The sequence below is a fragment of the Choloepus didactylus genome, chromosome 8, assembly GCF_015220235.1.
Source record: "Choloepus didactylus isolate mChoDid1 chromosome 8, mChoDid1.pri, whole genome shotgun sequence".
NCBI classification, from domain to species: domain Eukaryota; kingdom Metazoa; phylum Chordata; class Mammalia; order Pilosa; family Megalonychidae; genus Choloepus; species Choloepus didactylus.
This window is the reverse complement of record NC_051314.1, coordinates 16,330,927-16,472,905: the sequence shown is the minus strand read 5'-3', so window position 1 is coordinate 16,472,905 and position 141,979 is coordinate 16,330,927. Positions and strand designations below refer to the sequence as shown.

The 141,979-nt window shown below is 55.9% G+C and overlaps 1 protein-coding gene across 10 annotated transcripts; it reads right to left on the bottom strand.

The window, feature by feature from the left end:
* Positions 1-56,693: 56,693 nt before the first annotated feature.
* ELFN2 (extracellular leucine rich repeat and fibronectin type III domain containing 2) lies at positions 56,694-107,096 on the bottom strand. 10 transcript variants are annotated; one of them, XM_037847673.1, is made up of 3 exons: positions 106,463-106,970; positions 99,503-99,666; positions 56,694-59,623 (listed from the first exon to the last, which is right to left on the bottom strand). In XM_037847673.1, exon 3 carries the CDS (start codon positions 59,179-59,181, stop codon positions 56,719-56,721), a length of 2,463 nt encoding a protein of 820 aa, XP_037703601.1. In that variant the 5' UTR covers positions 59,182-59,623; positions 99,503-99,666; positions 106,463-106,970; the 3' UTR covers positions 56,694-56,718. The 10 variants fall into 10 exon arrangements, 9 of the variants coding, with proteins under 9 accessions (XP_037703601.1, XP_037703598.1, XP_037703602.1 ...); XM_037847670.1 differs by lacking the exons at positions 99,503-99,666; positions 106,463-106,970 and adding exons at positions 61,697-61,807; positions 67,820-68,815; XM_037847674.1 differs by lacking the exons at positions 99,503-99,666; positions 106,463-106,970 and adding an exon at positions 107,058-107,096.
* Between the last annotated feature and the right edge of the window lie 34,883 nt (positions 107,097-141,979).

The following is a 141,979-nucleotide window of genomic DNA, read 5'->3' as shown; positions in this document are numbered from 1 at the left end:
GCCACGTTAAAAAGAATAAACCCTGATAAGCCTTTCGAAGCTTGCCTGCTGCCGACGGTGTCACAGCCCACGGCGGTGCTGTGGCAACAGGGGCCATTACTCTGGATCCACCCCGGAGTTTCTCCAAAAAAGATCTTAGAGCATTACCCTACCGCAGTTGCAGATCTGGCCCTGGAGGCCATCAAGAAGGCCATCCAACACCTTGGCCAACCACCAAAAAACCTTAGAGTACCCTACTCTCTCCCACAAATTGAGGTGCTTACCGGGTGCATAGATCAATGGGCTGTTCTCCGATGCACCTTTTCGGGATGTATTAATAACCAATATCCCAAGGACCCCCTCTTACAGTTTGTCACCCAACATCCGGTAATCTTTCCCAAAGTGACTTCGTCTAGGCCACTAGCAAACGCCCTCACCGTGTACACGGATGGCTCCAGCTCCGGTACAGGGGCGTATTGTGTGGAAGGGGACACTCCCAAAACAGTGTTTTTTCAACCACAAAAACCGCAGTGGGTTGAATTGCAGGTTACTATTACAGTCCTGAGAGAGTTTCCTGGCCCCCTGAATATTGTCTCTGATTCCCTTTATGTCGTAAATTCTCTACAAATCCTAGAAACTGTAGGCATTATAAAATGCTCCTCCACTGTAAGCACATTCTTTCTCGAGCTGCAAAAGACGATTCGTACTAGGCAACATCCCTTTTACACAACTCACATTAGGGCCCATTCAGGCCTACCTGGTCCCGTGGCCCAAGGAAATCACATAGTAGATGTGGCCACTCGACAGCCACACGTCTTCCCCGTGCTGACACCATATCAGCAAGCCCGAGAGTTCCACGCCAAATTTCATATCAATGCAGGTACCCTGGCTAAGCGGTTTAGTATACCGCGAGCGGCCGCTAGAGACATAGTCCGAGCTTGTGGAAATTGTGTTACTCAACAGCATATCCCATCTGTGGGAGTTAACCCTAGAGGTCTCGTCCCAGGAGACATTTGGCAAATGGATGTCACTCATCATTCAGAGTACGGAAAAATCAAATACCTGCATGTGTCAGTAGACACATGTTCTCAAATATTATTTGCCTCTGCTGAGACAGGAGAAAAAGTCCACCAAGTCATTGCACACTGCCTTGCCGCTTGGGCAGCGTGGGGCAAGCCAAAAATGTTAAAGACAGATAACGGACCTGCTTATACCAGTAAAACTTTCCAAAAATTTTGTGATAATATGGGAGTACAATTGAAGCATGGAATCCCTTACAACCCTCAAGGACAAGGTATCATTGAAAGAGCACACAGGTCTCTGAAAGACTTGCTCAAAAAACAGAAAGAGGGGATAGGTCACGGCCTATCCCCAAAGGCTCAACTGTCTGTAGCCTTATTCACGTACAATTTCTTAAATGAAAATTCACAGGGCATGACACCTGCCCTTCAGCACACCACCCCGAGTCCTCCACATAGAGGTCTAGTCCGATGGAAGGATGTCCTGTCAGGACAGTGGCAAGGCCCTGACCCCGTGCTCAGCTGGGCCAGAGGCTCTGTTTGTGTCTTCCCACAGGAACCAGGACGTCAACCGGTGTGGGTTCCGGAGAGATTGGTGAGAACCGTATCAACGCCCGAGAGCGCTGAGAAGCTGCAGCCTGACCAATTGGGGAACCCCCAACATGACACAAGAGACCCAACCTTCAACGCTGGTGACGACCAGCAAGATGACCAGCAAGATGATGAGAATGATCCTGACCGCCTCCCCGTCGTCCAGGGGGAGGACCGGTGATCCCAACCCCTATTCCCCTATAAATACCCTCCTGATTTGTTTTCTCTTTCTCAGCAGTGTTGCAGTGGTTCAGGGAGAAGATCAGTTCCTCTGGGGCCTCTGGCACCATCCCCCGACGCTAGCTCCCTTTTCTGCGGGGTCCCCCGCCTCTCCTCAGTTCTTCACTCCTAATTTAACTCTTAGCCTCCATCATCTACCTTTGCCTGCCAATGTTTCCTCCATAACCTTCAACGAGACCTTTCCTCTAACCAGTGACACGCTGATCCTTTCATTTGCTAATCGCTCTATAGCTAATTGTTCCTGTGCAAACAGCACAAGTACTGCCTGTGATACCCATTGCACTCAGGTGACTTTTGGAGTCTTGCTAGAATTTCTTAATACCTCGGCTGGCTATCAACAGGATTGTGAGGGGTTGCTTAACAAAAATGAGACGAAAAGATGCCTTAAGCTTTCTGGGTTTAGACCAACAGTCCTTAACTGCTCTCGAGATCCTGATGTCCCGCAGCCTCCTTTCCCCCCTTGCGCGCATGATCTGCACAGGAAAGCCACTCTGGAGGACTTCTCTTGGCACAGCTGTATGCCCGTGAGGCACCCGTTCCTCTTAAGTGAGGACTGGTGGCTCTGGTCCATGCGCCCTCACATACGTAATTTCACAGCAATAAGCAAGATCCGAAACTATACTGAGGCATCGGCGTGGGGTACCGTAAACCAATGTCGAGAACCGCTAATCGACCCCATAGCCTCCCGTATCCAAACTTTCGCTCAGCATTTGGCCTGCAACCCCCTGGGGGCATGTCTGGACCTGCGCTATTTCATGCTATTGAATGGTACCCTTACCAACACGTCAACCGACGCGACGGGTAACTCTACCACTGCCAATTGTTCTTTTTCGGGTGCAGAGGGAACATATGCTGATAAGAATTGTTCCTTCCCTTTGCACAGGCAGGTTTGTGTGCTCCCTCCCTTCGCCTTTCTACTCTCTACAGAGCCTACCTTCAACTGTTCCAGCGTCCCCTGTACCCTGTCTGAATGCTGGAACGGATTCCCTCCCTACGCCATCCTAACCTACCGTCCCAGCTATGTTTGGGTCCCGGTCAACACCACTGATTGGGTAGGCCCTATTACCCAGGTTGTGTCAACGGAAAACTTTCCGTTTTCTGGGCCTTTTAATCCCTCCCTTAACAGGAAACCAAGAAGTGTCAAAAGCTGGCTGTGGAACCTCGGCAGCATCGTCGCTTCAGTGTTCGTCCCAGCAGTGGGGAATGCGGTGCTTCAAGCCTGGACAACGGAGCAGATCGCCCTGACGATGGAAACAGTCAACACTTTAGCCAATGCCACCCGGGACGCGTTGCACGCCCACAATCTAATGTTAGAGTTGAATTCGCAAGCGATCCAGAAAATGCAAAGTGAAATACAGGAACTTGGACAGGAGATAGATGGGCTCTGGAAAACAGTCGAGCAACTGTGTGACACCCGATGGATCCTTTTCAGACTTTGCGTCACTCCGGTCAGGGCCAATGTAACTGCTAACACCCACAAAGTCTCTGACTGGCTTAAAAATACTTATCTGCCAACTTTTACCAATCTTACCCAGCAGGTGGACGTCAGCCTGGACAAGATTGGGACCGTTAAGTTGACCCCCGTTAAGTTCAACCTTGCCAGTTTGGTAACTGACCTGTGGAACCGAGTTACCTCTTGGTTTTCATGGCCCAATCTGACCACTTGGGTTCTCCTCGCTATAGGGTTGTTGGTGGGTTTAGTAATCGTCAAATGCCTGTTAGAACGCTTGTTTCAAGCACAGCAGCAGCTGCGCGTTACCACTATGATGGCTATGTCTTCAACCTGTAGTACTTCTGACAGTAGCTTCTATACTGATCGATCCCCGTCCCGGCCACTCGGGGTGGGGCGCTCTGGGGCCAGGTTCGCGGCAAAGTCCATGGCCGTATCCCGGATATAACATATAACTCCAGCAGTCTTAATTTTTGTCTCAGGCGAGTCTCTTAGGCGGAGTCCCAGTTGTGGCCAGACTGGACTCTGGCCATTGCACAGAGACGCCTAGTGACGCCTTTGACGCTGGTTGCCACTCTCCTGCCCCAACCGTCTTTCCCCAGTTACGAGGCGAAGTACTGTAGGGAGAGTCACGTTGTTTCCAGCTCACGGGCTCTCCGGTCTCTATATGAGGTAAGCATTCTGGTCGGTGCCAGAGGTTCCGCCGTAAAATGGCAGGGGCCTAGTCCAGACTCCCCAAAGCACCAAAACATGTAGTGGGTCACTCAGGCCCACGGGAGTACACTCATCAATGGAGACACTGGGTTGAAATATATAAAAAAGGGGGAGATGTGGGGAGCCGCTTTCCGGGTTAAGGCCTAGTGGACACGCCGCGACCTGCTCTAGAGTAGCCCCCGCCCATCGTTTGAGCCAAGATGGCGCCCGTATCCTGCTTCCGCATATGACGCATGAGGCAGCGGTTGCTGCTAGCCTATTGTACACGCTTACGTAGTGCCAGCACATTGGTTGTAACTATTGTATATAAGAAATTACCCGGGCTAGCCTCGGGGAGACAGCCCACAGGGAGCCGTGCCTGACGGCCGCATAGAGGTTGTTCTCCCACGGGGTATAGGGCCTCGTGTGGAATATGTAACAGAGAAAGTTTTCTTCCTGGCTCCAGTAAAAGGCTTGCATTCACTGCCATTGTGTGCCTCAAGTGTCAGTTTGTCTGTGTCTCTCCCTCTTTCCCTCTGTTCTCCTTGCCGGCCGAGGACAGGACGCGCGGGACCGAGTGAGAAGGCGCCGGACAGGCCCCACTGCCAGAGTTTCTAGTTCAGTAGGTCTGGGATGGGCCCTAAGAATCTGCATTTCTAACAAGCGCCCAGGTAACAATTCTTCTGCTCCTGAGTGTGCCCGTTTGGATATATTATATCCCCCAAAAAGTTATGTTCTTCAATGTACTCTTGTGGGGGCAGACATAGTAGTGTTGATTGGGATGGAATCTTTTGATTGAGTGTTTCCATGGAGACATGACTCAATCAACTGTGGATGAAACTTTTGATTAAATTATTTCCATGGAGGTGTGGACTCCACCCATTCAGGATGGGTCTTGATTTAATCACTAGAGTCCTATGAAAGAGCTCAGAAACAGGAGCTCAGAGCAGCTGAGAGGAACATTTTGGAGAGAAGCTAAGAGCTGACACCTAGGCTAACATGTGGAGATGCTTGGAGATGTTTGGAGGTGCTAGCCCAGAGTTTGCTCTGAAGAAGCTAAGAGAGGACCCCAACATTTAAATGCACAGTTGCTGAAGAAGCCAAGAGAGACCCAGAGACATTTTGGAGAAAGCCATTTTGAAACACAACCTGGGAGCAAAGGAACACCAGATACCAGCCATGCGCCTTCCCAGCTGATAGACGTGTTCCGGATGCCATCGGCCATTCTTCAGTGAAGGTATTATCTTGTTGTTGCCTTAGTTTGGAATTTAATAAATCCCTTTTATAAAAGCCAATCCATTTCTGGTATTTTGCATTAACAGCAGCATTAGCAAACCGGAACACTGAGTCACACTTTGAGAACCATTGACCTGGTGGGTTGTCCCTGCTTCATAACCTGACAGGTGATTCTCTGCTCAGCCACTCACCAGCTGCGTGTGTACCCTTGGGCAAATTACCATCCTGGCCTCAGTTTCCTTGTCTGCAAATTGGAGCCACTGTGAGGTTCATCGAGGTAACATTTACAGAGCTTTTACAGGAGTGCCAGGTATATAACAAGAGCTCAATTAAAGATATTGAGGGTTATTCAGAGACAGGTTAAAAAAGCTTCATGTTTTAAAATATTTGTTCCTTTGAATGGAATTGCATTTATTAAAAATTTTCATTTGTATTATATCTCCAAGCAAGAATGAATCTTTTCCCTCATGGCTATTAAGCATTTGTTTCCTTTTTAGTGTGAATCATCTGCTCCTGCCTTCTGCCCCTTTACCTGTCTGTGAGTTTCTCTGCCTTTCCTCATCAAATAACAGAGTCCAAGGCTCTTCTTGTTTGCAATGAGATTTTTTCCAATGCTGCTACTTGCCTTTCTGTTGCGGCCATTTTTCTGGCTTACCGAGTGGCCAAATCCACCTGACTTAACTGTTTTCATTTCCTCTTTTACTTTTAAGCCTAGATCGTCTCCCTTTTCCAGAGTGTGAAAAATGTAAGGGAATTGGATTTTGAGTGACAGGATTTTGGACACCTTGACGGCCACAGACTCTGGTTATGATCCAGGGCAGAGAGCAGAGCAGAAGAAGGGCTGTTGCTGGGTGAGCTTCAGCAGGTCACTCTGCCTTTCTGCGTCCTGTCTTCTCATCTATAAAATGGGGGTGCTGGTGCCCACGCCAACAGAAGAGCGGAAGAGCTCACCAGCCCCAGGGTGCTTGGTCCCAGCTCAGGGTGCCAAACAGCGGCGCCACAAATGGTAGTTGACCCAAGCCTGTGCCCTGGGCAGGGTGTGATGCCCCCAGCCTCTTCCTCAACTTGGACTGAAAATACACGCCACCGGGGGCCTCAAGTCCCCAGGTAACAGTGAAAATGTACCCCAGTGCCTCAAATCCCTCACACCGTCCAGACTTCCAGCGTGACCCCACAGCCTCCAGCTCCAGCTCAGCACATAATTGCTGCAAAAAAAAACAGTGCCTCTGTGGGTCCTGGGCTAGGACTGTAACAGAGAGTTGAGAGTTAACAAATGATCACAGTTATTGAATAATTACATAGATGCCTTTTTACTTTCTAGTGTATTGTGGAATAGCCAAAAGTAAATTCATGAAAATGCTTGAAACACACCGATCTGTAACCCGGGTGCTTTGATCTTTGATAATGATGCCTGATTGTATAACTATATAATCTTTACCTTGTGACTGTAAAGCCTCATGATAGTTCGTGACTGGCCCTGCTTGTACCCCCTTATCTTGTTTTACAACTTTGAAGTCTTGTGATACTGTAGACAGACCCTAAATGTTTATTAATGAAAGAACTTGAGTCAGCCCAGAACTAACCCACCCCAATTCCTAAGCTACCCTACTAGACCAAGCTAGATCTAACCAAAATTGGCCTGCCTGCATGTGCAGTAGCTTAAACCTTAACCTACCAGTGACGTATACCTCATTATAATACAAATATCATGCCTATCATGGTGTTAAAGCCGCCGTTTTTTTTCACCTGTGTTCTGTGACTAAGCATGTAATCAATCGGCGCATGCTCAATAATTAGACTTTCTCTAACTTCCTCATCTCAAGCCATTACACTCATTATCCTAAACCTGCCTGTCTTTGATTACCATAAAGCTCTCAGAGTTACTGCAGTTGGGGGAGACGAGTTAAGGTTCGTAGACCTTCTGATCTCCTTGCTTTCCACTTTGCAATAAAACTCTTTCTCCCTTTGAAGCCCCCATGTCATAGATTGGCTGAGATGCCCATCAGGCAGAGAATCCCTGCATTGATCGGCATCAGGATGGGCCATGCTTGTCCCAGGAGCGCAGAGGGGGCTGCGACACGCCCATCCTTATCCCCTCTCCTCATCCCCCAGGCTAGCAACGCAGGTCCCGCTGTGCACCTCCGGGCTCCTGCGCGCCTGATTTCCATAATAATCAGCCATAGATCCCCCGAAAAGGCTGCCAGGGAGCAGCGGCTGCCACCCACCAGGGAAGCTCCTGCTGGTGGGCGACCCCCATCTGGCCTCCTCTGTCTGGCCTCCCTGGAGGGAGCCTCATTTTTAAAAGCTTTCAAGAAACCCTCTGTGTGGGAGGCAGCTGGGGGACACCCAGGACATCCTTCCTGGCATTAGGTGGAGGGGGCTGGTGGTGGAGGGAGGAGGTAGAGAGAGACCATGGTGCAGGTGTAGAGCGAGCTTAGAGACGAGGAGAGAAGGGAAACTGAGGCAGCCAAGGGCGGGGACACGTTTTCAGGCACATCCACACTGAGGTCTCACAACCACCCGGTGACTGGCTTACCTGCTAAGCTCCATTTTACAGATGGGGAAACTGAGGCCTGTAGAGGCTTGGAGTCTTCCCAAGGCAGCCCAGCTGGTGAGCGATTGACCCCACACTGCCTCTTCCCCAGACGGCCTGGGAGCCAGGTTTGCGTCCACATCCCCAGAGTGAGAGGGAGGAGGGGTCAGGCTGAGCAGAGCCCACAGGAGAGGGCCGAGGTGGTGTGGAGTGCTTGGTGCCAGATGTCTGGAAGTCCACAGGCCTGCAGAACCGAGTTCAAGTCCCAGCTCAGCCACCTCCTGCTGGGGGTGAGCAAACCATAACCCACACACCAAATCCTGCCTGCCAATTTTTGTACGCTGAAGAGCTAAGCAGGGTTTTTACATCTTTGAATATTTGAAAAAATCAAAAGAGGAATAATAATTCCTACATGTGAAAATTAGCTGAAATTGATTTCAGTGTCCATACATACAGTGTATTTGGAATACGTGAAGCTTTATTGGAACACAGCCACACCCACTGATTTTCGGTTCTGATGTCATAGTCTTTTTCCACCACAGTGGTGGAGCTGTTCAAGTTTTGACAGAGAGGTATGGTCTGTAAAGCCAAAAATATTTACCACTAGCCCTCTCCAGAAAAAGTTTGTCATCCCCTGCACTAATGGGACAAGTGACATGAGTCTCTGAGCCTCAGTTTCCTCATCTGGACAAATGGGAATAATATTAAATAAGGATTAAATAAAACAATGGGTAAAGCACCAAGCACAGTTAAGTCCTTTCTGCACCACCGTTGGCAATACCTTCTGCTTTCTCCCAGCCCCTGCCCCTTGCTGGGTCCCCATCCCTGCATATCTGCACGTTCCTGACATTATAGCCCCCTTGGTGCACCCTGAATTCAAGGCGTCCATCACCCACCCCCAGTCCTGCTCGTCCTCACTCCATGCTCACCAACCCAGCTCCAGCCCCTACCCAGGTGGTGACCAGGCTGGCTAGTTCTGCACTGTCCCTGGTATACAGTAGATGCTCAACAGACGTTTTCTAGGTGGATGGATGGATGGATGGATACTCTCCAGTCTTCCCATTTTCCCCATTCCCTCTAACCTGCCCTCCATCGCCTCCTGTCAGTTCTCCCTGTCCCCCTTGAACCCACTCCATTTCACACCCCACCCTGCAGCCAGGGTCCCCTGTGGCTCCTCACTGCTCCCCGAGGCAGCGCACACGGCGTTGAGCTACCACCCTTTCCCCAGCTCACCCTCTCCCTTGTCCCAAACATCTCAAACTGCGAGCATGTCCCCAAAACCACGAGGTTATATCAAGCCTCCAGGTGTTTACTCAGGCTCTATCCTCCGCCTGGAATTTTATTCCTTATCCCCAATCCTCTCCTCAACCCCCAAGGCTCCCCTCAGGGACTGACTGTAGGAAACCTTTCCAGATCTCTCCCCCCATCCCAGTGCCCAGGACACAGAACTATCCTGGCACCTGCGGGACATCGGTGCCCTTAGAACATGCATGGATTTCTCGGGCAAGCTCCTTGAGGGCCAGAGCTGTGCCTGGTGCTCCTGTATGCCCAGTCCCTGCAAAGGCAGGGGACAGAGAAGGCACTTAATACACCTTTGCTAAGGTAATCACTGAAGGAAGGAAGGGATTATATGGGGGGGATTTTGTCCTTCCCTTGCTCAACAGCTTTCAGAGGCTCCCCAGTTCTCCTCTGCAAAGGCCAGTCACCCAGCCTGGGCTTCAAGTCGTTGAGCTCCGTAGGAAGGGGCTCCCATCTGCCTCCCAGCCATGGCTCCCACTGTGTCCCCTGGGCCCGTCTTCCCTAAACAGTCCCAGCCAATAAGCTTTTGCTCATGCAGCCCACCCCCAACCCCCCAACCCCAATTATCCTCCTCACCCAACCCCGTATCTCCCTCTGGTACTCCTGGCCATCCCCAGAGACCTCACAGGGCCTCAAGGACTCAGGAGCACCCAAAATAGGAGGTCAGCTACCCCACACTCCCCAAGTCCCACAGCAAAAGGCAGTGAGCAGGGGATTTGGCCAGAGGGACCTGGATCCAGGGTGAATCCTGCTAATGTCTGCTGTGGGGTTGTCACTTCACCTCTTGAGTCAAGGGGAGAGTAACACCTGCCTCACAGGGCTGCTGGAAGGTTAGGGATGCTCTTATCTAAAGTTTCTGGCACAAAGCAAGTGCTCAGTAATGCGCAGCTATTTCCAGCCCTGCCAGAGCCCTTCTGCCCAGAGAGGAGGCTCAGAAAGCAGACCCAGAGCTCCCCACAACCCGCAACCCTCTTTTTCCCTCCCTCCCTCACCTCAACCAGCGCCTGCAGCCAGCAACTGATGCTGCCGTGGACAGAATGACAATGAGGCCAGGATCCGAGACAGCTCATCCGGGAACCGGGGGCTGGGGCTCGGGATAAAGATGGGACTGGGAAGTGGCTGGACAGGGGCAGGAGAGGGGCAGGAGTGAGAAGGGGTAGGCAGGACAGAGTCAGGGGTAGGAGAGGAGCAGTGGCTGGGGTAGAGGGTCTGGCTGAAGAGGGGGCAGAGCAGGGGGTGGCTAGGACCCAAGCACAGGATGGAGGCTAAGTGATGCCAGAGCTGGGCTACAGCAGGGACAGGGAGGGACAGGGTCAGGGACCATAACTGAGGCTGGAGCAGGACTTGGGGTATGCGATCAGGCCTAAATCACCCCCAGGGGCAGGGAGACTGTGGGAGAGTTCAGGGGTCACCCCAGATCACCAAAAGGAAGGAGGTAGATTGAAGAGGAGTTGGGGGGAGGGAAGGAATCCAAGAGGGGAGAATAGACAGGGAATGGAGGGGTGGGACCCCATTGCTTGGGTCCTGGGGACAGCCCCCCACCTCATGCTAACCTCCTCCTGTGGCAGGTGGAACCACTGTGACCCGAGAGGGGCAGGGACTCACCCAGGCCCCAGCAAGGGAGGGGGACAGGAGAGGCTGTTTCCTGCCACACATCCTGCTCATTCCCCCAAGCCGGCATCCTGCCAACTATTCCCCCCATCCACTCCATCCTCCAAGCCTCCACTCACTCCCAGACAGTGTCCCCTGACTCCTCCAGCCCTCGGACGCTCAGCCCCTACCTCCCTTGGCAATGACTGGCTCCCCTTCACCTCCAAGGCTGGATGCCCCCGGGCTTACACTCTAGTGGTTGAAGGGTGCATGTTGTGCCCCCATAAAGGTGCTTACTCCTCATAAATATCACAGGGAGGCTGCAAAGCCTAGGGATTAAGCTCATGGGCTTGGGAGTCTGCTGGGTCAGGGTTCAAGTCCCAGTAGCTTCATTAGCTACAATGGGACTCTGCAGGATGCTTCCTCTCTAATAAGGAGAATGGGGCTAATAAAGGAGAAGCAAATGGGATGGTACCCACAGACTATGCAGCACACAGTAGGAGCTCCATAAGTGCTAGGCAGAATGTGCACACAGCAGGTGCTCAACAGTGGCTCCCCGTGGCCCTGAGAGGAGACAAGTGCCCCCTGCCTTGGCCTCCCCGCGGAAGCCTTAGCTGTCGTCCAGCTTGGGAGAGAGGCCCATTGCTCATTCCCCTTGAGTCTCTGCAGCTCGGGCAATCAATCGGTCACCATGGAAACCAGCCCTCCAATCAGACGCAGCCACTTCTTGGTTGCGCAAGCGTCACCCACCCACCCACTCAGGCCAGGCTATGCCAGTGGCTCACCAGGGACTGCTCTGAGGGGAGAGGACCTGGCACAAGCTCGGGGCACCTGTCTGCATCCCCCAAACCCTGGGATCCCCAAAGAGGGAAAATTTTCTTAGGGGTGGGGTACTCCAGCTGGCCCCATGTTTGCGAGCCCCTCCCCAGACATTGCCACCCTCCAAGCTCAGCACAAGACCTGAGAAGGGGAATCATTAACCACTTGGGCAGAAGGGAAACTGAGGCCTAGCAAGAGACAGTGTGCATGAAGGGTGTCAGTGGCAAAGGTGGACAATCTCCTCCCTGACCCCCCACCTTCCAACCCCTTCTCCTGGTTGGAGGAGTAAGGGGTGAGGAAAGGGGGGACAGGTGAGCACCTGGCCCTGCTACAACAGCACCTGCCACCCCATTCAATCTGGGTCTGACATTTCCAATGCCTATTGATGCCAGGCCCATCAGGGATCATTAGCCAAGATCTGTGGGCCTGCTCGCCCACCTGCCCACCCACACCCAGCTACAGCCTCCAATCCCACAGTGCACCCCCAGATTGGACAGAGCACTGCCTCCAAGTAAGAGAGCCTCAGGTTTGGCAACTGGGTCCTCTATGATCAGCAGGAGAGGAGGTAACCTCTCTGAACCTCAATTTGTCAGTTTAGAAAATGGGAATAATTTTCTCTGTCTTATGAGAATGCTGAGGAGGCAAGGAAAATAGGGCATACACTACTACATACAGCCCCACCAGAACTCACAGCGTGACCGAAAGGAAGGTTGAGGGGATGCTGAGCTCTGCTGCGAGTCCTGACTTAGTTTAGGGTGATGGGGAGACTTCTGGGAGGAAGAAGAGTAAGCCAGACAAAGGGGAAGGGGGCGCGTGGGGGTGAGGAAAGAAAGAAGCCTGATCCCCTTGCCAGCCTGGGTTTCTAGCACTATTCAGCTGCCCCTGCTGCCCACTGGTTTGGAGATTTTGCCCTCTGCCTAGGTGTCCCCCACCACCATGCTCCATCTGCTGGGACCCAAAGGACGCTGGCAGAGCACCCCAGCCCAGCTCATCAGGACACAATAATCTCAGCCCCACCCTACCTGGCCCCAGCCAAACTCTAAAACCAATGTTCTCTCTCCTGCCACCTTAAAAGAGAACCTGCTATATGCCAGATACTGCAGGAGGCACGTTTACAAATGTTAGCCCAGCCTCCCTGCTGGGACATCCCCTTTTTAGAGATGAGGGGATAAGGAGGCACAGAGAAGTTAAATGGATTTCTCAAGGTCACACAGCTAGTAAACTGGCAGACCAGGGTTTGAACTCAGGTCTGTGAAATTTCCAAGGCCTCTACCTCAGTGCAATATACCTAAAGGAAAAAACTGGGGCCTTTTCTATGGGGTCTGCCTCCTCCCACCCCTCAGTCACCTTCCCTGACGATTCCTGTAGGACAACATGGAGCAACTCGATTCCGGCTATTACCATATTTCTGCTTCCCTCTTCCCCCCTCCAGAAAACAAATCGATTCATCAAATTACACCTTTAATCTGTCCTGGGGCAGGGGAGGGACGAGCCTCAGCAGCCCCGGCGGGAAGATAATCAGCCCACCTGGCCACATGCTGGTGGGGAGACCTCCCTAGCCAGGAAACGTCTCCCCCATGCTCCATCCTCCCATGATTAAACACTAATTGCTGCCATGCTCTCAAATTGAGGGCTTTAATTTCCCGAAACAAAAAGTACATTTCTATCAGATTCTCTCCCAAACCATCCCCCAGCAGAGTGGGACCAGATCACAAGCCCCTCGAGGCTGTAGACAGGCCTATCCCCTTCCTTCATGCCTGGGTGCCCTCCCCCCAGATACCCTCAGGGGAGGGGCTGTGGGCTGTCAAAGTATATGAGGAACACCCAAGAGACCCCTGCCCTCATGGGCCGGGCAGCAGAGCTGCCCCTTCCCCCAGGGCACAGTCTGGTCCTTACAGAGCGGATGGAAGGCTGGGCCAGGGGTGGGTGAGAGCTGAGACGGGGAGGCTGGACACCTGGGCTATAGTTCCAGCCCTTCTGGGGAATTCCTCTGTGGCCCCTGGCAGGTGACCTCCCCTCTCTGGGTCTCAGAGTCCCCAACTGTCCTAGGAGAGGACTGGAAGTGGGACTCGGAATCAGGAGCTGCCAGATTCCTTCATCTGTACTTCCCGGGCACAGGTCTGGGGCTGGGATTGAGCTGGCTACAGTTTCCGGGGTCCGGCTCCTGGAGGTTCTGAATCACCAGGTCTGAGGCAGGGCCCAGGAGCCAGCATTTTAAAAACAGCTTTCTAAGTGATTCTCACACGCATCTGGGGTTTGGGAACTGACAGGGTAGTCCAGCCCCCTCAGTTGGCAAGTTGTGAATGTGGGCCCAGAGAGGGTGTCTAGCCCAGGGTCACACAGCAAGTCAGAGGGTTAGGCCAGATGACAGCTAAGAGCCCCTCCAGTTTGGACATTTCAGAGAACGGGGTAAAGGCAGAAGAGTGAAAGGGGGCTCGAGTGTGACACCCACTACCGGGGGCAGGAAGGATTCTGGGAGGCTGGGAGACAAGAATCCAGACTTTCCACTTGGGAACCACATTCCTTTCCCAATGTTAGACCTAGGCCTTGAGCAAGGCTCTTCTGCTCCTCCAACCCCAGGAGGAGACTGGGGATTTGCATGAGGTTCCTCCAAGGTCCATTCTGGCTCCAGAGTCCTCCAGCCCCGCCAGCAGGAATCATAATTAATAGTAATATTGGCAGACATTTACCGAGCATTTCCTACCTCCAGGCCCCCGGCTAAACAATGGACATGGATTACTTCTTTCTATTCCTACAACCATTCTAAAAGGGAGAACCCCTCTTATTCTACTGCCTCTTACACAGGAGCAAAGTGAGGCTCTAGCAGAGAGAAATGGCTCGGTTCGGATTCGATCCCAAGGCCCTGGAAGCGCACCTGCGCTCTAGGACGCGGCCGCGCGCGGACGATCGGGCCGGGATGTGCAGAGAGCTCATTAGCCCGGCGCCGCGGGGACCTTCATTAAAGCTCAGCGACGCGGAGGCTGCCCGCTGCGGCCCCGCCCGGGCGCTCGCGGCACAGACCTGCGGCGTCAGCCGAGGAACAGCTGGGGAGGGCGCGCGGGGCGGTGGCCTTCCCGGGCCGAGGGGCGGCGCTCCCGCCGGGCACTGTCCCTTCTTCCCAGCGAAAGGGGACGTGGAGGAAGGGGCGCGAGTGCCCTGCGGCCGGGGAGCGTCCGATGGGGTGGGGATGGGGGTGGGGTTGGCGTCACAGAGAGGGACCTCAAAGCTCCGAGGCCCTTAGTCACCTCGCCCACCTCTTCCTCCTCCACTTACTCTCCGGGCATTAGCCCTTCGCCCCCATTTTACAGGTGCCTGTCCCAGGCCACACGGCCAGAGCAGGACTAGAACCAAGTCCCCCTGAGGCCGGGCCCGACTGCGGGGGCTTGAGGGTGAGGGTGGGTTGGGGCATGGCAAGCTCCTGACCGAGAATTTAGGTGCGGACAGAGGGGCCTCCAGGAAGGCGCCCCTTCCCCAGCTCGAGAGACAAGAAGGATGCGGCGGAGTCTGGAGAAGGGCCCTGAGCTCCAGTGGCCGCTCCCATCCCCCGCATCCGCCAGAGCTGGGGCGGCAGGAGCCGGAACCCCGCCCGCCCCGCACCTCCGCCCCTTTCCCCTCCCTACCCGCGTGCGCCCCCGCGCCCCGCTGCGGCCTCCCGGCGCGTCCGCCCGCCTCTCCCCTCCCCGAGCGCTGCTCTCCCACCCACCCCATCCGCCTCCAGTGCGCTCCTCTAGCTACGCTTTCCGGAAACTGATCCTCTGCCCCCACCCCACCCCACTGGTTTACCTCGGCTGTCGCCTTTCCCCGGTCGTGTCCCTAGAGTCCTTAACCTCTCGGGGCTTTAGTGGCCTCCTGTATAAAATAGATTAAAGTGGGGAAAAAAAATCACAAGATGCGAGTGATGGAATGCCATCCTTTAATGAGTTAAAAAGGAGGAAACGTATGTGTATATATTTACTTGTCTGTGCATACGTTCGCTACTCTCTGCGCAGTCGCCCTGGATATGAAGAACGGGGAAGCTGGCTGCTTGGTGGGGTGCGGGGGCGGCGGGGTGGGCGTAGGGGGGAGCGGACCTGGGGCGAGGATGTTGTTGCACACACTTCCCTTTTAAATAATGAAGTGCATAAGTACATTAGCAATTCCAATGAATCAATAAAATGAAACACAAACACTGACAGCACTAAACTTTAATAAAGATACCAGTAACTGGAGGGGCTGGGAGGACTTAGTGCGATAATGTGGGTAGGTGGACGGCGAGTTCCCGTGAGCCTCCCCTTTGTGGTGGTCACTGCCTGCTCTAGTTCTCTCCTGCTCTGGCTCTCTGTGCCCTCCCTGCCTCCCCCCTGCCTCTTCTCTCCTTTGCCGGCGGCCCCCTCCCTGCAGCCCACACCCAGCCTGTCTCCCCGCGGGTGACCTGAGGATGCTCAGAAGAGTGGCCCAGGGCAGTGGTGGAGCTTCCCATGATCACACGTGGCAGGAGATTACTAGTCCGACTTCAGGGATCCTTTCCCAACACCCCCCCCCCCCACCCAGGGTCCCAACTTAACCTTTGATGAGTGGTGAAGGGGCAGGGGTGGGGGAGGAGACAGTAGACGGAGGGCACCGCCCCCAGAGGACCACCAGAATCCCCCCTACAACCCCCAGACCCACTCTCCCAGCTTGCATATACACTGTCTCAGCACCTCCACCAACCCTATCCCACAGGCACACCACAGAGCCCCCGGCCCACTAGCACCCCTCCACCCAGCCCCTCTCCTCCTTGACATCTCTCCTCTCTCCTCTCCTTGGCCTCCTCCTGCTCCCCAATTCACAGCTCAGATATGCCCAGGAGAAGGCAACAAGTAGACACGTAACAAGTAGATAAGTGCTGGAGGCCAGGCTGAGAGGGTTACCACCCCCAAGCAGGGCAGGGGCTGGTCCTGGAGCAGCGAATCTTTTCAGAATTCAGGCCGCATCTTGTCCCAGGGCTCCCGGTCAGGGAGGGGTGTGTGACAGGGGGGCACGGGGGGGGGGGGCTGCACATCTTTACCTCCAAGTCTTAGTTCCACTTGCTTCTTGGTTCCACAGAAGGCCCTGTCTTTTCCCCCAAAGCCCCAGGCACTGCCAGTGGTTTCTCCCCATCTGAGGGTTTGTATAATATGGGGTTTCACCACTGGCCATATGCTTGGGAACTCCAGGAGGACGGCCACATCTGTCTTCCTCAGAGCTGTGGCCATGGAGCCAATGTCTGGCACTATGCCTGGGCCCAGCCATCCTCGGTCAATACTTGTTGAATGAATGAATGATGAATGACTGAATCTATGGATGGATAAATTGATTGATGGCAGGATTTTCAGATGGACACATGGGCTGGACCAGATCCCAAAGACCTTACGTGTTGGACTAAGGTGAGTGGGGCCCTGGGAAAGTCTTTCCACCTTCCCTTCCCTCTCCAGATGCCTGACTAGCTTTATGTCCCCAAGCTCACACTGATAGCACAATAAATGTGCTTCCCGATTCCAAAAAGCTTCCCAGCAACCCTGGTGGGCCCCTGCCTCTCCCCTGCAAGGACATGCACTGAGGCTGCGAGGCCCAGAGCGAGCGGAGGCCGTGTCAGGCAGGCTGGGTCCCCTGGAGGCCACAGCCCTGGCATCAGGCACCTCTTTGCCCCACAGGCCATGCCGTCAGCTGCAGACCTGTCCCCTCCCTTCCTCTGAGAGCCACGGAGTGATGTCAGCAGAGCCTGAGGCAGTCCACAGGGCCTGGTCACAGGGTCAGCCTTGGAAGAGAGACACTGGGACCCACCAACAGGCCTGGCGGTTCCTGCCATGTTCCCCACCAAACCCTGGGAATGGGCCTGCCCCTGAGGCCCCTCCAGAGCAGAGCTGGGCAGCACCTCTGAACCATGTGAGCACTGCACTTGGAGTCTCTCGACCCAGCGGCTCACCGACCCTCGGGGCCCATCTCCTCCCCAGGGACATGGAGGCGTGGCAGGTGTGCCTGGTCCCCGTGGGGAGCAGAGAGGAGGGTGAGAAGCATGTGGTAAAGGGCACACAGCTGGTCTTGGGCATGGTCCGTGGGCTCTCCGGGCCACAGGCCCCTCATCTGTGCAGAGGTCATGGCTCCTACCCTGCAGAGCTGGCCAGGAATCCAGACAGGGAAGGGTGGGGGACATGAGCTCTGAGGGGCTGCGGTAGCTGCCTCCTCGGTGGCCTGGGGCTGGCCCTGAGCTCAAGTCCTGCACCCAGAGCAGGAGGATCCTGGCTGGGCCAGGCCCAAGGACCCAGCATTGCGCCTGTCACCTGCCTGCACCTCTGTCTGCAGCAGCTCGGCAGAGCTCCTTCCCTTCCTCGGGAGACAGGGCTGGGTCATCAGCACCTTTGACAGGAGAAGAGACTGAGGCCCCAGCAGGCTCAGAGATCCCCCAGTCAGATGGCCTGGCCCGTGGGAGGCAGAGCCTCTGGCCCCCACCCAGGGTACACCTGACCCAAGTCCTCCCCAACCCATCCATCCCCCCCATCGCTAGGTACCCCACCCCCAGTCCCCTCTCCTTCCCTTCTCTGAGGCTCCCCTCTGAGAATACCTTGACAGAGAAAAAGAGAGACAGAAGATTCCTAAAAAAGGCAAATATCGGGGTGAGAAGCTGCTATTAACCTCCCGGGAAACTCAAGAGGAGAAATAGCGGAGAGCGGGGAGGGGGGAGGTCGCCAGCCCCCGGCAGCGATGGAGAGCAGGAGATGGAGCCGGGTGGGCAGGGGAGGCTGCCCAGAGGCCCCCAATCCCCACCGTGGCTTCTACAAGGTGGGCACCTGCTGAGGGCTCAGTGAACCCTGAGAGCAGCACCACGGGCGTCACCCCATTGGGCGGCTGAGAAAAGCAGGCCCCGGGCGGGGCAATGGACACGGCCAAGGTCACGCAGCAGAGAAATACCCGAACTGAGACATTGGAACCACATGTGTCTGAAGCTAAGGTTTGAGAGAGAGAAATGGACAGATAGAGAAGGAGGAGGAGAGAAAGAGGAAGGGAGAAAGGGAAGGAGAGGAATAAATACAGAGATGGGGAGAGAGAGAGAAAGAGGGAGAGAAGAGAGAGAGATGAAGGGAGGAAGGGAGAGATATAGACATGGAGAAAGAGAGAGATGGGGAGATATATGGAGTGAGAAAGAGATGGAGAAGGAGGGTGAAAAGGTGGGAAAGAGAGAAATGGAGAGAAAGAGGGAGATAAGCAAGCAAGATGATTATTAGGAGAGAAACTCACTGGCCTCACCAACAGCCAAGGGGGCAGCGATATAAATGGCAACTGGGTGCTGAGTAGGTCCATGTGACTGTAAAGAGAGGACCGAGGTGGGAAGGGGGTCTTGAGTAGCCAGACCTGTCCTCCAAGAGCTCTGGCTGGGGCTCAGGGGCCCCAGGGGGCTCCAACTCCCCCCACCCCACTGCTGTCCACTGGCAGCCTCTGCTGCCTGGTCACTGGGGCTGGTTGCCGTGGCATGCACCCTCCCTCCATGTGCATCCCCCCCCCCACGCCAGCTGCAGAGCCATGGAGTGCCCTGCACAGCTTGGCAGTGCCCGGCCTTCCCGCCCAGCTCCGGAACCACGCCCACTGTGCCCACAGGCCCAGGCCCAGAGTAGTGGGACTTGGGTCGTCTTGGTCCCTGCTATGCCACTGATGCACTGTGGCCTCAGGGATGTCACTTTCCCTCTCTGGGCCATGTTTCCAAAATGGTTGACTATTTTCCAGATGGTCTACTTCTGGGGTTCTGCAGGGATCCAGGCCCAGGTTGGGAGGGCAGGGGTCAGGGCTGGTGAGAATCCTCTGGTCTCCTGGGGATCTGTCTTAGAAGATTCTTTACAGTCCATAGACCAAGTTCAAATCCATTCATTAAGCAGCTACTATGTGCCAAGTGCTGCTCCAGAAACCAGGAATACTGGTTTCATCTGCAAAATGGGCCAGTGAGGAGAAAATTCCTCCCTTGGCACAAGGAAGACAGGCAAATAAGGCCATGCAGGGCAGTTCCCTTCACGGGTGGTCACTGCCGGGACCCCTTCCTGCTGAGACCCCCCCTCTGGCTGGGGCCCTGTTGTCAGAGAGACCAGGGCTCAAAAATGAGGGGCAGCCACTTACTACCTGAGTGACCCTTTGAGGAGTGCCCAAGATAACCTGGCATCTGGACGGCACTTGATCTGTGTTAGCCCCGCATCCCTCCACGGCCCACCATCTCCATGTGCACCCCAAAGCCCCCAAAAGGCAGGATGAGGCCTTGGGTCCCTGGAGGCTGACCGAGGCTTCTCCCGAAGGTCTTTATTTTCAGAACAGGGCCCCACCTCCCCCTGTCCTTCTCTCCCTTTGCTCCCCTTCTCTACCTCCCACCCCTGTGACCAGGCTGGCTCCCCAGCATCCTCAGAGCACACCCCTCGAGCTCCTACCCCGACATGCTTACTCTTTACTCAGGCGGGTGGTGCCCCCGCCTGGATGCCTTCCTCACCCCCATCTTCTTAGGGGGGATAGAGAGAAGAAGGGGGTATTCGGGTGGAAGGATCAGCCTGTGCAAAGCCAGGTGGTGTGACCAGGGGCTATGACCCACCCCCCATGCTAGCCCGGTTCGGTGGCTGTCCTCCCCAAGCCCCCAGCCCTGCATCCTACAGCTGCCCCTGGGTTTTTTCCACACCATCTGCCTGCTCCTCCGGAAATCCACTCAGATTTCTCCAGAGGCCTGGGAGCTGCTGGGGCTTCACTGTTGATTTTTCACAAGTGATTATTGGCAGCAGAATTTGTCACCTGCACAATGAAAGGAAAATGAGCTGGCCCCTTTGGAAGCTTCCCGAGCTGGGGGTGCAGGCACAGGGAGAGCAGGGGAGGGAGGAGAAGGGAAGGGTGAGGATGGAGAAGAGGGGAGTCGCCCTCCTCTGGCTACCTTATGCCAGGCCCGGGCAGGCAGCTGTGTTTCGAGCCCTGTTGGAGGAAGGGGAAACTGAGGCACCAAGAGCTTGAGACTTGCTCTAAGTCACAGTGCTGCTAAGGGATGGTCCTGGCTAGGGAGATTAGCTGAGCCTGCTCGGACCCATTCATGCTGGCCGGGTGGGTCTCTTGGGGTTCGAGTTCAGACTGCTGGGAGAGAAAAGCTAAAAGGCCCCCTCTTGCCCCTCCATTTCAAAGACAGGGAGACCAAGGCCCACACAGGGGCAGTGACTTGCCAAGGACTCACCTTGAGGCCACGGCAGGAGGGCTAGAACAGAGGGCTCCTGTCCCCCAGGCCAGGCTCCTACCTCTGCCCTGGGAATCTCCAGAGATGAGGGTGTGTTAGGGCAGTGGGGTCCCGGGTGGGGTCCCCCCTACCAGTCGTGACAGCCTGCCTGCCCAGAACCTCCATTTCCCCATCTGTAAAATGGGCACCACAGCAGCCCGTTTCTGGGTATGCTGTGAAGATTAGCGGACCCCTCGCCCGGCAGGGAGGGGCGCCCTCTCCATGCCTGTCCCCCCAGTCCCACCCCCAGCCACCTCTAGGTCTGAGATTTCCGTGTCTCTCAGCCCTCCCTGGGCGCCACTGTCTGTTTCACGCCTCCTCCGCCTCCGCCTTGGCAAGCTTCCCTCATTGCTGCAAAGCCGGCTTGCTCCCTCCGCAGTGCTCCCGCTGCTCAGCACCAAGACTGTGATCAAAACCCACCAAGCTGCCAGGGAGAGAGAGGAGAGACAGAGAGAGGGGGAGAGGGCGCCAGCAGACAGCAGGCCTCGCTGGCACTTTTCGTCTCAGCTCGGAAATCTCCCTGGCCCCGCAGCCCGCCCCCAGCCTCCCCCTCCTCAGCCCCTTGCACCCCAGTCCCCTCCAGGTCCCTCCAGCTCTCCCACCCCCTTTAGCCCTTCCACCTCTTCCTTCCCTCGGGAGCCCCCAGGCCAGGGTCTGTGTCCTTCCAATGCGAGGGGACCACGTTACAGCAGCAGGAGCCACAGCCCCCCAGGGAGACAGTGAGTGACCCCTCCCGCACTGGACTGGCTGCACCCTCCTCCGCACCCAGCACACACTCGCACGCACACACACTCACACACACACAAGACGTGTCACCCAGACACACAGATATACACAAAAATACTCACACACACACATACACCTCACAGACACCACAAACAGTCACAGAGACTCACAGATCTACACACATACCGCACACAGGCTCACACTGCTACACATCCACACACACACACCACACGCACTACACAGCTACATATACACACACAGCACGCATGCACTCACACAGCTACACATCCACACACACACCATACATGCTCACACAGCTACACATGTATATATACTCTTACACACACATCCCACAGCCTCTGCCAACCAGCTCACACAGGCTCACTCAAATCTACTCACACACACACATACACACACTGGGAAGCCCTAACCCCATCACAAAAGCCATCTCCAGGAGCCGGGGGATGGACAGGAGGGAAGCAAGGCCGGGTCCCCAGGCCCCGTGGGTCACAGCCCTGGTCAGGAAGTCCCGCCTCAGAGCCCACCTCCGCTGCCCACTCCACAGGCTGCCTTTGGGGTGCTGCCCCCAGATGCTCCTGGGAACCAATCCCTCCAGGTCCTGGCATAGTTCCGTTGCTGTGGCAGGGGGACGGTCACATTACCACCCCCTGCCCTCTCCCTGGAAGACTCCCCGTGGCCCCCCAGCCCGGAGGGAAGCCTAAAACTCCTTAGCACAGCCTTTGAGGCCCCTCACAAGCTGGCCCAGGCTGACCTCTTTCTCCCCTCCCCTGCCCCCCACTCCTGCTCACCCTGCCCTCAGGCAATACAGGCAGGTAGTTAAGGGCAAGGCTGTGTGGTATTCCCAGCTCTGTCCACGGCTTAGCTCTGTGTCCTTGGGAAAGTGGCCTAACTTCTCTGAGCCTCAGTTTCCTCACCGGTAAAATGGGATAGTCAGGATATCCACTCGTGGAATGGATTAGTTAATATGAGGCCCTCAGTACGGTGCCTAGCACATAGTAAGCTCTCAATCGATGTGAACCACTGCCACAATCCCCACCTGTGTCCTTGCACAGGCTGCACCCTCTGCCTGGCAGCCTCCACCCCACCCCCACCCTCACCCCCACATTCTTCTCTGCCTTTTGAGTGCCACTCTCCCATCAGGAGCTGGCCAGGGTGCCCCCCCAGGGTCTGCTCCCCTGATGGTCGGGACAGAGCAGGCATCTCTCCCCCGGGCCTCCCTGCTTCTCAGCACTTCCTGTCCCAGGGATTTAATCGGCCTGCCCCCTGCCTGCCCCCACACCAGACCACGAACAGCTTGAGTTGAGCCACTGGCCTCCTCCGTCCCTTTCCCACAGGTTCCAACCCCTTGGCCTATCACTGTTCAGAAGCCACCTCCTCCGTGAAGCCACCCAGAGGCTCTGGGCCGTGGAGCCAGGTGGTGTACAGGCTTTGGACCCAGGTGATCTGGGTTCTCTTGCTGTGTGACCTTAGGCAGGTTACTCCACCTCTCTGAGCTTTAGTGCCTCATGAGTTAAACGGGTTGATAAATGTCAAAGCCCCTGGCCCTCAGGAGGTGCTCCATAAACCATGAGGCACCCAGCGCTCCCCACTGGAAGGGCCATGGTGGCCCTCCTTTCACCCGGGAAGACCGGCCGTGGCCCTCCCCGGACACAAGCCTGCTTTCTCTGTGTGCCCATCGTGCCTGGTGTCATCATCACTCTTTTCCCACAGCCTGAAGTCCACTGACCCCACACTGACCCCAAGTCAGGCTGAGCATTTCCCATCCATCTTCACCTGGAATCCTTTCCACGACCCCCGATTCCACTCCCCTACCTCCCTGGGCCATGGTTCGGTTGTCACTAAAACAGGACTGATCGCCCCTACCTGGTGCTGATTCAAGAATTCAATGAAATCCTGCAGGTGAAGGGCCTGGCCACACCTCCCAGACCAGGCTGAGCTGGGGATGAGTGACCAGAGAGCCCAGCCTGGCGCCCCCGGCCCACTCCCCACCCCGCCTGGCCCTTCCCTGCCCGCCCCGGGTCCTTGGTGGCCCTGGCAGAGGCTCTGCCCCCTCCCCACACTCACCCCCCAACCAGCACCTTCCCTCATTTCTCATTGGAATGAATCACTTCTCCAAAAGTTCATTTTGAAAGAAATCGATTTCCAAGCTTCTTGGAGATGCAATTTGGTTTTTCATTTTGAAGAAATGATGGTTAAGGAAAAGTTTGGAGACTTAATCACCATGGAAGGCCACGGAAATAAAGAATTCCTCTGCCCTTGGCCAGAGGCTGTGGGGCACGTGTGCATTCTTTAGCTGTGACAGCAGAAAACAAGTGTGCGAGCGGAGGTACAGATACACGGCATGTGCACAGGCAGACCACATGCACACACACAGCCATGCAGACATGTAGGCAGACTTGCAAACACATGACACACACATGCCATCACCCACATACACATGCACATGCTACACATAAATCTGTGCACATGCACACGTGCACACACGTGCAGGCCCCATTCAGGGAAACACCCCTGGAAACACCCCATGGGCACCCCCAGCTACCTCCCCCCAGCCTCTGTCCCCAGGTCTCTCTGCCTCCACCCCCCACCTCCTAAGGCATCCTGTCCTTGGACCCAAGGCCATTTTCATTATTTCTGGGAAGGGCTGGCTTCCATGTCTACTCCTGAGGCCCTGTCCAGATCTGAAGCTGGAGGTGTATATGATCAGCCACCATCACCCCTCTTCCCCCATCAGGAACCTTCATGGGCTCCCTACTGCCCAGATGGATAATGACCACAACCAAAATCACGGACATAACCCTCATCTTCTGCTGTGGGAGCACATAGCCCTTGATATCACCTCTGCCCCCACAACCCCTGGGAGCCCAGGTAGTCACTAGGATGTGCCTGGAACTGCAGCCCCCATGTCATGGGTGAACACACTGAGCTCAGAGAGGTTGAAGGACTCACCCAAGGTTGCACAGCTGGTAGGGGGCAGGCCCCCACCACCACCACCACCACTCTACCACTACCACCACACACAAACCCACACAAGCTGGTTATTGACCTTCCAGTCCTACTGTCAATCCATTCTTTTGCATCTGGAAGACTTTCCTCTGCACAAGTTGTCATGAATGCAGATTCCCTGGGTAAGACACAACGTCTGATACTCCAAGGCAGGGAACCCCCAAATTCCCTGCATCTGGGGCCAGAAGAGACACTAACTTCCATCTAGTCCAAACCCTCTCATATTCAAATCCCCTTTACACTCTCCCTGCTCTTGGCCATTCAGCCTGTGTTTGTGCACCTCCAGGGCTGGAGTGCTCACTCCCACCTGCCCATCCCTGATCTCCTATAAAGGCTAGGGTCCTCTCTCATGCTGAGCTGAGCTCTGCCCCCTGGGACATCTCCTACCTTGAATCTTAGACCTCATTCCTAGTCCCCACGCCCCCTCCTCTCTGGCTTCACCAGCCTTGGAGAACCCAGTCAGTGTCCCCTCCCCATTGCAGCCCTGCTGGCCAAGGGCAGAGAACCTTGCAGGCAGCCTGAAGTTCACGGAGACACACACACACAGGGCATGTGGCACTCAGGCTGTGGAGGAAGGAGAGCTGGGGCCCATCCTCTGGCGGTGAGGGCCGGGCAGTGCCAAGGGAGGGGCACAGCACAGAGACTAAGAACACAGTCCTAACCAGGGCCTTCCGGCCTGGAGTCCTGGGATGGGGCAGGAGGGGGTGGAGGAAAGCCTTCACGAGATGGGGACCCAAGGGGAGGCCAGGGTGGGCACGAGAACCCCAGACTGAGGAGCAGCGGGCAGCCTTCCTGGGAGAGTCTCAGAGCTGCTCAGTGCAAGCCCTGGCAAAGTGGGGGAAGGCACCGTGCGGAGGCTAAGGACTTGCCCCTGCCCAGACGGGGCTGCAGGGCTGGATGAGAGCTGGGCCCCCATTTCCCAACACTCCTCCTCATCCCAGCCTCTCTCCCCAGAGGATGGGCGGTCCCGGGGTTACTCAAGGGGCTTCCCCTACCCGTCCCTGTGTCCTCAGCTGCCAGGCCCCTGCGATCTGTGTCCTATCTGAGGAGTCTGCAGCCCTCCCACCCAAGGGCACCTGGAGTGGGGCGTGGAGGAGGAGGCGGGGGTAAATCTAATCCCTCGGGGAGGGGGCTGAGTCTGTACCCCGCAGATGGAGCAGGGGAGGCAGAGCTCTCGGGCGAGGGGAAGACCAGGCTTGCTTGGCAGGGGTGGCATCGGGGTGGGGGGCCTGGTGAAGGAGGTTCAGCGGGAGGTGGTCCTGATAGCCGGGAGCCTCCTCCTCCAGGGAGCCATCCAAGTCTGCCCTTCTCGCATCCAGACCCACCGGCTTCTTCCCACCGGTCGAGCATTTACTGCAGTCGTTCCGCGCCTCCTGCTGAGCACCCGGAGCAGGCTGGGCTGGTGATCGGGCGGCAGCCTGGCCTGGGTCTCCCCCGGGGCGGCGTGACAGGCTGGAGAACGCCGAGCCCTAACATCAGGGGGAGGGTCAGGCCCCAGCACTGCCATGCCCCTTCCAGTCACCTCCCCTCTCTGTTCCCTCACCATGGGGCCAGGGGTGGGAAAAGGGCTGTGTCCTCGGGAGGGGCAGTGTCTGACCAGGGGGTGGACTGCTGGACAGGAGGCCTATAGCCTTGGAGTGGGCTGCCATCAGGGGCCCTGGACTCCCCCAGCAGGGGCAGCAGTAAAGAGGGGCCCGTGCAGGAGGTGCCGGCCCCAGGGACCAGTCGGGCCCTCGGCCCAGATTCCCTGCCCCTGTCCCAGTTTGGGGCGGCCACAGTGGCTGGGCCCCCAGAAGCCCGGCCTGCTTCTGCTCAAGGATGCTGAGAGGTTCCTCAGCTCCATCCTGGAAGCGCACTCCCCGATTCCAGCTGGGCGCGGGGCAGGCCTTGGCACAGGGCTCCCTTCTCGGACCCTTCTCCCTCCCTTCCCTGCCCCCTCCACGTCTATCAGCAAATCCAGAGGAGACACGTGGGGTGCTCGCAGGGGCACACGCATCCACCGTGCTGGGGTTTTATACCTGTAGCCCCACTGACAGCAACTCGAACCCTCTTCCTGCTCCAGCCCAGAACTTTCCAGACTCGCTGCCTGCAGGAAGTAGTTACATCCACGGAAGTTCAAGCTCAACTTTTAGTTTGGAAATAAAAATTTGAAGCCTGTGGCAGAGACCCCAGCCCACCGGTGGGCACAGAAGGACCCGGAGGGTGCCCGCCTTTCCTGGCGAGCCACCAGGTGAGAAGTATCTCTTTGGGTGGGGAAGGTGGTCCTGGGCTCCTGACCCCAGAGACGCCCCTGCGAGCTCTGGGACCTGAGGGAGGGAGGAGGCCACGCCCCAGCATCTGACGCGTCGGGAAATCCCCGAGCCTCTCCAGAAGGGGCCAGGTAGAGCACTGAGGACCCAAGGAACAGACTAAGTTTAGTTTTCATAAATTAAAATCAACTCATTTCTGTCACTTAAAGTCACAGCCTGAAGCCAACGGCCTGTCCTCCTGTCTCCTACAGCTCTGTGAGCAGTGACACCACGTGAAACTCAGTGGCCACCGGGGGGCTGGGCCACCCTCCCTTCCTTGTCCCCTCCCCACCCTCCCTGGGATTGAGCCCCCACGGGGGCCAAGTGTGTGTGTGTGATAATGGAGCCCCCCCATCCTGTCCTCAGCAGCTCTGGCACCCACCCACCCCCGCCCCAGCATCAGAAATGACAACTGTCCCTGAGCCACGCCACTCCCGTGGAGAGGGCTTTCCCACGACCCCCAAAGAGGTCGGGCCACACACATCCCCCCCAGTCTCCCCTCACCCCACCTCCAGTTGCCCCCAGAAGCCCCCTCCCTCCCCCATCAGTAGCCTCTCTCCCCGCCTGGGAGTCAGGAGCCCAGGCTCCTCTTGTCCTGCCACTGCCCACCCCACCCCCGCCCCCATCAGCTGTGTGACCCTCGGTCTCAGCTCTGGGCCGCAGCTCCCCCTCCTCTCACACAAGGGGTGTGACATTTCTTGATTGCCTCCCAGCTGCACGACCCTGCAAAGCCTCCTCCCTCGAGGCCACCAGTGTCCAGTGTCCACCTGCTCGCCCAAGGCGCACAGTGGCTGCCTCTCCCCGCCTCTCCCCCCCCCCAGCTCCTCCTCCCTTCCCCCCACTGCCCCCTCCTCTCTCTCGTCCCCCTCCTCTCCTTCCACTCCTGTCTCCTCCCCTCCTTTCCCCTTTCTCCTCCACCTTCCCCCTCCCAACCCAGCCCCCACCCCCCAGTTGCCTGCTCTCTCCCTGTCAATTAGACCAGCCCTGGCAGGAGGCTCAGAGAGCAGACTAGAGCACCCAGCTGGAAAATTGGGTGTCAGGAGCTGCCTGGAATCCTAATGCCCCCACCCCACCCTCCCCCTCACTTACCGCTCCCTGGCTGGCCCGCTGGGGGCACCCTGCTTCTCCTCTCTGCCCAGCTCCGCTGACTTCCCAACGGGGAGCAGGCCCCCCACCGCCACCCCCACCCCTGTCAACACCCAACTACTCCCTCTTGAGGAGAGACTTGGAGGAGAGAGCACAGGGCGGGGTTCCAGAGACCTGGGTCCTGGCCAGCCCCCCATCCCCCAGGACCTCAGTTTGCCCATCCGTAAAATGAAGTTCTTCAGACTCAACCTGTGTGGCCTTGGATCTTTCAGTTTTTCACCTGCTGGGACAGACTGCCGTCGGCTCACTGTAGACCTGCTGTGGGGGCTGGCCCCACTTTTGGTTCTGGTTTGGTCTGGTTTGGGTTTGGTCCAGTTTTACCACGAATGGCCTTGGGCTTGGGACTCACAAACCTTCTAGCTCTCTTCTGTCGCTGGGGCCACCTCAGTCATGTCTGCTCCTGCCTGGTCCAGAGTAGACCGAGTGTTCCTGCTCTTTGTTGGGGGGGTGGGGAGGTGAGGGCCTTCGATCCCCAACTCTGAGTTATCAGCTGCCCAGGGCCAGCCAGGCAGAGTGAGGGGCTCGGAAAATATTGACTCCCCAGGTTCCTGAGCTCAGATTTAAGTAACTCAACCCCCTCCTCCACCCTGGGACAGGGGTGGGCTCTGGCGGCCCCCAGCCCCTCTTGGCTTCATCCCATGCACCTCAAAAGGGAGCCTCCCAGTGGAACTGAAAGATGCACTGCTCCCTGCCCCCTCACCCCCACGCGTTCTCATCTACATCCAACCCCAGTCTCAAGGGTCCAGCTCTGTTTTGGTCCCTCAGAACCTAACAGATGTCATAAGACAGATAAGACAGCAAAGTTCCAGGAGACTGGTGGTCCAACCAGCTCGATGGTTTTCTTTTTGTGATTATGATTACTCTCAATAATTATTTTTTAACTACCCAGGCAACAAGTAACCCCAAAAGCAGCCTCTTAGTGTTCTCACCGAACAGTCTCCCTACAGCTGGTGGAGCCCACACAGGATCCCAGAGGGATCCAACAAACTCCAGTGAACAATTGCTGTCAAATACCTACTGTGTGCCAGACCTACTGTGTGCTGGGATTTGGAGGACACAGCAGAAATCCTAACAAACAAGTCCTCTTGTAGCACATTCTACAAACAAGTCAATAGAAAAGTAGATCATTTCAGAGGGATCAGGATTACCAGGGAAAGAAAACAGTGACTCAGGGCAGGGGCCAGATTAGAGGGCTCCAGGAAGACACCTGGGGGGAGGTGACACTGAGGTGGGGCTGAATGAAAAAAGCCAAAGGAAAAGGTTTGGGGATGAGACTTCTAGACAAGGGGAACGGCAAGTGCAAAGGCCCTGGGGCTGGCGCATGTGCTTGTTTGAGGAACAGGTGGCCAGCGGGGCCAGAGCAGAACAGTGGTAGGAAACATGGTCTGAGTCAGACCGTGGCCAGCCTTGTGGACCCGAGAGGGGTTTGTGATGAATTCTAAGTACGAGGAGTAGCCACTGGAGGCTTTCAGCATGAATGAAATTGCTCCAATGGGATCTCGCTACTCTGGCTGCTGGGCACAGGTTGGGTGGTTGAGGATGGGGCAGCAAGATTGGAAGCAAGAATGGAGACCAGTTAAAAGGAAGTTGCAGTGATGCAGGCAAGAAACGCCAGGGTCAGGGGCAGGAGTGGCAGTGTGGAGACAGAGCAACATGGTTCCAGCTAATACAGAGTCTATGGGTGGGGTTTCTTCAATTGGTTCCGTCCAGGAGAGCAGGCAGCCCCTTTCTAGGACTCTCTCCCTGCTTCTCACTCCTCCTGCCTCCCACCTCATACCTTGGGACTTTTAAATTCTCCCCTCCACCAAAGTCCTGCCTTCTCTTGCATCTAGCCTTGGGCATGCCCATCTCAGCTCTAGCCAAGTGGAGAAGGGGCTGGGAGGAGCAGGAGCCTCCTGGGGTCTAGTCCAAGAGTAGAACGTATAAAAGGCAACCAGTTTTTATACAGTTGATTTAAAATTTTTATACAGTTGATTTAAAAAGAAAAAAGTTAATTAAAAAAAGAAAAGGAAAAAATATGCAGACCCCCCTTGAGGAGCTGGTGGAGAATTCAGGGGTATTGGCCTACCCCACCTCGATGGTTGCTAATGTGCTCACAGACATAGAGGACTGGTGGTTTGATGGGTTGAGCCCTCTACCACAGGACTTGCCCTTGGGAAGACTGTTGCTGTAAAGGAGAGGCTAGGCCTCCCTATAATTGTGCCTAAGAGCCTTCTCCCGAATGCCTCTTTGTTGCTCAGATGTGGCCCTCTCTCTCTAGCTAAGCCAACTTGAAAGGTGAAATCACTGCCCTCCCCCCTATGTGGGATCGGACACCCAGGGTAGTGAATCTCTCTGGCAACGTGGAATATGACTCCCAGGGAGGAATGTAGACCCGGCATCATGGGATGGAGAACATCTTCTTGACCAAAAGGGGGATGTGAAAGGAAATGAAATAAGCTTCAGTGGCAGAGAGATTCCAAAGGGAGCCAAGAGGTCACTCTGGTGGGCACTCTTACACACAATATAGACAACCCTTTTTAGGTTCTAATGAATTGGGGTAGCTGGTGGTAGATACCTGAAACTATCAAACTACAACCCAGAACCCATGAATCTTGAAAACGATTGTATAAAAATGTAGCTTATGAGGGGTGACAATGGGATTGGGAAAGCCATAAGGACCACACTCCCCTTTGTTTAGTTTATGGATGGATGAGTAGAAAAATGGGAGAAGGAATCAAACAAACAAACAAACAAAGGCAACCAGTGTTCTTTTTTACTTTAATTGTTCTTTTTCACTTTAATTAATATTCTTGTTATTTTGTGTGTGTGTGGTAATGAAGGTGTCAGGGGTTGATTTTCGTGATGAATGCACAACTATGTAATGGTACTGTGAACAATCGAATGTATGATTTGTTTTGTATGACTGCATGACATGTGAATATATCTCAATAAAATGAATATAAAAAAATACATTGACAGAGAAATTAAAAAAAAAAAAAAAGGCAACCAGCCCTTCCACACTGCAAAAGTTAACTGCAGCTCGTTTTTATCTAGACCTTATGCTTTAAAGAGCCTAAGAGTGCCTGCTCCCTTCCCAGCTTGAGCCACTTTACAAAAGCCCCCCCTTCTATTACCTGAGGCTGGGTGATGGCAGGGACCAGGAAGGGACTGCGCAGTAACTGAAAAGGCAAGCCAGAGTGGGAAAAGATATTTGCAAATAGGATTCTTAATAGCAAATCAATAAGAGAAAGGAAGATAACCTAATAGAAAAATGGACAAATGACTTGAATGGGCATCTCGCAAAAGAGGGTATCCAAATGGTCACAGACATAGGAAAAAAGTACTCACCTTCACTAATGATCAGGAAATGAACACTAAAATCACAGTGGTAAGCAATGCACACATCCACCAGAGGGACTAAAGTGAAATAGCTAGACCAGATCAAGGGTTGGCAAGGAGGTGGCACAACCAGAACTTTCATATATAGCTGGCGGGAGTGTAAAATCGGTGCAACCACTTTGGAAACTCTTTGGTCATATCAAGTAAATCTCAAAGACACGCACCCTATATCAGAGCGATTTATTCCCAGACACGCAACAGAAATGAGTACATGTGTCCAGCAAAAGACTTGTGCAAGGATGTTCTACATATTCATTATAACCGCAAACTGGAAACAACCCCAAAGCCCATCAACAGTAGAAAGAATGAACAAATTGTGGTCTATTCATTCAGCGGTGCATTATACAGCAACAAGAGACAACAAACTACTGCTATGCTGAACAACACGTACGAATGTCAGAGATACACTGCTGAAGGAAAGATGCACAATTCCGTTTATAAGAAGTTCAAAGATAGGTTAGAAGTCAGGAGAATATGTCCTTGCAGGGGAGGGAGGGGCTGGAAGGGGACGTGAGAACCCTCATAAAGGGCTGCTGATGCTCTCTGTCTTCACCTGGGAGCTGTGTCATGCGTTCACTCCCATCATTTGATCTGTGTGTGTCTCTCTCCCTCTCCCTCTCCCCCTCTCTCTCTATATAGATATACCTACACAGAGATATAGATGATCTTCAATTAACAATTAACTCCAAAAATATACTAACAGCAACAACAAAAAAACAATAATAAAACACTGCCCAAGTATTTAGTGTGAAAAGGACACTCAGCCCCAGCCCCACATGACTTTGGCAAATGACCTTCTGTATCTTCTTCTATGAAATTGCATAGCTTAGTAGGACTTTTTTTTTTTTAAACACAAATTGGTACTTACCACACCTTATTGGGTGGTTGTTGTTGTTTCATATAATACGGGATTTCTCAACTCAGCACTCTTGCCATTTGGGGCTGGATAATTCTTTGTTGTGGTGCCTGGCTCTGTGCTGCGCACTGTAGCATGTTCAGCAACATCCTTGGCTTCTATGCCACCAGATGCCAATAGCATCTCCGCCGGTTGTGACAACCAAAAATGTCTCCGGACATGATCAAATGTCCCCTGGGGATAAGGCTGCCAGATAAAGTACCGGATTTCCAGTTGATACTCCTTATTTATCTGAAATCCAAATTTAACTGGGCGTCCTGCATTTTTGTTTGCTTAATCTGGCAAACGTACCTGGGGTGCAAAGTCATTCCTGGCTGAGAACACAATATCTTTTGGTATCTCTTGGTGCCGGTTCCATCCCGGAACACGAGGAGTTGCCTCATTCTTTTCAACGGTTCTGCTGGAGTCCCTAGTACAGATGTGCAGAGCCAGGCTGAGCTCGGGGCCCTTGGATGCAGGAGCTCCGGGATCCAGACAGGGAAGCATGCTCTTCTCGCCAACTCTCCGCTCAGCTCCGCCCTACTCTGATTGGCACCGCCCACAAGCCGGGGGGGGGGGGGGCGCAGCCTCCCAGGCCTCCCCAGCAGATACCCTGCCCCCTACATCCCCCTATGTTTCATTGGCCCAGAACTGGTCACTTGCCCACTCCTAGCCAATTACTGGCAGGGGTGGGGTCATCCTTAGACCAATCAGGTGCACCCCGAGGGGAGTCTCTTTCCCTGAAGCACCTGTTGCGTGAGGGGGCGTGGCTACTGTTACAGGGGAGACGCAGGTTGGTGGGTGCTGGGTGGGTTGCAGACAGTGACCCCGTCAAGGCTTGAGTCCGAAAGTGTGTTGTTGCAGCTGATGCTCCCATCCCCTCGCTGAGCAACAAGCAGAGTGCTCATTCCAGTCAGATGGTGCTCCTCCCGGCTTGGGGAACTTCAGTGCACCCCTCAGCTCTCGAAAGCTAGGAACGCCTCATACACCCCGCTCCAGCCTCCCAGCCGGCCCCGTGCCTCCCGCTCCGGCTTCCTTCCTTCCCTCAACTAGGCCAGTCCCTAGCCGGCCTCAGGGCCTTTGCATCTGCTTTTCCCTTTGCCTGGATCACCCGTCCTCGGCTCCTTCTCATTGGTCAGGTCCCTGCTCCCACGTGGCCTCCACGCGAGGCCTCCACCCCTCCCGCTCTGGGTCCCTTCCCCAAGTGCCGCCCTAGGCTGTGTCACCTTGTTTATGTGCCAAAATTTGTCTCCTCCCGCGAGGGCAGGGGCCTCGCTGTCCCGGTCACCGCTGTGTCCTCGGGGACTTCTCAGAGCAGTCCCTGGCACCAGAAGTTCTCTGATCACACAGACTGAACAACACAATCATGAGGGGATTGACAGATGCCAATCCCTTATCCAGCCATGTGCCGGTTTGAATGTATTATGTCCCCCAGAAAAAGCCATATTCTTTGATGCAATCTTGTGGGGCAGACATAATAGTGGGGATTAAGTTGGAACGTTTGGATTAGGTTGTTTGCATGGAGATGCGCCCCACCCAACTGTAGATGAACTGATGGGATATTTACATGGAGGCGTGGCCCCACCCATTCAGGGTGGGCCTTGATCAGTGGAGCCATATAAATGTGCTGACTCAAAGAGAAGGAACTCAGTGCAGCTGTGAGTGATGTTTTGAAGAGGCGCAAGCTTGCTAGAGAGAAACGTCCAGGGAGAAAGTCGTTTTGAAACCAGAACTTTGGAGCAGATGCCAGCCACATGCTTTCCCAGCTAACAGAAGTTTTCTGGACACCATTGGCCATCCTTCAGTGAAGGTACCCGATTACTGATGTGTTACCTTGGACACTTTATGGCCTTAAGACTGTAACTGTGTAGCCAAATAAACCCCCTTTTTATAAAAGCCAATCCATCTCTGGTGTTGTGCATTCTGCAGCATTAGCAAGCTAAAACAAGCCAGGAAATCCAAGCATTCTGAAAACAAAACGCCTTTTTGTTACCTATTTTTCAGCAAAACCTGACCTAAATTGATGTGAGGCTATTTAGAGTCTTTGTTTATCCCACGTATTGTGAATATGTATACAGCTTGCTGAAGAACTATTAATGTGTTTCATTAAGGATTTGTCTTTGGCTGGGTTCTCCGAAAGCAGAGCCTGCGACAGGACCTGGGTGCAGGTGATTTATTTGGGAAATTCCAGGGAGGGAGCCGGGAGAGTGAGACAGGGAAGGGGAGAAGCCAGTCCAAGGATTATTATTATCAAGGTCACTGCAGACACCAATGGGCAAGGGTGCCCAATGATTCCACTGGGACCTCCTGATTTGAGAATTAGATTAAGTTTAGCTTTCATACAGGGTGGGGGCAGCTCAGGGGAATAGCAGAGGGTCAAGAAGTCAAGCCACAGTTGATGGCCGGTCCTCCTGGTTATCCGCCCACTGTCCTTGCAAGGTGGAGACTCTGGGGTGGAGGCTCCAAAAATAACCTCATAATTTGTTATCAACTGGCTCTGCAGTTAAGGAGCAAAGTAAAGAGGCCACTAAGCATAAGAGTAGTGTCAGTGCCTTATATGGGCACAACAGTTATAGTCAGGGGTAGAGATTTGTTTCAAATGTTTCTTGTCTCAAATGTTTCAAATCTGTGTGGGAGACTTATTTCGAATGTTTCAAATTTGGGCGGGTTATTTAGGCCTGTGGAATAGGCTATCACCTTTGGAGTATCCAGCAAATGGAGAAACAGGAGGGAGATTTGCGGGTTTAGGCTTAGGGCATAAATAGTGCTGTGTTCTATTGTTCTGCACACCGGTTACCACATTTTGGTTGCATGCCCATTCTTACAAGATCGTGAATAAATTCTTTTCTTTTCCATAATCGAGTGAGCATTTATTCCCTTTTAGCTATAGTGCTTGTTTCTCACACTGAAGTGGGAAGCACAGTCCTGAAGAGCCCTGTTGGTTGAGGGTGGACTCCAGACATATGAATTCTCCTGAACTTCCTGGCTGCACTTGAGGTGGGACAGTGTCCTCAAGATGAGCCTGAGCAGCTGAAATCAGAGCTGTGCTGAAGGCCTGGGATGGGCCCCAGGGGATCTGCAGCATGGGACACCCCAGACCCTGTGGGGGAGTGACCTGGGATGTGGCATGTGCACCATAATACCTTCCTAAAATCTGAAATGCATCTGGCCCCAGGGTTTCAGATTTCTAGAGGTGGCACTGCTGGGTTAGGGGGACCCATTGGAAAGGGTCTTGTATGTATTTTCAAAGTTGTAATTGATGTACTCGAGAGCCTTGTATATAGCCCCAAGGCTGTCTGCATTTACCACTCCCTCTGACCACATGTGAACACGGCCCAGCTACACCCACACACCAATGCCAGTTCTGATAGCTAAGTAGGAATAGCCATGGAAGATGTGTTAGCATCTGCTCCATACCTGGCACTATGCTGAGCACTCATTCCTTGTACTCTCATTTTTGGGGGGCGAGGAAACTGAGGCACGGAGTTGCCACAGCTGGTGAGGCCGGGGTGAGAGTCAGATCTGGGTGGTACATTAATGACAATGCTATCCTGTCTCTAATGCTGTAGTAATCTTTTTAAATTTTGCCTATCTCATGAGTAAAAGGTGATTGCTCATGGTCTTATTTTGTATTTCTCTATTGTCAATTTATCAGTTAGGATTAGACAAGGGTACAAATAACAGATTCAAGCCAGATGTTTATTTCTCAAGTAAAATTCAGAGGTTGGCAGTCTAGAGTCAGCATGGCAGCTTTCTCCATGGCATCAGTCACCCCGGCTCCTCTTCTCATTACTTCACTGTGTGGGGTATGTGTTCTCAAAGTGTCCTCGTGGTCCAAAGTGGCTGCTGGAACCCCAGCCATCATGTGCTGTGTTCCAGCCACAGGAAAAAATAAGGGATAAAGAAAAAGGAGACAAGGAGCACCTACCAGCTGTCTGTTCAGGAAGGTTCCTGGAATCTGCTACTTCTCATTGGCCAGAACTTGGGCACATGGCCTCATCTGGATGGGAGGCTGGGGAATATCTTTATTCCAGATGACTATGTGCCCAGCCAAAAATCAGGGATTCTGCTCTTATGGAAGAAGGGAAGGGAGGATATTGGAGAACAGCTCATGATCTCTGCCACCCTGGAGGGAGCCTCTGGCCATTTTTACTTTGACACCAATGAATTATCTTTTCATACTCTTCCATTTCTTCATCGTGTTGATTCATTTTTTTCTTATTTTCAGGCATGCTTCTTATAGGGAACTTATTACTTCCCAAAACAATGTGTTCCAACAGCGCTTGGCTCTAAAGCTATGTGTCAAAATTAAACGGGGCAGCACAACAATGGGCCCAGCTCGACACCTGGCTCGTCAGATTTTGGCTTCCTTTCCCTAAGTCAGGGCTTGCCAAATGTTGGCATGCATCAGAGCACCTGAAGAACTAAGAAAGAGCTCAGAGGCCCAGCTCGTGAAATGACAGGGACTGGGCCTGTGTGCTTTTACCAGCTTCCTGGGGTGAATGATACCCACCCAAGCTCTAAGTTTGCCTAAATGTTAGCAAACCACTCCTTGGATTGTCATCGCCTCCACTTGGTCCCCTGGACTAGTACAAACATGGCCGGTTTCTCCTCCTTCCAGCAGCCCCCCAGGCACTGGAGAGACTGATGAAGGCTCCCCTGAACCTTCTTTTTGGCCAGGCTAAAAAGCCCCATTTTCCCCACCTATCCCTCATCTTGACAGGGTTTCCAAACCATTCCAAATGGCATGGCTCTCAGCAGTAGACCCCGGTGAATCATCCTCCCTCCCTGAATAGTCACCTCCAAATTGGCCACCGCTGCTCCAGGTGGAGTCTGGGCAGCACAGAAGAGCATAGAACCCTCACCTCCCCTGGCCTGGACACTCTGCTTTTGTTAATTGGCCAGTGGCTGCATCAGTCCTAGTGGCAGCCTGGTGACCGTGGACCACACTGAGCCCAAATTTACTGAAATCTCCAGGAGAAGGAGCTACGTGTTGAGGGTGCATATCTGCACATGGCTGCAAGTAACATAAAACCCATGCTCAAGTGCGTCTGTGCAAAGGAGACGTCATCTCACATGAGAAGGCAGAGGCAGGCAGGCCCAGGTCCGTTGCGATCTTCAGCTCCACCATTTCTTCAAATATGAGCTTCAATCTGTCTTTCCACTCGGCCATCCCAGTGTGTCAGCTTTGCTCACAGAGAGGCCCCCTCCTGCTCACAAAAAGGCTGCAGAGGCTCCAGGCATTCCATATTCCAATCAGACACAACAATGTAATCCAGAGGAAGACTAGTAAGATTCCCTCCTTCCTGTGACCCCTCACCCAGAAGAAGCCCACCCACAGGTTTCCTCTCCTTGGTCATAACCAAGTCACATGGCCCTTCCTAAACCAATCACTGGCAAGGGGGAATGGGACCACCAAGATTGGCTCAAACCAATACAAATTTACCCCAGAACTAGTGGTGGGGTCACAACATATGTTGGTGGGATGGGTTCTCCTGAACAAAACGAGGGTTCGGTTAGGAAAGGTGAAGGGGAAAAATGGACATTCAGTAGGAAACTATGAGCAAAGGAATTGTGGGTGCTGAGGTCCAGAGACATGAGTGGACAAAAGGGCCCTCTCAGCCCAGCTGCAGGGGGCCGTGAGACTCTTTAACCAAATGAGGAGCACAACAGCTGCTGTGAGGTGCCCCGCTGGGCCCAGAACGGAGGCAGGGAGGCCAGTTAGGAGGCTGCTGCAGTTGTCCAGGTGGACAGCGGTGTGGCTTGGAGCCCAGAAGGGACAGTGCCCATGGGTGTGATTTCAAGGCAAAGTCGATAGGCTATGCTGCAAAATCAGACGTAGGGGTGAGTGGAACTGCCTCGCCAGGCACAACCCATAGTGGTGGCACGAGCACCTGGACAGGGTCGTTTACGGGGAAAGCAGGGGTTTTGGGGGGATGTTGGGAGAACTGGGCTGGCTCTGTAGCTGAGAGTCATCAATGTATGGATGGTATTTGGAGCCCCAGGACTCAGGAGAGCACATTAAACAGAGAATCGGTGCACGGGCCTTTCCATGCACACCTGCCTCTCTAGCCTGTTGCAGAAATCCGAGGCAGAGGCAGACACCTGGTTGAGCCTGCGCTGAAGAGGACCAACTTCAGAGGCCGCCAAGAGATGATCTGTAGGATTCATAACTTAGTCAAATAAAGGTGGGGGAGGAGTGGAAGGAGTTGAGGTAACTCCCAGGTTTGGATCTTGGAGAGCCTGGGTCCTTCCCAGGGATCCTCACCTGTGGCCTCCCTGCCCAGGTAGCTGCCAGCTCCCCACTCCTTCCTTTGTCCCACCTCCGGGCTCTCTGGGCCTCGCCCCCTCCCTGTCCATGGGGTCTGTTTCTTCTGGACAAAGCACATGACTTCCATTGCCATCTCTGCAACTCTGCCACAGCCTCCTTCATTCGGCCAACTTCTTGAACAGCCTTCGTGGGCCAGGGCCTCAGATGAGTGCTCTCAGCTTTCAGGTCTTCAAACACCTCCTGCTGCTGTGTGGGGTAGGTGTAGCTAGCTCCATTTCACGGAGGCGGAAACTGAGGATCTGGGTTGCCGATGGCTCTCCAGGGCCCGGCGAATGGCCACCGCACCTTCCCTGTGAGGGGCACCCCCGGCGGTCGGCCCAACCCCAGGTTCACAGCCTGACCTGGGCCCCGCCTCGGCCTTGGGGTGTTGATGCTGGGGGTGAGGGGGGCAGCCAGGCCTGGGGTGAGGTCATCAGCTGTGGAATCAGGGGGACCTGAGTTTGAAATCTGGCTCCCCGACATGTCAGCAGTCCAGCCTCACCTCCTTATTGAACCCTAGTTGAGTTTCGTTGTCCTGGTCTGTCCACTACGGATAAGAATGATTAGACTTATCTCACAGGCTTACTGCGAAGAGCGAATGACCCAAGGCCTATTTCGTGGCAGCGCTGCAAGGTTTGAAGGTGACAGCTCTGTGTGCCTGGACAGTGCAGGCTCACGGTAGATGCTCTGTCCCTGAGTGAGGTCCTCCAGGGCAAGGACTATGGCTGCTCCCCACTGCCTGCCCTGCAGTAGCCCACATCCATCTGGTCTGGCATGGTGACAGCTCGGGCACCAGCTAGAGCAAATCGACAGGCCCCTGTGGATAGGACCTTGGTGGAGAGACGTCTTCCCTGCGGCGGGCATAGGACTGGGGCTGACAGCAGCAGCACCAGAGAAGCTGGGATTCTGGAACAGCTTCCAGGCAGGAGACAAACGAGCAAAGTAAAGAAGGGGCTCACGGATAGGACCGCCATGAGTAAGCAATGCTATCTAGATGTTCCTCCAGAGAAGGAAGTGATGCATGACACGCCTCTCCTAGTGCTACCCGGTGGTGGAACTGTTGTGTCTTTGAACCGTGTCCCCTGCAGATACTGAGTCACATTCAGATCCTAGGGTCACATTCCAGCATTTCATCCTCACCTGAAGAATGTGAAAGGAGCTTTACAAACAGGTAGGGGACAGCCACACCTGGGCCCTCTGCCTCGGCTTCTCTCGGCTCCCAAGAGACAGGGGCTCTGCTCCTTTAGTCTCCCCCACTGCAGACGTCAGCAGGGACTGGCGCCCCAAGGAGCTCAGAGCAAGGCCGGGGCTTGATCCCCAGAGCAAGAAACTAGGAAAAGCACCTGGGCTGTGGATCTCTGCTGAGCAGCAGGAAAGGGAAGAAAATATTTTTGACTTAGTTGGAAAAGGCAAAGGGAGGAAAACCCTCCCTTATCCCACCCTGACTCCCCTCAGCAGCCAGGCCCATCCTGTACCCGCACTGGGAGACACGAGTGGCCGCCCCACCCGACTCCAGGGCCCATGCTAAGCCCTCTTCCCTTCTCAGCAGCCCCTCTCTTTGTAGGACAGGTGAGTATCACCCCCTCCTCTGTGACCGACCTTCTGATCCTATGCGGGACACTGATTACGTGCTTCAACTTGGCGGGCCTGGGCTGGGGGAACTGATCAGCCCCTGGGGAGGGTGGTGGGCACGGGCGACAGCGCCCTCCACAGCCCCCCAGGCCTGAGAAAGTGAGGCCGGAGGCAGGCCCCATTTCCTCACCCCAAAGTACAATCGTTGGGGAGGGCTTGCCGGAGAAAAACCCCACCCCCGTGCCTTACCCGTACCCTCCACCCTCTTCGTTACCGGAGCAACTCCCGCACCTTTTCAATCAACCTCCACGCCCTCTCAGAACCAATCCAAGCCTTTAACCCCTACAGCTACCCCGCCCTCTAAACCGCACGATATAAGCTTGTACTCTCCCCTAATAAACTCTCTTGGCTTCTTCACCCTAAAAGAAACGTGTCCCGCCTGTTCCTTTCTCGCCGCCCTCCATACTTTGCACGCCCCCGCCGGGGACCTGGCCAAGTCCCCCGCCTCGCCCTCGCCTCCGGGAAAGAGCCCCCGCCGCCGGTACCCTCCGAGTAATCCTGAGAGCCTAGGATTTAGCAACCGGCCGCTACCCCCCCCCCAGACGAGCTAACTGCGACCACAATCCTACTCTGCTCCCGCAGAAGAGCAAAACCACTTCCTCTTCCAACATCCCAGCCAAAGAATTGCCATTCAAGCAGTGGGCATTGCCCCCCCCCCACCTCACCCCCACACCTGACGCTTCCATCTGTGGTTTGCATTAACCCTACAAGGCCCGGGCAAGAGTACAAAGGGAAGCTCACAGGCCACAGGGCTAACGACGCAAAAGCTAGAAATCAAGCTGACAAACTATTACGTAGAACATCCTCCTGCCTTGACAAATAGACCTGCAGAATGACCTGGGACAGGGTTCCATTTAAAATTCTTGGTCCAAGGAAAGTGAACCCCAGCATAGCTCCTTCTCTCCTCAACCCCAGCTCCACCCTGCACCTCAGTGGGGCTCACAGGGGTGCACACGTCTGAGCTCTGTCCACACCAACCACACACGGCGGCCATTTGGCCACCCCTCGTGCCTCAGGGTGCACACATGGGTAGCTCAGTTCACCCGAGGGAGAACAGACCCTGGGAGCAGGCCTCGGGCCAGCAGGGCAGGGAATCCTGGGGTCTCAGGCACCTGCAACATGATCCTGAAGTGGGGCGGCTCTGGGCCCCACAGGCCCCTCACCCCGTGGGGAGGAGCTGGGGCGGAGGAGGGCCAGAGCAGGGCCTTCTGCTGTGTCCGGCCCAGAGCAGGGCCCCCTTGCCCAGGTCTGAGAGCAGGACTGCATCACCCTGGTCCCATCTGCTTTCTCCCCTTCCCGTCTCTGGGAGGCAATCAAAATGTCACGAGACCTGAACTCCAGGGTCCCAAGGTCATGCTTCTTATGACCCAGAAGAGGTACTCTCTGATCCCCATTTCCTAGGCCTCATTTTTCTCATCTGGAAATGAGGGATTTGGAACAGACAACATGGAAGTCACCAGGATTTTATCCACAAGTGTCAGGATGCAGGGTCTGACGGGACTTGAGACATCGTCACTTAAAGACAAGAGGCTCGGGGCTGTCATGGACCCCAGGCCTGTCTCCAGCTGGCGTCCCCCGACTCTCTGGGCACTCCAGGTGGGGACATCCTCCAGCACCACACCTGGGACCCAGGCCTGTGGATGCCAGCCCAAGGGGATGCTAGAGGAAGCTATACAGAGGAACAAGCAAAGCTTAGGAGGAAAATGGGATGGGGTTCCATCCTGGTTCTGCTCTTGATGAGCTGCACCATCTCAGGGATGTTACTCTCTCTGATCCTGGTCCCAAAAATGTAAAACCAAGCAAAGCACCTACTCCTCAGGTTTGCTGAGGGAATTCGATGCACCGTGGTCTGTGCCATGGGTGCAAGGATTGGCTCACCTTCTTGTAGGAGCCTCTGGCCCCATAGAGGCCAGAAAGCAAAAAACCACCCTGCCAGGACCCTCTCGAAGCTGAGCGTCAGATGTGGTTTTCGGTGCTGCCGATCAGATACTCTTCTGAGAGATCTGGAAGGAGGCAGCGAGGCAGGGCCGTGCATCTCTAGCTTCTGCAGCCATCTCTTCTGTGGGCACTTGAGGGGCCCAGGGCCCAACCCCCCTGGTGGCGGTGACTTCAGACCCCGGAAAGGGCCGCCTGAGTCTGGGTCTTTGGCCCTCCCACCCATTCTGTCCACCGCTGGGTCTCCACTCATGACCCCTTTCCTGCCTACATTAGCTACCAAGAATTCTGTTCTCTGCCACAGAACCCGGACCAACCGTTTAAAATCTCACAGCTAGCATGCCAAGCAATCTGAGGCTGGGCTATAAATACTGTTTGCAAAAGTAAGTAGGAAAAAAATAATAAAGAAGAAAAAACAACAACAACAAAAGTTGAGTGAGAAGAGGAAGGAATATGGCTGAGCTTTCTCTCCCGGACCTTTACAGATTTGGGAGTGGAGGAGGGAGGTCGCTGGAGGAGGAGGTCAGGGAAAGTGAAGGCAAGAAGATTTGAGGACGAGGCGAGGACTTGGACAGCTTACAAACTCCCCGGGCCTCCGCCCCGTCGCCGCGGGAAGGCCCTCACAGGGAGCCTCACTCGGTTTGGCCGTGGGAACTCGGCGCACCGTGGGAACTGAGGACGCGCGGTCAGAGGTGCAGACGAGGGCCACCCTCCCTCCAGGAGGTCAAGAGAGGGCGCTCTGGCGCAGGGCCTCCAGTCCACAGGTGAGCTGGGTGGCTGGCTGGGCCCTGAGCAGACAGCAGGATGGGGCTTTGGCCTAGGGAAGGAGACAGGGGAAGTTCTTCCCGGAAGAGGGGCCTGACGGAGGAGACAGTGGCCGAGCTCGCAGCCTGGTGAAGCCGGAGAGCAGGGCCGGGTGTCAGGGAACCCAGACTGGCTCACGGATAGGACCTGGGATAACAATGATCTGGGGAGCCCAGAACCTTCGCCGCTGCCTAACACGGAGCACCACGGCACCCTTCTGGCAGGTAAAGGGAGGTGTGGTTGGGGGGCTGAGCCGCCAGATGTGGGAACCCCAGATTCAGAACCAGGAAGCTGCAAAATTGGACCTGTAACCCAGGGGTGTTGATGAAGTTGGGACCAAGAGAGAGTCTGGACTCAGAACCGGATTCTCCAGGCCCAACAGTCTTGCAGGCCGGGAGGGCAGGTGCCCCAAGCTCTCAACAACATCAGGTCAGAGGCCTCGGGGGGCAGGAGGGAGACAGGCTGGACCAAGGACCAGGAGCCCTGAGCGGGGTGAGGAGATACAAATGGAGCACCGGCTGCAAGGCCTGAGACAAGAGCTCGTGAGAGTCCAGGAAATGCTCCACTGACTCCTCCCACACACGTGTCCCTCTGTCCTCCTCCTCTTGCCGGACATTTCTCGTGAAATCTCCATGAGGACAGCACCTTGGACTGGTTGGGGAAGAGCTGGGCAAGCAGAGACAGGGAGAGCCGCAGCCCAGGCTGCAGCCATCTGGGGACGGCAGCACTGAGCAGCGTGAGGGCAGCTTGGAGGGGACAGGAGGCAGCCGGTTCCTGGGCAGGGGCAGGGTGAGGGGCCCAGAGCTGGGCCTTCCAGAAGGGTCCCTCAAGTCCACAGCAATCCCTGGGAGGTGGTGAGGGAGCAGGAAGACCCGTGGACACCAGAGGCCCCAGGTGTCAGCAACTGCCCACCTGGGATCAGAGCTGTCCCATGTCATACATGACATCACTTATGGGGTCCAGGGAGCCACCCAAGGCACCCCTGTAGCAATCCAGGCCGAATCCAGGGCCCTTCCCGCAAGAGGCCTTGTGGCAGTTGGAGGAGAGCAGGGGCCTGGGAAAAGCAGGTGCACGGAGGCTGTGGCTTGGGGGTGGGGATCTCCGTGCTTTACCTGAGCACAGGCTCAGGCCGTTCAGCCTGAGGTCACTGGATGGGGACCCGAGCTCCACATATGACCAAAGGAACACCCTTCATGCTTTATTCCTGAGAAGGAGCAGGGGTGGTTCATAGCTGTGGAGCAAAGAGCAGCAGGCAGGCAGGGGTGGCACCGGGGGAAGGGGCAGGCCAGGGGGCCACAGGTCTGACCGGGCCTGGAAGCTTTCCTGGCTGTGGCTTCAGGAGGCCAGTGGGTCCCACACCCAAGCTGACCAGAGATGGGAACAGGGTCCCAGGCCTTGAGAGCTGTGGCCCTAGGACATGCTGAGACCCCATGATGCCCACCCCACTTGTTCATCTTATCCCTAAAGGGCAAATCTGGCAGAATCCTGAGGGACGGGGTGCGCAGAGCCTGAGGGCTAGTGGAGCCTGGCAAGTACTGTTGACTGAGCAGCAGCAGAAGGGTGTGGAGGGGAACCTGGCAGAGGGTCTGGGGTCCACCAGGATGAGGGGGACACTGGCTTTGCAGTCTCCCCTCCCTCCATCCCAGTGGGCGACTTTGGTACACTGTCAGGGACCCTTTGGGGTCTGGGGAGACCAGCTTCAGAAGAGACCCTTGGCATGTGTCACCAAGGAGCAGGGGTCCGAGTCAGGGAAGGACAGGTCGTGAGGAGCAGAGGGGCACAGGTGGGGGAGCAGGTCCAGGGAGCCGGGCAGGGCCCAGGCCCAGGGCACCGTGCATGCCTCACGGGTGGCCCCTGGCTTCTCACAGAATAAGGGGCGTGTGGGGTGTGGACACCCAGCTCCCAGGCAGCAAACCTCGGGAGGGGCTGACGAGGGCAGGCACGGACAGGACCTTGGTCTCGGTACCCACAGCCTGGCACATACTTGAGGGTTCAGCTGACCCCAGGGAACATCCTTGATTGCCACTTTCCTGAAGACCCAATTTCCAGTTCCTTCCTGGAGCAAGGGGTTGCGGGACCCACACCCTCCTCCCAACAGCAGGGTGGAGGCCTCAGGGGCAGGAGGAAGGGCAGGTTGGCACAGGGGCCTGGAGCCCAGAGGGGGACTTGAAGACCCAGGGGCAGCCCAGGCTGCAGGGCCTGAGAGCCCAGTAATGGCTCCTCTGACGCTCTCCACTAACATGTGTCCCTCTGTCCTCCTTCTCTTGCCGGACATTTATCGTGAAACCTCCATCAGGACAGAGGGCTTGGGCCGCTTTGTGTAGAGCCGGCAAGCGGAGAGAGGGAGAGCCCACAGCCGGGTTGCAGCCATCTGGGGACAGCACCACTGGGCTGAGTGAGGCAGCCTGGAGGGGACAGGAGGCAGCCGGTTCCTGGGCAGGGGCAGGGTGAGGGGCCCAGAGCTGGGCCTTCCAGAAGGTCCCTCAAATCCACACCAACCCCAGAGGTGGCGAGGGAGCAGGAAGCCCCGTGGACACCAGAGGCTCCAGGTGCCAATGACTGCCCACCTGGGATCAGAGCTACCACCCAAAGCACCCCCATAGCAATCCAGGCCGAATCCAGGGTCTTTCTCACAGGAGGGCTTGTGGCTGTAGGAGGAGAGCAGGGGACTGGGAAAAGGGGGTGCAAAGAGGCTGGGGCCCAGCAAGTGGCTCCACACTCCACCTGGGCATGGGCTCTGGCAGTTCAGCCTGAGGTCACTGAATGGGGACCCAAGCTCCACGCCTGACGGAAGGGACAAATTTCATCTTTGTTCCAGGGAAGGAGCATGGGGAGACAGAAGACCACCACACCATGGGTTCCTCGGCCCCACAGAGCTTGGTTTGAGAGTGCACCCCCTTTAGAGGACACGACACCACAACTACAGATTAGGGACCCCCTGGCAATTACAGTCCCGTCTGCAACTGTAACCTTCCATCCCTTGGAGCCCCCAAGTGGTTCATAGCTATGGAGCAAAGAGCAGCAGGCAGGCAGGGGGTGGCAGCTGGGGAAGGGGCAGGCCACGGCACCAGCCCAGAGGACCCGACTAGGCCTGGAAGCTGCCCTGGCCGTGGCTTCAGGAGGACCAGGGTCCCACACCCAACCTGACCCTCCAGAGACAGGGAGCAGGGGTCTCAGGCCTCTGAGACGCTGGGGCACAGCGGTCAAGTACTTGGTGCCTGGGGTGCCTGGGACCCTGCCGCCTTTGAGGAGGCTGTCCTGGGACCAACTCAAAATAAGTGAAGCCTCTAACGCATCTTCATGTACAAGGACTGATTCTGAGGGCATTTGTGGAGTGATTGGTGTTGTTCTCATTAGACAAAGTGAGAGCTTGTGGGAGGGGTTTTAAGCAAAGCAATTACATGAAAAAGAAAAGTTCCCCAGCCATAGGCCCTGTGGGGTCATGAAAATTGACCTTGGGACTATGAACATCTTCAAACCAAGCCCCACAGAGCCCAGTGTTATCTCCTTTAAAACCCCTATAAAAGTTGGAGCAATTGCCCAAGAGAGGAATAGAAAAGCTTCTGGAGAAAGAAGCAGATCTCCAGGTTGGATGGGAGCAAAGCTTGGTACGAGGCAGGTAGGGTTGCAGACTTCTCGGAGGAGGCGGAAGTCCACGTCTTGGGTTCCTTGGTCCCACGGAGTTTGGTTTGAGAGAGTGCCCCATTTACAGGACAAGACACAAACTGCAGATTAGGGACCTCCTGGCAATTATGGTCCTGTCTGCAACTGTAACCGTCCGTTCCTGGGAGCCCCAGCCGGTGGGGACGGTTTCACTAAAAAATGGCCCACAGAGGGCTCACGGTGGGTGATGTTTTTAATACTTTGTGTGTGTATATCTCCCCCCACCCCACCCCATGGACCAAAATAGTTTGTTTTGGGTTAAGATAACAGGGTAAATTGCTATTTTAGATACTTGCCATATGTGGTCAAATAGGAGAAGAGTTTCCTATTTGTAATTCTCCCTGAATGTGTGTTTTCACACATTTTCACACATCACATCACAATTGTGATTTTTCTTGAAATACCAGTCCTGTGATAAGAGGACAGGACCTGGCAAGACCCCAAACACTGTGGGAATCAGTGGAAATTATTCCATTCACCAGGTTTTCTGTGTTCATCAAATAATGGAAGGACTGAAAGGAAATCAGATATATTACACTTATGAAAAATTTAATCAACTTTGTAAACAGGAACAAAATATAACCATGAGCCCCCTTAAAAGTGAAGGGTAAAATTTGTGAGTATTAGTTTGTGCATATTTAGAAGGCAGACATCACAGAATTTGAGAATTTAGAGGAAGACTTGATTTTTTTTTAAATCAAAGAAAAAACTCAATAGGCCATTTGTGTACACAAGCAAAGCTGTCCTTGAGGAGACTTCCAAATTCCCAGTAACTTCGGTTACCCTGAGTGAGTCAGGCAGGGCCTCGGGCACCTGGGAGTGGAACCAGGCTCCATGGACCCCTAAGGAGTAAACAGCAACCAAGCAGGGGGAAAGGCACAGAGTGATAGAGGGAACCCTGTGGAGGGCGCTGGGCAGGGAGCCTGGAGCCCACAGCGAGTCTCAGGGATGGGGCGGCCCTGGAAGAGGGCAGCTGAGATGCAGTAACAGCTCCCCTGACTCCCTCCAATAACACGTGTCCCTCTGTCCTCCTCATGCTGCTGGACATTTGTTGTGAAACCTCCATCAGGACACAGGCCTTGGGCCGCTTGGGGAAGAGCCAGCAAGCAGAGAGAGGGAGAGCCCATGGCTGAGCTGCAGCCATCTGGGGACGGCAGCCCTGGTCTGTGTGAGGGCAGCTTGGAGGGACAGGAGGCAGCTGGTTCCTGGGCAGGGGCAGGGTGAGGGGCCCAGAGCTGGGCCTTCCAGAAGGTCCCTCAAGTCCACAGCAATCCCCGGGAGGTGGCGAGGGAGCAGGAAGACCCGTGGACACCAGAGGCCCCAGGTGTCAGTGACTTCCCACCTGGGATCAGAGCTGCCCCATGTCATACATGACATCACTCATGGGGTCCAGGGGTCCACCCAAAGCACCCCCGTAGCAATCCAGGCCGAATCCAGGGCCCTCCCTGCAAAAGGCCTTGTGGCAGTTGGAGGAGAGCAGGGGCCTGGGAAAAGCAGGTGCACGGAGGCTGTGGCTTGGGGGTGGGGATCTCCGTGCTTTACCTGAGCACAGGCTCAGGCCGTTCAGCCTGAGGTCACTGGATGGGGACCTGAGCTCCACATATGACCCAAGGATCACCTTTCCTGCTTCATCCTGAGAAGGAGCAGGGGTGGTTCATAGCTGTGGAGCAAAGAGCAGCAGGCAGGCAGGGGTGGCACCTGGGGAAGGGGCAGGCCAGGGGGCCACGGGTCTGACCGGGCCTGGAAGCTTTCCTGGCTGTGGCTTCAGGAGGCCAATGGGTCCCACACCCAAGCTGACCAGAGATGGGAACAGGGTCCCAGGCCTTGAGAGCTGTGGCCCTAGGATATGCTGAGACCCCATGATGCCCACCCCACTTGTTCATCTTATCCCTAAAGGGCAAATCTGGCAGAATCCTGAGGGACGGGGTGCGCAGAGCCTGAGGGCTAGTGGAGCCTGGCAAGTACTGTTGACTGAGCAGCAGCAGAAGGGTGTGGAGGGGAACTTGGCAGAGGGCCCGGGGTCCACCAGGATGAGGGGGACACTGGCTTTGCAGTCTCCCCTCCCTCCATCCCAGTGGGCGACTTTGGTACACTGTCAGGGACCCTTTGGGGTCTGGGGAGACCAGCTTCAGAAGACACCCTTGGCTCATGTCACCAAGGAGCAAGGGTCCGAGTCAGGGAAGGACAGATCGTGAGGAGCAGAGGGGCACAGGTGGGGGAGCAGGTCCAGGGAGCCGGGCAGGGCCCAGGCCCAGGGCGCCGTGCACGCCTCACGGGTGGCCCCTGGCATCTCACAGAATGAGGGGCGTGTGGGGTGTGGACACCCAGCTCCCAGGCAGCAAACCTTGGGAGGGGCTGACGGGGGCAGGCACGGACAGGACCTTGGTCTCGGTACCCACAGCCTGGCACATACTTGAGGGTTCAGCTGACCCCAGGGAACATCCTTGATTGCCACTTTCCTGAAGACCTGATTTCCAGTTCCTTCCTGGAGCAAGGGGTTGTGGGACCCACACCCTTCTCCCGACAGCAGGGTGGAGGCCTCAGGGGACAGGAGGAAGGGCAGGCGGGCACAGGGGCCTGGAGCCCAGAGGGGGACTCGAAGACCCAGGGGCAGCCCAGGCTGCAGGGCCTGAGAGCCCAGTAATGGCTCCTCTGACGCTCTCCACTAACATGTGTCCCTCTGTCCTCCTCCTCTTGCCGGACATTTATCGTGAAACCTCCATCAGGACAGAGGGCTTGGGCCGCTTTGTGTAGAGCCGGCAAGCGGAGAGAGGCAGAGCCCACAGCCAGGCTGCAGCTATCTGGGGACGGCAGCACTGGGCTGCCATGAGGGCAGCTTGGAGGGGACAGGAGGCAGCTGGTTCCTGGGCAGGGGCAGAGTGAGAGGCCCAGAGCTGGGCCTTCCAGAAGGTCCCTCAAGTCCACAGCAATCCCTGGAAGGTGGCGAGGGAGCAGGAAGACCCGTGGACACCAGAGGCCCCAGGTGTCAGTGACTTCCCACCTGGGATCAGAGCTGCCCCATGTCATACATGACATCACTCACGGGGAAGAGCTCCATCCAGTGCTCACCCAAAGCACCCCCGTAGCAATCCAGGCTGAATCCAGGGCCTTTCCCACAGGAGGGCTTGTGGCAGTAGGAGGAGAGCAGGGGATCGATAAAGGGGGTGCACAGAGGCTGGGGCCTGGCAAGCGGCTCCGCACTCCACCCGAGCACAGGCTCAGGCAGTTCAGCCTGAAGTCACTGGATGGGCACCCGAGCTACACTTCTGACTCAAGAGAAAAGTTGCATCTTTCGTTTCTGAGAAGGAGCAGGGGTGTTTCATAGCTGTGGAGCAAAGAGCAACAGACAGGCAGGGGTGGCACCTTGCGGAAGGGGCAGACCAGGGTGCCAGGCCAGAGGGCCCAAACTTCAGGAGGTCCAGTGAGTTCCAGAGCCAACCTGCCCTCCGGGACAGGATGCAGGGGACTCAGGCCTCAGAGGGACCCAGAGTAGGTGGCTGAGGTGCCCCTCACCCCAGCTCAACCCCCGTGAATCCCCTAATCCATTTCAGGTACAAGGACTGATTCTGATGGATCTGGAGGAATTGAAATTTAAGTCGTTTTGGCAACTTGGGAGTTTGGGGGAGGGGTATTGAGCAAAAGAACTAAACAAAATAAATTTGTCTGGACAAGGACCAATGAGGAGTCATCAGAAAAACCTGGGAATTGTGATCGTCTTCAAACCCATCCCCAGCAGTAGCCACAGAAACTCCTTGTAACAGCCAAGGAGTTGGGAAATATCTGGAGGAAGGGAAGCAGATTCCCAGGTTGGGTAGGGTGAAAGGTTGGTAGGATGTGGGTGGGGGTGCGGACTTCCTGGAGAAGACAGAATACCAGGTCATGGGCTCCTTGACCCCCGCAAGGCTCAGTTTGAGAGAAGTGCCCCATTTAGAGGACACGACGTGGAAACTGTATAACAGGGTCCCCCCATGATTGTGGTCCTTCCGTAGCGCCCCATTGCCCATCCCAGGTGAAATCTCGGGTCCATAGGAGCCACCATCAAGGAAGATGGTTTCATCCAAAATTGACCCCAAGGACTGTCCAAAATTTGGAGGCATTTGTTTCATTACTGGAGGAATGTCTCCTCCCTGGAAGGAATTGGGAGAAGTTATAAAGCATATAGGTTATGTTCTATACCATAGGTTGTGTTTCTCAGGGCTTTTTTGGTATTTTAGAGGTATGGAATGTTTGCTCTAATAGATCATCAGAGCCTCCTTGAGATTCCAACTGAAGGGGTGTAAGTAAGGCAACAATCGGGACTGTGGTTTCCCTAGAAGTAGCATGTTCTAAGAGGATGGGGACAGAGGAGGACCCCACGGCACCACAGGAGTAAGCAGAAAATGATTCCGGTCACAGATTTTGTGGGTTCATCAAATAATTGATGTACTGGTAAGGAAACCGGATATATTCCACTTATGAAGCTTTGGATAGCAAAAAACATTTATTAAATTTGTACAAGACACCAACGTAACTAAATGTCCCCTTAAAAGTTAAGGATAACATTGCTAGATTTATAAATAGGCTAATAAGTAAGTGTGACCAAAGATAACGGTCTTCAAGTTTGTAACTTTAGTGAATAAAAACTGTTAAAAACTGAAACAACACTTAATAAGCCTTTCCTTTCCAAAAACAAAGCTGTCCTTGAGGAAACTTCCAAATTCCCAGTAACTTTGGATTAACCCTGAATCCAGTCAGGCAGTGCCTCGGGCACCTGGGAGGGAGATCCAGGACACTTGGATCCAGGGTCCATGGACACCTTGGGCAGCTCTTCGTTTGATCAAGGAGGAAAAGACCCAGGCTGATGGAGTCGACATATAGGCAAGAAGGAAGGGCATGTGGGTGCAGGGGCCCGGAGCCCAAAGGGGGGCTCGAAGACCCAGTGACAGCCCAGGCTGCAGGGCCTGAGAGCCCAGTAACAGCTCTTCTGACTCTTTAATGTGTCCCCCCTCTGTCCTCCTCCTGCTGCTGGACATTTGTTGTGAAACCTCCATCAGGACAGAGGACTTGGGCCACATGGGGAACAGCCGGCAAGAAGAGACAGGGAGAGGCCACGGCTGGGCTGCAGCTATCTGGGGACGGCAGCACTGGGCTGCATGAGGGCAGCTTGGAGGGGACAGGAGGCAGCCGGTTCCTGGGCAGGGGCAGGATGAGGGGCCCAGAGCTGGGCCTTCCAGAAGGGTCCCTCAAGTCCATACCAACCCCAGGGAGGTGACAAGGGAGCAGGAAACCCCATGGACACCAGAAGCCCCAGGTGCCAGTGACTGCCCACCTGGGGTCAGAGCTGCCCCATGTCATACGTGACATCACTCACGGGGAAGAGCTCCATCCACGGGTCCACGCAAAGCACCCCCGTAGCAATCCAGGCTGAACCCAGGGCCTTTCTCACAGGAGGGCTTGTGGCAGTAGGAAGAGAGCAGGTGTTGTGAAAAAGGGGTGCACAGAGGCTCGGTGACGGGGGCGACACTCAACACAGACCTTGGCCCCAAAGTTTTAAATAAGAAATTTATTGCAAATATAGAAATTGATTCTCTCCATACAGGAATCTCCGAGTTGAGGAAAACGATTTCGTGCCATTCAGTTTAAAACAGGAGGGGTTGGGGGAGTGGGGGAAGAGGCAGATATAGGGAAGAGAAATAAATGAAGTTACCCCCTAAAAGAAGAAAAGGAGAAGGTTCAAGAACCCCAGAAGAGGAACTTCCCACGCACACAGCTTGGGTTCCCCTGTTCACACCCCAGGGCCCCAAGCCCACCCATGCAGGACCCAACCCAGGTGCCAAACTGCAGCCCCGGGGGATGGTGGCTCCCCAGGGGGAGGTGGGGAAGCGGGTCAGGTCTCGCCACCATCGCCGGGCTCCTGGCCCTGCCCCAGCCCTGTGCTTATGTGGCCAAGGGGCAGGGAGGGGACAGGAGACCCAGACCCCTCTGCCCTCCCCACCGGAGCTGTCCTCTTCGTCCCCATAGCTAGGCGGAGATAGCTGACCTTTAACAGCGGACTTCCCGGCAACCCTAAGAGGCCAACCGGGTGGGCACTGGTTCCGCCTCGAAGGCAGATGGATGTAGGGTCAGAAAGGGAGAGTGTCAAGATGGATTATAAACCTGGGGCTGCGAGAGTGTTTCCTCTCCCGATGCTTCTAGAAGAGCGGACTTCTGAGAACGGAGAGGGCAGAATTGGTGGGGTCGCCAGAGACAGTGCTTGGGGGGGTGGCTCACCACTCCCACCCACACTCTGCCCCCAGACTCAGCTCCACACCACTGGCTGGCTCACCTGACGTTCAGAGTTCAGCTACCTGTCATCTCCTCCAAGGGACCCTCCCTGACCAGCCTCCACAGCCCCCCAGTCCCCTTCCCCACTTCCCCCTGCTCTCCTGACAATTGTTCTTTCTCAGTCTCTGCACAGCGCCCATCACTGTGGAGTGTCTGGTGTCTGTCCCTTCACTGCAGGTGAACCCCTCTGAGGCTGGGAGCTGTCTCCTTGCCTGCGGTCCCCAAGGCTGGACCCCCTTCCTGGCCTCGTCACCCTAAAAATTCTCCTTCCCTTCCCCTCAGCTTTTGTTCCCTCCTGTGAACTTTCCAGGATGGGTGGACGGTGGAAAGCGGCTTCCAGTTGGGAACATCCGTGACCCTCAACCAGCTCAGGCTCTCTACCCTCTGCCATTGGGCTGCCCCCTCAGGGTCTCTCCGCTCCTGCCACCCTCAGCCCTTTCCCGAGGTCAGCACAGAGGTGGAGCCCCGGCCTGGGCACAGGCAGCCAGGGACCATACCTCCTGCACCATCCACTAGGAGGGGGCTTCAGGGGAGCAGAGCAAGGCCCCTCCTGTGGAGGGGAGAGGAGAGACCAGGACCCCTGAGCAGGTACCCCACCAGATTGAGCTTGCTTCCCTCTAAGAGACCTTGGCCTTTCACTTCCAGAAGCTCCAACACTGTTAGCCCTGCCTCCCACGTCCTCGCGGGGGAGAACAGGCCTGGCCGTGCCACCTCCCAGGAACACACTCCAGCGGGGGGCTGCTCTGGTAGGGATGGGCAAGCCCAGGTGTGACCTCATTTGGGCCCAAGGCAGGGAAGCCTCCCGGAAGATTTCTGAAGAGCGGCACCCATACCCCCCACAGCCGGCCTACCACCCCACCCAGGCCCCAGCTATCCCCCTCCGAGGCCCCACACCCTTCCCTCCTTTCCCAGGAGCCCAGGGCCCAGGCCACCGTGCTCACTGCCACTACAGACAGAGGATTCTCTGGCCTGGCCAAGATTCCTGCATCTAAATGCTCATTTGTCTTTTGTGACTATTTTGCTTTCTCCCAGGGAAAATTTATCTGGAATGGGACAGGGGACACAGGAGCAGGAAGCCCTTCAAAATGGGCTACAAAGCAGTGGCCCCATCCCCAGAGCAAGGAGCCTAGTCTGGGCCGCTGGAGGGTCCAGCCTGGGTTTTAGACACTGCTCTACCTCAAAGAACGATGTGACCTTACTGCAAAGGTCATTTCACCTCCCAGGGTTGGCAGGGTGCTGGCTGTTAAACATTGGGCCTATCTTTGAAGCCCCCTCCAGTTAGGTGGTGTGTTTTTATATGTCATCTTCAACCAGGAATGATTGGGGGATGTCATGGATGGAGACCCCTCCAGCTGCTAGTGAAACCTCCCTGCACCTCTGCAGAAGCTCCAGGCAGATAGCTCTGTCTCTAGGGAGGCCAGACCAACCCCAGGCCCCTCAGGTCTCCTGCAGAGTCCCCCTTATGGCCCCCTCTGCCATCCATTCCCCGTCCCCCAAAGCTCTCAGCCTCCTGTCCTCAGCAGCATGACTACCCATCCCCCACCCCACATGGCTGGTGAAGTCACCAGGCCCCTCTTCTTTTGGGGCCCTGGCTTCTCCATCTGCAAAATGGGAGCAAGTGGGACAGACGAGAGGATGCTCACACGTTTCCCCCAGGCTGGGAGATGGGAGATGAGGTCTCATCGAGACTTTCCTGGGGTGGCTCTTCCCTGGCATGGGGTAGGGGAAGGGGCGAGGACGGATGGGATGAAACCAGGGGCAGGGGAGGCAGCCCAGAAAGAAAGGAGGTGACTGTGTGGCAGGGGCTGTGTTTTGGTGGCACCTGTTTTGGGTCTTTTGCAGAGCTGGCCCCTCCCCGGGTTTCAAGAACTGCTCGTCAGCTCACAACAGAGGAAACTTGGGGAAAAGGGGTGGGATGGGGAGGAGGGGATGGCAGGGGAGTCTGGACAAACTGGCACATACACGACAGATGTTTGTTCAGAAAAATACAGTAAAATCATCATGCAAATATAACAGGGAATCTGCTTTTTCACACCAGCGGCGTCTCTGCCTGCTTGCTTTTCTCAGTTTTGCCAATCCGGTGTGGGGAGGGATTGGGGGGCAGGTTTTGGGGGAGGTCTGCTCTGCTTATCCGTGCTGGCCCTCTTCCCACCTCTTCCCAGAAACAGTCCTCTCCTGACAAACATCACCTCCAGTGTGAACCCCAGGCTCTGTCCGTCCCCAAAATTGGTGAGAGAGGTGTCCTCTTGCCCCCAAACTCTACCCCCAGCAGGAAGCTTGTTGGAGCCCCCCCAGAGGGGATGGCACTGGCTTTCCGGTCCCAGCACCCCCACTGTAGGCCCCACCTCCCACCCGAAGATAAAGGGGTGACAGACTACGGCCCCTCAGCATCCTGACTGCGTCGGAGGCCCCGCATTTGCCCACTTGGAGCTGCCCCCAGGACGCCCTGGTGCTCGAGCCCAGCAGCCGCTGCCTGGCCCTGCCCTCCGCGCTGCCTTCTGCCGCCCACACTGAGAGAGAGCACCCCCGGGAGCCCAACCGCCGCCCTGGGCACCAACTGCCATCCCTGGGGTTGCCATGGCGACAGAGGCTGGCGGGGGGGGGGAGGGGCTCCACGAACCCAGCCTGCTCCCCACTGGGGGGAGGGGTGGGGGGCACCTCACCTTTTGTGCTTTGTTCGATGGTGGGGGGGGGTCAGAAAAGAAAGCGGCCACTTCCTTGGAAATGTAAGAGTCCCTTGGGCCAGGGGTGGCACAGCCAAAAGGGTGTCGGTGGGAAAGCCCTCCTACTTCTGGGCAGGCTCAGAAGCTGCTCCATGTTAGGGGAGTCAGGCAGATGGGAGGCCAGGATGTGGGGCTGCACAGGCAAAAAGAGTCCCCCATTCAGCCTGCCCCTCCCCTCATCCCCATGAATCACCATTCACTGCCACCCTTCTGGGATGGGTGGGGGTTCTGGAGGCCCAGAGAAGCTGGGGGGCCAGGGTGTGGAGGTCTGCACCTGAGATGCCAAAGGAGCTGGCACCCCCATGAACCCCGCTCTCCTCAGACCCCACAGGCCGCTCCCAGGCTACTTGGAAGACACTTGAAGGGAGTTGGTGCAATGTCCCCTTGCTGCAGCCCCTTCCCTGTCAGACCCTCCCTCCTCTCCTGGGTGCTGGCGGTGGCTGTGGGGAGCTCCCCCCCACCCCAGGATTATGAACCACAGCTCCAAACTCTGGGAGCACTGCCATGGTGCTTTCTAGAATGGACAAACACACCCTCCTGACTCTCGAGCCCCTCAGACCCGGGAAACCAGTTTGGAAAGGGGTGGTGGGTGGATGGAGGATGGGGGGGCATGGGGAGTCATGGGGGTAGGAGAAGACTGGGCTGGGAAGTTGGGAGACTTAGATTCTAACCTGCTGTGTGACCCTGGGCTTCTCATTTTGTCTGGGCCTCAGTTTCCCCACCCGTAAAGGGGAAGGAAATGCTTCCCAAAGTCCATCTGAGGCTGAATCTCCAAGTGACCCGTCCCCCAGCTGGAAGAGGGGAACCCTCTCCCTTGCCCCAGAGGGGCTTCAATCCATCTCCGCCCCAGTTCCCTGGCCCCTAAACGTGTCCCTCGCTCCAGACCCCACACTTTCTTTTGGCGTCTTTACCTAGCCCCCACCCCCACCCCATCCCACCCCCAGCGCCTCACACCCCAGCAGAGTCCCTGGGCAGCACAGTAAAGATGACTGGTTTCGGTATCAGTTTGTAAACTTTAAGGAAAATGTCCGTTTTCCTGTCCGTTATTGTTCACAGTCAGGTGGTGGTCAGGTGTGTGCGTGGGTGCGTGCGTGTGGGTGTGCGTGTGCGTCCGCCCCTGCGCCCGGGACCCTCCCCGCCGCGCCCCGCCCCCGGGACCCTCCCCGCCGCGCCCCGCCCCCGGCCCGCCCCCCCGACCTCACCGGGGAGGAGGGGCTCACAGCTTCTGCTGGGCCGAGACCCCCTTCCAGTAGTCGAGGATGTCGTGCAGGTCCTCGTCCTTGGCGAACTGGACCTTCTTGCGCAGGGCGTGGCCGGCGGCCATGTACACCTCCTCGCGGTGGTGCTTCTTGTAGGGCCGGAAGCGCTCCCAGATCTTGTGCGTGCTCTCGGACGAGTACTCGGGGCTGGAGGAGTACCCCGAGTAGTAGTGTCTGGGGGAGAGCTGCGAGTAGGCGGAGTCCCGCTTGGAGCGGGTCAGCGGCTTGAGGAAGGACACGCGCTGGCTGAGGCTGTCGGCGCCCTCCTCGTAGTAGAGCGCGGGGAAGCTGTGCCGGTGCTCGCTGCAGTGGTAGGCGGGCTTCACCTCCAGGTGGTGGATGCCCCCGGCCCCGCCGCCGCCCCCGCCCGCGGGCACCAGCGGGAGCCGGTCCAGCGGGCTGTTGAGGGGGCTGCCCTTCTCGATGTACTTGGAGTCGCCCTTGGCCAGCCCCGAGGCGGCCGGGTGGTCGGGCACGTCCAGGCTGAAGACCTTGGCGCTCTTGATGGAGCCGCTGGACGAGACGCTGCAGGTCTTGCGGGTCACGGCAGCATCGGCGCTCAGTTGGCGCTGCAGCGGGTGGTGGGAGCTCTCCTTGTAGGGGGGGGAGAGGAAGCTGGGCCGCTCCAGCGCCCCTCCAGGGGCGGTGGCCGAGGGGGCGGTGGCGGCTGCAGGGAGGGCTTGGCACTCAAAGGCCAGCTCGGGGTCCCCGCCGCCGCCACCGCCGCCCCCCAGGAAGGAGGCCGAGTCCAGCTTGAGGGCGTCGATGCAGTTGTTTATGATCTGGTTGACCTTGTCCACCTCCTTGGCGATGGTGGAGATCTCGGCGGCCGAGCCCTGGCCGTTCTCGAGGTCTGGGAGGTCATCTTCGGGCCGGGCCAGGCCGTCCCCGCCCGCCCCAGTGCGCACCTCCATGTAGTTGCCTTTGGTGGTCACCTTGGGCGTGTCCAGCCCAGCCTCCAGCCCCTTGGCGGTGGGCAGCTTCTCCCCGATCATGGAGGGGATGGAGGACATGCGGGACACGGGCAGCACGGGGGGCTCCCCCAGCTTCTGGGCGGTGTGGACGATGGAACCGGCATCCACGTCGGCCCCGTAGCGCATCTCCAGGATGGTCTTCTTGACATTGACAGACTTCTGCTTCTCCTCCTGCAGGCGCCGCTTACGCAGGCAGTAGTAGACGGCGCCCAGCACGATGACCATGCCGAAGAGGCAGCCCAGGATGGTCATGATGTAGTGGGTGGTGGTGGAGGTGCTGGGCGCCAGGTCGCCCGGGACGGCATCCCGCGTGGTGAAGGCCAGGCAGGTGTGGTTGAAGCGGCGGCTGTGCCGCAGCGAGGTCACGCAGAAGGTGTATTGCGTGTGTGCCCGCAGCTTGTCAAGCGTGACTATCTCTTTCTTGTTCTTGAGAGTCATGACGTCAGAGAAGTAGCTGTTGTTGTACTGAACCAGCACATACATTTTGCTGTAGGGGTGAGGGATGGTGACCACCAGGGTGGCCGAGGTGAAGGTGACGTGGTGCAGGCTGATGGCGGGCCCGGCCGCTGCGTCGGTGGTGGACGAGGCAGGCGGCTCCACCGAGAGGATCTCCTCGGGGTTGAAGCCCGAGTTCTCGTCGGGCTCCCTCTGCGTGTCGGTGGAGAAGGGCGTGGGGTGGCTCACGGGCCGGGCGGGCAGCGAGCCGTTGCGGCACTTGGCCTGGAGCACGGTGATGGCGTTGAGGCTGTGGTAGGGCCGGGGCACGAGCAGCGGGTACCCGGCGAACTCCCGCGGCGACTCGCACTGCAGGCGGTCGTAGTTCTTGGTGACGTTGTTGAAGACCACGAGCCAGGCAAGGAAGCCGAAGAGGTCACACTCGCAGTTGAAGGGGTTGCCGGCCAGCTCGCACACCATCAGGCTGGCAAGGCTGGCGAAGGTGGCACCGTCCAGGCGGCTGAGGCGGTTGGAGGACAGGTCGATGCTGATGAGGCTGGGGCACTCGGAGAAGGCGGTCGGCGTCACCAGCTCGATGAGGTTGTGCTGCACAAAGAGGAACTGCAGGCGGTTCATGCCACGCAGCATGCCCTCCGTCAGGTTGCTGAGCTTGTTGTAGCCCAGCTGCAGGACCTGCAGGCTCGACTGGCCCAGGAAGGCACCGTCCTCGATGTAGGAGATCTCATTTTTGGTGAGGTTGAGGTCGGTGAGGTTCCCGAAGCGGTTGAGCGAGGAGTAGAGCACGGCCTTGAGCTTGTTCTCGTTGAGTCTCAGGTCGTGCACCGTGGTGTTGATGTGCTGCGGGATGGTCTCGTAGGGCGGCTGGTTCTGGCTGCAGATGGCCAGCCACACGTAGCCCTTGTCGCCCTCGATGAGCCAGCAGTCGGCGCGCACAGCGCCCGGCCGGCACACGCACAGCAGCGCGGCGGCGCACAGCCCGAGGCGCAGCATGGCACCGGCCGCTGGCCCCTGGCAGGCCGGCCTCGGGGTATGGGGCCTGGGCGTGGTGGGGAGCCTAGCGGCCGGAGGCCAGGGCTGGCAGCACAGTCCTCCCCAGGGTCGCCACCATCTTGGGGGTGACCCCCAGCACGGGGGCCCCCCAGCTAGTGCTGACGGCCAGCAGCCTTCGCGGGCGCCACACCCAGGCACTGGGCACCGCGGCCTGGCCGGGGCTAGGGGAGCCAGGGCCCCTCAGCCTGCTTCCCCGGCTTTGTGCCTCTCTCCTACAGGTTCTCTGGTTTTGACTTCCAGTCCCTCCTCCTTCACTTCTTCCTTGGTTTCTGGGCTCAGAACTTCAGACGGTTCCCAGAGGAGGCAGGAGAGTGGAGCTTTGGTGAGGGGGCAGCGCGAGGGATGGGGAGAGGAAGGAAGAGACCCATCTGCCCCCTGGTTCCTGAAAGGAAGCACCGAGAGAGGGTGGCAGGTCAGTGAGGGCACAGCAGGGCCCCCTGAAGCTCCATCATGCCCCAGGTCCCTCTCCACGCTCTACACCCTCTCCCCGGGGAGCCTCTGCACCAGCAAGCACTCTGGGGTCCCATTACATAAAAGAAGGGATGACTGGTAAAGGGTGGTCAGAGGGGGAGGAGAGAGCTGGGGACAGAGAAGGAGGGAGACAGAAGAAAAGGGTGGGGGGGGAACAGAGGCTGAGGACGGTGGCAGAGAAGGGAGAGCAACAGGTGCCCACTCACCTTACACACATACCCTGCGTATGCTCAACATCCCCACCCACCCACCCACCTGCCCAAAGACCTGCAAACCCCACCCCACCCTTGAGCCAAAACTCCACAGCGTGCACACAGACAGGTACACAGACACGAGCACAAATGCCACCCATGTCTGCAGTAAGCAGGCCCATATACATACGTCCACATACCCAAGCGGGCATCCCCTGATCCAGATAAAGAATTAAGAAGCCCCGCAAAATGCCTCCTTTCCTCCATGCCCAAAGATAAATAATTCATTTGTTGTGTAACTGCTCTCGTTCCAAAAATAATTCCCTTGTCTTGGCTTCCATGGGGGAGGGGAGGCAGAGCAGCGTGGCTGAGCCCCCCCCCCCCCCAAGTAGGGGAATGCAGAGGCTGGGGTCTCCCACAGAGGGAGGGGACACGGAGGGATCATCCTCTGGGTGGAAGCAGAGCCAAGGGAAAGAGAGGGAAAGTGTCTGGGAAGCCAGAGCCACCCCCCAATATCACCTCCCCCAAGGGCTTTCCAGGAGATCGCCCTGATCCTAGAGGGGGGCCTCAGGCAGGGGAAGAAGCCAGAGGCCTTGGGAAGAGCAAGGCTGAAGCCTCACACTCCCCTTCCATTGGCTGGAGAGCCAGAGGCCCAGAGAGGGGCAGGGACCTGCCCCGAGTCACACAGCACAGCCTGGGCCAGCACCAAGCTTCCCAAGACACCATGAACATGAACCTGAAGCCCCTTTCCACCCCTGCCTGAGTATCTGGATAAATCACACCACTTCTCTGAGTCTGTTTCCACATCAATAAATGGGGACCAGGTCCCTGCCTGGCCCTTTGCTGGGAGGAAGAAGCAAGATGAGCCATGGGAAAGTGGTTGGTGAACCAGGGCCTGTACCTGCCCCACTCCCAGATGCAGAGGGGCAGGGGACAAGGCCAGCAGAGCCAGCAACCCTAAAAGACATCTGAGTCAGCCCTCACTTTACAAGTGGGGAAAATGAGCCCCAGACCCAGGGAGCTTGCCCCCAGCTGCCCAGCAGGTGGCACAGTCCCTTGGCCAGACCCCGGCCTAGCTCCCACCTCGGTGTGTTCCCAACCACAGCCACAGCTCAGGTATCCCTCCCTCTGCCCTGCGCAGGGGCCAGAGGAGAAGCTTAGGCCGGAGAAATCCATGTTTGGGTAAAGGAAGCCAAAGACCATTCACAAGAGCCTCCTCCCCCTAGGAAACTCCAGGAAAGAGAGTGCTCAGGAAAATAATGTTTAAATCTTCACCGTAAAAGCAAAACCAATTTGCAGCACTGGGCCCCAGAGGGCTGGAACAGAGGGAAGGAACCGAGGAAGTGAAATCCAAAAAGAGGAGCGTGGAGGGTGGTTTTGGTGGAGGCGCTGGCCACTGAGCGAGACGTCCAGATGGCCCCCGGGGTTGAAGACTGGAGGCTGCGTTGGAGGCGGTGCTGAGCAGGGCCTCCAGGCCGGCCTCCCTCCTCCCTGTGCCCTGCAGGGTCAGCTCTGGCCGAGGGGCCAGACAATGGGTGGTCGGGGCCGGGCCACCAGGCAGTGGGGCAGGAAGGGGTTTGTCTGGGAAGGAGACAGTATTCTGTTCTTAGCTGTGCCACCGAAAGGTCTCAGGGATGGAGGGGCTCCTGTCAGGCTTGGCCACTGATTTCAGGGACACCCTGGGCTAGTATCACCCCTCTCTAGACCTCAGTTTCCCCTCCCACAGACAGAAAGGTTGTTCTGCAGGAGGCTGAGCCCCCCAAGCTCGCCACTTCAGGGATCCGTGAGCCCACCTGTCACAGAACCTTCGTCAGCTCCAGGCACGGTCCCTCCTCCTGCGTCTGGGAACGTCTGGGGACCGCATTGGTATGCAGGTGCGCATGCAGGTGCTGCTGCAGGATGTGCTGACGTGTACAAGCAGAAGAGTGTGTGGGCAGGCGTGTGTGCACACAGATGCTTGTGTACACAGGATGAGGGCACAAATGTATGGGTGTGCTTGTGTGTGCAGGAGTACAGGCATGGGGGACATCTCTCGAGAACGCAGACACCTGCCTCTATGTGGGCATGTTAAATGCACGCGTGACCTGTGTGACTTTAGCCACCCCAAGGCCTCAGGAGACCTGATGTGCTCAGGCCACCCCCTTCCCCCAGCCAGGCCCAGTGGCTGCTGGACAATGCAATCTGTCTCAGGAAAGCCCAGGCCAGGCTGAGGGCATGTAAAGAAGCAGAGGGTGAGGGAAGGCGGGAGAAAGAGGGGGGACACAGGTTTGGGGGACAGGGCTCCACTGTGCCCTCACCCCAGCCTCTAAGCTCTGCCCTCAAGGTGACCCTGCTGTGGGCCTCTCTCTCCCTCCTCCTGATCTCCAGGACAGCTTGAGCCGGGGCCTGGCTTCCCACCCCGTGAGTCAGACAAAGGGGAGAGAGGCTCCCCGCCACCCCGTCCCATGTGCGTCAGCTGCCCTGTCCTCGCCCTGGGCTGCGCGCCCGCCACCCAGCGAGCCTGACGCAGCCGGGATGGGACGGCAAGGCTGCGGAGGTGCTGACAGCAGCACTTGGCCCCCCGCCCAGCCGCTCTCCCACTCAAGGTGTGCAGTGCGTGTGCGTGCGTGTGTGTGTGTGTGTGTGTGTCTGTGTGTGTGTGCACGCGTGGTGGCAGCCTAGGTTCTCGCCTGCCTGGGGCTGAGGGGCCTGGAGGTCAGACAGGCAAGGTCATTCCCTCTCCCTCCTCCCGCACGGGTAATCCCCCAAAACACACACACACACACACACACACACACACACACAGACACACACACACACACACACACACACACACACACACACACGGGCAGAGCAGGACCCTCTCCTTCCCTCTCCCTCCTCCCGCACGGGTAATCCCCCAAAACACACACACACACACACACACACACACACACACACACACACACACACACACGGGCAGAGCAGGACCCTCTCCTTTTCCTCACACCCGGGCTGTGGGGAGAGAAAGGAAGGTGGGAGCTGCAGAGAGAGGAGGAGACTGGCAATGACGGAAAAGCAAAAATATGGAAGCAGCAAGCAGGGAGAGACGGAGGGACAGAGATAGATGGAGAGAGCGGCTGTGGTAGCGGGCAGCCAGCGGTGGAGGAGGGGATGCGAGCGCCTGCTGCCCACCAACCCAGGGCATGGGGGGCCAGAAGAGCTCTGGGCTTGGCGGAGCCCCAAAACGCTGCCAGCGGGGCGGGACGCAGGCAGGAAGCAGCCGCTGGGAAGCAAAGGCCTTTGCTGCCTGGGGCCTAAGTGGTGCTAAACCGAGATTCCTGCCGGGGCAGCTGGAGGGGCGTGGCCTCGGGGGAGCCGGCAAGGGGCGGCCTGGAGGGGCGTGGCCTCGGGGGAGGGGCTGGGGGCCGCCTGGAGGGGCGTGGCCTCGGGGGAGGGGCTGGGGGCCGCCTGGAGGGGCGTGGCCTGGGGGTGCTGCCGAGGCGCTCTCTCCCGCCCGGCACTGCCCCTAGCCGAGAGTCTTGAGCAGACCCGTGACCCAGCGCCCCAGAGCCGTTGGCTCCCCCAATGCTTCTTCCCCAGACGCTCCCCGCCCCTGTGCCTGACGCGGTGCTCACGTGCATGGGGGAGCAGGGGCCAGAAAGGCCCCGCCAGCACCTCTTTTAAGGGGACTTCTCCCTTCCATCACCGAGAAAAGGACCGTGGCGAGGTCGGAGGCCTCTTGGGGCGGTCCCCGGCCTGGCCGGCTGCGCGCTGAGTGGTTTCCCCGGGCATGGGGACACGCTGGGACCGAGGGGCGGGGAGGGAGAACCCCGGTGGGGCCCGCCAGGCGCTCGCTTCAGAACTGGGCACTTGCCGTGGGCCTGCAGAATCGCCCAGGCCCCCACAGGTGAGAGTCCCCGGTTATCCAGCACGTCTCTGCGCCCTTCCCGCCCGGTGCTGCGAGGTTCCAGGCCCCTCTGCGGCCGCGGGATCCCAGAGCCTCAGAGCTGGAGAGATGAGGCACCCTTGCTTGGCCCAATCCCAGCCCTTCTCAGAGGGGAAGCTGAGTTCAGAGTCAGGGTCCCAGGACCAGCTGGTGGCAGGTCAGGCTCAGGATCCAGGGTGGCAGTTGACAGAGATCCTGACCTGGGACGTTACTGGCCTGGAGTGGGCTCCCCACCAGCCATCCCCAGGACACTGGACATGCCACTTCCCCCTCCACAGGCCTCAGTTTCTCCACCCATGAAGTGGAACAATAGCCCCTTCCTCTCCAGGCTGCATGAGATGCCACAAGCAAACCATGAAGTCCTGTTGTGCAGCCATAGTGAGGGCCCCCTTAATGGCAGCTACTCTTGTTCTTGTGGTTTGAATCATCATTTCCTCAGGGAGAGAGGTCAGCAGGGAAGGTAACGAGCTGGTCGCCTACAAGAACTTCGGTGGGTCAGAAGCCCTCCCCAAGCCTCAGTTTCCCCATCTGTGAGGCCAGGTGTCACCCATCTCCCAAGGTTCCACAAAACCCCACTACATTAGTGGAGGGGAGCACACTGTGTACAGGGCAGGAGGCCCCACAAATGCACCTCCTCAGGCTCCTGCTCACAGGACCACTTCCCACAGGACACCAGCTGGCTCCAAGGTGGGGGCGGGGGGGGGTGCTGTCCCTGTTCCTGCCTCCCAGAAGCAGGGGACATGAGGCTTAGCCAGGGAAATCCCATTTGCAGCAGCTGATAAGCCCTGGCAGGACTCTTCCCCAGGCCAGGCTGGCCAAGGCTCCCCAAAATGCCATTGTCACCGTCCATGTCAGTGTCATTAGCCGGGATTAGGAGGACCAGGTACTCCTGGGGCTCAGCCAGAACTCACGGGCGGGTGGCCGCATCATCTCTCTTGGCTAGAAGTGCAGCATCAGGCCAGGGATCCCCGAGATGGGCTGCTGCCTCTGCCCTTGGGGGTAAAGGCTACCACCCCCTGAGGGCAGCAGTGCAGGCCACGGGGCCAGACACCTGAGTCCTGGCACTGCCTCCACCTCTCCCAGGTTCCTCAGGCAGGCTGCTCCCCTCTCTGGTCCTCAGTGCCTCATCTCTAAAATGAGGATCGTTATACCATCACCGTTGAACAACTGTTTGGTAAGTTAACCATTTGGAAATTTTAGTTGCAGCGAGTCCTAGCTGCAGGGCAGAGAGGAACCAGCAAGCGTCTTGGAAGCAAAGGGACCTGGGGTTGAATCCTGATCCTGCTACCTATTGAGCTGTGTGATGTTGGGAACGTTAATTAACCTCTTTGGGCATTAGCCTTCTGGTTTGTAAGATATTCATAGCTACCCCTTACCCAATACCTCATTTGTGCCTGATATTTCAATTCCTCAAGTTTTTCTTGTTTTTTTATTTTTTAATTAATCCTGTATGACTGGTATCGTTAGCCTCATTTTACAGATTAGAAGACTGGCACTCTCCTGCCCTGGTTTCTTCCAAAGAGCTGAGCCCACAGCAGGCACTGGACATTCACTGGCCGACTGGTGAGTCTCTGGCCCCTGGTGTAGGCACCTCCCTCCCTACCAGAGGAAAGTGCAAGCGTGGATTGTCCCCAAGGCACAAGAGACTTTAATTTCTCCGTCAGTCAGGAAGTACTTATTCCAAGCCAGCTGGTTTCCTCACATGCCCCAGGCCCACTCCCATCTCAGGGCCTTTGCGCATGCTGTTCTCTGCCTGGAATGCTCTTCCTCCGATATCCACACCACTTGCTGCCTTGCTTCAACCAGGCCTTCCCTGACACCACATCTAAGATAACTCACCCGACACTCAACCTGGCTTTCGTCCCCTCACAACACCTGACGGCATCGTGTTCTTTATCTGTCCCCGGCCCCAACCCCAGAATGAAAGCAAAGCAGGACCTTATCTTGTTCAGTTGTGTACCCTCAGAGCCTAGAACAGGGGTAGGTGTGTAGCAGACACTCAGTCCATGGTGTGTGTGGAAGGGTGGGATCCTGGAGTCCCTGGCTTCGCTGAGTCAGGATGTTAAACATCTGAGGAAGGAGCCCCACTGCTGATGGGGTCCTAACGTGTGCTTTCCTTTTATCTCCATGACCCCCCTATGCTACCCATTTTACAGATGAGGAAACTGAGGCTTGGAGAGATTCAGTGATCCACCCAAGACCACACAGCCAGGAACCCAGGTAAGCCTGAGCTGTTAGAACTCCCAGACTCTCCAGGATTCCTCCAGACAATGACTTCCTCAAACTTGCATACCTCCAGCAATGGGGATCTCAGCACTCTTCTGAGAGTATTCCTTTCTCGAACAGCTCTGATTGTTAGGTATCTCTCCTTATATTACAGAGCCAAACCTGGCCCCTTGTGCATCTCTGATCACTGAGAATGAGGCCAATCCCCTGCACAAAGGCCCTTCAGTGTTTGCTAACCTGTCATCACATGCCCCTGCACTCCATTTGCCCAGGATAAAGAGCCCCCCATCCTCTACCTGCTCCTCCTATGCCGCCGTGTCAGATCCCCCCCACCCTTGGGTCCAGCTGCCTGGAGCCAAGTATCAGGACCAACGTGGTCTAAGCACCATCCCTCTGCCTCCTCGGTTTGGCTCCAAGCTTCTGTAAATTCACCACAAGTGTGCACCCCACATGGTGTCCTCACCTTGTCCTAGATGTCAACCAGACCCCCAGGCCCCCTCCCGCACACTGTCAGACAGCCCTGATGCCCTTGGAACGTCCTGCAGCTGCGCTGGGCAGTGTGTGAGTTTCACCCGGGTCCTTCCTGGGTTCTGTCCACCCCCATTCAATCACGTCTTGTTAGTCTCAGCCCTGTGTGCCAGCTGCTGGGGCTCTCGAGGGAGCTGCCTTCTGCCCTTCACTGCCTCTGCACCCACTCCCACGTCTGTGCCATCCTGCCCTGGGTGAGCAGACCACAGCTGCATCCCAGGGAATCCGGCACCAGGCCTGAGCCAAGGAACCTGCCCGCAGCTCGCCCCTGGCTTCAACCAGCCACACACTCAGCCCTGTTGCTCACACACTCCACAAGTATTTATAGTGCACCTACTGTGTGCCCATCACTGTAGCAGATGGACACGCCCTGTCTTTGCTAAGCTTCCATCTAACCCAAAAGGACTGAATGTCAATCACAGCCACCGCTGAGAGCTACAGGGTGCTTGATGGGCTTTCAGGGCCTCGTTGTATTGAGCATATACCTCCAAGCCCCGTCACCTTAGCCAAAAAGGGGCTTGGGGTTAGTTTGCTGTACCATGGGCTGTTATGGAGAGAGCATCAGTTCTGGGTCAAAGATGTACAGACAACTGGCTCACTGCATGGCCTCGGGCAAGTTACTGCCTCACTTCCTTGGGCCTCAGTTTCCTCGTCTGTTCAGGGGGAGAGCAGCAGTGCCCATGTGTCTCATGGGTTTGCTGGGACCACACAAAGCCCTCTCTAAACTGCCCACTGTGTGCCCCATGGACTGAGTTGTTCCTGTGCCTCCCCTGCCCCCAGGGCTGCCCGCATCTGTCCAGTCCTCAGGTGAGAGAGACAGGCAGGAGGATGGAAGGTTCCTAGCAAAGGGCTTGGCCTCTGGGAACCCCGTCTAGCGTCCTGGTGCTGTCAGCTCCCTGATACCCACCCTCCAGACCCAAGCAGGCCCACCACCCACCTACCGCCAGGCACTTGGGGGCAGCATGTGACCTCCTAGTCCCACCCCAGGGGTCATATCCTGGCTTTCCCAGAATCCTCCAGGCTTCTCAGGGGTCTGCCTCCCCACCTGAACCCTGCCTTCCCTTAGCTCTCCCCCCTCCCCTGGGCCCCACCTCTCCCACTGACTCTGCCTCCCTCATCTGACCCCCACCTCCCCCACTGGCCCCCCGACTCCCCACCTGGCCCCTGTCTCCCCACCTGCCCCTGCTGGCCTCTCCCCCCACCCCTCCAACAAACCCCAGACCCCACTCAGCTGCAGCCCCTGGGCACTACTCACCAGTCTGCAGGACCCGCTCTTTCACCAGTGCCTGCGCACTCGCGGCTGCCTCTGCCTGCATGGCCTCCATTCATTCATTCAATAAACATTTATGGAGCACCTACTATGTACCAGGCGCCAGCTAGACCCACCCCCCGGCTCTGCCTGTCCCTGCCTGCCCCTCCTCCCGGGCCCCAGGGGGTGAACATCTCCCTGCCTTCCAACATCCCCAGGGCTGGCCCAAGACGCAGGTGTGCCGTTTGAGGGCTCCCGGTGTCAGGGAGTACACCCCCTCAGAGGGAGGGGATGGGATGGCAGTCCCAGGCAAGATGACTGACGGCCCCCGCCAGAGGGTCGCCACCTCTCAACACGGGTAAAAATTCACCGGCGCTTACGCCGGCTGGGGCCTGAGCACATCGCTTGTCAACTCGTTTATCCTCAGATCTTCATCAGTTAATTTATCAGTTTATTTCCCTTCCCACTTTACGGATGAGGAAACTGAGGTCTAACAATTGCCATGCAGTGGATTTGGCCCTCCTCTGGCTCAGGCCCTGGGTTCAAGAGATACTGCAGATCTTATTTTGTCTGGACAGTTCTTTTCCTTTTTAATTAAAAAAAAAAATTCCTTTTAAGTTGCTGATTTTGAAAATTCAGGGAGATTCTAGTTTTTAAATCCCCATTTCTGGAATCCAGAGAAAAACCTGGAAAATCAGGGTCCAGGCCATAAACCCCCACCTCCCTGCCTCTCTGGCTGAGGTTACTCACCAGCCCTGGACGCTGGAGTCTGTGAGGCCAGCTGCAGGGGGAACCCCAGACTGGGACAATTGGAAACCCAACCTGCGTGGGGGATCCTGTGAGCCCCCTGGTCTGGAATGTGCTACCATCCAGAGTTGGTTTGGTTTCCTGAGCCTTGGAACATTCTCCCAGCATAGGTATATCATTTTCAGGAGAGGCCTCTGATTACCAACTCTGCACCTAAATGTCTAACTCTTCTGAGTCTTGGCCTCTGTGGGTCACCAATTCTATAGCCTTTAAGCTGCCCCAACCCACCCACAACCCACCCCCTTGGCTCCAAGCAGTATCACTGGGCAGGGGACCCCAAGCCAGGGGAGCAGCCCCATGGCCTCCCCAGACCTGCCGTCACCTGTGGGGCCCGCTTTCCCTCTGGCCCTCCACTGAGGCTGCCGGGCTCACTGGGTCGAGTTATGGGCTCAGGTTAGGGGCTTGAGGGTTCTTTGCCTCCAAATATGATTCCCACCCCATGATACAGCGCTGCCATTCAGCCTGGGCTGAGGTTCCAGTCAAGGCTGCTGTGGCTAGCGGGAGGCCTAGTGCCTCAGCTGATGAAGCTCCACCACAGGGGGGTGCTTTTAAAAAGGGCACCCCGGAGTAAAGCCTGCAGCAAAGGGATTTCTGGAATGGCCCCTTGATCCCACCCACTCTGGGGTCCCCTCACACTGCTCACCTGAGACCCTTGCTACCCCAGCCCCTACTCTCCCCACCATTCTGCCCAGCCACAGCATCCAGGGCCTGGGTGCCCACTGGGCTGGGAAACCCTCTCCCTGACCAGAGCCCATCAGCCTTCTGGCTCCTCAGAGCCTCAACCAGGTGTTCCCGAGGGATGATCCCAAATTCCCTCTCCTGGCCCTGACACTAGGACTCTGGAGCAGGTGGGGGAGCTGCTCGGACAGAGGATGCCTGGACGGCCACGGGGCCTGCAGCTGCAGCAGGGGAGAACAAGGAGGCTCTGTCAGTGCTGGGGGCTGACCGTGCAGCCAGAGCCCCGGAAATGCCAAGGGAGGGACACCCCAGGGCTGCCGGCTGGGCAGACTGTCCAGGGGGCCCGGCACCCAAACGACAGCCTGGGAACGTGTGCTGTCGGGACAGCTCCTGTGCCCACCAACTCAGGGGCAATCCGTGGGGAACAACCCCTCATCCCTCAGTGTTCAGGGGCCACCTTCAGCTCAAATCCTAGCTCTGCCACTGACTAGCAGGGTGGTCCTGGGCAAGTTGCTTCTTTCCTCTGAGTCTCAGTTTCCTCTTCTGTAAAATGGGACAAGAGGTCTGTCGAGGACTGAGCGAACAGCTACAAGGCAGTCTGGCACGTAGCAAGTGCTCAATAAAATCATCTGCTCCTGGCATCGGTATCTCACATGGTCACCCGCGGCTGTAGTGGTGACAGTGGGGTCAGGATGAGGCCTGGCCCTACAGTGGCTACCTTTCAGTCCCAAGGGCAGCGTGCCCCTCTTTTGCCTCTGTTCCCGTTCCCCACCCTGGGTCCGGCACCACCCCCCAAGGCCCGCACCCACCCCCACCCTCAGCCTGTTCCCAGCCTCGGTTTCTCTCCTATTGCCAAAGCACAATGGCTGTTATAATTAACAGATTATCTCAGTGCGACAGCTGTGGTCCTTTGAAAATTAGGTTGAATAACAAGATCCTGGCGTATGGTAATTTCTTTTCATCTCCTGCTCCCTCTTTCTCTCTCCCTCACTTCAGCCTTGTTATGCATGCAAATGTTTTTCCCCTTTCCCTCCTTCCGGAACACCTTCCTCCTCCGTGGCCTCCTCCTGTTCAGGATGGCAAGGGGGCAGGCTGAGGTTCTGCTTTCCGTGAAAAGACCTGGGCCTTTCTGTGTGCTTGGTGCTGGGCGAGGGGCCTGGCATGGGCAGCCTCTGTGGCTCCCAGCAGCCCTGCGCGCTGACGGCCACACCTTTCTCCTTGAAACGTGCCACCTTCCACTTCCGCTTTCCTCCTGCCTCTCTGGCTGCCCCCTCTCAGTATCTTTTGCAGATGCCCCTTCCTCTGCCCGTAGGGGTGTGGGGTGGAGGGAATCTCAGCCCCCTTCAGGGCTTCCGGGATCAGCGTCATGCCGAGCACACCCAAACCACCGGATCCCAACTGCCTCCTAGACCTGAAAACCCAGACTGGACTTACCTCCCCCTGCCCTGCCCACCCACCTCCCTGCTTCTCCCCCAGATCCTGACTGAGCAAGCGGCAGCAATCTCCACCCAGCTCCCCCACAACTCAAGGCTCTTTTTGCACACCTGCCCCCCCACTCCCACCCCTGCATCTGCTCTGGCTCCTTCCTTACCCCACATGAGTTTCTCAGGCAGCATCCTCCCTGCTCTCTCTACCTCCGATCTCATCGCCCCATTCAATCCATCCTTCACTCAGCAGAGAGCAAGCTTGCTGAGCCAGAAATCCGAGTGTGGTCTGCCTGGCTCCCCACTGAGCTGGGGAAATTCCAAGGCTGTCCGAAGCCCAGCCTCTGTTGCTCCTGCTTGCCTCGCCTGCCTCCCCCCATCCCTCACCAATTAAAACCTGATTGTTTGGGGTGGGATCCCCCAGCCCACATCCAGAATCTGAACTGCTTTTACCGATGGACTGAGTTCTCCGAGGGAAGAGCCCTGATTCTCCTTTAAAGCCCAGCACCGGGCACACAGTAGGTGCTCAATAAATGCCTGTTAGTGACTGCATGAAGGCAGTCTGCTCTTGCCCCTTTCTAGATAAGGAAACCGAGGCTCAGAGTGACACAGCTTGCACAAGACAAAACCAGGATTTGAACCCAGGTCTGTGACTCGGATGCCAGTCTCTTCCACTCCATCAGGCTGCCTTGGGTGGGAGGGAGTGGGAGTGAAGAGATCTCAGGGGACTCGAGCCTCCCTCCAAGCCTCCGTTGAATGACAAGGGGAAGGGGTCCCAGTCCAGGCTGTGACTCCCTCATGCTTAACCTTGGACTAGCCACAGGACTCTCCAGGCCTCAGTCTGCTCATCTGTAAAGTGGGAGGCACCCCACCTCCCTCCCCATCTCAGAACAGGGCTGCAGGGGCAGAAACTTGGGTCTTGGGGAAAGCTGGTCCTGCTAACAGCCTCTGGGGATTTTCCCACTATCACTGTCCAAACCCAACTGCGTTGGCCTTGGCAGGGAGGCAGAGACCCCGCGGGAAGAGGTATTGGGAGGAGCAAGGTGGTTTGGGGGTGAGAGCATGAGCTTGGGCAAGAGGCTTCCGTCTCAGAGCCTCAGTCTCCTCATCCATTTATGCCCATTCTGTGGGTCTGCAACAAGGACTAAGGGGTAAAGTGCCTTGCAGGGTGCGGGCACACGCGGGACCCTCCCCTTCCTCCCTCAGAAACCATGCAGCCACAGCCACGCGGCCACCAGGTCCTAGAGGTTCTGACCCTGACGTGCATCCCCAGGAAATAAGGGAGGAGAAGGGGGAGGGACAAAGCAGGACCATGTGTTCCTGACCCTCCCTCCTCAGCAGCCCACAGTGACTCCCGCTGTCCCCAGGATAGAGCTTAGCCCCTCCACATGGACCCCTAGCTCCCTAAGTTTCCGGCCCACAACATCCCTTCCCAACCCTGTCGAGTTACAGGAATGCTGGTCCTCACATCCTCTGGGCCTTTGTGCATGCTATTCCTGAGTCTGGGAGCCATTCCCACCCATCCCCACCACTGCTGCCCAAATCTAGTGCCCTCCCTCTTTCCAAGAAGCCTTCCAGGATTACCCCTCCACAAGGAAGAGTAATGGCTTCCCTGCTCTGCCTCCTACCCACCTGCTGGGTGACCCATGGAATCCTGGAAGGGCCCTAGAGACTGTCTCACCCACCCTCACCATCAATACCCTTTTACAGATGGGGAAACTGAGGCACAGACAGGGACAGCAGCTCTCCGGTAATGCACTTGAACCCAGGTCCCTCTGCTGCTTCCAGCCCTCCAGGTGGTGTCTCTCCTGGTACCAGCTGCTCCACCCTTGCCTATCTTTTCCATGCCTCCCCCAGCCCTAGAGCTACCTGAGATCAGGACCCCACCTTCCTCCCTGCCCCCCACCCTGTGCCTAGCCTAAGGCCTGGCGCATAGTAGGCACTCAGTAAATGTCTGTTGAATTGAATTGCGCTCAGGGCGGCCAGTCGTCTCTGCTCTGTAAGAGAAGCACAGAGTTAGTGGAGCTGTGCCCGTAGCGGCAGGAGTGGGAACCAAGCTGGCGGGGTGAGGGGTCGGGCCTGCCCCAAGCACCCTGCAGGCCCTGGCAAGGCCGGGCGCCTGGGAAGCTGGAACATTCAGACTGGGGCGAGTCCAAATTCTGCCCCAACAGGCTGCATGACACATCACGCCGCCCCCAGGGCCTCGGTGGCCTCATCTGTCAAATGGGGATGAAGCTCCAGTCCCCACGGGCTTGGGGGCTGCTTGCAGCGAGGACCAGAAGAGATGCGAGGCGTGTGACAGGAAGCTCCCAGCTCACAGGCGCTGAGCATTCAGCGCCTGACACTGAGACCCCAGTGGGAATCAGGCGCATTGTACAGATGAGGAGACTGAGGCTCGGAAGGGATGACCTGCCCAGGGCCATGTGGCCCAGGCGCTCCATCCAACGCTGTGTGCAGGGTCTCCCTGAAGAGCTGGAGAGACGTGAGGAGTGATAGCAAACACCAGGCAAAGATGCTGACCCCACCATGGCCAAGGAAGTGTGTCCAGGCAAAAGGCCCAGCATGAGCCCCAGGGCTGTGAGGGAAAGGTGAGAAGCCGCGTGGGGGTGAGCTCTGATCCCAGGCCCCTGAGAGTGTTCAAAGCTGCCCTCAGAGGTGGAGGCCGCAGGGGCCTGTGCAGGCCTGGGTGTTAATATAGATCAAAAGACTATAAATACCCAGCCAGAACAGGCACCGCGGGACTGACCCCAAGGAGCTGCCGAGCACGCTCTGACCCCAGCCCTGCCTGCCCAGCGTGGCCCCAAGCAGCCCCTCGCCTCTCTGGGCCTCAGTTTCCTCATCTGTCCACAGCAGGCCGCACCATCACCATGAACGCTGCAGTTCTTCCCCCACAACCCCACAGGCCTCTGTTCCCAAGTCCAGGCCAGGGACAGAAAACGGGATCGCCAGGGTCCACCCGGGACAGCCAAGGCGGGGGCTGGGTCTGGACCCCACTCACTAGTCTGGATCCTGGGAGAAGTAGGGGAAGGGGTTTAGAAGCCAGCCATTCACTCGTTCGCCCCCTCATTCATTCAAACTACCGTTCTTTGGGTTAATTCCTGCTGAGAGCGAAGGACTCAACTCACAGCCAAAAGACACGGCCTGCTTCGGAGTGCTGGCGGGGAAGGCAATGACATAAGCAAGCACCCCTGCCCCCATCCAAGTCTGGCTCCGTCCCCCTTCCCAGCTGGCATCGTGGGGACTGATCACAGCTGCCTCCTGCCTGGACCAGAACCTCGTCAGGGACAGGACAGGGGTGGAATAGGCAGACCCATTCACCCTCTAAACCCAGGGCCCAGCTCCGCACCCAGAGGCCCTCCAAAAATGCTCACAGGCAGAAAGGATATTCGAAGGACCACGGGCATATAAAAGCGGACACCCGTGCCACGTGGGTCCAGGGGGAGCAGCTGGGAGCTCGCCCGGCACCAGCTGTGTGCCCGACCCGGCGCACTCAACACACACCAGCCACACACTTATTCCCACTTGAAGGATGAGCAAACTGAGGCCCAAGGATCCACAGCTACAGAGTCACCAAGCACCAGCAGCTCCCCAGATACAGGCAGATGCAAAACAGGGCCGGTGCGTACAGCTGCCCCGTGCATCAGAGGGACGGCAGGTGCAGAGGCGTGACCCCAAAGGTCAGACGCAGGTCAGGGATCAGGGTCCCATTTTCTTATCAAAGCCTTGAAACAGCCCTGAGCATCAGGCAAGCCCTCATGGGACAGGTAAGGAAACGGAGGCCCCGAGAGGCGATCCCGCCCTCCGGCCTAGAGGGACCCTCCTGCTTGCTGGCCTGATTGGTCCCACCGCCACCCTCCTCTGAGGTTCCCGGGCAAGGAGGAGGGTGGACCTGGCCTCCGCCCCTCGCTGGCGAGGTGACTTGGCTGTGACCAGCTGTCTCTGAGCCTCAGCTTCCCCAAGTCCCATCCCGTCTGCCCCTCACAGCTGCTGGAAGGAGTAAAGAGGTGGACCAACGAGAGATACCGCCCCCTTGTAAACTGTAAAGTGCTGCCCACATTCAAAGGAGATCCGAGTGTCAGTGTCACTTTCCTCGGTGCTCCTCAACCACTTTTTCCCACCTTTCTAGAAAGGCTGTAACCATTCTCACCCGAGGCCCACGCCAGCCCTTGTGCTAAGGGCTTTCCGCACGTTTTGTCCTCAGGATGCAAGAATCAGGTTCTGTTTTTTTATGCCCACTTTGCAGATGAGGAAATTGAGGCTCAGAGAAGTTAAGTAACTTGTTCATGACCCGTGGCAAGAAAGTGAGGGCACTTAGCCATGACACTGTGGATTTGCTCCAGGATGTCGGTATATTCAGCCCTTTGTGGCTGCAAGAGTCCTCTTGGCTCGTTAAAGTCCACCTGCTCCCCGGTTTATCCGACTTCCCAGATGTATGCAATATTCATATTTCCATCATCAGCAGTTCACACGCCCCTCTCCAAGGGCTTTGGGAGCATCATTAATCATTCAGACACACCTGCATATTCATTGACTTCCAAATTAATACAGACCCCTTATTACTCCAGGCCTGCTGCCTGCATTAGAGACACTTCTACTTCATTCATTATTAAACTCCCGTGATAAATTATCACATCCCTCCTTCACAGGCAGGGGCAGTGCCCAGGCCCCCGGGCCAGCTGCTGCATGACCTTGAGCCAGGCCCTTGCCCTCTCTGGGCCTCCTGCATGTTTACCTGGTAAAATCAGACAAGGACACTCCCTCAGCTCCCATCCTTCTCGGGCTCCTTTGTCCTTTCCCTGACTGTGTGTCTTTCTTGGTCTCCCATCCTCTCCATTCCCCATGGAATGGGAACGTGTCCTCTGTGGCTTTCCAGACCCTCCTTCCCACCAGCAGCATCCACTCACACCTGGGCCAGGACCTCGGCTTTGCAGCCAGTGAGCCTCAGGTCCTGGACCCAGTCCATCATCTCCAGGGCACCATCTACCCTTTGGGACATCTGGATTGGCAGACCATGACACATCCCGAATCCGAAGCCAGCTAACCTCCACAGCCACCAAGCGTGGACTCCAGCTGCCATCCAACCACAGCAACGATGACGAAAATAGCCCCAGCATTCCCTGAACACGTACCACGTCCCAGGCCCGGTGCTAACCTGAGAACAACCTCCAGTTGCAGATGGGCAAACCGAGGCCGTCCCCCTAGGAGAGGCTGGAGCCAAGCTGTAAGGCCAGGTCTCTCTTCCCCGGGGTCCCAAGCTCCTCACCATCACCCCACCACCCTCCCTCCAGAAGCCGTGCCACTCAGCCGCCATCTTACCCCAGCTCCGTGCAGCACCTCCTTCCCTAAATGGTGTGTTTATTTGCCCGTCCCTGCCTGACGGAGCTGCGGGCAACACAGAATGGATCCCCCATTCCCCGGCAGACGCCCTGATCAATCTTCATTATGCCTGGCGCTGAGCACAGCCAGCAATGGGAGTGGGCTGGCACCACCAGCGTCGCCCCGCCAGACTCTGACTCGCCTTCCCCCTCCACTCCATAAGCTCTTCACTGTTCACTCCATAAGCTGCTTGATGGGTTGCGGGCCACACTGCCACGTCCTACAGAGGCTGGGACCGAGGCCTTGCTCACCAGCCTCCTGGGGCTGTGTGACGGCGGGCCCATTACTGGACCTCTCTGTGCCATGTTCCACCATCTGAACCAGGGACCCCTCCCTCTCCCTCATCTCTAATCCGTCCCAAGTCCTGTTGGTGCCAAACAATTACACGCACCCCCTGCCGCCCATCAGTCCAAGCCAATGGCAACTGCCTCCCTGCATCTCCCAGCATCCCCTCTCTGCCCCCACTCACCCCTCCATTCAGCAGACTGAGCCTCGCAAAATGCCTGTCTCATCGTGGCTCACACTGAGGGCTCTGCCCTTAAGGCCCTTCCAGAAGTTTCCATGGCTCCCAGGCTGAAGCTAAAACTCCTTCTGAAGGCCTGGCTGCCACCCCATACCCTCCCTCCTGCTCTCCCATCATGGTACCTCCTGGCCACCCCCCACCCAGGGGCCCCCAGCACCCACCCCAGGGACGCTTCCACACCTGTCAAAGTCCCTGACGACTGTCCGCCCTCCAGGGCTGTCGGGGCCCCAGACCCTGGCGCACAGTAGGCACATAACAAATAACTCCAAGTCAGGACAGCAATGCCGACTCCATAGGACCAGAGCAAATGTCACCGGGCACTTGGGAACTGTAAACAAGAAACCTGTCACTACTCCTCCAGGGATGCAGCACCACTAGCCGAGCACGATGCTGGCTACTTCAGTCCCAGCCTCCACTAACAGGACTTGACAGGTCAAGACTGCCAGACCCATTCCTCAGATGGGGCAACTGAGGCTCGGAGGGTCCACGTGGCCTAAGTGTGTGGCTGGCTTCCAGCCCTGTTCTGGCTGAGCCTGGGTTCCAGGTACCGATGAGAGTCCACAGGAGTCAGGTTTGGCACTTACTACAGGCCAGGCCCTGTAAGCACCCGACATTAACTCTGTTAACCCCCTCCCAGCCCTGGGGGATGGGCTTTACAGGTTTCAGAGATGAGGCTGGAACAGTTAAGCCACTTGCCCAAGGATACACAGCTGAGAGGGGCCGGGAGTCACACCAAGCTCCCCTGCCCCTTGGGTTCTGCTGAATGTTCCCTCCCGGGGCCCCCCCCACTGCCAGGGCACTTGGGGGGTGAGAGCTGGCCCTGTCACAGTCCCTGGCTCTGTGGCAGCGAGGACTTGAGCAAGGCCCTTCCTTCCTGGGCCTCAGTTTCCTCAGCTGGCAAGGGTGGCTGCTCCACGTTATCTGCTAGCTCTGAGCCAACAATGCACAGCCCTGGGCTTGGCACCGGGGCCACAAAGTTGCAAAACTCGGTTCACCGGGGGACGGGAGACCCAGGGTGGGAGGGGGCAGGGGAGCCACCTGTCCAGGGCTGGGGCAGGGACGAGGAGGGCGTGAGCCCCTGCCTGCTGGCGGCAAGAGAGCCACAAAGCCAACGGGAAGCCAGGGGAGCGCCCGGCAGCACGGCTGATCCCAGAAACCAGGGAAGCTGATGATTAACAGGGAGGGCTTGGCACCGCCAAGGAATTGGCCACTACCCAAGGGGGCTGGGAACCCCAGGAGGGGCTGCCCGCTGCCATGCAGACGTTCCACGGTGAGCAAGCACCCACCGTGCACCAGGCCTAGGATCCCTGGCACCCAGTGGAGAAGACAAAGATGAGCAAACTGCAGGCCTTCAAAGAACTCGCAGCCGAGTCAGGGACTTGGGCAATTGGAAACCCATCACAAACACAGTGGAGATATTGACTGTTTAAGGAAACCCTCCTGTGAGTTATTTTGTAAAATAATCAGCTTCTAGTTTCTCTTATAAAAACCTGAATTTTTATAGATTGCGTTTGCCTCAAGTGAGGTGACACTCCTGGCTTTCAAGGGGCTTCTGTATCACTCTCCCAGCATGAGTGCCAAAGCTGGGGACCACAGCCGGGTCCCCGCCGGGTCCCCAGCCCTGGGCGTGGGGGTCAGCACACAGAAGGTGCTCAGTAAATTCTGGCCAAGCAAACTGTGTAGACCTCCTTTAGCACACTCATTTCCAGCCTCCAGTATCAAAGCTTCTCGTGAGCATGCCCAGGCCCCACTTTGGGGCAGGGACCACTCCTCACACCCCCCCAGGGCACCTCACACCATCCACTCTCAGACCCTCTGGGATACTACAGAGGAGGTCAGAGCTGGCAGCTCCCTTAGTACCACCTGGGCCACCTGCCACATAACAGGTGGGGAAACTGAGGCCAGAAAGTTAAGAGCCTTGACCAAGGCTTCCAGCCATGCCCCTGTCTGCCCAGCTCTCGAGCAAGACCCCACTGCTCTTTGTTTGCTGAACACTTTCACAGCTTGACCTTCAGACACCCCCCGGCTCATCTTCTCACCCGAAGAGTCCCTTCTTGATGGAGGGACTTGCCCCCCACCCAGAGGCTCAAGGTACAGAACCCAGCATCAACCGGAGCTCCTCCCTCTCCTGACGAAAGGCGATCAGACCAAACACCACGTCCTGCCACGTCTGTCCCCACCACGTCCTGCCACGTTTGTCCTTTCCTTCCCACCTCACCAGGCCAGACCCCCACCATCACTGCCCAGTCCCCTGCAGTGGCATCCTCCCCTCCTGCTCCCTCACCACAGCGGCCAGAAGGAACCTTCCAAAGGAGAACTCTGACACTGCCTCTCCTGCTCAGAATCTTTCCAGGGCTCCCTGCAGCCCCGGGGACAGAGGCTGCCCCCTTAGCCTGTGAGGCGTAAGGCGACCCGCCCCCTCTCTACCCGCTGCCCTGGCCACAAGGCCCTCCTACCACTCCCCCCACACCAGGCTGCCCTCCCCTACTGACACTGCCCTCCCTCTCCCTGCCACTCACCGCCAATACTGTGAGGCCCCCAAAGCTTCAGCTCCGGTGTGGCCTTCTCCAGGAAGCCCTCCCTGAAGCCCCAGTTGGCGGGTAAGATAGAGAAGTGAGGAGTTGACGTTAGGGGCTTGGTTTGCTCAAGGTCTGGAGTTTAAGTAGGAAGGTTATTATGAAAAATTTTTGTTCGTGCTCAAACCATCACATCAGCTAAGGCTGGACTCTGTGCAAACAGTCACATTTGTTGTGGGTGTGGGGAGCTCAAACCGTCCCATCAGCTACAAGTGGGCTCCATGTAAGCACTCACGTTTGTTGTGGGTGCAGGGAGCTTTTTAGAATATTTGCTAGAAGTGGGTTGTGTGTGAGTTGGGGTGGGGAGTTCTGCCTAACACTTCCCAGCTCTGACTTTCCCTTTATCCTTCAAAGGCACCTGAAGAGGCTAACCTCGTGCCTCTGAGCCTTTGCATGGGCCATTCCAGCCCCCTGCTGGGCCCTTCCCTTCCACCTCCGTATAGCCAAACCCTCGCATCCTTTATGGTCCTAAGCAAATGCCACTTCCTCCACCAAGCCTTTGCTGTGCTCTGCCACCCTTCCTCCTCTCAGTTCCCTTTGCCACCCCCCCCCCCCATTAAAGTCCCCGGGACAGGTGCAGCAATCTCTGCTTACCTTTCCTCGCACAGTTGCCAGAGGAAACTTCCCGAAGCAGGACCCAGCCCCCGGCTCTGCTCGGAGGCCAGCGGTGCCTCCCTTGCTCCCTTCCTAGTATTCAGGGGCCCTCGTGATCTCTGCAAATCTTCCCTCCGTCACCCTTTCCTCTAACTGACGCACACATGCTTTCGCTCCCCCACATGCATGTGCACACACATGCACACTCATGCTCCCTCTCCCCTGCCTACTCTTGGGCCCCTCCCTCAACCCCTTCCCTCCCCACCACCCGCCGCCCAGCTCAGCCCGACCCCAGACCAGCACCTCTAGGAACGCCCTTCCCTGATTCCTCAGCTCTTCTCCCTCCCCACTAGGTCCTGGAGCACATTTTTAAATGCCTGGTGTGCTCCTTGCTGCTGGAAAACCCAAAGACCAGCCTCCTTCTCTGGGTCTGGGGGAGCTCAGGAGCCCTGCTGCACTGCCCACCCCCAGATTCCTGAATCCTCCCTCCCCACTCCCAGGCCCTGGTACACAAGTGTCTTTACCCTTCTAGGAACTCATGTAGTCTTTCACACTTCCTGGCCTCCCGGCCTTTCCCCTTGAGATTCCCACAGTCTGGAGTGCCCTCCTGCCCCACCCCTACCTCGTGAATGCTAGTCATCCTGCAGAATTCAGTCACCTCCTACAAGAAGCCCTCCAGCCTGGCCCAGACATCAGTCACTCTGTAAGGATTGGTCTCCAAGTCTGACTTCCCCATCGGTTGTGGCATCCCTGACATCAGGAACATTCTGGTTCACACACACACACCAGTCCCCAGACCCTTACACAATGCTTGGCTCAATCAGATGCTCCACAACTGTCTGCGGAAAGAAGCACATCTTCCTCCCGTGCCTTCCTGAACTCCTGGAGGTCAAAACAGGCACACCCGAATCGGCCCACTTCCCCACGACCACCGAGCCTCCCCCCAGCCTCCCCCCAGCCTCCACTGCCCCTGAACTACTGCAGCGGCCTCCTCGCCTGCCACCTGCCGTCTCCCTCACCCAGGTCAGCTCAATCAACCGTGCATTGACTCCCATCAGGTCAGAATAAAACCTAAAGCCTTCCCCAACTTCCTTTCTTCATCTTCTCCCCTCACTCACTGGCTCCAGCCCTCCAGGAGGTAGCCTTGAATGAGCGAAGCATTGGCAGGCACTCACCTAAGTGCTGCACTTACTCCAGCTGATTGGCTCCCACTAAGTCCCCAAAGCACAGGTGAAAAAACCAAGGTCCCGAGAAGGGAAACGACAGCCCAGAGTCAGGCCGCTGCAGGGTGGGGCCCGAGGCTGCTGCAGCCACCCCCCTGCCCTGCCTCCTAAGGCCAAGACCCCTGCTCGGTGTCTTCAACTTCTTATCAGGTCCCCAAGAAATGGAGGACAGGGAGGGGGTGGTGAAAGGAAGGAAGGAAGAAGATGGGAAGGGAAGGTGGGGCTGTCAATCCTCAGTGGCTTCACCCTCCTGGCAGGAACGCCCCAAATGGGAACAAACCACTCCCAGAAGCTGACACCCCATTCACACGTTTCCCATCAGCTCTGACCTCAGGCTCCTCCTCCTCCCTCCCCTGCCCCACCCCCACCCCAGGTGCCACCTGCCTTCAGCCTCTGTCCAGAAGTACAGACAGCCGCCCTCACTGGCACAGGCCTGGGAGCAACGGCGGGAGGTGGCGTGTGCTGGGCATGGGGCAGTACAGGCGGGGCCGGGAGAAGGACAGCCCTAAGGTGTCAGCCGACAGAAACCCCCAAACTGCCAAGATCTCAGCCACGGGAAGAGGAAGAGGCTACGACCCTCCCAGCAGCCACCCACAGGACAGACGGTGCAGCAACTGCCCAAGCGCCCCTGACCCCTCTGGGGGCTCCGTCTTCAGCCTCCCCGACCCCTGCTGTGCCTGCCGGGGACAGACTGGGGGGCACAAGCCCATCCTACTTCTCCCAGAGTCCCTCGTTCCTTTGACAGAGCAGGAGTTCAGAAGAGTTTCCTTGCACAAATAAATAAATGAATGAGTGAGGTCTGGGTTCAAATGCCAATGCTTCCCCCTGAGCCTCCGTTCCCTCATCTGTAATTTCAGGCCCCAGCCCTTGCCCTGCCTCCTTCATAAGGGAACCAAAAGTTAGAGCCCAGGTGAGGGCATTTTAAAGTGCTTTGCAGACCCTAAACTACTGCACACCTGACAGGGCCTTTCAGCTCCAAAGCAGGGAAAACTTACACTGAGGTGAAGCATTTCATTCATTCACTCATTTAATACTATTTCTCAAGCCCCCACCACGTGCCAGGGACGAGGCAGCCACAATGATGGGGACAGACATGGCACTGCCCTGAGGAAGCACACAGCTCGCAGGGAGTAGTGCAGGAACAGATAATTGCAGGTGCAGACATGAGGGGCCACAGGAGTTCAGGGGTGTCTAGTAAGTCCTCCTAGAAGAAGTGTCATCTAGCTCTCTTGCCTGTTGGAAACAAAGGGTCCCCAAAGAGCTGGGTCAACTAGAAAAGGGGGGGCGGTACCACACCCCCACTCCCTGAGCCATTGACATCTCAGGTGGGCAGCATCTCCAGGAAGAAGGAAGGGCCGTTCCAGAACCCAGACCCCCACCCAGATGTCGGAAAGAGCCCCTGCCACCCCTGGAGCCCCTCACCTCTGGACTGACAAGGAGGCACACCGCCAGGCAGAGGGGTGGGGTCAGCTGGGGGTGAAGGCAAGGAGGAAGGATGTCCCTCTGGGGGACATAAGGTGCCCACCCTCCCACCAGCCTTGGCCTCCCTCGGAAGGCAGTGGACACGTGAGGGGCTGGGGCTGGCAATGACAGTGAGAAAGGCGCCATGGCTTGCAAAGAGGCCCCACCCAGGGGAACCCTCAAAGCCATCCCAGATCAGAGCTGCTGCCGAGGCTCCGCCACCAAGGACTGGCTTGAACCATCACAACCTGAAGAGTCAAAGGCTATGAAGGGGATAGTGATGTTTAAAAAAGAAAAAAGCCAGTGTTTCTCAGGCTCTGTTGTGAGTGTCTTTCCTGGATTCACTCACCGAATTGTCATGATGACCCTAGGAGCTATAGCCTCTTACTGTTGCCACTTTACAGATGAGGAAACAGGTCTAGAGAGCCAAAGCAATATGCCCCAGGTCTCACAGTTCTCAGGCAGCAGAGCCAGTGGTCTTAGGGTCTTCTGCACATTCTGAAGTCCCTGGGGAGGCTGGGAAGAGTTTCTAGAACATTCAGCCTCTAAACCACAGGCCAAGCCACGACTGAGGGCACCCAAGTTGGCTGCACCCATCAGCCTGTGTCCCTGCAGCCAAGGCCAGCAGGGAGAGAGGAGGCTGCGGCCACACTAGGCCAGGCACACAGTGGGCACACAGGAAACTCGGCCGCGGTGGGGGTCCAAAGAAATCACCTAGAACGGCCAAAGCAAACCATCCGTCTGCAAGAGCCGCTCATGCGAGCTGCGGGGCCACAGCCCCGGGAGGCGTGTGAGGTTTCCTGGTGATGGCGCTGGCCGAGGCAGCCCTCCTTCTAGTGCATGCAAATGAGGGGCATAAATTTCTGCTTACTTAACTTCACAAATGTTAACAAGCTCATAAAAAATAAGTTATTCCTCTTCAGCTCCACAACATCCTTCGTTTGTTTCATTTTGCTTCTCCTCCCTCCTGCAGCCTCCTTGGTGAGCGATAGAAAAGCTGCAGATTTCCATGTTTCCCTGCCCAGTGGGTCTGCCCTTCCCCTCCCTCCACCCCACCCCAGAGAGGTTGGCGGAGAAGCCCCCAGGGAAGGCATCAAAGGCCCGGGTGAGCCCTGGTCCCTGTCCCGCTGCCACATGACCTTGGGCTCCCGGCTTCACCCTCTTGGTTTAATTGCCTCATCTACAAAGTAGGAATTGCACTCATAGCCTGCCTGCCTCGGGGTTACTGTGAGGATCAGACAAGATAATCCGGGTAAAGGGTAAAGTGATTAGTCTGTTTCTGGCACAGAGCAAGCTCTCAATAAATGTTAGGCCTTGTTACCCCACCCCCAGTTGATCCTTCAGTAGAGTTTGCCTCCTGGGGGAAGCTGGCAGCTCCCCATGCAGCCCATGGATTGGTTTTGCGGCCAGGGCTGAGCACTCATGTTGGCCACAGGCCCTACCACTCCCTACTGCCTCACTCCAGCCAGACGCACACCTTTAATGGTCCTGGCCCCTGTGAGCATCTGAGTTTGCCATCCCGAGTTTATACCTCTCAAAAGCTTTTCCAACTGGTGGTCTCACCGGGATACATCAATAGGCCCAGCTGATGGAAGGGGAAACTGAGGCACATGGAGGGGCACCAACTTGCCCGTAAGCCCCAGGATAAGGGCTTTGGAGCCAAGGCCAGAGTCCAATCTCCAGGTCTGGCCCATTTCCTCTCATGAGTCCCTGGCCACTGTGCCCATTTGGAAGATGCCACCCTGTCACACGGAGGAGCAAATGGCCAATTAGCGGAGGAGAGGCGGCGCTTGGCCTCGCTGGGCTCAGCGTGTTCCAGCCCCAGGTGGCCGGCTGAGCAGCAGCCAGGGCCTGCCCTGGGCCTCGTCCCAGCCCGGCGAGCAGACATGCCAGGCCAGGGCAGCATTCCTTGTGCCGAGTCCAGCACAGAGCCCAGTGTCAGGGGCTCCGAAAGATGTGGGACGGGAGCTAGAGGTGGCTTGTTCCCCTCGGGTCCCCTTGATATCCGCCACCTCAAGTCCACCCCCAGGAATGGCCCGGGCCAGAAACTGCCCCTCGTTAGCCCACATTTGCCCCCTTCTACCAGCACAAAGCATTAAAAGCCATGGCCCCAACCTGCTTCGGTTGGCTTACCTCCAGCTGCACCCTCCCCATGACCCCCCATCTCACAGAAGAGGATGCAGAGGCCCAGAAGAAGCTGCAGACTCCCCAAGATTGCACAGAGGAAGACTCAAGCCAAGGCCTGTGCCACCTTCCAGCCCACACCGTCTGGCAAGGACCAGAAAATAGCACCCAAGCCCAGGCTAGATTGCCGTCAGCCCCCACCTCACCAGCTACCCTCTCCAGGTCTCAGTTTCCCCATCTGCAAACATGGCTGAGATCTGACACAGTGCTTGGGAGCCTGACACACAGCAGCACTTGAAGCCAGACCAGACATGAGATCCTGGGAAAGTCATCTCACCTCGCTGGGTTTTTAGAGGAAAGAGAGCGGCAGGGGGAGCCCCTGGGAACACCCCAACACCCAGCGATGAGGCCATCTGTGCACATGCCTCACCTTCCCCAGAGTCCCTTCCACAGCGTGCCCTTCGCCTGCCTCCAGCCACAGCCCAGGAAGTGACAGAGTGGTCGCTGAGTACCAGACACCGCGAGGGGCCCACACAGCTCACCATGAGTCCATGGTGGGCGCTGTTGTGCCCATTTCTCAGATGAGAAAACTGAGGCAGGGAGAAGCTAAAGAACTTCCTGGTCCTCACAGTTAGGAAGAAACAGAGGTGGGGGACTGACAGACAGATGGACTGATGGACAAAGATAGAAGAACCCAGCCCTGGTTCTGATGTCTGATGAGGCCCTGGTGGGGTGCAGGCTCAGAGGATGAGAAGAACAGGTAGGGATGGGAGGGAGGGGGCGAGTCCAGAGACGGGCAGGGTAAGGAACCCCACAACTGTCGTCAGCAGTAGAGATGGCCCCTGGTCCCTCCGTGCCTGCCTTTGCACAGCCAGAATCCCCCATCGCTAGTCTCAACAATTTCTCAAGGCTGGGCCACTTTCATTCTTCCCTCTCTGACTGGTCTTGAAACCTTTGCCACCACCCCTATCCCCCACCCCCCACCCACAGCTGCTGCCCGCCTCAGCATGGGGAGAGGGCGGAGCCAGGGCCATAGGGGGAGGGGCCTGGAGAGGCGGGGGCGGGCCGAGAGGGAAGGCTGGTTCCTGGTCCCGGTTGCCCTGGCAACAAGACTAATTAATTCCGACTAGAGCGCCATCTGTGCCTTGGCTGGATGGGCGGTTTGGGCTCGCGGGTGTTTGTTTTGAAAGGTATGAGAGTAGCGGGTGGAGCTGGGAGGCTGCGGCCCTGGGGTCTAGCAAGGGGCTGGCACCCCCCTCCACATTCACACCCGCAGCGGGAAGAGGCAGGCTCAGCCCCCAGGGACCACCCAGGACCTTCTCTCCCTGAAGAGGTGGTTTATCACAGCCCCAACAAAACCTTGCACAGACAGCAGACAGCAGTGCTTGCCGTCTGTGCACACATGGACACACGCACACGCACACCCAGGAGAACGCAGGCTCAGAATGAGAGTGACTTGGGCTCCGATGCCAGCTTATGCTTCCTGAGCCCTCAGTTTCCCCATCTTCAGAATGGGCCAACACCACTCCCATCAAAGCGCTCGCTGGAGAATTACAGGATTTTCCCCAACACAAGGGACCTGAGGGGCACGCAAGGAGTCTTGTCTAGTCTGGGGCCAGGGGAAGCATTGCTGAGTGTGACCCTGGTGAGGGCAGTGCAGACGCAGTACCCAAAGGGTGGCACTTTTGAGGAGCTAGAAGGAGGCCTGGAGGATTGGCCTGGGGGGCTGTGAAAGGGAGAGGGTGCCCCGAGGCGGGAGCCCTGAGGCTGGACCAAGTCCCTGCAGGTCCCAGAAGCTGGGATAAGGATCCTGCTTTTAGCCCAAGGACACTGGGGGCCAGGGAAGGGTGTAGGCTGGAGAGCAACACACTGGGAGCTCACTCCTATGGAAGGGTGCAGGATGAACTGGACCGTGGTGGCAGCTGGCCTTTGAGACGGTCCAGGCTGGTGACGGTGACTCAGATGTGGGTGAGGGCAGTGGTGTGGACGAGCAACGGGAGGCTTGGGAGCAGGGTTTGATGACCTATAGGATGAAAAGGGGAGGCCAAGGGTGGAGCCCTCAAGGAAGTCTTGGGAGGTCTGGGTGGGTGGCTGGGCCCACCCGGGTACAGGGGGCCTCAGAGGAGGTTCAGGGGGACAGGGATGCAGCAGGAGAGAAGAAGGGTCCAATGTGGGGCAAGTTGAGAAACACCCCAAAGCACATGTCCAGGCAGTGGGTGGTCATGGCAGAGGACGGAGAGCTGGGCATTGTCTGCATCTGTGTTAAGAGGAGCCAGGGAAGTGCAAGTGCAGCCCAAGAGCAGGTGGACTGGGCCAGAAGGCCTTCGGCTCAGGGACAGGCCCTATCAGGTGTGGACGTTAGGGCTTGGGAGACTGCCACGTGGCAGCACTTGAAGCCAGACCAGACGTGAGATCCTGGGAAAGTCATCTCACCTCACTGGGCCTCAACTTCCCCATCTGTAAAATGGGACTCCAAAGCAATACCTACCTGCCAGGTTGCTATGAGGGCCCCCCTCCCCAGATCCCCCAGACTGGGCCCCATTGACCACAAAGCAGGACTCTCCGAGGACCAGCTCTTCCAGTGAGGGGTCAGGGCACTGACCTTTGGTGAGCACCTACTATTTTTCAGGTGTTTCACATGTTGTACCAACACACAGAGTGGTGATCAGGGAGAAAGGACCTGGAGTCAGGCGGCCCCGGGCTGCCCTACAGATAATTGCAGGACCAGGGAGAGCCCTCACCTTGCTGAACCCCAGCTTCTTAAAATGTAAAAGGGGGTACTGAGGGTACCCACCACCTGGTATTGTCGTGAGGATGAAGTCCTGCCTGCACACGGCAAGCACCAGTCATCACCATCATCACCGTTATCATCGCTGCAATTGTCACTGCTTCTCCAACAACCCAAGAAAAGGGATCTACTGATCCCCATATCACAATGACAAGGACAAGGACTTCATCCACCCTGATGTCCAGGACCTGCCACCAACTGATCACAGGACCCCCCTCCCCTGGCCCAAACAGCCCCCTCAGTGTCCCCCTTCTTAGCCCCCCAATCCCATTCATCCCTCAGGCCCAGCCCAACAAGATGCCACCTCCCACAAGAAGCCCTCCCTGACCACCTTGGCTGCCCCCTGGGAGCTCGCAGCCCAGCCCACCCACAGTTCACCCGACCCCCACATCGGCAGGCTGGCAATGCTGTCCTGGGGCCGTGGCTTAGCTCCCCCTGAGAGCAAGGTCCCTTCCCCCAACTCCCTACCCCATCATGGCAGGTTGAGGATGGCGCGGAGGGCAGACCCAATTCATGTATGACCACACCCAGGCCCATCACCCATCCAGCGCAGGGCCCCAGCACCACCTCCTCGGGGAAGCCACACCACACACACACACACACACACACACACACACACACATACACCCGTCCTCCAGCACTCACCAAGGGCTGGCCCTGTTCTAGGTCCTCTGCATGGATTAAACCATTTCACCACAAGTCAATGAGGTGTGGAAGGTGCGGTTATCTCTACTTTTACAGATGAGAAAACTGAGGCACAGAGAGGTTAAGTGACTTGCCCAAGACCACACAGCTAGTAAACAGTAGGACTGGATTTGACCCAGGCAGTCTGGCCTCCAAGCCCTACAGCCTCTCTGAGCACACTCCTTCCTGGCAATTCTACTTTTGTAAGCTTAGCTGATTAATTTCTGTCCATTCCCCCAACTCCCATGGCCTGTAACCCCCTATGGGCTGCGGGCTACAAACACCTGACCCTGTGCAGGGTATATAGTGGGAACTGAATAGCTGTTAAATGTCTGCCACCATCTCAGCCCTGCCCCTCCTCTGATACTTGACCACTACCACCCCACTCCCTCCCCACCAAGTGTGTCTTCTGCTTGCATACTTCTTGTGACTGGGAGCTCACTACCCCTGCATCAGCCTGTTCTCCTGCTGCATCCCTGAGTGTCCGGCTGTCCCTCATCAGGCTAAACCAGACTCTGTTCCCCAACATCATCCTCTGGGGCCTCCCAGAATTCAGTCCACATAAGACACCCCCCCATTCCCCTGCCTAATGTGGCTCTGGGCCGAGTCCCCACCAGGTACACAAAGTCCCAAAGTCCTCCCCATTGGAACCTGCCCCACTGGAGCCCACAGGACAGCAGTCTGGATGCCTGGACTGGGTGGGATGGGAAAGGAGGTGAGCAGGGCCCTCACCTGGTCCCCAGGGGCAGAACCTGGCTCTCCCAACCTCTGAACCTTTGCTGCTTCCACTTGCCAGCAGCTGTCCAAACACCCCGGTGGGGAGAGAGCCCCTTCACCCAAATCCCCTCCACAGCCCTGTCACCATCCAGCTGCCCCGGCCTAGACCCCCGGCATCCAGGATAACACCACGTGAGACTGCCGGAGTCTGAACCTTGTCCTGCCCTCTCCCAGCTGTGTGACCTCGGACAAGTCACCTCACCTCTCTGAGCCTCAGTTTCCTGCACCCCACAACATTGTCCCAAAGACCAAACATGGTGATACACAGAAGTCAGCCACCTCAGAGAGTGCACACAGCAGATGCTCAATAAATGACAGCAGTTATGATTAGTGGTTGGATCTGAAGACCGGAACAAAGAAGCAAAGAAATGAGTGAACACAAGCACTCACAGTGGGGTCTCGGAATGCTTTTGGCACACTCCCCGGGGGAGCTGCCGTCTGGGGAACTGTCTTCGGGGGTGCCATTCCTGGCATCTCCCACTAGGGAAAGTGCACAGAGAGGGGCCACTGAATCATGCCCCCCACCCAGGCCCACACCAGCCCCCACTGCCCCTGGTAGCAAGCGCTCAGCCGTGCGCCCCCACCCCCACCCGTGACCAACCCGGCAGCCCCTCCCCCTCCCCCGCTCTGCATCTGCTCAATTAGGGAAACTGGGGAGCCAGGAAAACAAAGACTTAATTTCTGAGCTAACCAGCCTGCCTCATACTAATTACCATCCTCCCGGGCATTAGGGCAGACTTCCTGGGGGAGGCAGAGGGAGGCGGGAGATCCCTGAGCATGACACCCCCTTCCCCTAAAGCCTGAGTCTGCCCAGCATGGGGGGAGGGGAGCGGAGACCAGGAGGTTTGGGCAGGTGGGATTTCAGGGTAGGGCTCAGTGGGTAGAGCCAGAAACAGGGAATAAGAGAGTCCCTTGGGCACACAGCAGGGAACAGGCCCAAAGCAGGGGGACGTCCCCTCGGCCGGCCCCACCCTCCCAGGGTCCCCTTCCAGGACTCCTGCCCATTGCCGGGGGGGCAGCCATAGGCTGGGGAAGGCCCCAGGACAGGTGCCCCAGTAGGTATACAGCCCACAGCCTTGGCAGAGAGAAGGACAGATGGACACTCCTAGGCTAGAAAATTGAGCAATGATCAGAAGGAAGCTTTCGGGTCATGGCATAGCATGTGCATGTGTGTGTTTGTGTGTGTGTGTGTGCTGTGCGTACACACATGCGCAAAGCAAGAAGGCTCAGGACTGGCAGCCAGGAGGCAAGGGTTCAAGTCTGTGCTGGGGAACTGGGCACGTCCCTCCCCCTCAGAAATTTGGACTTCGCTACAGGAGAACTGGAGGGGGTGAGCTGTTCAGCCACTTGCCTTCAGCAGGTGTGTACTGAGCACCTACCCAGCATGCCCCGGGCTCTGTGGGGCACGGCAGGGACAGCTGTGAGCAAGATGACAAGGCTTGTGTCCTCGGGATGCTTCCGTTTTGGGGGAGGAGCCAGGGAGTGAACACAGGGACCAATCAGCAAGGGTGCTGGACAGACAAGAGCACCTCCAGGGACAGGCCCGCAGGAGGGGGTCAGGGCCCCGGGTTCAGGGTCATGGCAGACAGGCTCCTCACAGCAAATGTGAGAAAAGGCCCTGCCTGGCAATTAAGCTTCAGATAATCTGAACTCACCGTGGTCCCATTGCAAATCCCTTCCCCTCTCTAGCCTCAGTTTCCCTATTTGCAACAATGAGGGGGCTTCAAGAGATGGTTGGTAAAGTGCACTCTGGTCCTCGCAAGCAAGGACTAAGTTGTTTCTTCATCACGTGCACAGGTGTGTGTGTGTGTGTTTGTGTACAATATGCAGGGGCTGTGGTGTGGTACACACACACGTACACATGCACAGCTGACCACGTCCCCAGCCCTGGGTCTGGCTGCGAGATGTATGCACCAAGTGGACAGGTACACGCCAGGGGAGAGAGGGGGCAGTGCAGTGGCTCCCTTTGGGGCTATCCTCTCTTATCACGGGCTCCCTGGTGTGCACACCCGACTCTGGCGGCACAGGTCGTCTCTGGAAACTTCCTCCCTCCTGGCTCATCATGGAGCATCAGAGCTGCCCACCACATGCCCATCTACCATGTGCCCGGTGTCCCCTGTGCCTCCTTGCACCAAATTTTCACCACAACCCCACCAGGTAAGTCCTGTGACCCCGCTTTATATGTAGGGAAACAGGCTTAGTGAAGTCAAGCGACTTGCTCGGTAACTGATAGATCAAATCCGATCCTCAGCAGCCACACGTTCTGCGTGCCAGGATCAAACCCCCCACCCCTGGCCCTCCCTCAAGGCTCAGCCCCCGGGACCAGGCCAGACCAGGCCCCAGCCCGAGTGCCACCCTCTGTGGATTCTCAAGGAGCAGCCGACACAGCCAGGTGGTTAGAGCGTAGCCTGGGGAGCAAGATGGTGGGGTGCAAATCACGGTCTCACTGTTGACTCTCTGGGTGACCACAGGCAAGATTCTTAACCTCTCTGCCTCAGTTTCCCCCTCTGTGAAACAGGGGTTGAAGGTATCTACTTAGTCAGGTTGCTGTGATGATTTAGTTCGTTTCTATAAAATTCGTAGGACAATGCCCGGCACGTGGTATTACTTAGTAAAGAGTAGTTAAATAAAATGAATAAATGATGCCCTCTGACTCTGTGGGCAGCCTGGGAAAGGGGGCATTACCCTGGTCAGGAATGAGTTCACTGGGAGCCAGAGAGGTTACCCCAAGTTCCCACAGAGGGTATGGGGCAGAGCCAAGTGCTGAGATGTCCAGCACCAAGGTGGGGAGCGAGTCTCTCCGTCTGGGCCAAGGGAACATGGAAGTCCCTAAGATGGCCCATGGCCTCCTGGTGACGCAGGCCCCAAGGGGAGAAGGCAGATTATGTGAGGAGAGGGAGGAAATCTGGGGGGGCGGCGGGGATAAGGGCACAGAATGGGGACCAGGCCTCGAGACCCTGCACCCTCCCTCCCTCTGTGGCAGGTACTCATCTACCCTGACCCCCCTCAAAGGCCCCGGCACCCCTGATGTAGCCCCCATTAGCACCCAGCACCTGCCAGAGCCGTCCAGGTCCCCAGGCACCCCCCACCCAAGCTTCCCCAGGTCCCAGGGAGCGCTGCAGGCAGGAATCCCATCCAGATTGGGGGGAGGGGGGTCCTCCGTGAATGCTCACCAACACACAATCAGACCCAAGCTTGGAGTGGACACCCTTCTCACAGGGCAGCCGCCCTGGGCCCGGGTGTGTGTGTGTGGGGGGGAGGGTGTCACGCACTGTCAGTGAAAGTGGGAAAATTGCCAGCAACCTAACCCAGCAGCCCACACAAGAGACATGGCCTTGCGAGGGGAGGCCCACCCTGTGAGGGTCACCACAGGGGCTGGATCAGGACTGGGGTCCCGCTGTGCCACCAGGAGAGGTTTGGGGTGCAGAGCCAGGGGCTGCTTGTAGGAGCAGAGCCGGCAGTGAGGCAAATCCACATGGGTCAAACGAACAGCCTCAGCAGGGTGGTAGGTGCCCAGAAACATGGGCAGGGGCCTCGCCAGTGACTGCAGGTGGGATGGCAACTGTCCCTTTCCGATTTACACACAGCAAGTCTGTTCCCTAGTTAAGAACCTCGGTCGACCTGCCTCCCCATGCGGCCGGATGGAGGGCCCCAGATGCTGCTGCAAACAGGGCGAGGCCAACTGGGGCAGCCACAGGCCAGAGATGGGTGTGCAGAGACAGGGGGAGATGCAGAGAGAGAAGCAGGCTAAGGACGCTCAGCTCAGGCCCTGGAGAAGACACGTCCCGGGGGCGCCCAGCTGAGCCTGGTTTTCTTAAGCCCACGGGGTCATGCAGGTCCAGGTCCGGGCCTCCCAGGGCTGGTCAAGACCTAGCGAGTGCCGTGTAAACTGTCAAGTGCCGGCAGCCCACCTCCTTGGTGCCAAGCCATAAGGCAGGAGATGGCTGGATTAGGGCCACAGAGACCTGGCTGCTGATGCCATCCAGGAGGGCCTCTGGGACCCTTGGGCAGCCTTCCCTCTGGGGTTCCCACAGCCCCTCCCCAAAAGGCCCTGGAGAGGCCTGCCAAAGAGACAGAATGACAGCCCTTGTCAGTGTTTGAGAAAAGAGGGAGCTCGGGAAGGGAGCTGGGGGCTCATTCAGGAGAAGCGAGACAGGACTGTCTGAGGGGCTCCCTCCTAGCCCCCACTGGCCTGATCAATCCTGGGCCTATTCTGTTCTCCCTCGGTGGTGGGAATCTCTGCAGTGGCACGAGCCCTGAGTTCCTTGGGGGGAGCACCCATGGGGGCATCTAGACAGGCAGTGGCTGCTGGAGGGGCCGGCTGAGCCAAGATGCCTGGGAGAGAACCGCCAGCTTGACTGCAGAACGCACCCACCCCAGCCTGCCCCTCTGGATCCCAGGGCTTTGTCTCCGGGGCTGCAGAAGGCCCCGAGCTGAGAGCTGGGAGACCCACTCTACCCTCGGCCCAGCCGTCCACTGCGGGGTGATCCCGGGCCAGCGCCGCTCCTCCCTGGGCCTCGGCCTGCCCGTGAGCATGGCGGGTGGGTGGGAGATCCTGCTGCCCTGACCCTCCAGCTCTGGGGTCCTGGTTCCCCATCAAGCCCCTGCTCCTGCCTCTCCTCTTCAGAATCCAGGACAGAACATCCAGATGAGCTGCCATCTCGGCCAACCTGAGGACCCCCTCCTCCGCATTCCCAAACCCCCTCCCCACCACCAACTCAGCACCAACTCAAAGGGAGAAGAGCAGGGTGGTGTCAGGAGAAGGGAACCCACTGTGAGCAGAAGACTCCATGAGCCCTGGGTAAGGAGTGGGGGTGGGGGGCATCTGACTCAGCGCCATCCTCTCCAGCACCTGGCACAGGGTCTGCAAACAGAGGGCGCCCAATACATGCTTGTCCAAAAGGAGTGGGTGGCTGCTCTTTCTGCATCATCTAATTTAATCCCAACGGCCCTCGATCCCATCTTATAGATGAGGACACTGAGGCACACCGAGGTGATGCAACTTGCAGGTTAGGGATGGAATCAGATGTTGAGCCTAAGCAGTCTGACACCTGGGCCCATGTGCTCGACCACTGTGACCCCAGTCTTGCAGCACCAGGAATTTCTCCACTCTCATCCGTGGCCCCCAAGCTGATACCCTGGAGAATGTCTGGCAAAGGCAGGAAAGGCCTTGCTGGAAGAGGCCCTGCTTGGACCAAGTGGCTTTTGAGTCACCGTTGTCGGGGTTACCCATTCTCTGCTGACCCCTCTGTGACTTGTCTTCTCCCAAGCTGCTCAAGGCCCTTGGTGAGCCCCCATCTCACTCCTCGACCTAGCCCTGGGTGGGGAGGGGAAGGTCTGTGTCTCCCCACAACCTCCAACTGCGTCCTCGAGGACAGGGACTAGGTCTCAGCCTGAGGACCAGAGAGGGCATGGACCTCTCCAGGGTCACACAGCAAAGTGGAGGCAAGAAGGGGCCCCACGGCCCTTTGTCTCTGTCTCGCAGCTCAGCAGATTCCACCCTCTGTCTCAGACGAAGCTGGTTGAGCTGAGACCCAGAGTGGAGGTTGGGGGTGAGGGAAATGGGTACTTGACAGTTTCTACAAACCCTCAGGCCCTACCACTGTCAGCAGCCATGCAGGCCTACTGTGTGCAGACACCCCCGGGGCCCACAGTGTTCCCATTTCACAGATGAGCATTCCGAGGCTCGGGTGTGCCCATGACCACGCAGAATCGGGATCTGGCCCACCATGCCTTGCTTCCAACCAAAGGACAGGTCCTCTTGCAGTCCCTGCCCCACATCCAACCCCTTCCTGGTTCTCAGGGGCCACCTCTTCCAGGAAGTCTTCCCAGAACTGGGAGAGCCTCCACTCAGTGGGGTCCGTTGGAAGGCAGACTGAACCCAGAGCCCCTCAGCGCCTCCTCCCTCAAACTGGAGCTTCCGGAAGTCAGGGCTCTAACCCTCTCAGACAGAGACTCCCTGGAGGTGGGACCATTTCTCCCTCAGACAAAGACCCCAACCATAGGGTCTCTTCTCAGCTTCCCCAAGATTTAGGGGTTCCCTGAGGACAGGGCTACCATGCTCCCTCTCCCTCAGACTGAGAAGTCCTGAAGTGGGACTCCTACCGCCCCCCTCCTTCACCCCCATCCAAATAGCACCTCCAACCCCCAAGTACAGGGCCCTGCCTCAGGGGCCAAGCAGCCCCCACCCAACCAGCATGCTCAGAATTTGGGCAGGGAGCCGGCCCCCAGGCCACACCTCAGCCTTCCCCCACCTGGCACTCCTCCAGGCTGGCCTGTACCAGGGCGGCCATTGCAACCCCCTCCCCTGCCACCAGGCCCGTCCATGAATCCCAGCTCTGTTGGGCACCACAGACCCCCCTTTCTCCTCCCCAAACAAATGTGCTCTTGAGCAAAACACTGGGACCACCGCGCACAACGCCAGATCTATTCCCTGGACTGGCATGGCTGCCAGGAGGCAGGGGGGACAGCCAGGCTGGGGGAGCAGACCGCCCATCCCACAGGCCTCCAGGTCCAGCCTCTGAAATCAGGGGCCCGGGCACTTGAAGCTCCGTCCTAGTGGGGCTGGGACCAACAGCCCACTCCCTGGGGGAAACCCCAGGGCAGGCCCATCCCAGGCGCCATCCCCTTCCTCCTCCCCACCTCCCCTGCCACAGTGCAGGCTGCAGCCTCTGAGCCTAAGTCTAAATCCCGGCTCCGTGGCCTAGCAGAGAACTTCCCCAAACCTCAATTGGGTCATTTGTAAAATGGGAATGACAACCTCCACTCTGTTAAAACCACGAAAGGCAGAGATGCACTTGGCGTACAGTAGGCACTCCAATAAAACCAGTTTCCTACTCTCTCCTCTCTCTGATTTTCTCTCTTTTTTCCCCCTCCTTCCAACCTAGAAGAGTGAGGTGGGGCCAGCAGAATCAAACCTGCAAATCAAAGCAAGCAAAGCCCACTGCCTCCCAGAAGCCAGCAGAGATCAGCTGAGATATCATCCCTATTGTACAGGCAAGTAAAATGAGGCTCAGAGCAGTTAAGTAACTTGCCTGAGGTCACACAGCTAGTGAGTGGCTGAACTGATTTCCTTTGACAATTCAAGCTGCTACCCAAAGCTTTTCCTTCTGGCACCAGCCTTCCCTTCTCAAGAACCTTCTGTGATTTCGCCTCTGCGTTCACAGTCAAATCCAAACTCTTAAGCCCCAAATGCCAGACCCCCAGCAAGATGGTGTAGGGCAGCAGAAGGAAGCACCTGAAGTCAGTTCAAGCTGGGGTCAGTGGCAGCCCTGCCCCCCAACTCCAGCTGGGTGTCCATGAACAGCTCCCCAGCCTCACTTTCCTCATGTGTGCCCCTGGAATGACAGGACCAACCCCCAGGTGGCCGGCAGGGTTATCCATCCATGCATTTGCCACATATTTTCTTAAGCACTACAGATGCCAGGCCCTGGTCAAGGCATTTGGGAGAACAAGAAAGAAATAACCCCTGCCTCAATGGAACTGATACTACTGGGGAGCAGAGTTGGGGGTCTGATATGAAACAAGCAATCAACAAAATAGTATCTGGTTGTGTTGGGGACTATGAGGAAACAAGAGAGGGAGAAGGCCCAAGGCAACCGACAGAGTGACCTCTGAGCAGCAGACATTTAACCAGAACAGAAAACCGCCACGTAATGAGCCAAGGGGCAGCACCGAGCCCAGGGGTAGCAGCAATTCCTACAGAAGGTAGAGGAAGTGCAAAGCCCTGGGAACTCAGTGAGACCTGGAGCACGTGTGAAAACGCCTGGCACATAGCAGATGCTAAATAAACAGCAGCTGTCATCATTATCACCTTAAGGAACTTGTGCTTCCCTTTCCTCTTCTGGAAAATGGTTGGCTTTGCAGATTCCAGTGAACCCTAGGTCTCTCCCGCCTTCATTTAAAGTAACCCTCATTACATGACGATTCTTCCCATTTTGCAGGTGAGGGAATCAAGGCTCCCAAGATCCCACAGTCCATAAATGGAGCCAGATCAGGGCATGAACCAAGGTCGTGTCATCCCAAACCACCGTGCTCCTTCCAGCCTTCCGTAGTCTCACCAGGTACGGAGCCCTCACTACCTTGCCCCTTCCCCATCCAGCTCAAGACAGCTCTGACTGGTAGATGGTCCCTTACCATGATGAACTAATGTCTGTGCCCAGCGAGCCCCACTTCTGCCTTTTGGGATCACTCAGGGCAGCCCCACCCCTCTTCCCCAGGTCAACTCTAACCCCCTGGGGCACTTCCCAGCCCCAGGCCCAGTGCTCTCCTGCATCCCCCCATATCAGCATGGGAAGTAGGGACTGGTATCATACTCACTGCAGGGATGAAGACCCTGAGGCTCAGAAAGGTGAACCATGCCCAAGGCCACCTGCCTGTCACTCCTCAGGCCCCTCAGATGTGCCCCTGTGGAGATCACCTTGCAGTCCCTTCGCCTGGTCTGTCCCCAGCAGTGCCAAGGAGGTGAACAGACAGATGTCCCCAACTTGGTTACTGCCAGGGCACCACCAGGCACTCCTCTGACACCCAGCCCCAGGCAAGGGTTGGCTGAGCTGGCTCAGAACACCCAGGTAGTGGCGGAGCCCACTGGGGCTATGCAGGAAGCCGGGAGACAGGGGGCTCAGGCAACAGCTGGGGGGTCAAGGCGCACATCACTAGGGCGCACACGCAGGCCCCTGGAGCCAGAAGGGGGGGGGGCGGCACAGTGCCACCTGGCTCCGCTACCAACTCTCTTCGTGACCTTCAGGAGGCCCTCACCCAAGGGTCCTGGGGAGGGGCACAATGAGGCAGATCTGGGGTGAGCAGGTGTGTTGCACCCCCCCTCCATGCCTGAGAGGAAATGCTGTATCATTTTTAAAAGGAATTATGACAGTCGTGGTTTCCACTCACTGAGCGCCCAGGATGTGCCAAGAATCATGCCAGGGGCTTCATGTACATTATCACAATGACAGCAACCCTGCGAGGCAAGTGCAAAATACCCATTTCACAGATAGGGAAACTGAGGCATAGGGCCACAGAGCTGTAAGTGCCAGAGCCAGGATTCAAACCCAGAGCTGTTGTGCACTTCCACACAGCTTCCTGTTCTGGTTGCTTTAAGAAAACATATGGAGACAGAGAGATGAGAGATAACTTTGAATTGGGGTGGTCACAGAGAGGCAGGCTCCCTGGGCGGGAGGGCTGGGGGAAGAGGGGGTGTCAGGCCTGTGGTGAGCTGGACACTTGGGGAGGCAGGCTGCCCGGGGTCAAATCCCAGCTCCTGCACATGCCCACAGTGTGACCTTGGGCAAGTCACTTCCCTCTCTGATCCTTCCAGGTATCACTGCCAGGCTCCCCAGGGCACAGCACTTGGGCCAGCAGGTCCCCAGCAGCCATGAAGAATAGAGAGAAGTCATCTGGGGGCAAAGAGGGAGCATGCATGGGACCGGGGAACCTGTAGATCAAAGGCCCTGAGGTAGGAGGGGGCTGGAGGAGGCAGAGGCAGTGAGAGCTCAGCCACAGAGGAGGGAGGGGAGGACGGGAGAGGGAAGGCAAGAGAGCAAGTCAGCCCTGGGAGAAGGGACAACCGTGGTGCAAGCCAAGGCCCAGCAGCTGACCACATGGGCAACAGGCAGTCTGAGCCATGGAGGTGGGGAGCACAGCCCAGACCCACCCACTCCCCTCAAAGAACCCCACTACAGCCTGTGACGACACCAGGTCCACAGCAGCAACCCATCCCCCACCACACCCCCAACCCCCTCCCTGCACGAGCTCCCTACCAAGCGACCCTAATCAGCCGCTCCCTGGGGACATCGGTAGCCACAGCCCCTCCACGTGGGGACCATCGCACCTTAGAGACGGCATCTCCCTCCCCTTGGCAACCACCAACACCGAGCCCAGCCAGCCAGCCTCCTCCCTCCGTCTCCTCCTCTCTGCATGGACACCACAGTGCCACGGAGGCGGCTCCTCGCCACAGCAACCACCGTCACTCAGCGCCCGCCTGGACAACAGCTCCCTCCACGTGGCCACCACCAACACCGCCACGGTGACGGTGACAGCCTCGACAGCCTCCGCCGATCCTCTCCAGGACAGCCACCAGCCCCTAGCCAGGGGGAACAGCTCCTGCCTGCCCTCCCCACCACCTCCAAAATTCAATGACACTGGATGGGATCAGGCCCTGGGTCAATTCTGGCCGGCGTTCCCCTGCTCCCAGCTCATGCCCAGCCCCTGGGTCTGCCTCTCTCTACACGGGAAGGCCCCCAACCGAGGGAGAGGACGAGGCCATGTGCTCCCAGGCCAGCCCCTGGAGGCCGGCCCCCCAGGCCGGGCCTGTGCACAGATGCCGCAGCCCTGCTGGGCCCAGGCCAAGCCCGGCTCAGCCTCTCGGCTGGGCAAAGGGGCAGGAGCCAGTGTCTCCAAGCCCCCAGGGCCTTCCTTCCCACCCTCCCCAGTGGACCTGTCCTGGCCCCCATAAGGCTACCTCGCAGGCTCTGCATTATGGAAACTGGGGAGGGGCAGAGTGGGGGTGCCCACAGCGGGGGGCAGGGCCCGAGCAAAGCAGCGAGGGACAAACCGGAGCCTGGGGCTGGGCTACATCACGGGTTTGCAAGGCCAGGCCATGTGAGCTGTGCTCAGTCCCGGCCACACACACACACCGTCAGAGGCGCCCTGTCCTTACCAGGTGTCTGCGGGCAAAGGGGGGCCCTCAGGCCAGCAAGGCTCTGTCCCCGGCCCAGGCCTCAGGGAGGGCCCCACGGCAACGGTGGCAGTGGCGGTGGCAATGGGGTGCTGGGTCCTGGACCAGCTCGGGCGGCAGCAGCTCCTCACCCAAGTCCTCTCCTTCTGCAAGGAGGCGAGGGGGAGAGGAGGGGAGGGAGGCAGAGGAGGGGAGGAGAGCAGGAGAGGGAGGGGGACAGCAGGAGGGAGGGAGGAGGGAAAAATGCTGAAGTCTTGAAGGGTACACTCACTTCTTTCTTAGGTTTCCCATGGCAACCGAATATACCACAAATGAATATCAGTGTGAGAAAGAGGGAGGAGGCAGAGGGAGGGGGGAATGGAGGGAGGTGGAGGCAGAGATGAAGAGATGGAGGCAGGGAGATGGAGATGGAAAGATTATGGTGTGAGAGAGATGGAGGGAGAAGGGCCTCAAGATCCACATCAGGGGCTGGGGGCTCCCCACAAGGGGGCTCAAGGTGTGTATGTGGGGGGGCAGCCTGAGCCAACTGCTGAGCTGGCTTCTTTCCAGCTCTCCATGGCCCCTGGGCAGGAGGGGTAAGCAACAGATGGATAGGTTTTCTGGGAATTAAGGGGCCCCACTCCTACTATCCCTCACTCCCTCTTGGGCCCCACAGTCCAGAAGTGTTCCCCAAGTTGTATTTCCAGCCCCGTGTTCCCCTCACAGCCACGGACACAAACATCACCCACATGTGAACAGCCACATCTATCCCCAAAGCACCCTCACACTCACCTGACTCAGCCAGCCCTCACCCCCTCTCAGCACCCAAACATGCCCCCCTTGTTGGTCACTCCAAACACCACCGCCCACTCCCCTCTGCTGCAGGGAACAAAGACCCCACACCCCAGCACACCCTCTCTTATTCGGAACTCTTCACCCACCCCAAATATGTCCATACCCTGTTCCCACACCCCCACCCCACCAGGTATAAGCCTCCGGCCCACCTTCCCACCATATACGCTCACACACACCTGGACAGCGATGTACCTGCCGGCCCCCCTCCTGCACACACACTCACAGACAGACGTGCCTCAGTCCAACCTTTCCTCCATCTGTGCACACATGTGCACACACACACACACTCATCTGCTTCCTGAGGAGGCCCCCTTCCCTGTCTGGCCCCACACTCCCCAAGCAGCCCAGATGGTGCTCCCCACAGCACCCCACCCCTCCCTGCCACAGGCAAGGGCTCACACCCCCAGCCCCCTCGATGGCGCCATTCACAAAGATATGTAGACCCATCAAGTGCTGGCAGCCAGCAGCGCCCGGCGGCACACAGACACCCATGGTCCCCCGAGCAGCCTCAGCTCCCCACCCCACCAGGAGGCGGGGAGGAGGAAGCCAAAGAGGACGCTGGCAGCTTGCTCCAGGAAAAGGCTCTGCCACCCAGATCCCAGGGACTGGGGTGCACCCTCCACCCTGACCTCAGTGGCCAGCAGGGACGACACCTCAAGGGCACATACCCCACCATCACACACACACACACACACACACACACACACACACACACACAGCAGCCAACACACCAGAACTTCACACTCCCTCCAACACACTTCACAGAACCAAACACACACAGGGGTGCCCCACGCACACTGCCCCAACAGGCAGACCCACAAACGTGCCACCATGCAACATGCCCACACCTAGAGACTGTCTCCTCCCCTGCCCGGACACGCAGGCCCACATGCACAGGGCAGCCCACCCGGACACGCACTCCCACCTAGAGGCACAGGCCTCAGGCATGTCCACGCGGGGAACACATCCAGGACACACGTGCCAGTACACCCCTGCCAACACACCCCTCCCCAGCACACAAACGGCCAGCCTGCACCCCGGCCAGCTCGCGGTGCCCCCACCCCTCCCGTGCACACCCGCCAGACACGCACACACAACTCCCGCCTCCCTCCCCCCCGCTCCTCCCCGCAGCCCCGCCCCCCGCCGGGCGAGTTTAGGATCCCGCGCACAGCGCCGAGCCCAGAGGCTGTGAAATTGGCTGCGAGCGTCTGGGGACGCGGCTGCAAATTCTAACCCCCAGGAAATAAGGCGGAAACCCGGGCCGGGTCCGGAGGTCAGGAGGCGGGCGGCGGTGGCCTGACACGCGGGCCGGGGGACCCGCAGGGTGGGGCGCGGCTGGGGGTCCCCCTTACCGCCGCCGGCTGCAGAGGGAGCGGGGGCTCTGTGCCGCGCGCCCTCCCGCTCGCGCCGCGCCCCACCCGCGGCCTCTACACCATAGTGCCGCCCACCCCGCCCGCCATGCCGCACCTGCCGGGCCGGAGATTGCTCCCCGGTGCACCGCGTGGGCAAGTCCGGGGCGCGCATCCGGTACGGACACGCCCCGCCGCCCACCAGGCCCAGACCTGCCTCTGCATAAGCGCCCACCGGAGGGCGGCCGCGGGCCACAGCGACTGGGCTCTGCGCCGCTTCCTCCGGGATGCCTTCCTGGCTCTCCTCCACCCCCGCCTCTGGCCTCTGCTCACTCGCACAGCCGCAGTAAAGGAAGGGAGAGGCGGGTATCGTCCAAGATGATGGGGCAGGCCCTCTCCACAGCGTCTCTGTATCCCGACTTCACTTCACCAGCCCTTGCTTTAAACTCCTTACCACAGACTCTGCCTCCAGGATGCGGGGATGGGGTGGGGGTGGGGGTGTCCTGAGGATTTCATGGGGGCTCTTTGCAATGCCTTAGGACAGGGCTCAGCACAGAATAAGCAGGCCATGAACACCGGCCCTTACTCGTCAGTATTAGCCTGTATCACCTCGGTCTTGCTGCTGTGTCACCCAAGGCAAGGCACTTCACTTCTCTGAGCTCCTAGTCTGTAAAAGGAGGATGGCTGCCCTGCCTCCAGGGGTGTCTGGGAGGAGTCCCAGAGATGGCTGGGAACATGCAGCAGCTGCCATCCAACCAGCAAACATGGGTGAATTAATCTTCTGGAAACAGTCAAAATGCAGGTTCTTGGCCCCACCCCCATGACCCTACGGAATCAAAATCAGTGTGGCCCAAGAATCTGCATTTTAACAAATACCAAGCAGGCCCTGCATTCATGGTCCAGCGCCCTGCCTACAGGGGTGGGCTGGACTTCTTTCCTGAGCCTTCCAGCCAAGATTCAAGAAGATAATAGGGAGTGCACAGAGCAGGGACACGATCCCTGGGGTTCTTTGATGCCACAATCATCCCTGCTTCTCTCCCCTATGTAGGAGGCTCACCCAGCACAGCACCACCCCCTCGCCTTCAGCTTACAGACCAACAGCCACTTGCCAGTCCAGCCCTACTATGTGCAGGCCCTGCACAGCCGTCCAGAACAGGAGGTCATCTCTAGGGCTCCTGCTTTAGCCTCTGACCCCAGACCCAGCAAACTTTCCGTGTGTGTGTGTGTGTGTGTGTGTGTGTGTGTGTGTGTGTGTGTACTGAATGCAAAGTACATCAGGCCATCCTCGGCAGCATGTAGATGAAAGGAATTTATGCAAAAGAATTGAGGGCCTACTAAGTCTCTGCCCGCGTGGAGCTGACATGCTAGCGGGTGAGACAGACACCAAATGGCTAGACAAACAGATCTAGCCATGAAATGCCCCCAGGTGACGAGAAGGGTGAGGAGGGGAGGGAAGCAGGCAGGCTGACCCCACAGCCTCTGTCCCTCCAAGGTCCAGGGAGAACTGTAGGGGGAGAGAAATGACAGAGAGACAGGCCAAGGAGGGAAACTGAGTCAGGCCTGAGTCTTGGGCTTGGGTCCAGAGCTGAGTAGTCAGGTAGCCACTGGGATTGCTCCCCATTCCCCCTGAGAGAGGCGGTAACCAGCATGCACATCCGCAGACACACAGACGTGCACTCCAAGACGTGCCCTGGTCCCCTCCCAGTGCCCCCCTCTGCACACCCCGGCTGGGGGATGGGCAGCTCCCAGGTCCCCGGCATGAGCTCTGCATTCCAAAGGGTGAAAAGGAGACAGACACACACAGCCGCAGCCCCACTCCAGGAAACGAGGAATGAATAAAGGAAACAGGCAGCAGAGGGAAAGGAAATAATCTAATTGACACCTACTATGAGCCAGACACAGTGCTACACACCTGACAGGCATTCTCTTACGTCACCTTTATGACAGACCTAGAAGGGTTGGGAATTCGCACCATTATCCCCACTTTACCTTGAGGAAACAGGGCCTCTGGGGTGGGGGTGCCCTTGTACAGCACCTCCTGGGCGCTGATGCTATGCTAGGCACTGGGGGGCCGGGCAGGAAGCTGCCTTCAGGAACGTCACAGGTCACCGTGAGGAAGGGGCACAGCAGGATTAGGGTGGGGGTCGGGACCCTGAGCCGTCCCCGAGGCCTCCCCCTACCTGCCCCCGGGTCCCTGCAGCACTTCCCCTTTCCCCTTCAGCCCTCGATTTGCTCCTCTGTGAAAGTCCACATAATGGCAGCCACCCTGCCAGCCTCAGGCCTCCTCTGGAGAGAAAAGAAAGTTCTTCGCAAATTCAGACTTAAAGCACCGCAGGGGAGCGGCTGCTCCGCCCTGGGGGGCTAGGGGGCAGAGGGGGATGATGGAACACACTTAGATGGGCCCCCACCATGTACCAGGCCTCCAGCCCCCCCCAGGGTGCTCCCTCTCCTGTGATCCGGCCCCCACACTCACCCCCACTGAGAACCGAGGCCCTGAGGCTCAGAGGTGGCCCAAGGCCTGACTCAGGAAGCCTAAAAAGTGGCAAGGCAGGGTTAGGAGCAAAGGTCTTTGGCTCCCTGGTGGTGACTGTTTTCTATTGTCACATGCACTCACACTCACACACACATACCCAAGGGTCTCTGTGACCCAGCCGGACGGGAGACGAGAACAGGGACAACTGGCTGGGGCTCGGAAGTGGGGGGACTCCACATGGAGGGCCGGGAAATGTGCTATTCAGGGGTGCAGGCCTCAAGGAAAGGGGACCCACACCCACTCAGGACGCTGGGAAATGGAGCCTCTTGACAGGGACTGCTTCTCTCTTCACCTCTCACACAGGGGACCCACACTCAGCCACACACATGCTCAATGACAGTGACACCTCCCACCACACCCCCTACTGACATCACACGCTCCAGCCAGCGGGGGTGACCCTTCGCACTGCCCTCCCAGTGACGTCACTTGCAGCCTGGGGCTGATGTCACACCCAGAGGTCCTCGCTGACATCACGCCCACAGGCCCATGCTGACGTCACATACACACTCTTCTCCCTAGTGTCCCACACAGCCCCGGACCTAGGCCCCCTTCAGTTCCTCTTCTTTCTCCCTGCCCAGGGCTGACTGTCCCTACCCATTAACACACAAGCACACACACGCATGGCTCCTGGGGCACCTAGCTACTCAGAGCAAGCACTGCCTAACAGCACGTGTGTGTGCATGTGTGTGTGCCCATCTCCTAGGACACCCTCCAACGGCCTAGACATGGCACATGTCCCACAGGTGCCCACAGGCCACGGGAACAGGCACACACAGGGAGACACATGCAAACACTCTCAGCACCTCCATGATGTGGCTCCCCCAAATTAAAATACCCCTCACTAACTAACTCAGGCCGCCTGGGGCCTGCAGCTTGCACCACAGATCCTCCAAGTGCTGCCAGCACCCCCCTCCCCCAGCCCCTCTCCTCCCACAGCCCGGCCTGCTGACAGCACAGCCGCAGCCCAGACACACACACACATACACACACACACACACACAGTCCAGCCCGACACCTGTGTCTCTGACACAGACACAGCCGCACAGCTACAGCACAAGGACCAGAGGCAGCTGCTGGGGGAAGGAGCCCAGGGGGAAGGGACACTGCACAGAGCCCAGAGCTGCTGAAAGTGCCTCAAGTACCACGGTCCTCCCGAGCCCAGGGGCAGCGCCGCCGTCGGGTGCCACGGTCCCCTCCTCCTCTCCCTCCCAGGGCACGCCTGACACGCCGCAGCCTGACTGCCTCCGTCCTGGAAGCCGGGTCCCTGGTGCACACACGCACAAGCACACACACACACCAGCACCCTCCCCTCCAAACAGTCTGAGGAAACCCTGCTGGGCCACAGACTGTGCCTGTGTGTGTGTGTGTGTGTGTACAGAGAGCAGGTCCACTCCTGCACATCCAGCCCTGTGTGCACACACAGCACCACATCCCTCCCCATGTGCACACACCGCCCCGCCAGCCAACACACCCACTCCCCTGCCCCCCCTACCCAGCCAGGCGCTGGAGCCCGCACATGCAAACGCACACAAACACACACGCACACACACACAGCCCGACAGTGGCCCCAGCGCTACCAGAGCTGCAGTTTCTGGCGATTTCTGCTGCTGCCCTGGGCTGCTTCCCTCTTGCCCCATGGCAGTGCCACGGGGAACGAGGCAAAGGCTTTCCAAGAGTCCCCATCCTCTGGGGACCCCCACTCCCCAGTTCTGGTCTTCCTACCAAACCCATCTCCCTCCTGTGGGGAAAGGGGGTAAAGCCCCACCCTAACCTCCCCCAAGCAGTCATCCAGGCATCAGTCCACCCACCCCCCTCACCAGCTATGAGGATAAATTCTTTGACCCTGGCAGCACCCTGTGAAAGAGGGGGGCCGTGGTCACCGGATTAACAAAGATGGGAGCAGAGAGGTGCCGTGTGGCACTAGCAGGCACAACCCGTCCACCATCTAGCCTCTGCACCACCCCCAAAAGATGCTCACCTAACCGTCCTGGGTGTCCTCGCCCCCCTCCATCATCTGCGCAGGGGGCACCCCTCGGGGGTCCCACGGGGATCCCGAGATCCAGGAGACACGGGGATGGCTCTTCCCATTTCATACTTCCCTTTCTGCACCCCCTTCCATGATCCACCACCACTGGCGGGTGTAGGGGTTGGCTCCCTCCAGCGCCCGCCCGTATTCCCACCGTCTCCGCCGGCCGCTGGCTCTCCGATCTGCAGGAATCCACTTACCTCCAGCCCCAGCCGGGATCCGGGCCGAGCACCACCTCCGGGCAGCGCCGCGGCTGCTGCGGGGCCTGCGCGTGAGTGTGAGCGCGGGGCCGTATGTGCGCGGCGCCCAGCTGGCTTGACGCGCCCTGCCGTGGCTCTGTGCGTGTCGTGTGTCTGTGGCGTGGCCCGTGTGTGTATGTGTGTCTGTGAGCGAGCGTGTGCGCGCAGACACCGCCACCCCCGCCTACCCGTCGCCGCGCCTCTGCTTTGGCGGGGCCCGCGGCCAGGGAGGGGGCCGGGGCGCAGCGTGCGTCAGGGGCCGCGGCTGGCTGGCTGTCCGTCCGCCCTCGCCGGGCCGGGCGCCGGGCTCCCTTCGCAGGCCTTTCCGCAGCAAGACCCCTCCCGGCTGGATTCTTCCACGGACACACACGCACACACACACACACACACACACACACACACACACACAGCCACACACCCGCGAGGCGGGGGCCGCGCCTGGCTCCACCACTGCAGCCGCAGCGCCGGCAGAGGCGGCGGCACCGCGGACCCGCCGAGCCCTGGGCACCGGTCGGGAGCGCGCCCCGTCCTCGTCCGGGCCCCCAGCCCTGCTCACCCCGCGGGGTCCTTGTCCCAATGTCGCGCCGCTAGTGCATTCAACAGCTGGAGGCAAACTTGCTAACGGGCAAGCCGCCCGAGGTGCGCAGCGCCCTCCAGCGCCCGCCCGCTCCGCGCCGGTGGGTGGACACCCCTGCCCCGGGCCCTCTCACCCCGCCCCCCATGCCCCGGTCGCCCGCGCCTGGCTCACTGGTCGGTGAGTATCCGCTGACGATCCAGTGAAGTGTGGCTAGTTAGTGCGTTCCCATTTTACAGGCAAGGCAACTGAGGCTCGGTGAGAGGAGTGATTCCCTCAAGGTCACACAGCCAGAGTGTGGCAGAGAAAGCATTAGACTCCAGATCTCTCCTTCCTTGTGCCAGGGCTCTTGGCTGCCGCTCTTAGCCTTCTCCATCCCTCGAGGAGTATGCCCAGTATGCTGGGTTCTGCTACAGCGGGAGAGGTTTCCTAAGGCCTTCCTGCCCCAGCCTCTCCCTGGCCAACCCAGGCCCCCCACCTGCTCCACCCACAGAGGAGTGGGTGCTAGGGGGAGGATAGGAGATGCAGGAAGGAGCTCTGGTTCCCAGGGCCTGTGCCTCAGCGCTTGGGCACACAGGCACCCGGTGGGTAGACACATGTGCACACACACACACACACACACACACACACAGCTCCAGAGGCACACACCTCACTCAGGGCAGGCATTTACTGATAGTGCATGTGTGCTTTCTTCATCTGTGCAGGAATAAACCAGCACCTGCTCCCCGCTGGGGATCACAAACCCAGAAGCTGAGGTCCCCTGCAGGCAGATCTGCATATCTCAGTCACTTTGGGGGCCCCATGCTCCTGTGCCTTCCCTGCAGGCAGCGCACGGCAGAATGTTAAGCCCGGGCTGTGGGAGCTCCCAACAGGGATGTCTTAGCCAGGCCAGGGGTAGGGGAAGCCTCTGGAAGAAGCCACTGCCTGAGCTGAACCTTGATGGGTGAATAGGAGTTGGTCAGCTGAAAAAGGTAGAGAAGGGTGTCCCAGGCTGTGGGAACAACAAGTGCAAGGCGTAAAACAGCCTGGTGTGTGTGCAGGAACTCCACGGAGTTAGGTATTAGTAGAGTGGAAAGAACAGGCTGTCTGTTGAGAAATTCCTCCCTCCTGTCAGCTGAGGGTGGGACAGGAGGCCCAGGATTGGGCCTGGAGAAAGACAAGTGCTAGGATGTGGAGACAGACTGTTGGACAGTCCACTCTGCCTGCCACACCTACACCCCATACTCCCTGACACACTCCTACCCACCCTTCAAGGCCCCTGGCTATGGACCCAAACAAGCCATTATGCTGTGTCTGCCCTCTAAACTAAGCCCTCCTAGAGGGCAGGAGCTGGATCAGACACATTTTGCATCTCCTGCACAGGGCTGGGTGTGGAACAGGGTCCCAGTCCGAAGTCCATGCTCAAAGAGCCCTGGCCACCATCCCTGTCCCCCCAGGCCTCCCTGACTCTCCTCAGCGACACACCGGCCCCTGCGCCCTCTGGCGGACCAGCATGAGATTGCAGAGAGCTTCCCAGTCTACCAGCCTGTCTGCAGCTGGCACACGCAGCTGCCTTTAGAAGTGGCTCTGACACAGTCCCACCTAATCCGCTCCAGTCAAAAAAAAAATGGGCAGTGAGCCCAAGGAATATCAGGCAGCAGACGGCAGAAGAGTCTCTTCCGGTTCCATTTGTTTGGCTTTCCCAGGCCTCGGAGTGCAAGTCACCCCTCTCTCTGAGCCTCCGTGAAATGCGAATGATGAAGGCAGCCGTGCCCAGCCCAAGGCTGGCACGCACTGCGTGGGCGTTCTCTCCCCAACTCTGCTTGGCAGAATTACCTCTGAAGTGGTTTTCAACTTTAAAATGTTCCAAGATTTGGAGACCTTGCCCTTGCCCATTAGATATAGATTGGCAAGGCTTGCCCTCTCCTCCCAGGGGCTCCTGCAGACTCAGCTCAGTCGCTGCCACCAGGAGGAAGATGGAGATGGCCCAGGCTGATTAAATGTCGCGGTGGACCTCAGCCAACCTGACACTTGATTGGGCTTTTTCTCAACCAGTACTGGGCATAGAACTTTCCATGAGGGTAGAAATGTTAAATATCTGCACTGTCCAATTCAGGAGCTGCTAACCACATGTTGCTACTGAGTGCTTGACATCGTGGCTTGCGTGACTGAGGAACTGAATTTTTTTTTTCATTTCATTTCATTTCAGGTAAATAGTCCCATGGGGCTAGTGGCTACCCTATTGGATAGTGTGGTTTGAGAATTACAGCAATCTCCCTGCTAAAATGGAGCTCAGGCAAGGCTAATACAGGGGACCCCAGCACCCTACCCAGCCTGTGCAATCTCTAAGGTAGACAGGAGGGACTGAGCTGACAGCAGTAGCAGTGTGTCCACCCCACAGTCGCTGTCCCGTGCTATGCCTTGCCATCTTTCTCCTGGATGCTTGCAACAAACTTTCTCATCACCCACTGGCTTAAGCCCTCCAATAGCTCTCCAAAGCCCACACAGGGATGCAAATATGTTCCCCTTCTCATGACAACTCCAAACGGTTGGCAGCAGCTGCCTGGGAGCTCACTGTTTGCAGAGTATCATGATGGTTGGCGATGCCTGCCCTGGGTGCAAATGCAGAGAAGAACGGTATGCCATCTCAGCTAGAGAATAAAACCCAAACTTTGCGGACAGGCTGTCACCCCTCCGGCATCATCTCAAATCCTTCCACACCTGTTCTGGATTCCAGCCACACCAAGACCTGCCCTTTCCAGAACACACCAGACCTCTCGCCCCAGAACCACCAGAACCACCAGACCTCTGTGCTTTTGATCCTGCTGTTCTCAGCCTGCGAAGCCCTTACTCCTCTCTGCTCCCTTCCCCAGCTGTCTAATTCCAGCCATTCATCAAGCACCACTCAAAGGCTGCCTCCTCCATGAAGCCTCCCCTGAGCTACACCCAAGCAGAGCTGGCTGAGTTACATCTTCCTCTGCTGGCTCCAGGAACACTCTGGAACATTGCCCCCAACGCATCGTGTCATTATTCATTCTCATATGCACCCCCACTGACTTACGCATCACTGGGTCACTCTGTAATAGCAGCTACAGTGTATCGGGGCTCTAGGCCAGATATTGCACAGGTCCTGTTTGTACATTATTCTCATTAATAAGCCACAGATGACATAGTGGAATTGTACCCTATAACATCCTTTGAAATTTGCTCTACAGCTGCTCATTGAATTGTGCTTTGAAAGTCCTCACCTTTCTGTATATACCCTATATTGCATAATAAGGAAAGAACTGAAACTGTGGAACTGTAACTCATAACAATTTTTGAAATTACCTGTATAACTGCTTGTTGAGAGCTGTGCAACAAAAGTTGACACCTTTCTGTATGTATGCTATATTTTACAATAGTGGAAATGGCTGAAGTAGTAGAACTGTGACTCATGACATTCTTGAAGTTTGTTCTCTAACTACTCATTAAATCATACCTCGAAAGTTATCACTGTTATGAATATATGTTAAAGTTCACAATAAAAAAAGGCATTAAAATTAAAAATTAAAAAAAATAAGCCACAGAAGTGGACAGTAGGGGGGTTAATTCTGGGCACCCAGAATCTATACCTCTTTCCACCAACACCCCAGTTTCCTGTCTCCCCACCACCACGTATAATCATGGGGGAATTATGAATCAAAGTGTCCCCCTAAACCCAGCTGGGCTCACCGAGTCATGAGTGGAGTGAGGCATGGACAGGAAAAAACAGCAGATGCAGAACCATCCCAGAAGCCTGGGTGCAGATGACATGGGCAGGTCTTTCCGGCTGCCTGGACCCCCATCCTGCATGCCAGATGCCCGTCTGCTCTGGGATCTCCCAGCAGTGCCTGGGAGCCACCCGGAACAGCCCCCCAGTAAGGGCTGGGGGTGTTTTTTTTGCCTGAGCTGACCAGATATGGCCCACATCCAAATGACCCCACTGCTCAGGCCACATGGTAATAGAACCTTTATCCAGAAGAGCTTCCTTTCTGCAGGGCTTAGAGAAGAGAGGATTAGGAGTGAGAGGAACACATAAATGCTCCAAGCTGTTTACAGAGAATAATGAGATATACCCTTTGTACTTGGGTGAATTTTTTTTTCTTCATTTGGTCTACATGGCACTTTAAGTTAATGCTTAAAAAAAATTAGGTTAAGTGATTCTTTTAGAGGAACACATGACCAGGGTGAGTATGGGGTGTCACAGTCCAGTTTTGGATCCAGACCAAAAATCAAATTTTCTGCGGTATCTCCAAGGCTGGGACTGAGGGCCCTGAGTCACTGAGGAAAGAGACCAGTGATGAGACACAGAACCTAGAAGGCAAAAAAAATGAAGATTTCCCCCTAAAGCTTCTGCCCCTTGCCCACCATAGAGCAATTTTAAATGGAATATGAAGAGAAGGAGTCTGAGCTGCCTTCTCGGGATGGGGCTCCTCTCATCTAGGGCACCAAAACAGGTCAGGAATTATGAGGTTGAAGATAAGGGGGTACGGGACAAATCATTCCTGGGCCTCATAAGGGTGAGATTTGAAGCTGGGAATTTAGGGGAGGTTGGCTGGGAGGGAGAAGAGCCCACAGATCAGGAAGAAGATGAGGCCTGGTTGTAAAGCAATTGGAGAAAACACACACATTTCTAAAAGGGATTTTTAAGTTGTTTTGCTGTCGAGTGTGTGATGTAAGCTCCCCACCCCCACTTCAGCCTGCCCCACCCTCTCCCTCCTCAGTCCCCTTCAGAAAAGTCTACAGGCTTATTGTAGTAGTCACATACTGCCGTGTAACAAATAACCTCCAAACGTAGAAGCTTAAAACAGCAACAAATATTTATTGTTGTATAGTTTTTGTGGCTGGGAATTCAGGGGTGGTTAGCGGGGTGATTCTGACTTGGGATCACTCATCAGGGTGCAGTCAAGAAGTCAGCCAGGGCTGCAGCCACCCGAAGGCTGGACCGGGGCTGGAGAAGGGGCTCCCAAGGCAGTGCTTCCACATGAACCAGTTTTGCTGCCGGCCGTCAATGGGCAGCCTCAGTTCCTCACCACACAGACCCCGCCACAGGACTGCCGGAGTGCCCCCCGCCTTGCCTGGCGGCTGCTTCCCCCAAGGTAAAAACAAGGAGGAAGCCACGATGTCTTTTCTGACCTCGCCGCAGAAGTGACACACTGTCACTTTTGCAGTTTCCTATTGGTTGCACGGGTCCACCCTGTCTGTTGTGGGAAAGGGCATCCACAATGGCGTGAATTCCATCGAGGGCCATTTTGGGGGCCAATGGATTATATTTGGTGAAATTGAGGAAGCTCTGAGTTCGCATCCAGACTGGCAAAGGCAGAAGGAGAACTGGGAGTGTGGATGCTGGGGCTGGAGGCTCTGATTTCATAGGATGCTGGGATTCTGGGAGTCTACGACCCTCATGGTCCATGGATCAGGGGTAGTCCCTAATGTATATAAAGGTCCTGATGAGTCTGGGCAAGAAGGAGGGGTGTCCAGGCATGTAGACCCAAGGAGAGGCTGTCTACGGGGCCAGCTCCAGGGCTACACCCTGGGGGCAATTTTGAAGCTTCCAGACAGATGCCCTTTGACCCAGAGACCCAGTTAAGGGAGGATCTGTAGGGAGCTTCATAGCCCTGCTCACCTGGCTTGGGGCTGAGATTTGTAGTGAGGTTTGCCAGCTTGTCCCCCCACCCCGCCCTCTGCCCTGGAGCATGCCTGGGATGGGGTGGGGGAGGTGGGAGACCCTGGCCTCCACCATCTGATCCAAGTCATGCCTGGGTGCCCAGCCCATCGCCAAGCACAATGCAGGTGAGCTGCCCCTACCCAGGGACACAAGGGTCAGACTGAGGGTGTCCTCAGCCCCCCAGAGGCTGCTCCAACATAAGTGGGCCAGGCAGGTGCAGATGCTCCACCCCCACCCCCGCCGCCGGAACCAGGCTCTCATCTGAGACACCCAGGGGAACGCTGGCCGGGGTGGAGGGAGGTGCAGGGGCTCCTATGGCTGCCTGACTTATGCTACCCAATAGCCAGGGGCTGTTGGGTTCTACGCAGCTGGGGAGTCTGCTCATCTGGGTCTGAGCGCCCTTACGTGGGACCCCAAAATTCTGCCGTCCCAGGATTCTGCTGGAGCCTCAGGCCTGGACTGGGCGGCCACAGCAGTGGGGAGTGGGGGAGGACGGGGGACACGAGTCCCAGCTGGCTCAGTGGCCACGAGGTCAGCCAGGCAGCCTGCGTTATTAAACCATCTATCTGGTTCTGCCCGAAGGATGTTGGGGGAGGAGGAAGACTCGCTTCTGCTGCCTGAGCCTGGAACTGGGGCAGCCAGAGGAGGCCTCTGGGAGCAGGAGGTCACTGGCCTCACAGCCCGACTTGTCACCGGCTGACCCGCTGCCAGCTCTACGGTTCCGGATACTGCCGATTCTGGAGAGGCGCTGACGGGTTGTTTTCCTCACGTTCTTTCCCTGCTCAGAAACTTCCAGGCTCTGACTCCACAGAGTAAAGCGCCACTCCCTATACTGGCATCTGGAGCTTCCCCCCCTGCAACCTGTCCACACTCTACCTAGAATCATAATAATAGCTCAAAATGGGGGCAGTTAGGATCTCTTTTGGGCCCCATGCCAAGTGCTGCATATGAATGAAAGTCTCAGTGAGTAATGACAACAGTCCTGGGAGGTACTTGCGGTTGTTATTCCCATTTTACTGATGAGGCTCAGAGATGCTAATTAACTTGACCAAGATCACACAGTAGGAAGATGCAACCGAGATTCCTGCAGGTTTCCCTGCTGACCCATGCGCTGTGGCCGTGGGACCCCAGGGGAATTTTAGACTGTTGTTCCCATTCCAAGCCCCCATATAGCTCTTCATTTCCCAGCTTGTACCTTCCCTAACAACCTCTCAGTCCAGAATCCCCATGTCTGAAGACCCCCATGGATGGGTGAGCATCTGTAGGTTCTCAGGACTCTGAGGGTAATGGAGGTTTTGTCAAGTTCCTCGGGCCCCAAACCCACGTGCTACCTTAATGCCTCTATGCTCCCTGCAGATCTGATCCATCAATTCCTATCAGTTCTGCCTCCAAAGGCATCCGAAACCCAGCTCCCTCTGCCCCTCACCGCCACAAAAGCCAGGCCTGGCTCTTCTAATCAGCTCTATTTGCTCAGGGCCTGGTGTGTGGTGAGCAGGCCAAAAATATTTGCTAAATAAAATGACTGAAGTGCATGCCCGAGTGAACAAACGAAGGAAGGAAGAGTCGCCAGTGTGGTGAGAGGAAACGTGTGTGACTGCAGAAAGGCAAGTGAATGCAGTTCTGCACTGGGACCAGGGGTGGAGCACTGGGGAAAAGGAAACCTTCAGCCTAGAAAAACAAAAATTAGACAAGATATTATTTATGGGCGTTTATTTGAGCAGTTTACAAGCAAGCAGCATCCAAGCATGGGGAAAGAAGCTCTGTCAAGGGAATGGAAAGGGAAGCTTATACAGGGAAAAAGACGAAGAAAGCAAGGAAATGTTCTGATTGACTGGTGTTGAGATTCCAACTGACATAGGAGAGGTTACAAAGTGGGGGACAGAAGTACGTTGACCAGTGTGGAATGCTTCAGGATCCTGACACCCTGGCTGTCTTGCACCAATTAGGTGTTGCTTATCTGCAATTCAGTAGGGTGCGTTCCGTTGTTGTATTTTCTCTGAAAGCCCCTGCAAGTCAATTGTTTTTGTCTTCTAGAAAGTTCTTTCTTGGAAAAGGGTCATTTTATTTTACTTAAGTCCAAATATGATGGGGAAGGACACGGAAGGGCGTGCAGGCAGAGCCCCTAGGAGGAACCTGCTGGAAGGAGCCTGCTGGAGGGAACCGGGGAAAAAAGCCCTGGGGTGGGGGTGGGGGTGAGGAGGGCATCATCTCACAGACCACCAGCTGAAAAGAGCCTCCCAGAGTTCAGCCTCTCCATGTTACAGGTGAGGCAACTCAGACTCAAGACGGCGACCCAGAGCCCTGCCTCGTCCTCCCTTGGGCTGGGTAAGGGCCTTTGGAGCCCAGGGCCCAGGTCCCCTTCCCCTCAGTCAAGGTGGCTGCACACTGTCCATTCACCACCTGGATTTCCCGGTAACGTCCCTCCTTTCCTGGCTCACAGCCCAGGCCTGAGATAAAAGACTGACTTCTGCCCTTTCCCACTCAGATCCTTCTTACCACTTTGACTGTGGTTTCTCTGAAACCTCCCCATTTCCTCACATCTCCTGCTCCCCGTGTCCACCCTGGGACCCAGGTGACATCCTGCTTGGGGTCCAGGGGCTCCCATTCCTACGGCTCCATGCCACTTTTTTCCCAGGACAAGCACCAGTACAAACCTGGGCATCCCAACACCCAGCTGCCCCTTGGCTCCACTGGGTCTGGCCCTTACTTCTGAGGATGGGATTTTCTGCCCTAGAGGAGTTCTGTTTCCTCCTCCCTGATGCCTTTTGCAGAGCAGAGCTCAATCACCGCTGCAAACTTGGCTCCCAACACCCAGGAGGAGGAGGCAGGGCGCAGGGCCTGGAGATGGGCAGATGTGTGAAGCCAGGGGAGCTCATTGGAAGTAGGCCCCGCAGGAGGGGCTGCGTGGGGGCCAGGAGGGGAGCAGAGCAGGTGTCACAGCCACAGCCAAGTGGGCCGGAGCTCAGCGCAGGTCCTGGACTCGGTGGGAGAAGATAACCCTATCCCTCACCATTTGGGGGGTGAAAATCATGTGCCAGGTTATAGATGTATGCTACCTTACAACTTAAGGGGCATTTATCAGTTAGGACTCCTTGGTTGCAAATGGCAGAGACCCAAGTTGAGCCCAGTTTAATAGGCTTAAACGAAAGAGGATATATTTGCTCCCATAACAAGGCAGGAAGACTGGGAAGGAGGAGGAGGCCGTCTTGAGTGCCAGCCGTATTCTCTCTCTTTGTGGCTTAGTTCCCTCAGGCCCACCAACCCCACTGCACTGCCACCGGGAGCCCTCACAGCCTTATAGACTCATGGTGACAACGAGAAGTGTTTTTCTTCCAATTCCAATTTGAACAATTCTAGGAACAGACTCTGAATGGCCTGCTTTGAGTCACATGCTTGCTCCTTGGACCCATCACAGTAGCCAGCCCTGGGGCATCTTGCTCTGCCATCTTGGCTGCAGCAAGGCCTCCCATATCACTTACCACTGGTTCAGGTGGTGTCTTCCCATTTTACAGACAGGAAAACTGAGGCCCAGAAAAGTTAAGGGACTTGCACTAGAAGTGAATAGTGGAACAGAATGTGAACCCAGACTGTCTGACTCCCAATATCCCACAGTTCTTGGGAGTGATAGACAGGGAAACTGAGGCAGGAGCCCCAGTCTAGGAATTGGGAGGTGGAAACGTCTTCATCATGGAAGCTGCATAAAAGATGCAGCAAAAGGACCAAGGCCAGGCCCCCTTCCTGTCAGGATTGGAGGCCACAGTGAACTCCAGCCAGGAGGAGAAGGATAGGAGCCAGTGGCTGACACAGGACAGTGGCTGAGCCAGGTAGGAAGGAGAAAGGAATGAGGGAAGGGCAGGCATGACTATGCCAGAGCAATCCAAGAAGGCTCCCTGGAGGAGAAGTTACGGTTGTAGGAACAGGGTGGCTCAAGTGTGAGTCTGTCCCAGGAGTTAGGACAGCAAAGTGATTAAGACCACTGCCTGTGACGTCCAACGAGCCTGGGTTCAGGTGCTTACACTGCCGCTTTTTGGGCAAGTGACTGCTTCCCAAACTGATTTTGGCTTTCCAGCCCCTGGGCTTGAGCCTACTCTGAAATCCTTGTTCCTGGGCTGGATCTCAGATCTCCACAGCCAGAGCTAGCCACATAAATGCGGGACCCCTTGCTCAAAAGAAAAGAATTTCAAGATGGCAGCAGCAGAGCCTTAAACCAAGCATGGCCCTCTAAGCACAGGGCCCCGTGTGACCACCGTGGTCACGTGCCCCCAAAGCGGCCTCAGCCCCAGCCCTTACTGGCCACACTGGCCCCTGTGATCCAAGGCCCTCATTTTCTTGGCAGCTCCTTGGTCGTTAGTCCTGAGCTGCCCACTGGCACTGCTTGGCCACTGTATCAAGCAGCTACCTCACTTTTGCGTGGTTTTTCCTCCTCTTGCCCGTGGGGAGTGGGGGGCAGGGGGTTGGATGAAATGAACTCCAAGGTGCCTCCAACAGTTACTATGATGTCCTTGCATTTTATGGCTCTAATATTTTTTCTCCAGGAAGCTTTGTGACCTAAGATGCCAGGAATCAAGGGGTCATGGCTTCCCCCATGAGTCCTCAAAACCCTGGTGGCATGCTACAGCGCAGACGAACCTCAAAAACACTGTGCTGAGTGAAATAAGCCAGACCCAGAAGGACAGCTACTGTATGATTCCACATATGTGAAATGTCTGAAAGAGGCAAATTCTTTAGAGACAAACATCAGAGTAGAGGTCACAAGGGACTGAGCGTGGTGGGGAATGGGGAGTTAATGCTTAATGAGCACTGAGTTTCTGTTTGGGGTAATGAAAAAGTTTTGGTAATGGATGGTGGTGCTTGTTGCATAACATTATGAATGTATTTAATGCCACTGGATTATATACTTAGAAATGTCTACAATTATTTTTATATACATTCTGACAAATTGCTCTGCTCTGGAAGGTGGTGTGTGTTACAAAGTCCATCCATCCACGCTGGCCTGGCCAAAGGGACTAACCTTCCCTTAACGGGATGCTATTAAGCCGGCTGGCCCATTTTTATATTGTGTGTTTTACTATTTGTTTCTTAGCTTTGCATTTTCTTTCCTTATTACTGTCAAGAGGAACAATATTAGAATCAGACAGCCCGGGCTCCTGTCTCACCTCTGCCACATGAACGTGCACAACTTGCTTAATCTCTCTGGGCCTTAACTTCTGTGTCTGAAAAACGGCAATTAAATGAGTTATAGGTCTTCTGGTTTCTATAGATGCTTAAAAATTTAGTGGTGTAAGAAAAAGAAAAACCAGCCATTTGATTTTGTTCACCGTTTTCGTGGGTCAGGGATTCTCGTTTGGGGTTTCTCATGCCGTGGCAGTGGGGAACTGAAGACCTGGCTGTTGGCCGTCACCTGGCTGGCACTCGATGCCCGCTATCAGTTGGCAGCTCTGTCGGGGCTGGTGACCAGGGCCCACCTGCAGCCTCTCCAGCATGGCAGAATCAGGGGAGTCAGACTTCTTACATGGCAGCTGTTTTCCTCGAGAACAGGCACCTCTGGAGAACCAAATGGAAGCTACACGGACTTTTCTGACCTGGCCTTGGAAATCACAAATGATGTGTTCCACTGCCTTCTATTGGTTTCAGTTGGGCCACCAGGCCCAGCTCAGATATAAGAGGAAAAGACAGATCCCGCCTCTTAACAGGAAGAGTGTCCAAAAAACTGGGGCTTGTTTTAAAATTTCCTTGTTTAAAACCTTTAGAACAGTCCTGGAACCCAGTAAACACTCAATACATGTTTGCTGTTGTGTTTGTTACAGTCTCAATGGACAAAAATGGATTGATAATGCAAAGCAATTTGTCAAAACATCAAAGTTGGGGTGAAAATATTAACAAAAATTCTATAATTCAGAATAAGGTATAATCATAACTAGTGAACAGAATTTTGATACACCTGTAGAATGTGCTAGGACTAGTGGTTCTGAAATGTATGACTTTGCACCAGGAAAGAAAAAAAGTAAAAGTAGGAAGTACAACCCTAAATATCTGAAAGTGGAGTCTCTTGTCAGGTTGTCCCGCAGTGGCTAGGAGACTTTGAAGTTTTCATCTCCTATCCCCACAAAACGATCTGGGAAAACACTGGAGATTTTTCTAGACCATGCAGAGAACCAAGCCTTCCAGTACAAAACTGATGACTTCAGTCACTAAAGGCAGAGAAAAGACCAAAAACACAGAAGCACCATTCAAAGTTGCTTGCCTCCTAGAAAAGCCAGGCACAAGCCATTCCATTTCCAGGATGCTGATAAAGACAGCCACATGGTAAGTGAGAAGGCAGAGCCAGCGGTTACACTACTGGCGAACTATTTTATCTTTTATCAAATAATAATGCTGCTGGGGGGTGTCTATGAAATCAATGGCCAACAGCGTGAAAGATTGGTAACGATCACACCCTTGTGCAGCGGACATTTCACTCACAGATGGACAAAACCGCTGGTGGGCAGGACAAGCTACCCGACAGCGTGGCAGGCAGAGCCCCCTTCTTCCTCCTGACTGACCCGGGGCTGTGGTGGATGAAGCAGAGGGTCAGCTCTCAGCCCACCCGGAGACCCCAGGTGCAACTTTCTCCCTTTTGGGAGGGGCAGCCACGTGACCCGCTTCCAACCAATGAGCTCTAAGCTGGTGGGGTCCTGAGAAAGCTGTTTCCCTTTTAAAAGAGGTCAGGCACCACCGGTGGGACCCACCTCTCCTCCACCCGCGCTCCTCCTGGAATGCTGGCGCACAGCTCGAGCCAACTGCGGCGCCATTGTGTCGCCCCGCGGGGCTTTCTGTCACGTGAGGGAAACCCCCCCACCCCACCCGGCAGCAGACACACCCCCTCTGGCCCCGTGTTGCTTTCCTCGCTGCTGTCACCAAGTTCCGCACAGCGATGGCTCAAAACATCAGAAATGTGCTGTCCCTTCTCTATAAGGAAGACTCCTTCCTTGCCCCTTCCTAGCTTCTGGGGGTCTTCTCCCCTGTTAGTCTGTCCCCTTTGTGCGAGGACCCCAGACATACTGGAGGAAGGACCACCAAATCCAGTATGACCACATTTTCACCTTTTTCACTCATTTTCACCAAGTCTGTCTGTAATAAAGTCACATTATGAGGTACTGGGGATTAGGACTTTGATATGTTTTTAGGGGACGCAATTCAACCTGTAACATTTCCAAACCTCCAGCCTTTCGTCCCCCCTCTTCACTGATGCCATCTATGAACTGGTTCCCGTTTCACTGGGGAAGCAGGTATAGTCCCAAGAGGCTCCCCTCCTTCTCCTCTCTAAGGTGGATCCGTCCCTGCCCCCCGCCAAGGCCACCACACCTTCTCCAGGGTGCTCCTCTGGCTCCCCCTCTTCTCTCTCCTGTGTCATTGCTTGTCCCTTTCGAGGATTATTCCCATCAGCACACGGGTGGACTGTGATATCTCCATGTTAAAAAACCTGTCAACTTCACACAGCCATTTCTCTCCTTTCCTCTGTAGAAAGAATACCCAAAGAGCTGTCTCTATTTGCACATCCCAGTTCCTCTCCATCAGCTCTTCTTGTCTGCCTTGGCCCCTGTCAAGGTCACTGGTGACACCGTACTCTCTTCCCACTCGAATGTAAACTCCATGAGAAACAGGATGTTATTTCGTTCACTGCTCTATCCTCATCACTTAAAACAGTTCTCGGCAACAATGGGGGCTCAACCCTATTCAGTGCATTTAACAAAGCAACTGCTAGTTGTCTCCCCAGTACCTGTTCTCCCTTTCTTCTAAAGTAATAGAAGTTTTAGCTGAATATATAGCTGCCAGATAAAGGCTACCTCTTCCTTACAAATAGACATGGCCATGGATTCTGGCCAATAAAATAAAACCAGAAACAAGGGATGCAATTTCTGGTTCGTGCCCTCAAAACGAAAGGTGCATGTCGCCATAGGCTGGAATGCAGGTGCAATGGCAGGAGCTGGAGCAGCTCTGTTAAACCAGATGGAAGAGCCACCTGAGGATTGAGGAAGGTGAGTAATAAAATTAAAAGTGGCAACCTATCAGCACCGGTTACATTATGCTCAGACTGTTACACTAGATAGAAATAAACATCAATCTTATTTCAATCACTGTTATTTTGGCTTTTATTACAGCAAACAGACCCTATATTCTCATGAATGCACCTTTATTTATTAAAGCAACTACAGTTGGATTTTCCACCACTTGCAGCCTGATTCATAATTTATGAGGGACACGTACTCTACAATTACCCGGGTCCCATCCATCACTCAAACACTGATGCCGCAGGGGAGGACATTTTTTGGTTAAATTGATGTTTACTTCGTGAGCCACGCTATAGACTAGAAAAGGGACACCAGGATCAGAATTGGCAGCGTATCCACCTCGTGGGCAGCGAGGAAGTGTGCAGCTACGTGGATGGAGGAGCCTGGGGGGTGGGATGCTAGCACTCAGGGCTCATTCACAGAGGGCAGCTGGTGGGCCCCCGTGCGCCTCCCCATCTTCATTCAGTGCAGAAAGAAACTGAGAAAATTACAAGCGCAAGCAAGCCAAGGCCACCGAGCGGACGTCTTTTCAGCCAGCTGTCAGAAGAGACGGGCAGAACAAAAATCTGCTTCTCCACCCCAAGCAATTCTGGCTATCCAATACATGCAGGCATCAAGGTTTTTTTTAGATCTAGGAAGAGGTTAAAAGCTTTTTCCTATGACACGAGAATGCCAGTGAAAAGCATTTCCTTGACTTTTAGAAGCATAACTTGGCAATTTGGACAGTACCTTGAATAATCCAACTCTCTCGCCCTGGGGCTAAAATATAATTTTCACATTTGATAAGAAGATACCGGGATTTTATTAAGGCCAAACTGTGAGGCAAACCCCTTGATCCCCAAGATCCTGATTCTGTCCCGGCACTTGATGATTTTCTCCACCGCTCAGGGGAAGAAATCGATGACACAGCAAAAAGCACATTAAAAGCCACATCCAAACGCTGCTGGCAAACAAGAAGGAGCCCTCTCTAGTGTGAAATGCAACCAAAGCAGGGCCCAGACCCATTCGTCTCGCCACCCAGGCTGTAATAGGCAGCTTGGCAGGTCTCTGGTGTGCTGTCTGGCATTTCCTCTTCTGACGGGCACTGGTGGGAGGCTTTGGTGAGAAACCATCACCTCTGAGACCGTGTCCAATCCCCAAAGCCCAGGACTCCTTGATCGCCACCAGGCTCTGGCTGCCACTGAGTGATAGGTTGTCTGACAAAGAGTCAAAGAAAAGTAGATGCTTGGTTGTGAAACACAACCTGCTGTTCAAGCCATCTTGGCAACAAAGCAGATGGGGAGGCCCTGGCTCATTCGTTCACTCAGCAAGTAACTACTGAGTGCCTACTATGTGCCAGGAACATCTCATCCTGCAGACAAGATGGTGAACTAAAAAAAAAGGATCGCAAATAAAATCACTCCTATTACTGATATGAAGCCATTACTACTCATTTCTAAACATTACATTTTATTTAAATTTTTATAACAAATCTTTAATTTACCTAAGATTGGTGGTTCACGTGGCCACTCTGTGTATTGTATGTACACCATTGTATAGCCCGAGGATGTCACGAGTCTAAGCAAGCTGCTCTGGGTTTTTCAGTCCTAAGGTTCTCGGGCATTGGGATTCCAAGATTCTCTTGTGCTAGGACTGCAAGGGGTGGCTCTCCGTTTTGAGGTTCCATGAGACAGTTCGGAGCTGCGAAGGTGGACGTGGGGCCAGTTGGCCATGTCGTCCACAAATTGTTTCCGAGGGGGGGCAGTTGGAGGTGAGGCAGTTGGGGACAAGCCCCTATATACTGAGGGAGGGGCAGGGGCTCCTCCTGGGCAGTGGGGCTGTGGAAATGGAGAGGAGGAGGCAAGTGACAGATGGGGAGGAGAGGGCAAGGCCTGGGGACCCACCAGAGAGAAGCCAGAGTGCCAGGTTTCCTGCCTGACGGCTGGAGGCTAGATGGGCCTGGCAGTGTGGGTGAAAGGTTGAGAGAAGAGTAAGTCATTTATTCATTCAACAAACATCTGCTGAGCACAGACCTGGGGCTGAGAAAACCCACCTTGCCCTGTTCACCACTCCTATGTGTCTCTACTTTCACCAAGTCTAACCGGCCCCACGTGGTTAGGACTCACAGAGGACCCACTCCCATGCAATCAATAGCCGCCACCCATTAGAGGGCCACCCAGTGCTGGCTGCTATTCTAAGGACTTTACAAGGATTAACATCTAGCCTTCATAAAATCCCCGAAGCAAGATACTCCCATTACCTCCACTTCACAGATGAGGAGGCACCTGAGGCTCAGAGAGGCTGAGCAACTTGCCCAGGGTCACACAGCTGGGAAGAGTCAGAGCCTGTGCATGTCACCAAACCCACCCCAAACTGTCTCTTCCACACATGAGCCTTTCCTGAAGACCCTGAAGGTGAGACTGATGGGAGTGGGTGGGGGTGACATCACGCACCCCACAGGATCCGGTGCTTTCCAGAGTGCCTCTCCGAGGCTGGACTGCCACCAGGGATTTCTCCCTCCGGCCCTCCCCACAGTGTCCCTAGGTCCTCCTTCCTTCTGCTCACATTTATGCAGTGCCCGCCACCCCCACCCTCAGCCCACTGCGATGACAAATTTCTCCTTCTGTAAAGGGGAGACAGACATGCCCAACCCACCAGGTGGCCCCCCAAGAAAGCCAGGCCCTCCCAACGACAGTCCCACCTCCCTCGGGAGCAGCCAGGGCTGCTGAGAGCAAACATTTTTTCCCCTTTGTCACATAGAGTAATAGACTCTTGAAAAATCACACTCAGAGGATCACAGTAGAATCTGATAATCGGAGACTCTCCATCAAAGAACCTTAAAACCACTGACTAATAGAATCCCGGAGTCAGTGAATCGAGAATCCCAGAGTGCCACCCTCTCTCCATCACGCACTCGGCGCTGGCGGATGTCAGGCAGAGGCCCAGGCCGGTGGCCGACAGGGCAGGCAGGCAAGTGAGGGGCGGGGGTGGGGAGGAAGCCTTGGGGGTCCCAGGGCAGGGTGTGGGTGAGGAATGAGGCACAGGCCGTCATGCTGGAGGGAGCTGTTGGTGGGTGAGGCCTGGCTCTGTTACTGATGGTTTTAATTATGTAAATCAGCCCAGGGCCTAGGCCTGGCATCCCTTAGCTGGTGGCAGAATTAATAAATAGCCAGCAGATGGGGCCTGGGTGTGAGCACCCAGCAGTGCCCCCTCCCAGAGGGGTCCTCCCAGGAAGGGCAGGAGTGAAGGGATCACACGAGAACTGCAGCTCACGGCTGTCAGGGCAGGGCACGCGCACACACATGCACACACATACGCACGTCACATGGGCAGTGTGGCTTTGGCTTCATTGTGTATACACACCAATGGCCACCACCGCACACACAGAGACAGAGGGCCATCCGGACCGGGCACAAAGACCCTCAGCCGCGGGGCAGCCCTGGGCACACGGCCCCCCACACAGAGTCCAGCACACACCTAGGAGCCTAGCAGGAGGGGGCGAGGTCCTCATGCCAGCCCCACACTCACCTCTCAGGTGAGACAGAGCTCCACAGCTTGCAGCCACACAATTTCACCTCTGTTATCCTAGTGGAGCTTCACAACCACCCTGCGAGGCTGACTGGGGCTGAGACGAGGTTATGCCTAGGGGGCCCTCCCTCGCCACCCTCCTAAGAGGTGGAAGGCCCAAGAGAACTGGGGAAGAGAAGATGGAGGAGGGTACTGGGAGCCTCAGAGCTACTGGAGCAGGGCCCTTGTCACCGCCTTGGACCAGAGCCCTTGGTGACCTGGCAAAGAGAGCAGCCAGGTGGGCCAGCCCAGCCAAGGCCCAGGCCGACAGGGGCCAAACTCCCTGTCTCACCCACCAGGCCCAGGCTGGGGAGCTAGGGAAGCCGTGATGGATTGCTCTCTCCGGCCGCCAGCATGCTCACTCCCACTCCCCAGAGGTGCCCACATAAATCAGCCTCCCTGTCTCGGCCTCAGCTGTTCCTTGATGACTTTCCAGCTTCAGGGCTTGGGATTTTTTTTTTTTTCCTACCATCCCCAGTGGCAGGAGGGGCTGGCAGGGAGAATGGTGAAATTGGTGGAAAATTTCCTCCTCTCCTCTTTTCCCTCTTTCTGCCTCTGGCTTTCTGTCAGCCTCTACTTCTCTCTGTCTCTCTGGTTGGAGATCACTAAATACTGAATGAAGGAATGAACTGGGAAATGAATGGATTTCCAAGGCTTCTAGCCCTGTGTATCTGTCTGTCTGTCTGACTGTGCAGCCAGGGTCGGCTCTCAGCATCCATGTCCCTCAGCCTCAGCCAAGGAGTTTCCCAGCAGGCCCTGGAAGGCAGGGAAAGGAAGCTGGAAGGGGAAAAAGCCTTGAGAGCCCAGGGGCCCTGGGACTGTCAACCTCTCAGAGCCACCCACCCCTTGGAGCAGCTGATTAAGGCCGTGGGCCCCCGAAAAGGTTGAGGGTGCACGGAGTTGGGAATGCAAAGTGGTGGCTTGGCATGGCTGGGACTCAGTCTCTGGAGCTGGGTTCCTTGGGTCCAAATCCCAGCTCCACCCCTGAGCCACTCTAAGACCCTGGGCAAGCTGCTTCAGCTTTCTGTGTCTCCAATTCCTCGTGTGCAAAGTGGGGTGATAGTCCCTGCATCATAAATGAGTGGGTGCATGCTCTTTAAAAGAGTCACTAATGAGTACAGTTAAAGGCCCTAAAATTTAGCAATTGTTACCATAATTTAAGATACTGTTTTCAGATTTTAGCAGGCATCAGAATCACCTGCAGGGCTTGTTAAAACCCAGATGGTGGGCCCACCCCCAGAGTTTCTGCCTCAGTTTTGCATTTCTAACAAGTTCCCAGCTAGTGCTGGGGACGCTAATCCAGGACACACTCAGAACCCGCTAAAGCCCATCTTGGCACTCATTGATCCAGCTCAGCTTTCCCACCCTGTTCCGTAAGGTGGGAACTGACACCCAGATTGGTGAGCGAGTCCCGATGACACATACGGTAGGGGTGGCCCAGTCTCCCAGGCTGGTGCCCATGCATCGGGGAGGGACTCTGAGCACAGACAGGAGGGCCCTGGGGATGGAGGTGGCTCCATCACACCCCGGGAGCAAAGGCAGATATTTGCCTTCCCTGCCCAAGGTAATCTTTTAATCTCTTTGGCTTTAATCTTGCAGCCCAGTGTAAATCCAGATCTGCACAGGGGAAAGCAGGGGGTGGGGGACACGGATCTTGTGTCCTGGGGGAGGTGGGTAATCTAGGTTTTAGCCTCTCACTTTGCCACAGATCTCCCAGCCCATCGCTGCCTTCCTGGCCCCCTGCTCCTGGGAGCCCTGGACTGAGAGCAAGATCTAACAGGTGAGGAGGCAGAGAGAGCAGCCAGACAGCATAGGGCCAGGAGGAATCGTGTGCTGAGAAGACGCCACTTGGGTAGGCAAAGTTTTCTTAAACAGGACACAAACAGCATCAACCATAAAAGGAAAAAAAGATAAATTGGACTTCATTAAAATTGAGAACTTATGTTCAGCCAAAGATGCCATTGAGAGAAAGAAAAGACAACCTCCAAGTGCAGAAAAGATATTTCAATACATAAATCTAACAAAGGACTAGTATCCAACATATATAAAGAACTCTTACGAATCAATAAGACAGAAAATCCAATTTTTTAAATGAGTGAAAGATTTAAATAGACCCTTCACAAACAGAAGATCAAAATGGCCAATACGCACACAGAAAGATATATTAGTAACTATTGGAGAGCTGCAAATTAAAATCACAACAAGCTACCACCCACACCCACCAGGACAGCCCAAATTAAAAAGACAGAAAATATCGGAGGGGTATCAACTCTCCTAAACAGCTAGGGTCGATTGGCTCAACCACTCTGAAAAACTGTTTGGCCGTTTGTTACAAAATTAAACAGACCCAGCCATCCCACTCCTAGGTATTTACCCAAGAGACGTGAAAGTGCATGTCTGCCCACAGACTTGAACGCCAAGGCTCGTTGCAGCTTTGCTTGTTATGGCCCCAAAATGGAAACAACCCAAATGTCCATCAACAGATGAATGAATAAGCAAATTATCCTATATCTATACAATGGAATACAATTCAGCAATTTTAAAAAATGATCTACTGATATACATGCCACAACCTGGGTGAATCCCATAGGCAGTGTGCTAAGTCCAAGGAGCCAAAAGCAAAAGAACATGCATATGATTCTCTTTATATGAAGTGCAAGAACAGGTAAAACGTCTCTGCCAGCACAGATTAGGAGAGCGGTTGCCTTTAGGGGATGTGAGGTTAGTGACCGGGAAAGGACATGGAGTTTCTGGGGTGCTGGAAGGGTGACAAACATATGTAACATTTCATTGAGCTGTATATTTAGAATCCCTGGCAGCTGGGAGGTGCTGGGCTGCTGTTGGACCTCCGCTCCCTCTCTCCCGCAAGTCAATCCCTGGTTATGCAGCAGAGCTCCATTCCCCAAAGCTTGAGCTACTGCAGGGTGCTAAGGGGAAAATAAAGCCCCAAAGTACAAATGCCAGAGCCAGTCAGCCGCTGAAGGGCTGGGTTCCTGTGTTCACCTGCCAGGACTCCTTTCCATCCTACCTGGCTGTTTGATCCGAAACAGTCACATCACCTGGAAAATAAATAGGCTCCACCTTGGAGTGCACCGGACTCTACAGTTTACCAAGCTGTTATCCTACTGTATGCTGTGGCCCTTATGATATTCCATTTCCCCCTTTACCTTAGTAACAAACACATGACAGTAGCCCTGTGACCAGCTAAAAGATGCCATTTTGCAACCTCTCATGCAGCCAGGGGCAGCCAATGAGCGGCTAGTGTAAGTTGTTAGATGGGACAGAAAGGGACATTCAGCTGGTCTATGCTGCTTCTCCCTGAAAGTAGACGTGCTGATGGAGCTCCAGCAGCCATCTTGGATCATGAGGTGCCTTGAGGATGGAAGCCACATACAAAGGTTGGTGGCACCAAAAGGGAGAAGGAGCGTGGGTCCCTGATGGCTCCATGGAGCCATCCACCAGCCCTAGATCCCTACCTCCTAACATCCTTTATAAGCCTAAATCTGGTTGAAACCACTGTTATTTCCAGTCTCTATTATCAGCAATGGGATGCAATCCCTGCCTGACATGCAAAAGTCCTGTAAAGCCCCTGACTCTTGCATCCCCATCTTACAGGTTAGAAAACTGAGGCTCTGAGAGCAGAAGTGACTTTCTGAAGGTCACACAACGAATAGACAGAGTTGCCAACACTAAGATGATACCTTGTCCCCATTTGCCCAGGACTGTCCAGGTTTTCGCATGGCAAGTCCTGCTTCCTTGGCATCCCCTCGGTCATGGGCAAACCAGGATGGTCACCTTATCTGACATCCCTGCTCTGGCTCCTCCCTTCTGTTCCACACGTGCATCTGGGTCCAATCCCATTGAAGTCAAGTCCTGGATGATGGTTTCTTCTTCCCAGTGTCCTCTGCTTCCTGCCAATTCCCTGTCTCTGCTGGGTCCTCTAGCCGAGACCCCTCCTGGGCCCTGACAACTCCCCCCTCCCCAACCCTGGGAGAAGTCACCTTGTAGAATCCCACACAGGGTGGGCTCCAGCCCCCAGCCTCCCTGCCTCCTTCCGGATGTTCAGGGTGAAAAACCAGCATTCACATCCTGGCTCCCAGACGCTGGGAATCTGCCCAGGGCCAGAGCTGGCGCAGAATCCACGGCTGCAATGTCAGTGCGGCCTGAGTGCATGGCTGCGGCTGGAGCTATTGACACAAGGGCTGAGGAGACAACCACGTGCTGGCCCGGACAGCGTGCCCTGTTGTAAAGACAAAAGGGGAAGCTGGAGAACATTTACAAATTGCAAAGAACAAGCAAACAAACAAGCAGAACAAGTATTTGCAGGGTGGGGTAAAAGTCTCATTTCAACTTGTCCCCCTGTGTCCTTGCCAGGTGAAATTGCAGTGGCTGGCAAGAAGCTCCCTGCTGAGGCTAAGGTTTGTGGTTCTCCTGTGCGAGAGGGCACCGCTAATCCCACACCTTGGCCACCCTACAAGGTCTGTCCTCAAGGTGTGGCCCAGGGCTGGGTACCCAGTGACGGCCTCAGTAGGCAGCCTGGGTTCAAATCCCCGCTCTGGGAGTTGTGTCATCTCAGGGCAAATTACTTACCCACTTTGTGCCTCGGTTTCTTCATCTGTAAAATGGGAACCAGAGTGGGGCTATGAGGATTTTGGGTGCTGACCTGGAGGGACTTGGGGTGGTACCTGGCACAGAGGAGGGGCTATTTGAGCATCAACAACTATTGTCTTTGTGGTGAGAACTTGATTTCCTTGTTTGTTATAGGCAACCGAGTTTACTTACCAGTCTTGCAACATTTCATCCACTGACTTCACGCTCACGGCTCTTATTATAATTAGTCCTGGATAGAGTCTCCTGGTGCCAGGGGGGAGCAACCCAAAGCTTTTCCTGTCTCTTAGATTTACGCAAATAAAAATAAGTGGTGATTAAAAGCATTCCTCGGTCGAATGCAAGGTCTAGAATCTCAATTTGACCGTGTCCCAAAGGCAGCACCGGGAAGCTCCCTGCAACCCAAACTAGCCCCTCTCTGACACTGCCTGAAATCCCACTATTAGAGCCAGAGAACGCCCCAGAGGAGAAACCATTTAGGAGCCCAGCATCTCAGTAAATCCAGGTCAGCTGAGGGGAGTGAATCGTGGCAAGGAAAGGGAGGAAAAGCCATGGGCAAATTTCGGGGGCCCTCTGGGGGTAGCTGAGGATTCTGTAGCCCCCGAAGGCTGTGAGCTCAGTCTTACCCAATCACCCACACGTCCACACAAGCGCTGGTAATCGCTTTACCCCAGCAGCAGGGGCTTAAGCCGCTATCTAGGCTGGCCCCGCCCCTGCCAGGGCCCCCAGAGGCTCAGCAGGAAACCCTGCAAGGTTGGGGGGCTGGAAGCCCCGGCACCCAGCAGTACTAGCAGCTACCAGTGGAAATTCTCCCTCTCTCTCTCTCTCTCTTTCTTGCACTTAAACACACAGACACACAGTCAGAGACACACAGATGCACAGGGAGCTGTCTTCCCCAAAGCAAAACAAATCAAGGGACACACACAGAATTGCCCTGTCTGGGGGAAAGCCACAGACATGCACTCCCGGGCACAGAGAGAAGCACTCACACACGGGCCTTCCCTCCTGATCTCCTGCCAGTGGCCCCTGTCCCCATTCCTGCTGCTAGCTAAGCCTTCTGCCCTCAGGCGCTCTTGCCCCACCCCCTTCCACGGGAGCCCCAGGTGTTCTCCCCAGGGAGATAAACCCAATCAGTGTTCCCTTTCCTCCCCCAGCCCCATTCCCAGGTGCTCAGGCCTCCCCAGGAATCTTTCTGCCCTTCGCACCCCAATCTTTCCGCTATTACCACATATTCCTAGCCCTGGGAGAACCCAGGAAGGAGGACCAGAGCTGCCATTTTTCTGTGGACGCACCGCCATGGGCGCTGCACACAGTAGGTGCTCTGATGCAGGCCTCCCCTACCCCACCCCCTCGCCTGGGGTGCACTCCTCATCTCCGCTCCTTGGTGGAGCTGGCAGCACTTTTCATTTTCCAGCCAGAGCGTGGAAACCCAGATTAGAGCTGTTAGAGAAAGTCTTTGGAGGGCAAGGCAGGAGCCACCACGGCACCTAATTCCACCAGCTCCGGCCAGGCACGCCCCTGCACAGGCTCACAGATTACAGATTCCAAGGCGGAGGGGGTGGGGGCCAATTCTGCTTTAGATTCTCGTGTTTTTGTTTAAATCTGCTCTCTACCATCTGCAGCGCAATTTCACATTCAAGCTCCTAAGGGAGGTAAGCAGGCAGGGTCAGAATGATTTCAGTCCCATTTTACAGAAGGGGAAACTGAGGCCCAGGGGACTGGGGAAGGACAGCTGCAGAAGGCTCAGTCTGCCCAGGACTGGACTTCCTGGCTAGTGGGGGACATCGGGGTGGTCCCAGTCCCTCTCCTCTCCCTGAGCTGAAGTGGAGGGTGGATTCGGACCATCTGGTTTGCAGGGCGGGCTGGCATGTGCACCGAGGTGACCCTGCCCCTCACCAAATGGCAGAATTATTTCGTCGATGGCTGCTGTTCCCTGGCGGGTCATTATTTGTTGTGCCTGATAAGGAAACGTGCTGCATTTGTGTTTTCCACTCCCTGGCCCGGAAGAGCTTTCTTAGACTCTAAGAGTAGGGGGTCCACTCTCATGCCCGCCCCCTTCATCCCTTCTGTCCCCGGTCTGACCCCCAGCAGCTCCCCAGGCGTCCTGCCCTTCCTGAGAAGTCAGAGGAGAAGCAGGGGTGCCCTCTGCTGGTGATCACCTGCATTGCCCACTGGTACTCCGACTGGGGATCCAGGTGGCAGTGCACCCGCACCTGCCCCCCATTTCCAGCGCTGCCCGGCTGGGCGAGGGGAAGGGCGAGCGTCAACAATCCCTGCGAAGGAGCAGCAGCAGTGATCGGAGACGTCAGCGTGACTCCGTTCCGGTCAAGAGCTGCCAAGAGCTGTGGTTGTGGGAGGCTCCCAGGCAGCAGGGGGCACCGGACATGGCCAAGCAAGAGGGCAGGGGGGCATGCCCAGCTGAAACATGGCCCATCAGAGGGGCTCGGAAAACGTGGGATAGGTGATGGAGGGAGTGAGTGGACAAGTGAGTGAACGAAGGAAGTGTTTCCTGAAGGGTAGTGTGGATTTCACTGATAATATACAAAGTAACTTTTAGGTAATACAATGATGAACTTGTTTCAAGTTATGTATTTATTCTGATATGTATTAGGTATAATCTCTCTGGCCTATCAAAGCCATGGTATAAAGTTTCTAATCTTAAAACAAATGGCTTTAGGTTAAAGAAAAAAGTCACTGTATTACAGAAAAGCATAAGTAAATAAACTGTGGGGGTTCTCAGCACCTAGCCCAGCAGAATAAATGCTAGTGGAAGATAGGAGAAGGAAGGAAAGGAGGCAGGGACAGAGGGAGGGACGGAGGAAAGGAAGGAAGGAGGGAGAGAAGGAGAGAGGGAAGCAGGAAAGCAGGGAGGGAGGGAAGCAGGGAGGGAGGGAGAAGTAACCAGGCAGATTATGAACAATCTTTATAGACCAGCAGTTCCCAAACTTGGTTGCACATTGGAACCACCTCAGAAGCTTTAAAAAATATCTCTGAGAGTCTGTGTCTCTGAATCTCAGGCTGATGAGAAGGAAGGCAGTGTGTCCTGGGCATCCCCAGAGGAGGGAGAAGCCAAGGCACCCCATTTGGGCGCCATATAAGGAGCAGCCTGGCTTCACTGCCTTTCGAGCCAGTGATACACACATCATTGGAGAAGGCAAGCAGTGCTTGGGTGACCTGGGATGTCTAAGCTGGGTGAGAGGTTGGACAAGACGGAGTCTAAGGTTGCATTCTAGGAAAGAGACATGAGTTAAGATTTATGTAAACTAGCTTCTAATTTGACTCATAGTGTAAAGTTTATGTGTATTTACTACGATTTTAATGTACTGAGTATTAAGAATTTCTCATTTATTCACCCTGCACATTATGTTTTATTTGGTGTATGTCTTTATTATCAGTTAATATAAATATTACATTAGTTGCTGTGCAGAGCATATAGAATTTGCTGTCTTGGGTTTATTTACAGTTCTTCATTTATGGGAGATTTCTTTCCTAAAAAAAAAATCCCCTTCTTGAAAACTGTGACTGGTTAAGTTAATTGTGAACATATATTAATATAATGTAATTAATGCGATCAGACTCTGTTTATCTATTTTACTTAGTAGAATTAACCCAATTTGCTCATAAAGATTCTCAGTTACCTTCTTGATTAAGTTGGAGGAGTGAGTGGTTGGTGTGTTAGCTTTATTAAAAGGCTGTTATTTGCTTGTAAGTCCACACGAGTGTGTAAGTTCACCTGCAAGTGTGCAGGTTGAGTTAATATTTGATGTGTGAGCTGCTCCGTTCTCTTGTTAGATGCTACTGATAAGAGAAAAGAATTTCCACTCGTGAATTTTCATGACTATACCTCTGGGAAAGAGCTGAGAAAAACAAATCTTGAACTGTTTGGAAAGATTGGCATACATATTGAGATTCTGGTTTCTGGCATCAGTTTAATGGTATTCAAATAGTAAGGGTTTTTTCTGGGTCTTTTTTCCTGCTTTAAATGGATTTTGAAAACATGAATAGATTTGTCATAGCACAGGGTGAAAATTAGTTCTGTTGATGGCAAGTTATTCAATATTAATTCTGTTTTATGAACAAATGCAATTAAGTTGCAAATCCCTCAACAGAGTCCAGTGTTAGGCCAATGTTTTAATCAGTATTAAGAAATGACAGATAAGCATCCCTAAGGAGGAAGAAATCTCTGGCACAATGCTGAAAGCATATGTGTTAGTTTTAAAGCTATGCCTTACTCTTACATGCCTAGCGGGAATATAAATTGGTACAGGCACTCTCAAGGGCAATTGGACAATATCTACCTAGGATAAATGCACCTTCTCTTTAATCTGTCAGTCCCACTGTTAGGAATTTGTCCTCCAAAATAGTCATGTGTGCATAACATGTATACGAGGCAGTTCATTTAGCATGGTTGGAACAGCACATGATTGGAAACAACCCAAATATCCATTAATAGAGGACTGATTAATTTTAAAACTGTACAATGCTTCATTGGAATACTATGGGCTATAAAGAAAGAATAAGAAAACTCTTTATCTAATGATATGAAACAATCCCTGGAGTATGTTAAGTGGAAAAAAAGTAAAATGCAAGACAGTATGCATCGAATGTAACTTGTTGTGTAAAATAAGAAATGTGTGACTTTATTTGCTTGTATATGTATAAGACTGTCTAGAAGTCAGTACAAGAAATTCTTTTAACACTGATTGCCTCTGGAAAGGTGAATCCAAGGGTGGGAGGGGGGCCTCATTGCACTTTTTAGGGCCTTTTGAATTTTGAACAACATGGATCTGATGGTTTTAAAGCATGTCCACAGATACCTTGACACGGCTGCCATCAAAAGGGACTCTAAAGCCCCTCCTTTTGAATATGGGCTGGCCTTGGTGACTGCTTCTGACTTCCAAGGCCAGATCATAAGAGGTGAGAGAACTTCTATCTAGCGCCCTTGGAAGCCCTGAGCCAACATGTAAGAAGTCCAACTATCCTGCAGCATCCTACTGGAGAGACTTCCTGGAGGTAGGGAAAGATGCCTGGGAGTGCTAAGTGTTTCCCACGCAGGCAGCAGGGATGTAAGTGAGCAGGCCTTCACAAAAGCCCGGCCCCAGCTGACGAAGAATGGAGCAGAGATGGGCTGTCCCCCGGATCCCTGCCCAAATTGCAGGTTCATGAGCAAAATGTCTTGTTGCTCTTTTTTTTTTTTTAAATTATTCATTTTATTGAGATATATTCACATACCACACAGTCATACAAAACAAATCATACATTTGATTGTTCACAGTACCATTACGTAGCTGTACGTTCATTACCAAAATCAATCCCCGACACCCTCATTACCACACACACAAAAATAACCAGAATAATAATTAAAGTGAAAAAGAGCAACTAAAGTAAAAAAGAACACTGGGCACCCTTGTCTGTTTGTTTGTTTGTTTCCTTCCCCCACCTTTCCACTCATCCATCCACAAACTAGACAAAGGGGAGTGTGGTCCTTATGGCCCCCCCAATCCCACTGTCTCCCCTCATAAGCCTCATTTTTATACAATTGTCTTCAAGATTCATGGGTTCTAGGTTGTAGTTTGACAGTTTCAGGTATCTAACACAGCTACTCCAATTCATTAGAACCTAAAAAGGGTTGTCTATATTGTGCATAAAAGTGCCCACCAGAGTGACCTCTTGGCTCCCTTTGGAATCTCTCTGCCACTGAAGCTTATTTCATTTCCTTTCACATCCCCCTTTTGGTCAAGAAGATGTTCTCCATCCCACGGTGCCGGGTCTACATTCCTCCCCGGGAGTCATATTCCACGTTGCCAGGGAGATTCACTCCCCTGGGTGTCTGATCCCACGTAGCGCGGAGGGCAGTGATTTCACCTTTCAAGTTGGCTTAGCTAGAGAGAGAGGGCCACATCTGAGCAACAAAGAGGCATTCGGGAGGAGGCTCTTAGGCACAATTACACGGAGGCCTAGCCTCTCCTTTGCAGCAACAGTCTTCCCAAGGGTAAATCCCATGGTAGAGGGCTCAATCCATCAAACCACCAGTCCCCTATGTCTGTGAGCACATTAGCAACCATCGAGGTGGGGCAGGCCAATACCCCTGCATTCTTCACCAGCTCCTCAAGGGGGCTCTGCATATTTTTTTCCTTGTTTTTTTTTTTTTTAAACTTTTTTTTTTCTAAATCAACTGTATCTTGTTGCTCTTTTAAGCTACTAAATTTTGTGGTAGTTTATTACACAGCAGTGGATAACCAGAACAATCAACATATTACCTATGGATTCCAATTTATTTCAATTTAATTTAAAACTAATCAGATATGAATAAAACAGATTTGGACTACATAAATGTCTCTTGGAAGCTAATTGGTGGATTGGATGGTTTTCATTCTCGTGACTCTGTAAACTCAGTAAATGGTGCAGAGAAGCTTCCACCTGAACACTGAAAGAAGCTGGCAGGTCAGTGGGCTGGAGAGATGGAGGAACATAGCCCCACCTGGGGAGCTCTTTACCTATAAGACAGGATATGCGCAGAAAAGAAGGTCGCTGGGGCTATGTAACCTGAAGGGACAGGGTTCCCAACCCAGCAGGGCCAAATTGAAGACAAACCTGGTAAGCAGGTCCTTGAAATAAAATCCAGAATATGGAGGAGTTATATGGGCATGAGATGGGATTTCAAGAGGCTTCAGAAGGAAGTTAAATGGCCAAAGCAAGAGAATGTCACACCAACACCACTGAGATGCTGTGGGTTTATTAGTTAAGCTTAGGAGAATTTAAAAACAAATCCACGGAGCTATTCTACCTATTTCCTTCATTGCCCCATCACGCTCTGAAAGTCTTGCTTATTTGTTTACCTGTCTGTCTCCCTGTATTAGTCAGGGTAGGCTCAGCACAGGAACAAACACCCAAAACCTGGGGGCACAAAGCCACACAAGTTTCTTTCTTCTTCTGTTTGGTGAGCAGACGTCCACGTGGCAATTCTGGGGTGTGGGAACACCCCCTCTTCGGGCTCTGCCCTCCTCTATCCTCAAGTCCTCTTTATGCACCCGGCAATGAGGACAGAGAGATCCTCTCTTGTGGGCACATTCCATGGGCAGGTCTGTAGGCAGAACACATCTGCTCACCAGAACTCAGACCCCGAGCCACCCCCACTGCAAGGGGGCTGAAAACTTGGTCTAGCCAGGGTCCCAGAAGAAGGGGGAGGGACCCACCTGTCATGGGGCCCAGCGCCATGCCTGGCATACAGTGAACCCGCAGTAAATGTTTGTGGAGTCGAGGAGTGGATGAATGGTGCTTGGGCCGGGTCCTGGGCACTTTCCTCACAGATGTCCTGGGCGAGGGGGGATACCAAGCAGCAAGCATGAGGACACACAGCTAATCAGTGGCAGGGCCAAGTCTCAAACCCAGGAAGCCTCTGCCTGTTCCCTCCAGTCCCCTGTCTGCCTCTCCAGCACGGACACTCTCTGACTCAGGGTCTGGTTACCTTCAAGGCCACTCTCCTTGTGAACAATCAATGAGCCCACGTTTTGACAGCCTGTGTGTCCCTTGGGGCAGCAGCTGTATCTCACTCATCCCTCCATGCCCCTTGCCCACCAGCACACCCTTGAACACAGTAGGTGTTCAAACCATGTTTAGGAGATCAGTTTGTTCACACCAGCTCAGGCTTCACGCTTTTCTGCTTGCACAGAATGTGGGATGCTTACAACTTATTCAAGAAATTGTGGGATATTTATTATACAGCCCTTTCCTGTGTGGAGTTGCCGCTGTCCCCCACCGCAGGCCCAGTGCCCACACTGAAGCAGTCTTGAAAGAGGACTGTATCACGTGGGGGCCAAGACCACAGGCGTCACCCATCAGGGTTGGACTATGAACACAGCCACACAGGCACACACACTCACATATGCACATAGAGCAACCCTGTCCTACCCAGCCCCCCAGGAAGGAGAGTAGACTAAGGCACCGCGGGCTCTGTCCGTGGTGCTGAACTTCACCTCTCTCTCACCTCGTTCTCTAACCCAGCAGCAACTTAGAACCTCCTGGGAAGCCAGGTAGAAATACAGATTCTCTGGCCCTTTCTTTGGAGACTTGAATTCTGAGGATGTAAGATGGGGTCCTGGAAGTTTGGTGCCAAGCATCCACAAACACCTGTGATTCTAATACAGCCAGCTTGTACTGGTCCAAGGTAGAACCACTGATGTAAATAATCAGTTGGTTGTTAGGAAGCACCTGCCTTGTGCCCAGCACTGGGCCAAAAAAGAGGGCAACTTACAGTCGCCAGGAGGAGAGGATGGGAAGGAGGGAGGAGGGTAGCCCTCCTGTTTTGTGTGAACATTGTGCTGAGCACATACCTCAGCTCTATGCTGCAAGATGTGATAAGTACGCCATGAAAACATTAACGCTCATAACCAGAACTCATGTTTGTCTCTCTCCTTGGAGTCCTCCCAGCTCAGTCTGCAAGGCAGTGTACGGTGCATCCTGCTCCATCAACCTCCTCACCATTCAAAACCCAGATCCAACATCACCTCGTGCACCAAGCCTTCCCGACTCCTGCTGCCCTGCCAGAATTTAGTTCTCCCTCCCTGTGCCCCAGAGTTGAGTTTTATCACTGGATGTATGATATGGCATGCTTTCCATATTGCCATGACTGGGACACGTATGTCCTCTTGAGGGCAGGGCTTGCACCTGATCACCCCGTGTAGCACCTAACAAGGACTCCCCCAGAGGAGGGGAACTATTGGATACATGGCTGGGGGAGTGGTAGGTGGGGGTGGAATATTCCTGATAAATGTGCACAGGGAAAGTACTACTGGGTTACAAAGCAGCTGGGACAAGGGCTCAGAACCAAACAAAAATATCAGGGTGGCCCTCGGGGAAACCAGGCAATGGGCCAAAGGCAAATCAGGCAGGGGCCAGCGTCCAGCCAAGGTCTGCCCCTCCTTTCCCTGGGCATCCAGGGAGAAGAGGAAGGGGTGCCAGGACAACTGTGCATGATGGAAACAGGTTTTCCGGGCCTGAATGTGGAGAATGGAGGAGGTAGAAGGGGAGGAGGGGAGAAGAAGGGAGGAAAAGGGCTACAGATAGTGACATATTATATTCTCAGTCCCTTTTATTCTTCAATTTTCCTTTTTATTATGGAACTGTTCAAATATACACAAAAGTAGCTAGGCCCGCATAATGAATCCCCGTGTACCCATCACCCAGCTTCACAGCCGTCCACATTTTGTCATTCTTATTTCATCCCTCTCCCCAAACACCTTTTTAAAGAAACGCCCAGACTTCATTTCATTTCACCCGTAAATATTTCAGAATGTACTCTCACAGATAAGAACCTTCTACAAAATAACTGTGCACCATTATCACACCTAATAAAATCAACAATTCCTTAATGTCCTTTAATAGTCATGTTCAAATTTCCTCATTTTTCTTACAGCTGTCTTTTTACAGTCCATTAATTTGAATCAGGACCTAGACTAGACCTACACATTGCATTTGGTTGCTGCGTCTCTTAAGTATCTTTTCATCTCGAACAGTGTCTCCTCTCTTCCTTTTTGATGCCATTTTGCTTGTTGAAGAAATCAGGTCATTCGTCCTGTTGGATTTTCCTCATTCTTGACTTGGTAGATTGAACCTCATGGTGTTATTTAACCTGCTTCACTGTTACCTGTAATTCCTAAAAGCTGGTGTTAGATCCAGGGGTTTGATCTGATGTACGTTCAATTATTTGGGCAAGCAGACTTCCTGGGTGGTGCTGTGTCCTTCCTATTGCATCGTAACAGGAGGCATTTAAGTTCTGCTTTCTCCTGTTTTGGGTGATGCTAAGAATGATCAACGGAGTCTAGTGCTGCCTGTCGGCTCCTTCCATTATAAAGCCCCCTGTTAGCTTGTCCCAGGGGTTTCAGCACTTCTCATAGAATCTTAAAGCAGCAGAGCTGGATAGAATCTTAAAGCAGCAGAGCTGGAAGAGATCTGAGAATCCACTTCACTCATTTTTCTATTCAACCCACAAATATTTGTTGAGCATCTACCATATGCCTGGTGGTGAGCGAGAGTGAATAGAACCCAGATGATCTCTGGGATTACGGCGCAAACATTCTGATGGGGGGTAGACAGCAAACAAACACATGCAAAAGCAAATGCACGAACTTTTTTTGTGTCTTGAACATGCCTGCTAGGCGAAGGGTTATGAAGAGGGTAATAGTAGGGTGAGGCTACTGACAGCGACAAGGTGGCTACTTTAGGATGGGCAATCAGGGAGAGCCTTTCTGGGAGGTGACAAGAACAAGGCAGCCATACAGGGATGGGGGTGCCTTCCAGGGAAAGGGAAGGGATGGTGCAGGGAGAGATACTGGGCACAGGGCAGGGGAAGAAGCCAAGAGGCCAGTGTGCCAGAGCCAGCGAGAGACAAGGGGGCAAGAGGGAGGCAGGAGACCAGTGAGGAGGCTCCTACCATAACCTAAGTGACGCAGGCAGTGACCCAGACCTGGATGGTGGAACGGAGGTGATGGGGAGTCCAGCCCCCCTTGCATCCCCTTTGACAGCTGAGAACACAGAGGTCATAGAGGGGAGGGAGGTGGTATCTATTGAGCAACTACCCTGAGCCAAGGGCTTTCTGTGCAGCATGTGTAGGAATTGTGCCCATTTTACAGATGAGGCCCGTGGTGGCTGAAGTCACCTGCCAAAGGGCACAGAGTCAGAGATGGGAAGGAAGGTGGAGCCCAGGCCTGGTTAGCCTCTCCGACCCTCCAAAGTTGCCCCAAGCTGAAATGACCACTGTGAAGCCAGGCTGCCTTGAACCTGGCTCTGGCACTTAGAAGCCTGGTGACTGGGAGCAAGGGCCTTTTCCCACTCTGTACCTCAGTTTATTAATCTCTAAAATGGAAATAATAATAGTAACTGCCTCAACTAATTTGTGCAAAGTGCTTAGAATAGCACCTGATGCCAAGTATGCAGTTAATAACATATATTTCTGTTCATATCTGTATTAGCATCTGTTTCTACAGCAGGGTGAATTTGAGAAGCTAGGTCTCCAGTCCCAGGGTGCTGTCCAACTTGTTCACTGACTAGGCAAGACCTGGCTCATGGCAGGTGCAGATGCATCAGTCAAAATGTCGCTGGGAGGAAAGAGGCTCACCTTGCACCCCCTGCCCCTTCCTTGCTGGGGGTGTGGTCTGGATGGGGGAGACACAGGCCCCTGTGGAATATCTCCAGGCTCCTTCTACCCCCTGCCCCAGGCCAGGGCTCCCACCTCTCAGCCATCCTCTTGTCCCCCTTAGCACCAGGCTACCCTCAGCTGCCCAGCCAAAGAGTCAGTGGCCACCAGTAACCCTTATCACGTCCATCGATCATACCCATGGGCACCCTGAGCTGCGCAGGTGGGCTCACCATCCCCAGGCTACAGGTGAGGAGGCGGAGGGGCAAGGCCAAGACGGGGCCGTCCAACTTTGCCCCCACCTCCATTCCTAGCCCCTGGCTCTGGGATACAAAGGGTCCCCTCAGTGCAGGGCACAAGCAGCTTCATAACCACACACGCACACACACAAAGGGTTAAACCACAGACCAATCCCCCTCCCTCTGTCCCAATTCTGGTCCTTACTGACGCCACCCCCTCCCCTCTCCCTCTTCCAGGCTATTCTGGGACAATGGAGGCAGCAGATGGCCCAGTCCTGCTCCCTCCACCCAACCCTCAGGATCTGCGAACTACTGCAAATCTGCTGCTGTCTCTAAAAGCAGGCGGCTGGCAGCCTTCCACGCACGGGTGGGGGTCAGCAGCTGGGGAGCGGCCAGTCCACCCCCCACCAGGCTGCGGGGCCAGGGGCCGCCCCCACCCAGCAGGCATGCCAGAGCCCAGTGTTAGGTTGCCAGGAAGGAGGGTGGCCTTGGAAGAGCCGGGGCAACTGGGCTCTGCCCCTGACCCAGCTGTGTGAGCACAGGCCCGGGGATCCTTCTCAGGCTCCTCCTGGGGAAACAAGGGGCAGAGGCTCTGGCCCTCGGTGGTGCCAGGCAGCCCCGCTGTGGCCAGGACAAGGCTTCTTGTCCTCCGAGGGCTGGAGACCGTGCTCCAAAGGAGCCCCTGCCTGCCGGGGTCAGAGCCCCTCCATCCCTCAGGAGCTCTCCTCCCTCTCCCTGCTCCCCAGAGCTCCACTGTGACCCCAACCCCCAACATCACTGGGCATAATGTGGGGTGGGGAGAAAACACCTCCCCGTCCCTGACCCTCTCCCCACCTATGCTCCACCATGCCTGAAATTTCACCATTAACACTTACTTTCATTCATTCGATCTCTCTGGGATTCTCTGGGACTGGCACTTGCATTTACTCAGCACCTCCTTTGATTTTATCTGATGCATGCTGAGACTGAATCCCTCAGCTCAGTCTCCACTCTGCCTTCCCTGATTCTCTGACCCAGGCCCTGAGGCCAGAGAAAAGGAGAAACAAGTCCCAACATACCAGTACCCCGCATGTCCGTCATGCACATACATGTGATGCTTGGGCACAAGTGCACACATATACTGCACACCTGTCCTTGGGCAGATACAAGCGTAGAAAGGTCCATGCCCCCCACACACACACATGAACACCCTCACACACCCTGACACGCCACGACACACACACTCAAAATGGTCACCATTCGTTGAGCCCTTGCTTTCTCCTTGCCAGGCTGTGTGCTGTGCCTTTTATAAACACTGTGTTCTGGTTTGCTAACGCTGCCATTATGCAAAATACCAGTAATGGATTGGCTTTTATAAAGAGGGTTTACTTAGTTACAAAGTTACAGTCTTATGGCCATGCAAATACCAAAACAAGGATCAACAGTAGGGTACCTGCACTGAAGAAAATTGATGGCGTCTGGAAAACCTCTGTTAGCTGGGAAGGCACGTGGCTGGCATCTGCTTGCTCCTAAGTTGCATTTCAAAATGGTGTTCTCTAATATGTGTCTCTAAGCTGCAGCTGCTCTGAGGTCTTTCTGTTTGTGAGCTTTTATAGGGCTCCAGTAAACTAATCAAGACCCATGCTGAATGGGCGGGGCCACACCTCCATGAAATAATC

Coding starts and splice junctions, on each gene's coding strand:
- ELFN2 (XM_037847674.1), bottom strand. CDS start 59,181: ATGCTGCGCCTCGGGCTGTGCGCCGCCGCGCTGCTGTGCGTGTGCCGG.